This window comes from Carcharodon carcharias, chromosome 7 (assembly GCF_017639515.1).
Source record: "Carcharodon carcharias isolate sCarCar2 chromosome 7, sCarCar2.pri, whole genome shotgun sequence".
Classification (NCBI taxonomy): domain Eukaryota; kingdom Metazoa; phylum Chordata; class Chondrichthyes; order Lamniformes; family Lamnidae; genus Carcharodon; species Carcharodon carcharias.
The window spans coordinates 31,127,457-31,271,635 of NC_054473.1; the positions used below are offsets into that span (position 1 = coordinate 31,127,457).

The 144,179-nt window shown below is 42.1% G+C and overlaps 1 protein-coding gene across 2 annotated transcripts; it reads right to left on the bottom strand.

The window, feature by feature from the left end:
• Positions 1-2,904: 2,904 nt before the first annotated feature.
• Positions 2,905-79,682, bottom strand: efcc1 (EF-hand and coiled-coil domain containing 1). 2 transcript variants are annotated; one of them, XM_041192607.1, is made up of 7 exons: positions 78,550-79,682; positions 20,897-21,042; positions 17,765-17,900; positions 15,245-15,410; positions 14,179-14,337; positions 13,834-13,903; positions 2,905-4,834 (listed from the first exon to the last, which is right to left on the bottom strand). In XM_041192607.1, the coding sequence occupies exons 1-7, from the start codon at positions 79,680-79,682 to the stop codon at positions 4,701-4,703; spliced, it is 1,944 nt and encodes a 647-aa protein (XP_041048541.1). In that variant the 3' UTR covers positions 2,905-4,700. The 2 variants fall into 2 exon arrangements, with proteins under 2 accessions (XP_041048541.1, XP_041048542.1); XM_041192608.1 differs by lacking the exon at positions 14,179-14,337.
• Positions 79,683-144,179: the final 64,497 nt, after the last annotated feature.

Genomic DNA, 144,179 nt, shown 5'->3' on the forward strand with positions numbered 1-144,179 from the left:
GCCATGTGTGAAATCAATAGTCCCTGGAACCCTCAGGAATAAGTCAATTCTGAAAACAAGGAATGGTCCCCTCAGTCCATTTTTTAAATAAACAGAAGCTTGGCAAAGAGGGTACATGCGACTTGCTTATACAATACTGGAAAGTATAGTAAATTAGCTGATGTAGCAGATGTTCCCTGTGGCTCTCTGGAATAAGCCTATGCTAAAGTTCAGAGCTGTGGCCATTTTCTCTGCCACAGTTGGAATTGTCCATGCCGTGAACCATCATTGCATGTTGAGCTGCAGCAACCAATGGAGCTCCACCAAAACTTTATGACTGACATCCAGCTTACTGAAACAAAGCTTGTGAGAGGTCTCAAAACACAACTCGGTCAGTGTTAAATACTGGATAGATGTTGCTGGTGCTGATTTAAAAATATGACCTTCCTTATAGCCTCCATCTGTTCCTCTTCCACCAGCATGTACATAACACGCATATGAAAATCTCAGGGAAAGGGAAGACGCACTGGCCCATCGGGGCTGACCTCACAGTTGTTATGCAGAATACACATAGTCCCCACCTACACAGCTAATTAGGGAAGAACAAATGGAAAATGCAAGCCCAATCCCTAAGGGGATCAAAACTAGTTTGGGACATTTCATTAGTCCTGATTTACATTAAAGGATACCTACCGCTTATACGAGGTGATCTCTGTCACAGCAAGAATCGGATCCCACAATCTCTTGGAGGAACGTAGTGTTTCAGTGTTCACCACACGGGACAGCAATCTATTCCAGAAGTCTTCTATTCCCTGGGCAAAGAAAAACCCTAACATCCAATTTAGCATCTGCACTTTTAAAACCTATAAGCGTGACCCTTGGTCCTCTCTAACTTACACAATTGAAGGTCTACATAAGGGCAGTCTATCCCCTTTATTATTTCAGAAACCTCAATTAAATCATCCAAAAGTATGTCATTCTATAGAGAAGAGAGACCCAGCTCATTAAGCCTATCTGGGTACTTGGGAATTAATCTTGTGACCCTCCTCTGTACCCTTTCCGAAGCCTCAACATTATCTGTGAAGAGACCAGAGTTGTACACCGTACTCTGAGCCTGTACCAAGGTTCTGTACAAAGGTGAAATAGTATAGTTCTGTGAATACATCCTAGAACATTGTTCACTTTACCTATAGTTCTATGCATTGGTCATGGACCATAAGTGATTGATACTAAAACACTCAAGATATTTTTTCCAATGCTAGTTTTAAATTTTGTCCCTGTAGGGTGTAGCATGCTTAATATTTGACCTGTGTGTATATTACACTTTTCTAAGTTAAACATTATTTACCAATTACATCCGACGCTAGCACATCTTGAGTGGCTTCTAATAGTTGAGCATCCTTTACAGTTCTAACTCTTTTCATATGTGAGGGATTGTCAATGGGAAGTCCATTTACAGGCTCAGATACCAGTTCTCTAAACTCTTTTTTAAATACATGCTCTCCAAGGATATCATGCAATCTAGGCAAAGGCTTCCTGAGTACCATAGTAATATGACCAAAGGTTTCCACGAGCAATCTCTCCCTTTACCAGTTTCCTATTAAACAAGCAATTCTGAGAATGCCCTGGAAAATTTCACTTTTTAAAAAGTGGCACTCATGCACAAGGATGCATAGAAAATCATGGCACTGGTTCTGATGAAAAGTCAAAGATCTGAAATGTTAAACTCTTTTTTTCTCCACAGATGCTGCCTGACCTGCTAAATATATCCAGCATTTCCTGTTATTATTCAATAGCAAAATCCAGGGCACGCTTACGTTAATGGGTATCCAAAAGGAGTCAAATGCTTGGGGTTAGCATGAAGGAACATAATTTTTTTTTGGTCCATTTGAAACAGATCTGAAATAAGCGATGATTACGGATTATGTATCCCAATCAATAGGCTCGACGTCAGCCTGAAATTAGGCTTCAAACCCCATGACATTATTATAGGGAGTTGCTGGCATCTATTGCACTTTAGTGGAAGCTCACACATTACCAATGGATCAACTTTGGGCCATTTGCCCCTTGCTTCAGGTAAATCACAGCATCAAGATGGTGAGTTGAAGTTGAAGAGCAGCCATAATCGTATTGAATGGCGGAGCAGGCTCGATGGGCCATATGATCTATTTCTGCTCCTATTACTTGAGTTCTTGTGGAAAAAACAGAAAGGGGGAATAAAAGCAGGCTAGCAGCAGCCCTTGAGAGTGTTTTGGAACTGTGGCTTTTGTTCCTCCTGGTTGTACATTAAACCTTAAAAATAATCACTGTGCCTAAGCCAAGTCCATTTCCTAGAGGAGTCTTAAAACAGCATCAGGCCCCTTATTACCATCTGTAAATGTCTGCTTTACGCAGCCTGAAAAATGGCTCAAACCCATTTGCACCAACAACGTCCATATTCTACTTAATTATATAAGCTTTAGCACCTTTCTTCCTGCAGAGTGCAAGGAGCAGAAAATGCAGAGGGAATGTCAATGAAACGTTTAAAAGAAGGAAAGCACAGGAGAGGGATTTAATAAACAAAAACATAAAAAGCAAACAACTCAAAAATGAGATAAAAAGTACTGACTACTCTCATATGGAAAAGTTGCTATTTATTTTGATTTCTAAAATGTTGCTGGATGTAATGCCATTGACAGTGTGTGAATTTTGACAGTCAAATTATTGAATGCAATCACAATGACGGACTGCAGTATCTTTCATGAAATTATCTGAATTGAATCCATACAAAATAAACCCATTTATTCTGCTCTTGTGACAGTGACATTGGTAAAATCTAACATGTCTACCATATGTGCTATTATCAATTCTATGTTTCCTATGGAGGGTAAATATGGTTATCATCCTGTCACAATAGTCAATAATCATTACAACAATAATCCAATGTGACAGAGAAAAAATGCTTTGCTTTTATTTTTAAAAGTCACATGTATAAAATAAGGACATTATATGCTTGCCTCACTCTCAAAGTGCAAGGCAGATTAAGCAGCTGGCAACAGATTAGCCTCTGCCCTCTCCGGTATAAAAATATGTAACAGACTTTATTTTTGAAATTTATCTTGAGGTTTGATTGGTAATGCACACAAAGCAACTGCCACTTTGCACGTACAAACTACCCACTTCAACATTACCAAGCCTTGTCTATGCTTTCAATTGTGGACCTTCTATTTCAGACAGAGCACTTCCTCTTTGTTAGTACAGTCTTTTATTATACAGCCTTCGACAAAACTTCTGAAGGAAAACTTTGAGACACATTCACCCAAGTTCAGGACAAGCCAACTAATTGTTAGTTAATTCTCGTTGTAAATGGGACAGTTTATGGATGTCTGAGCGCGTCTTAAGCAATCTGACAGATCATTCACTGCTTATTTTGGGGATTTAAACCACATGTAGAGCCAAGCACCCCACAAGCTTTAGCTTTAGATAGAACCAAGCAGTCACTCTGGAGCCAGTCATAGTCACTGTTTGTTGCCAAAATAATACTGTGTGGGCAACCTGCCCATTAACTGCAGTGTTTAGAGCCGGAAGTTGTGGTTGTGCCTTGATGCTGGGTTATTCACACCGTCAGCCACAAAGCTCCCTTCATTTTTTTTTGATGAATTCCCAGCCAGAAGCAGTGTACAGGCTTGCTAATGACTTCACCTCCAAAAATCACATCTTACTGATGTGATGTCAATTAATTTAAAAAGCAAATAGCCTAAAAAGAGACAAAAAATACTGACTACTTTCATATTTGAAATGTTTGCTATTAATTTTAATGTCTCTGGACCAATGGAATTATCTGTTAGAATCAAAATTGCTTTCATGGCTCTGAGTTTGCTTAATTCCACTTACAAAATGGAAATGTTAGTCTCAGCTAATTGCAAACATCTGAATAAAGTGTAAATGCTACTATATTAGAGCTATGCCATCCTTTAAATTTGTCAGATATGTTTCCTTGTGTAATATGGCATAGGAATAAATACATATATACATTATTGAAATAATATCAAATGGACTATCAGCATTTACACTGATATTTTAAAAAAATGTCCTCCACCCAGTTTTCACTGACATCATGCACCTGGATTATGGCTGCAGCATTTCATTCCATTAATATGAAGTAGCTTTCTATCCATAGGTCCTTAGATGCTTCTACTGCACTTATGTATGTCATTTGGCCTGATCCTGTAAATATTTAGTACACTTTGGGGTACTGAGCAGGATTTTAAATGTCAATATTTGACATTTTGCACAACTTTGTTGTGTCTGTTTGTGAATAAAATATGCATTTCATTTCATGTTTCTTCTCAAACAGTATACAGTTTGAGCTAATAAGGTATGTTTTCTTATAAAACCTTTTCAATATTTTATGGGCCTCCTAATATTAATAAGTCTCTGGTTCACCTAATATTGAAAGACACAACTATTTCTTTTGAGCCAACTGCATTTGTTGACCATGCTTTATGGATAAATCTCGAGTTGTTGCTTCATCAAATAAGAGATTAATAATTAGGAACTAAAATTATACAGTTAAGTCTCTGTCTACTAAAGTGAATTATTTTAGCTGACAGGTTTAACATTATGTTAAGTAAGGTGCCATATGACATTTTTACAAACTTGCTCAGAATACAGGAGCTGTAGCTATACAGAAAATCTTTGAAGTGCTTGATAACAAATAGGAAAACCCAGTTTGCAGATCCTCAGCATGAGATAAGCAGTGGATTCACCAGGGACTGGTGACTCTGGGCCTTTTCCAAAGGCTTGCCGGACAGAAGCTCACAGGCAGCAAGTTCATGATACAAGGCATTCAATACCTCCAGGATGTGAACCTTTCCTGTAAGAAAGAACCAATTATTAAAATGTTTTTTAAAAACAGTTTTCCATTCTTGTCACCATTTCTCGGATTTGCCCACCACGAGTTTCACTTCCTTTGCGTGAGCAGGGTGAAAAGATCACTCCTTTACATAAAGGCAATTAAAGTTCTTCCTAACTGACCCAAATGTTTGGCAAGGTGGAGAAAGATGTGGTCAGAGGTGATGACATAACCAAAACCAAAAAAGAATTTCACAGTGTGGAAGATGCCTGACATTCAATTTTATGGAAAATTAAGATTCTAAATCAAAGCTCCGAAGTTGTTTTAAAAACAGCCCTTACATATATTATAATGCATCTGCATCCAATTACATGAATTATTTTGAATGTACTGGGTAATTATGTGGGTAAATTCAACAAGAATTTTATGTACAGCAAGATCCTTTAAATAACATTGATGTAAATGACCAATTAATCACTGATGTCAATCTTCACGTCTCGTCCCCTTTCCCTCTGTGCTCAGAATTCACTGTTCCCCCCCACTCCCCATCCTCCGTAAACCTCTGTCTATCCATCTCCATGGCCAAGCTCCTTAACAGCTTAGGCTTCTTCAATTCTACACCTCTCCTCAACTCTCAGTCTCCAGCCTCTTGTGCAGCCTCCCATCTCTTTGTCCCACCATTTCTTTCAGTTGCTCTGGAATTTCTTCCATAAACTCCTCCTTTCTCCACCTCCCTATACTCTTTCAAGACCCTCTTGAAACTCATTTCTTTGACTGAAAGTTTTATCATTTTTCTCAATATGTGCTTCCTTTGATTCCTTGAATTAGTTGGCATGTTTTTCTAATTCAAAGATGCTATAAATGTGAGTTATTCTTGTCATAATCTGTTTATTGATCAGAACACTGAAAATTTCTTGCTTATTATTAAATAGTGCTGCGGGATCTTTAATGCCCACCAAGGCTCCTTAGGCAGCACCTTCCAAACCCACAACTGCTACTATCTATAAGGACAAGGGCAGCAGATACATGGGAATACCACCACCTGCAAGTTCCCCTCCAAGCTACTCACCATCCTGACCGTGAGATACATTGCCATTCCATCACTGTTGCTGGGTCAAAATCCTGGAACTCCCTTCCTAACAACACTGTGGTGTACCTGCACAACATGGACTGCAGTGGTTCAAGAAGGCAGCTCACCACCACCTTCTCAAGGGCAACTAGGGATGGGCAATAAATGTTGACCTAGCCAGCGAACCCCACATCCTGTAAATTAATGAAAAAAAAGAACCACCAGGCCAGATAGGACTTCGGTTTACGATCTCATTTGAAAGATGGCTCTCTCCAACAACGTAGCATTCCTTCTGTACTGCGCAGACACACTAGTCTAGCCAATAAACTCAGTTTTTGCAGTGGATTTATAAATACAAGCTTCTGAGGTCAGGCTGACTCCATTGCAAGAATATGCTGATGCCTTGGATGTATTAGGGAAGGTCAATATTAGACTACATCTGTCTATCAGAATGGGGAATGTTTTCTAGAGGGAGGAGAGAGTTCGGAGGGGGGAAGGTATATAGGGGGAGGAGGGAGTAATGGGGGAGGGGATGTACAGGTAAATATGCAAGGGAGGGTCTGTGGTGTCAATGAATGCCTGCTGGGGAGTGAACTGAGGGTGGGCGTGGTAGGAGGGGATGGTATGAGAGGAGGCAGAGGAAGCCGGTAGTGTGGGAGGGTGAGGATGCATCAATAGCAGATTGGACAGCAAGGATGGTTGGTGGGGACTTGGAGGCAGATACAGGCCTTGGAGGTGGGAAGGAGGAGGTCGCATAGGTCAATGTGGATGGGGGTGGGATTCTCAGGAAGGTACGGAATGTGCGCGTTCACCTGGACATCCTGAAAAGACAAGGGTTTGGTTGGTAGGTGTTGGTGGGGAGATGGAAGGTGATGCCGGCAGTGGGGGGGTGTCGACGGTGATGGGGGTATGGACATGGGCAACTGGGGGAGGGGAAAGGATGGGGGAATTAACAGTATAATTCACTGGAAAGTGAGCGGAGCCTTGTGTTGCATGGGCATGGGAGTGCACTCAGTGGGTGGGCAGAGATGAAGGTCAGCTCAGGTGGACAACTGAAAGAGAACCCCAGCAGACAGCATTGAAAATGAAGGCTCTGTCTGCATGGGAGACTGCATGAGGCTCTGAAAGGCCCTGCCACACACACACTTCTCCCTTGCGGTCTGTCTGCGTGCAGCTGAACTGCTGGTAGGGGGTGGGTGTGGGGATGCAGTGGGAAGTCTCGCGAAGCCTGTCAATGAAGCTGAAAGACAATATTACACGTTATAATTTGAAAAGATATTTACTTTCACATCATAAAGTGACAAAATGTGTCCACCTGTGCAACCACTTGTGATCAGAATTTCTTAACTTTTCTAGGCCTACCACTTCTAGGAGCTGCCCTGACATCTGCAGGAGGGATGGAGACAGCCTGTGCAATGGTTGGCCTTGTTGCCTCTGATGACTTTGGCGCCCATCCTCTGGACAGCAGAGGCCTTGAGAACCCCGGCTTGTTTTGGCTGTCCTCCTGTGGACCAACAGCTCCCTCTGTGGTGACAGAGGACGAGGTTGTCACAGGCAAAGAGGACTCGGAGGGAGCGGACAGCCTCTGAGACTCCTAAGTGGATGACCCAGGGGTGTCCAGCTGCCTCTCCTCCCTTCAGATGCCTGAAGGAGCAATCGGAGGGATGTCGAGGTGCTCTGTTTACCTCTCGCGTTGCCTCTGTAGGAACTCACTCATGGCCACCGCAATGGAGTGCAGGTCTGCATGCATCTCCGTGTTTTGCTGGACCAGGGTTTCCATGGCATCCACCTTCCTTCCCATGGAGACCTCCACGTGCGCACATGTGGGTACCACCTCGTCAGCGAGCAGGCGAATGCACTCTTCTGATTCGTGTGCCTCTGTTGAGGGCTTCCAACAGCTCTGCGTGATATGTCCCTGCCTTCTGCTGACTCTCCATAATGAGTTGGAAGGCCAAATCCAGATACTCGTCATCTGACTCAGGCCTCACAGATGTCTCTTCCCCAGCAGTCCTCCGGGTACCAGGAAGCTTGGCTAAACCTGCGTCCTCCTGCTCCATCACGTGTCCGTGTGGTGCCCACCAGATTGTGAACCTGAGCCTGCTCTAGATCTAGGTCTCACTGAGGTGTGTGTCTCTGTGCTAGAGAAGGTGTGGGTAAGCGCTGTGATGGGTCTTCCAGGCTGCTTATTTCCATCTCTTCAACGGAGGAGGTGCCTTCTTAGCTGGAGGCGAAGACATGGATGGAGCTGAGGGACGGACTGGCTGAGGTTGTCGGTTGCTTGCAGAGCTCCCTGTGAACCAAAGTAAAGGTAATTAGTGCCTGGCAGCAGAGTCAAAAGCAGGAGAGGGAGCACTCACATTTGTGTTGAGAGAGGGATTATATAGTGCAGGATCCTCATGTGGGTGTTCGTTGCCGACCTCACTGTTGACGCTGGCACAGTCCACGTCCTCACCAGTCAGCACGATGGCACCTTCCTCAAAGTGAGTGAGGGGCCTAATGTGGGCTACTTCACCCCCAGTTTGGGACCTCTCCCTGCTAACGTGAGTCAGCTTCTCTTGCATGAAAATAGTTGGTGAGAGCGTGAGCAGGACACATGGCACTGTGTGGAATGATCGTGTGGTGAGTGGAGCCACGGACAGGATGAGGATGCGCACTCGAGAGGGTATGCGCCTGATGGAGATGTGAAGGTATGTGTGAGAGTTAATGGTGTTGTCTCTTGAGGTGTGAGGTCTGTGGATATGTGATGGGTTTGAGAGTATGAGTGGAGAGTGATGAGGGTGATTGACTTACCCTGGCGGAACAGATGAGAGCATCCATCCTCTTCCTGCACTGTATGGCTGACCTCCTCTGTGCACCATTGGCAGTGACCGCCGCTACCACCGCCTCCCAGGCTGAATTGGTGACACTGGTGGACCGCCTGCGGCCAGAGTTGGGGTAGAAGACATTGCGGCAGCCCTTTACTGAGTCCAGCAGGCACCCCAGAGAGTTGTTACTAAATTTGGGGGCTGCCATCTTCTTTGCTTTTGGGGCCATCAGTCACCTGGTGCAGTCCTTGTCTGTAGACATGAAGTAGGCATGCACTCTGGTGCACTTTTAATATGGCGCTGGGAGCAAGGAAGTACTGAGGTCACAGCGCGGGGAGCAAATCTGAGCCCGCCCACTAGTGATCCAGAGTGTTCCCTGTGAATGCATTATTAATGAGGCGTGACATGCCAAGAAAGAGACGATACAGCACAAAAACTTGTAACTACGGCCGGTGGTTAAAATGCATTTTTTCCCCACTCGCTACCACATAGTGCAAATCTGGCACGATTCTGCCTTCAGTTTCAGGAGCAATATTGGCAGAAGCTAAGAAACAAACTTCGTCTCAAGGATTGGGGATGATGCATGGATTGCAGAGCCCAAATAGGGTGCAGATGGGGCAAGTACAGTGCCAAAAATAGAAAAACGGCAGTGAGAGGAATTAGAAGGAATTTTAAAGAAGATAATAATGTTTGATTTTAATACTTCATTGCTTTTCAAATGAACTTGATGAACCAGAAATGGAGACAAAGAATCAAAATGCTGTTAACCTACTAGCCAAAACCATGGATGACAATATCAGCAAAATCTGTTTTATGTTAACCTGAATACTTTTTAAAAAATGCGATTACATAACATCCTGTCTGGCTGGATAGTTCTATGGCTGTTTATATCCTTGAAGTAATCCTGGAATGCGAGACATAACATCCATTAATCTTCCATTGATGTGCTGCAGAAAAGTACTCCCCTTTAATATTATACTGGCATATTAACTACACCATAGAACCATGGAATGATACAGCACAGAAGGAGGCCATTCAGCCTATCATGCCTGGGCTGGCTCTTTGGCAGAGCTATCCACTTCCCTGCTCTTTCTCTATAACAATGCAATGTTTTCCCCCTTCAAGTACTTATTCAAAACTCTTTTGAAAGCTTCTATTGAATCTACTTCTGTCACCCCTTCAGCCACTGCATTCCAGAGCACAAAAGCTCTCTGGGCTGGATTTTTCCAGCCCTTCGGAGACGGGCTAGGAGGTGGGATGCCTTGTAAAATGGTGTGAACAGCAAAGCCTGTCATCTTCCTGCTGCCACAGGATATTACCAGTGACGGGAACCTCAGTGGCATGATGCCCACCAGGCAGCCAATTAAGTGGCGTATTATCAACAGTTTCCTACCCCCTCTGGCATTTTAGCAGCGTTGGGAAGGATTGCCGCCTTTTGGGGTAGCCCCTAGTTAAAGCCTGGTGGTCTCCCACTGGGTTCCCACGGGGGCGGGGGGGGGGGGGGGGGGGGGGGGGGGCACTGCTCCACCCTTCCAAACTAACCTTTCCTCCCTTTCTTGGGACACCCTCCATGCCACTTGCACTGCCATCATCCAGTCTCAAGCGAAGGCTGGCATTTTCAGGCACTCCCCAAACAGGACTATGCAGCAGCGGCTCACCTTTGATCATGAAAGAAATCCACCTCAGCAGGTGCATGCCACTTATGTGCAGTTGTAAAGGTGAATGTTCTAATTTTTCGCTGGCAGGATTTTTAATTTGAAGGGGGAACTGAATTCCAGCAATCTGGCCTTTTAATGAGCATTCATGACATCCGCCTTTAACCTGCCTTTAAAGTCCTGAGAAAATAACTGCTAAAGTTTGTCCTGCCGTCAGAAAACTGATTTTTTTGGCCTCCTGCCAAATTAAGATCCCCTGCCTGGCAAGCTTCCTGCTTCTGGCAGGATCAGAAGATTCTGCCCACTGTGTCAAAAAGTGTTTCCTCGTGTCACCTCTGGTTCTTTCGCCAATCAACTTAAATTTATGCCCTCTGATTACTGACCTTTCTATCACTGGAAATAATGTCTCACTATTTACTCTTTCTAAACTCTTCATGATTTTAATATCTCTATCAAATTTCCTTGTAACTTTCTCTGCTCTACGACAAACAACCCCAACTTCTCCAGTCACTCCACTTAATGGAAAGGCCTCATCTTTGGTAAGATTCTAGTAAATCTTTGCTGCACCCTCTACAAGGCCTTCATATTTCTTGAAAATGGTCTTTTATGCACATTGGACCATATCATTCCACTTTGTTGGATAATATGCTTTCAACGTATGTGTCAAATAATAAAGATCAGAATTTAAAGCAGAAGTTAAAGGTTAGGCATTACCAAATTGGTCAACAAGTATTTAAATGAAAACTAAAATGAAAATATATTTATCTGCATTGTTTTTACTATGGCAGTGTTGGACATTTTTCTGCATTACTAGTAAATTTCCTATGCTTTTTTCCCCAATTCATTCATGGAATGTGAACATCACTGGCAAGATCTGCATTTATTATCCATTCCCAATCGCCCTTGAGAAGGTGTTGGGTCCCACTTTGTTGTACCGCTGTTGTAAGCCATTTTTTAAGCCATTTCAGGAGATAGTTAAGAGGTAACACCATTGCTGTGGGTCTCGAGTCACATATAGGCCAGATCTGGTAAGGGCAACAGATTTCTTTCCCTAAAAGATGTAGTAAACCAAAGGGATTTTTGCAACGATCTAGTAGTCATGTGGATAGCAATACTGATATTAGCTTTTTATTCTTGATTTATTTAATTAACTGAATTTAATTTCCTAAGCTGAACGGTGGGATTTGAACTGCTGATTATTAGTTCCCACCTTTGGATTACCAGCTTAGTAAGTGCCTTCACACTCACCCTGGATCTAGGTGCCAGCCTGCGAAGCCTCTGCAATCACGGATGCCCACTCCCCTGCCAGGCAGTGATCCTCCAATCACCACTAGGCCCTGATTATTCCCCCCCATCCCACTGCCACTGTGCCCTGCTCAACACCCACCACCACCAGGCTCCGATTTCCATGCCCCCAAGGCCACGGATATCCCCTACAACAAGGCCTCTGACCATCCTCCATATGAGACTTGACTCCTCCCCCAGCCCTGGGATTTCCAACTCCCTCAATTGCCTCCTGCCAGCCACCCACACCCCCCCCACTCCCTCCCTCCAGCCAACATCTGGTTGCCCCCTCTCTCTGGCACTACTTCCTTCCACTCGAATCCCCCGCTTTTGGATTGTTCCCACCTCTGGTCAACCCTACTCTGGTCGATAACCCTCCCCTTTCCAGTCAACCGGCCAGTCAAACTTGCATTACCAGCGTGGACTTACCAGCTGCTGTAGCTGTCACTGACCAGCTCCCCACCTAACTGAAGGCCCAACTGTCAATCATGCTGGCCCTCTGGGCAGGGAACAGACATCACTTACATGCTAAAACTCCAAAGCGTCTTCGGGAATCCCAAATGATGGGTTCCCCTTGACTTTCTGACTGACCCATTCCCCACCTGACAGGTCAGTAAAATTTCTACCCGTATAGGGACTTTATTTGCTCTTTAAGTCATAGGTCTAAATTTTCTCTCCTAGGTCAGGGGGATGTTTCCTGGCTCCGCTAGCCCAACCTGGGAGAAAGTGCCCTGGAAGTTGGGATTCTCATTCCGGGGTGGTGGGGTTCTTTGGTGACCCCAGAAGGAGTGTGGAGGGTGCTGGGTGCAGAGGCGGGCTGGGCAGAAAGCCTGCCCTGGTGCACTGGCACTTTGTCAAAGATTTCTTTAAGAAGACATTAAAATAAAAACAGCCCTCACCCTCCCACACTACCCATACCCCATCCAAGATAGATCATGCACTCTACCCGCCCCCATTGCCCCCTTACCCTCCATGTGAACCTATGCCCACCCCCCATTGCCCCCATACTCTCCATGCCAAACTAAGCTCTACCAAATGCTGTGGGCCCCTCCTTGCCAATCTATGCCCTCCACCCTCCCCATGGCCCTTTACAGCCCCTATGCCAACTTGGTGCCATCTCATGCCAACACATGCTCCCCCCACACACCACCTTATGCCTACCATGCCAACTCACCCAGTATCTACCATTGGCGACCTCAGGAGCCATGCTGAGACTAAATAATGTTCTAAATGTCTATTGTAGACACGCTCATTCATAAAATCCCATTTACTGCATTTTCATTCTTTCAACTACATAATCCCTTAAATGAACAAACATCTCAATCAAGTGCTTAATCTCTCATAAAAACAAGCTTTGGAATTCATAGCCCCTCTTTAAAGGGTCTATAAACACTTGGAGCTGTCAGTTAAGCTGTGAAATGGAAGGCACCTCACTGTGATAATGGAAGGTTGCGCAATTAGTCGTCCAGCACAAATCCAGTAATGATCACCCTCAGGCTTATGTCAACAGGTAGAGTGAAATAGCAAGCAATTAGTTTTTTTAACAATCCACATAGTTTTTTCAAAAACTTAAAGGGTAGGAGTTTTAAATGCCCAGACAGCTTGACAGTTACTTTTGACAGTTTTGGCAGTTCCTTTGAACAGTTCTTTTGACAGTTCTATTTAGTTTATGCACTTGTACACACATTCATGCCCAATTCTAACAATCCCAAAGGGCACCTTATCTCTCCCAAAAGCCACCCAGTCTCCCCCAATGGGCAACTTACCTCTCCCAAAGGACACCTAACCTCCCCCAAAGGTATCCTGGGACCACATCCAAAGGGGTACTTTACCTCCACAAAAGGCCCTGCAAAATTTAGACTTGCTCCTGCCAGGTCTAATGTGCACACGTGGTGTTTCCCACTCCTGGCTAATGAAAATCAGACATGACTTGAGGCAGCTGTTGTTTTATATGGGCAGCTACCTCTGCGAAACCCACAAAGCAAATCCTGACTCAGTCCCATTCTCACCCCTGTGAAAATGATAGGTGCTGTGTTCAGGGGTGGGATTTGCGTATTTTGGCCTCTTCCGCTATTTTCGCAACAATGGAGAGGCTCTCTGGCATTGCAAAAATTCAGGCCATATTGTTCAATAAATCAACTGTACTTCATGTATTTGCTGCATGAATGTACCAATCAGTTGGAACTGGAAATAAATTTGCTTACTCACCATGCTGTGGGTTATTGCAGGACTCCAAAGTGCTGAGCAAGATTTTTCCTAGTGATCTCCTAGACACATTCTAGATAAAATAAGCAAACCTCTCATTGATTACATTGTAAAATGAAAATGCATTTACTTTTACATTTTAGCTCTCAAATGCTGTGCAAGTCACTCTTAATGACCTTCTAGTACATTTATTTCTACATAGGCTGAAACTCCTATCTCTTGTCTGAAGTTTAGCAAATATTAAAAACCATCAATCACTGCTAATGTGCAGTTGGAAATGAGCTTTCCCTTATCATGAGAGTCCATTGCATTAAATTACTGAGAGCTGTCAGAGCACCATTCACTTACAAGGTCACGTAGTTGCTGCAGGAGCTGTAATACATCCATCAGTTTTTCTTCAATTAGTGACAGTCGTACTCTCTCTGTCTCTAACATCTGCAGCTCCATCTGAAGCAGTTCAGTCTCATCCACTTTTTGCTGGAGTTCACACAGTAAGGACCCTTTCAACTGTAAAGTGCAAATGGGAAAATACTGGCATTGCTAAATTTTTGAAAATTGCACAGTAGATCTCCCAAGGCCTTCCTCCTAGTGAGTCAGAGATTCACTGCTTTATAACATAAGGGTATTTAATGTTTTTAGGGGACAACAATTACTGGATTGAATCAAAGAAATTCCAAATTCCATTCTTAATGCTGGCATTATGGAATTTTTACCTTGTGCTTTAGGGATTGAGTTTAGAATTCATTTACTATTCAATGAAACAGTAAATGAGTGTGATATATAATTTATATATATTCAATTTTTATTCTTTAGCATGTTTAGAGGAAAGAATGCACGATAAAATCTTCTACAAAATGCACTAATCAGAGTCTTTTGTAGAACAGGGGAATGGAGTTCAGCTGCACTTGGAGATTGGTTGGTGCTTTTCTAGCAGTGGGAAATGGTGTTAGAGTTTGGCAGCATTGGACTAGAAATCCAAGGGCTTGGCAGAACAAGGGTGGGAGACCTGGGGCTGAATTTTTGATGCTCACTGAAAGATGGGAATGGAGACAGGGGGCCTGAAAATATTGGTGACAATGGCAAGTGTGGGTGTCCCTCATAACACGAAAATGATGCATTTGACATGATTTTCATCATTGCGATATGTGTTGGTACAGACACTGAAAAGTTTGCCAAAGGCTTTTTAATGAAGACAGCACCCCTTTTAAATTTTTGACATTATGTACTTTTGAAAACAGAGACCTGTCTAAGCTTCTCGTCATTCTTGCGAGTGTCCTGATGAGTGCAAGACAAAAAGCTTAGACTGTCTCTTTTTTTCAGCAATACTCAAGTTCTGTATTACCAAGCAACTAATTGATGTACTTTTAGTGGACATGGACATGAAAGAAATGCATCATGTTGTTCAGACTTTTACCTGATGCATGTTTGTTTCCATTTGCTGAGTTTTATATTCCTTTAACTCCAGTTGCTCCTTTAATTTTGCCACTTTCTCAACCAGTTCCAGAACTGCACTGTTGCTCTCATCACTCCTTATGTTCCCAAATTCTGACAGCAGCTTTCTAATAGTCTTATCATCACAGCTGTGAAAATATAACGCATGACAAGGGGCAAAAATGAGGCATAAAGTGCTGTGCATGTGCACACATGAAAAAAACAATTTAAAAGTGAAATTATATAATGGGTCATAATTTATGATCAAGATAATGCTGAGGCCAATAGCGTTAGCTGTTATTTACATGTAAACGTTTTGGCAACTTCAGGTGGAGACAGGTGCACAGTTAAATGTGGGAATCCAAAAGTTGCTCTTCGAGGTGCGCTGCTCCACTATTAGTTTCAAAAGAATGGCAGTTTCCTGCCTGGCTAACCATTGAAATGCATTGAATGACATGAGGTTGCTGAAGTTTGTGGCAGATGCAAATGAAAGCGTCTTAAAAATTTTATTTCTGTCCATTTCAGTCTAAATACCTTTTTAATGACACAAGTATTGACCATTGCTAACAACCTCTCTGGCACTGAAAATGAACTTTTAGATATGGAGTTTCATTCCTTCAGATTTTAAATGTTGTTTGAGATTTAAAATATGTAAAACTTTAAATAATTTAAAGAAACCTTTTCCTTTTTGATTCCTTTTTGCTCTTTATCTTAACCCAATCTTTCTTTCCCTCTCTTCATTTCTCTTTCTGTGGCTGATTTCACACATTTTAATAAGCACTTCCTTCTCCGTCCTTGTGTTGTTTATTCCTCAATTTCTCAATCTGCTTGGTTAAGGATATATGCAGTTGTTTGCCCTGTTTACTCAGGTCCAAGATGCCCACTTTCCACCCCCCCCCCTCCTCCCCATAACGCCTAATTAACAACAGATACTTTTTCTTGTCCTAAAGCCAAATGATTTCAAGTTCAAATCCCACAATGGTACCTATCGAAATTGTCAGTTTGTGGTAGGTCCACCACCCCCAGAAACAGTTTGGATGCAATCCCAGGAACTGCTGAGGTGGGCTGGTTAAAAGGTCTGCCTTGATGTCCCGGGATTTCATCCCAGTTGTTACAAAAAGAGTAAAATGAAAAAAAAAATACTAGCCCACACCCCCATCCATGCAAACACACGCCCCCACACCCACCCCCAATGGCCCCCATACGTCCCATGCCAACTCACGCACCTCCACCCTCAATGGCCCCTCATACCCTCAATGACAACCTATGGCACTTACATGCCCATTCACCCAGTATACACCCTGTACAGAACCAGTGAATCCTATAGTAATAATGACAAGTATGAAAAACCTTTAAAAAAAAAGTCATTCATAACTTTCTTAAAGAAATCTTCTTTTACTACAGCTCTATGAATGTGTCAATCATCCAGTCTTTTAAAATGTCAATAGCAGAGACTACAAGAACTTGAAACCTCTTTACCTTGTGTAACTAAACATTGTGCAATTAGCAAAATATATCCTAGAGAAAAAGCTGTCAATCAAGTAATGTTTTTCCTTGGGTGAAGCTGATTCAACAAACGAATGGACATCTGGGCTCTCAACCAAGCCTCAGTATGTGTTCTTTGCTGAGGGTGTGAGGGGCCATGGAGGGTGGGTGGAGGGACATAGGTTGGCATGGGCAAGGCCTTTTGAACCTAGCTTTCAAAACATTCCCGCTCATCTAGACAATGGTTCATGCCACATCTCAGGGGCCGTGAACCACGAGTTCTTGAAAAGCTGGCCTAGCTCCACAAAAATGATTGAGGACTAAGAAATGCCTATTCCTGCAATGGAGCCAGCCAGATTGGGAATGTAAGGTGTGGGCTCATGACCTGGACCAGCCTGCACCCCTATACTGTGCTGATGAAAATTGGGAGCACCAGGAATCCTAAAATTGGATCCTGCCTGCCATTTTTAAAGGTCAGCGGAATGTCTCTAACTCTGAAAATCCAGCCCATAATGTTCATCATGACAAATTGTGAAAAATATCCTATTCAATCTCCCTATGTTATTGGGATCACATAATATTGATCTTGCATTACTCAGACAACTTTGTTTATTACAACAAAAACAAAAAATGCTGGAAAACCCAGCAGGTCTGACAGCATCTGTGAAGAGAAAGACAGAGTTAACGTTTCGAGTCTGTATGAGTCTTCTTCAGAGCAGAACTTTGTTTACTACTTTGTTTATATTACATCAAACAATAAAACTATCCTTATCTTAAAAAACTGTTTCAGAAACCCAAGCTATATTGCGCTGGTATTTGTACTTTATTTGTAATCCATTTGAGAGAATTAGGGAAATTTGGAATTGCCTAATCTATGAGATTGGAGGTAAGAGGTAGCCAATTACTCAGATGCTGAAAGATTAGACTCTCTAGTTCAATTTTGAAAACTGGTTGGCAATGTGATACCTAATGCTAACCTAAGTTACTCAAAGCTGAATTGCTTGAAAGGACTGCTCACCCATTCCCACAGCAACAAAGACTGGTCAGAAGTTTCTTCACTTCCTTCACCTGACTCTTCTGATCTTCAGTCCACTTTTCATCCTCTTCATCTGAGGCAGCCTGTCCTTCTACTGAACGGAACAGCTGTTCTTCAACTAGTTGAAGCAGAGAAGCAAAAATTTATGTTGTTTAATCTTTACGAATTGCAGTGACATTTAGGTGCCAGGTAGTAATTGTGCTATTCATTTTTCTGGTAATGCTCTTGCACTTTTGTTCCACAATTAATTACAAGCAAGAATATAAACTATTGATAAGGAGTTTTTTAACAAGGGGCAAACAGAATTTTCCCAAAACATAAGATTTAATGACATTTAAAGGTATGGTTTAGTAATTTGAGCGCTACAAGTCCTTAGTTCTCTATGGATGCATTACCAGCACAAACTAATCAGACTTTGCTCATGTGTTAAACACATCAGAATAATGTGAAAAATGTTCACTATCTCACTTGCCAAATTTCTAAACTTATTTACGATACATGAGTGAATAAGTATTCCTTGTAATCTGACCACGATAGTTACCAGGAAAAAAGCTAAAGTCATGACTCAATAATTATTCACCACAGTTTTATGTACTGTTGCTGTAACATATTTTATATGATGAAACACTCTGCACACTGTACAGTCTCTTAACTCAATGTATTAGGATCTAGTCCTGCACATGTCAATTGTTAGCAAAACAGCACATTAATTATAATTTACATGGGTCTTTGGAATTTAATTTTTAAAAAAGCAACATATTGTGAAATTATTTTCAATGGATAACCATCTTAAAGTTATGATTGTAGTCCTGTACTCCCTGCACCATAAAACTCTAGAATTGCTACATAAATCAGGATTGTTAATCACTAATCAGGTACATATGCATTTCTGCCGTGTTATTTTCATGGGGTATTGGCTGGATTAACATAAATAAAAATAAAAATTGAATTGTTCTAAACCTTAAAGTCTATCATGATAGTGCTCACAGCTAAAATCTTCTGGCCTCTATTGCATCATTGCCTCTGAATAGAATGATATAGTAACACAGCCTAGCTTTTTTTAAAAGCCAGGCAGCAGGTAGCATCCTTGCTTGTACTCCAATCAATAAAAACAACCTATCCTCGTATCCATTGAACCTTAAGCTCAGCACAGTAATAAATTAAGCTTAGCTGATCCTTTTCTTGAATATTTGCTGAATTGTTAATTTCAAACAATCCTGAGGTCCTTACTCCTCTCTATTTTTCCCAAGAATTAATGTTGACCTCAAACCTTTGCATTTGCTATGAATTATTGTCCCCTTGGTATCTTAACTATACAAAATAATAATTAGATTATAATGCTGAGGCAGGCACTGGCTATTTCTTTATCTGTACATTGAATTGATTAGATGCATTCTCTCCCTGAAAGTGTGGGGAAAAGTCCAGCCCATTGTAACCTGAAACATTTTCTCTCTCCTTAAAAAAAGAATATTTCCCATTGTACCATTCATGTACAGGTCCCTTTGCTGTTCACTGGGTTTTAATTTTCAAGACTGTTTCATTTTGAGACTGGGATGATTTTTTTCTCTATTGCCCATTCTTCTGTCATCACAGAGGAGGTGTCTATTTAAAATTCAAGCAAAGCTTTAATTTGTCCAAAAGTTTCATTTTTTCTCTTCCTCTCGTCATGTGTTGAGGTTTGCAGTCTCTCCAGTGTTCATCAAACCAGTGGGGATAAACCCCCAAATTAAGCTTATTGCTTTTTGGCGTGAGTCAGGCGCTCCTGTCTATTTTGTGAATGCAAGATACTGACAGTACAGAGTGTGCATACACAGGAAAATACTTCACAAGGTGGTACTCAAGTTGTTGTCTGCCAGATATGGTATGGCATTATGTTAAAGAAGTTTTAACGATGAAAACAACAGCACAACAACAGCAAAAATAACAACAACCTGCCAACAGCCTGTCGAATCAGTTGGATTGTAACTCTGTGGTGCGATACTCTAGTCATGGTAACTATGGTTACAGATTCTGCAGGTTAGAGTTGGGTGCATAAATACAGAGAGTAAATGGACAGGCAACACAAATAAGACTATATTGTAGACTGTTCTACTGAGTACATGTTTAGCTCCTAACATATTGGACTGATGACCTTTTCTTGCATTGAAATGAGAGTGGCAGAGGATGGGCATATCAATCATAGTTTGGCAAACTGCAGGCAGTATCATTACACCATTGCCATTCAGGGTGTCTGCTCAAAGTATAATTGCAGACTAGCTTCCTAATTTGAGAATACGCACTGTTGTGATATCACCGTTGAACACCATGTTGTATTTTCACCGCTGATCACCACGTGGTATTATGGTGCCAGCTGTGGTGGCTCAATGATGAAATCTTGTGACTTGTATGTTTAAACATGAGCCATTTACTGTTAATCTTGAACTATTTACAGATCCCAGGTTACTGTCATGCATGGTGCTGTTCTATGTTGGTAGGCTGCTTCCAGAGTGTTCTTTCTACACTGTTCTCTCAGTCTATTACCATGTGACTCCACACATCATGCCATGGGTGCTGCTATTCTCCAGTCCCACATTAACCTTTTCTCTACTGAGCACCTTTACATTACAGTGGCAAGCAGGCACATACAACATTATACAACACCCACAATAGAACAAAGGGAGATAAACCAAGCCCCTGGAATTAGGTGCTTGGAACAATATTGAAACAAAAAAACAACTTGGATAATGTAACTTCTAAAGCATCAAATAACACTCGAAATTTGCCTAGCAGTTTATTGGTTAACCTGCCTGTACCCACTTTACAATCCTTTTCAGGCGCTGCAATAAGTTAGATAATAATATTTCATCTCTCAGGCCTGGGTTTAATTCTGGCTCAGCCTAATAGGATGAACGTCTTCTCCATCCAAATGTGTGAATGAGGAACATTATTTTAATTGATCACAAAGAACAGCAAGTAAAAGAACTAAAATAAAACTGAAATATTAAAATTAAATAAGATAAATTAGATAAATAAATATGAAAAAACAGATTGGAGGAACAAATCAAAAGTGAAGCCATTTAATATAATGCATGTTAAAGCTTCCGATTTAAATATCACATTCTCTAATGTCCTTACTATTGTAAGCTGATGTTTCTGTATCTCCTGTTGGGGATCTACGTTCCTGGTGTGCAGGTAAACCACCCTTCCACTCATACAATGCAAGCGGGGGCCTCCGTTCTTGAGTGCTTGGCTGTGGGAATTGAAACTTCCTAACCTCTGACCTGCAAAAAAAAGAGAAGCAAATGTAACAGAAAAAAAAGCAAACTCTTTAGGGATTACTTTGATCATATTTTTGAGCTTTTCTGATCTTATCTATTTTATAGCTTTTAAAATACTCACATTCACCTAAACATCTAAAACCAGGAACCTATATTTTAAACATGGTAAAGAAGAATTGACAAACAATACTGAATCAAAAACATTGCTTAATTCACATTATTGTCATTTTTATTTGCCGTGAAGCATGATGCAGCCTTATAAATGATTAAACTGCCTTTTTGAGATTTTCATAGACTTTAGCTCCTGTTGAAAAGGCTACTTTCTAGCATTGCTTGGTGATTCCTCCCAAAATTTGAAGTGAAAAAAATAAATTGTTGAGCATCAGCATTATTTGATGAGATGTTGCTTGTTGAAACTCACACTGCATTACATGAAAAGTCAACCATTTTCACACCATGGTACACAAGGCAACTCTTAACAAGAAATACATCATATAAATAGACAAACTAATTGCTACTGTATCAACTTAGGCAGCTGTTGAAGTTATATAGGAGGTCCATAGTATACAATGTCTTGGGATCTTAATTATTTACATCAATGCAGTTAACCTTATCATATAATATATAACATCAAATAAATATAAGAGCTGTTATAAGGATACTGGGTTATTAATCCTTTCACCTTTGTGACCTAGCCGGGAATTTATGTTTGCAAATCGGGATTGCTGCCATCCCGTTGCATGCATAAAATCCACTGTGATGATGTCCGATTGCGAACCTGATGTCAACACGCCATTTTCTCATAATGCATTAGGTGGGCAGGTGCCAAAATCAACAACCCAACCGGCGTTTTAATAAAATCATTAATGGGCAATTGAGCTTGTTAACAGACCAGCTGACCCGAATATTATGCTGCTCATGTCATAGTGCGATTGACATGGGCGGGGGGGGGGGGGGGCGAGAGTGGGGAGTCTGCTTTTCACCATTTGAGGTAAAAAAGGAGGAAAAAAGGTGGGGTGGCTACATTTTTGTGGGAGGTTCCCACGTGTGCATAGGGGGCAGTGGGCAGTCTTTTTTTAAGGCGGTCAACTGACTTTTGGAAAGGTGGGGAAGGGGGAAACGAGCAATACGCCCCCCTGGATTCCAAAACAGGTAGTGTAAGTGTATCAAAAACAAAAATAGCTGGAAAAACTCGGCAGACCTGAAAGCATCTGTGGAGGGGAAGACAGAGTTAACGTTTCGAGTCCATATGACTCTTCAGAACAGATGGGCTCTGATGAAGAGTCATACGGACTCAAAACATTAACTTTGTCTTCCTCTCCACAGATGCTGTCAAGTCTGCTGAGTTTTTCCAGCTATTGTTGTTTTTGTTTCAGATTTCCAACATCCGCAGTATTTTGCTTTTATCTTAGTGTAAGTGTATCCTTTTGTTGACAGTTGTTAAAACCAGTGTTGATAGGAATTTATTCCTTGCTAAAGGATCATCATCTATCTTTAAAAATAAAATATTTCCAAACCTTTTTTTATTTCTTTATAGGTTTATGAAGTGATGAAGTAAATTGTCAAGAGATCCAAGAGACAAAATTGCATCTTTTCTCCTCCATCCAGACTTTAGATTTGCTAAAGACTTTTCATGAAGTCAGTGGCACTTTGAAAAAAACTTATCTTGAAGTGAACTTAGTGCATGAGATTATATCCAGTGAATTTAGATAATAATCTTTATTCAGATCAACCATCAAAATTATGTAATCGTTTAAACACCATTTATTCCAAATTCTCAACTCATATAATCCTCAACATGTATTTGTTTTGTACAATAACATAAAATTGAAAACAGCATAACTGTTTTTAGTGGTTGGTATGCAGGGGGCCAGTGGCACCAGATCATGCCCTTCTGCTGTCTTGATATATCAGGGTCAGCAACCTGCATGGACATTGACATTTAAGATTATTTATTGAAGTTGTATACTGGGTCAATCCACTAACTGTCTCTAAACATCCAAACTGGTGACATGCCTAAACTATTCTACGTTAACTGAATCCAATATTAACCACTTAACTTTTTGGTTGGTGCTGCTTTACCTTATAATGTATCATTATACATCAACAAAAAATTATGTTTCATGCAATATTTCTGTTTTGGATTTTACACTAAAGGATTTTTAATGTACAACACATAGTATTTTGTAATTCAAGTAAATCAAGCCTTCAATCCAATGTTCTAATGTATAGAAAACTTGAAAAGCAGTCGCCAAATCCTTCCTGCAGTGAGAATTGCTATAGGGAATTGTCTAAAAAGATAATCCTTTAGAATTAAGACAAAGATAGTGGAAAGTGTGGTGTGGAAAAATACAAAAATGACAAAAAGTATCATGGAGTGCTTTCACTCATCATCCATTATTGCAGCTGTCAGTCTATTAAAGGTTGTTAGAGGGGGGGATTCACCAGTAGAGCCAAACAAGTGAGCTCAAAAAACAGTAGGATCAATAAACTAGTGTTAGAAATTATCCAGTGGAAGCTTATGAAGACTTCACACTGATTTGGAACTAATTGGAGAATAAAATGGTGTAGGTTGGAAGCTCACACTTTAATGACTTGTTGCAACACAGTAACGTAAAATAATTTAGAATGTTCCAGCTCTTTCAGATTGAACTTTAAATGGAAGCCCAGCTGAGATGTTTGATTTTGCCTTTTGAGCTTCAATGCTAAATGTTTCTAAAAGCACCAAGTAAAGTAAAAAAATGGCACATCAAAATGCAAAGAAAAAAAGGTGCAACAGAGAAACATGATAGATATTGAGAATAGGCATCACTATTTAAAAGTAAAATGAGAGGAAGTATAATAAAGTCACGCAAACCCATTACTAATGCACAGAAATTGAACATGTCACATTAAGCCCTCCCTCAGTGTGACCTTTGCATTTTTGTCAGGACTTTGAATGGTTAGACAAAATGGGAGAAAAACTGAATATCAAGGTCTTGGAACAGTGAAATTACACATGGATCCAAAATTCATCTATGCTTTAAAGTGTTGGTTAATTTTGTATTTTCATTAAGTCATGAAGCAGTTTAAAAATGTCAACCACTTAAATTGCCCAAACATCCCTCCTGTACACAGAAATTCCATTGTTTAGTTCCTGGCAGAACACAGTTAGTGTTAATCGCAGTGTTAATTATACAATTCTACTGTATGCTTGAATGAGCCACAGGAAAAACTGAAACTTGTCAAAAGTGGCAGTTAATATCTTCTGTAAAGATCTTTCACAAGCAATCCAGTTCAACTGTTAACAAACTCAATGGCAGCACTAAGGATAAAATTCATGTGGCACTATCCAGAGCTCATTCTGATGACATTCAGAACCATTGCAGAAGCTGATAATGTATCAGAATTTAAGCAGAGTGGAGCGGGGTCACCATAGTGAGCAACAAACATCTCTCTCATTCTTTTGTGCAGTAGAAGTAAGCTGCTTTAGGCTTTGAAAAATATGTCAGAGAGAGTGAAAGAGTGTAAAGTGATAGGTTCTGAAATATTATCCATGACTAATTGCATTTTAATTAATGCTCTTCAGATTGTTTGAGGGCTTAAAACAGCAAAGTAACAGCCAAATGCTATTAGGTTAAACCAATATTCTTTACTCTAGTTATAGTGATTCCTCTATAATAAGTAACTCCCTTGCTTGTTATTGAAAACCAGAAGTTACTTCCAGTAAAAAAGGAGTAATTTTTTACTGAAAGATATAAAACTCTCATGAACAAATGTGTTTCTTATCTTAGGTAGCATGAAGATATAATTTTGGCAATAAAAAGTAAATCTAAAGCAACTGAATGCCATAGTGAATGAGCATGTTTTCATCTATGATACTATGGATTAAATCCAGGATGAAATGGGTCTAAAATAAAGTTGCTCCTTGAATTTGGAGTTATTTCCCTCAGTCTAAAGTGCAAATAAAATCTACAGTTTCAAATGCTTCAAAATTCAGCTGACATCTATTTGAAGAGTTATAGAAATTCATGTTTGTCAATACTCTTTTATTAAAATGACTTCATCCATTAAATTTCATGGCTTCCCTTAGAGAATTACAGTCATTAAATCTCCACCTTCACAGAGCTTGGGTTACCAAGGCTTGGAAATCTCACTCCAATCTCTCCTGGGTGTAGATCACAAGTAGGTCACAAGAACAGCTCGTGTGTAACAGAGTAGAGGGAAATTATTTTGCAACTGATCATGAAATTTCTGAATTTGAATGCTTAACTTGCATTTTTTTTACCTGACATTCTGCTCTGGATCTTCAGGGTATTTGACCCTTTGCCCCCAAAACCATAAACAATTCTTATCTCAACTCCATATCAAGCCTGGATGGCCCAGCAGTAGCACCGTGCAAGTAAATGGATTTTGAATGGATTAAAATTGGGCCTGATAAATTTGGAAAAAAATCTTCAAATTTCTTTATCAAATCCGAACCATGTGGATTTAGGTCTCCTTTCTTGAGTTGCAGTACTTTCTGAACAATCTGCCTCATTTTATTAGATTTACAAGAATACTTTATATAGTTTTTTTATTTTCTCAATAGGATTATGGGGGACCCAGAAACAAGCAATTTTTATTCACTCAAGGACAAAGAAAAAGCTTGGCTGGTTGCCAATAACTCTCTCCCTTCCACCCTCTTTTTCCTTGATATATACCCTTTATTCCTTTTAAGCTGCAAACATATTACACAAGCTGCAAACTATACACTCTTCTATCTTGCTATATTTCCACTATAATGCAATTGATATTCTTCTCACAGCCATCGATTCCAACTCATTCTTTCCTGATTGCTTCTACTAGTGCAACTTGCAGAGGAACTTCAACTGACACTTCTGAAGATTGAAATTTGTAATTTTTCAATATCTGTTAGAAATGGGTTTGTTATTTACTCATGAGCGAGGACTTGGAAAATCTACTTAATGACACTTTCTTCCAGTCATTTCTGACATTCAACACTGTCAAATTCTTAAGTTCCATTCATTTCCTCATACTGTACCTGTGTTAGAGATAATGGAATCATGCTTATAAGTTGTTGGTAACAAGGACATTGACTGTTGAAGATTAATCTACCAACTGAGAGCGACCTCCAGTTTGAAAATTTATAGCTTTTCCCACTGGGGGACGAAGATAATCTCAACTAGATGGAAATGGGCAGACATTCCAGTAGACACAGCCATTTCTTGCTCAGAAGATTTGGTATGAGAGAGCGTTCCAATGTAACGATTATAAATGCTGAAGCATCAGAGCTATTGCTAGAGAAATGTAAATTCACAGATTCTGGCAACATAATATGATAGAAATGATCTCACCTGATTTAACTTCAAAGAAGGTTTTTTTTTAAAAAAGTTGCACTCAAAATAACCTCTATGATTATTCAAAAAATGTTACAATCCTTGTAGAGATTGGTAACTTTAAAAAAAAGAAATTCAAACTCTGTTAATAGCTGAAAGGATAACATGACAATATTTCACGTTTTAGACTTCTACTGTAACACTAGACTAAAAGCACTATTGACTAAACACTATTTTTGTGTACTTTAAAGGTAAAGTATACTTGAAACAACAGAACAGAACTTTCCCCTTTATTATTTTTAATACAACCAAAACAAAAAAACTTCACAGATATACTTCATGGTATTCATTCGATTCTCCCTGGATTAGTTCAAAATGATTCTTAGTTTCAGAGGGTTTACTTCTGATTTTTGCCTTTCTCAGCCCGATAATTTCTAATCCCAGAACTGTCCTTCACATTGAGAGTATTACTGCAGGTCCTCTCATTAGTGCAATCTAGGCAAACCTTCAGCTTCATTTTAACTCCTCACAAATTTGAACTTTTCAATCTGAGTGCGAGCTACCACCCGCATTTCAGTGCGGTGAACCATAGATACTTTTGGCCTCCAGCTGCTCTCTCTCCTGGACACTAGTGGACTAACCTGTCTATGATATTCACTGATACCTTAGGAAAGCCTGTAAATATCACATGGCTTCCTTTGTACCCTTCCCATTTCAAAGCCCATCACCATGGCAATTTCAACCATATGGCCCCAGTATCGAGTTAGAGATGCTGAATAACTATCCATGAGACCCCTACTCTCTTCTATCCTGGAAGTATATGAACAGTTTCAAGCACAAACGTTTACAACCTGACATTCACAACACTTTTATGGGACTTTGGAGATTCACAATCTATTGTTGGACTGGCTACAGTTAGCACACAGGCTGCTGCCAATGTCTCCACATGTAAACACCTTGCATTATCTTCCCTGTAAAACAATCTGGGCCCCCTTTAATCTCTAACAATCAAACCACCCAGACTGTTGTCAGGCAGACTACAGTGTGGATCACATGACCCCTTCATTACACCCTAAATTTAAAGGCACAGTCCCAAAACATTAAAATCTTATAAACCTCATAATTGTAATAATTTATATTAAATTATTATTTAATTAATTCTATTAAATTTGGTAGAAGAACAATGAGAGTCAATACAAAATAATGGTGACATGAGAGTGACTGCCCTTGCCAAAAAAGCAGCGTTTGACTGAGTGTGGTAACATGGGGCCCTGGCAAAACTGAACCCAAAAGAACCAAGGGTTCACTGATTTGAGTCATACCAAGCACAAGGGAAAGTGGTTGTGATTTTGCAGACCAAGTACCTAAGTTCCAGGACATCGTTGCAGAAGTTCCTCCGAGTAGTATCCTAGGTCCAACCATCTTCAGCTGCTTCATCAATTATCTTCTATTCATCATAGGTCAGAAGTGGGGATATTTGTTGACGGTTACATAATGTTCAGTACTATTCGTGACTCCTCAGATACTGAAGCAGTCCCTCTCCATATGCAGCAAGACCTGAACAATATTCAGGCTTGGGCTGATAAGTGCAAGCAATATTAGCACCACACAAGTGCCAGGCAATGATCATCTCCAACAGGAGAGAATCTAATCATCTCCTCTTGACATTCAATGGGATTAGCATCACTGAATCCTCCACCATCAACATCCTGGGGCTACCACTGACCAGAAACTTAACTGGACCAGCCATATAAATACTTTGGCTACAACAGCAATTCAGAGGCTGGGAATTTTGTGGTGAGGAGCTCACCTCCTGACTCCCAAAGCCACCTACAAGGCACAAGTCAGGAGTGTGATGGAATATTTTCCACTTGCAGTTCCAACAACACTCAAGAAGCTTGACACCATCCAGAACAAAGTAGCCCACTTGATCAGTGGTAGCAGAACTTACCATCTACAAGATGCACTGAATCAACACGTCAAGTCTCCTTTGACAGCATCTCCAAATCTGTGACCTCTATCATTTAGAAGGACAAAGGCAGCAGACACATGGGAAAACTTCCACCTGCAAGTTGCTCTGCAAGTCACACATCATCCTGACTTAGAATGATATCACCATTCCTTCACTGGCACTAGGGCAAAAACCTGGAACTCCCTTCCTAGCAGCACAGTGAGTGCACCAACAACAAATGGACTGTAGCGATTCAAGAAAGCTGCTCACCACCACCTTCTCAAGGCAACTAGGGATGAGCAATAAATGCTGGGCTTGCAAGCCACTCATATCCCATGCAAGAATGAAAAAAATGATGTGATTCTAAAAGAGATGCAGGAACAGAGGGATCAGGATGTGTATGTGCATAAATCATTGAAGACGGCAAGGCAGGTTGAGAAGGTAGTTAATAAGACATATGGGATCATTGGCTTTATAAATAGAGGCATAGAGTACAAAAGCAAGGGTGTTATGGTGAACATTTATAAAATACTGATTCGGTCTCAACTTGGAGCATTGTGTCTAATTCTGAGCACCACACTTTAGGAAAGATGTGAAGGCACTGGGGAGGGTGCAGAAAAGATTTACAAAAATGTTTCTATGGATGAGGAACTTCTATTACATTGATAGATTGGAGAAACTGGTACCGTTCTCCTCAGAGAAGAGAAGTATGAGAGGAGATTTGATAGTGACATTGAAAATCATGATGGATCTGGGTAAAGTAGATAGTGAGAAATTGTTTTCTTTCATGGAAGGGTTGAGAACCAGAGGACACTGAATTAAGTCGAATGGCAAAAGAACCAAAGGTGATATGAGGAAAAACATTTTTACAGAGAAAGTGGTTAGGATCTGGAATGCACTGCCTGAGAGTATGGTGAAAACAGATTCAATTATGGCTTTCAAAAGAGAACTGGATAATTATCTGAAGAGAAATTTTTTTTGGGACTATGGGGGAAAGGGCTGGGGAGTGGGGCAAGCAAAGTTGCTCTTGCAGAGAGCTGGCATGGATATGAAAGGCCAAATGGCCTCCTTCGCTGCCTATAACGAATCTATGATTCTAAAATTCTGAACCATGTTTCTGTGGTTTGCTTGTAACCAAAATATAGCAAAATCCAACACACCAATAAAAAATATAGAATAAGATTTTCTAAAGTACAAAAAGAATGAATTATGTTGTAGCTCTACCAGAACAGGACATAAATCACTACATCCCAATGAATAAGATTTGAATTTGTAGGTTACATAACTTGCCTAGTAATCAGAGGGTAATTAGAATATGCAGGGGTAAAACTCGATATGTTGAGTTTGCAGGCGTGGGGATCACAAAGTGTGATTACCTCATGTCTCATCAAGGTGCTACCTGCTCATCTGCTTTATTGGGGCATGTGGCCCAATGCTAAAATGCGCTGCTGACTGGCTCCTTGCTCAGCATAGGGCCCAGGTTTGTGTAAGGCTAGTATCAGCTAAGTCCAGCCTGGAGCTCTTAAAGGGGAGGTGCATTCTGGCTGCTGCAGAGGAGTTTTTCAGAGGGAAGAATGACAAGCAATGGAACAGCAGGCCAAAGACAGAGTTCCCAGGTTCTCTGATGTGGTGCTGAAAGCCTTAATGATCGAGGTGGGCAGGAGGGGACAGGTCATGTTTCTGCAGGAGGTCAAGCAGCCTTCCAGACATACACTTAGAAGAAAATGGAAGCAGCCAGCCATGGAGGCCAATGCAAGGAGGCCAGCCTTAAGGACTTGGTTGCAATGCAGCAAAAAAGTAATGACCACACTCAAGTGGTCAAGGTCAGTCTTGAAATACCACATCCTATCAACTGTACCACTAACCTCACACACTGCTCAATGCGCCATACTCTCATCAATAATCTCTTGCAATTAAGATTCACATCTAACACTCATATGCTCCATCTCAATTTCACATAGTTATTATTAGTTTTGTCAACCACATCACTAACACTAATTTTATTGCAATCATATTGGGGTTCATTGCTACTTAAACCAGGCATTAGCTCCCACCATGGTTGTAGCTATAGGTTCTTATGCTGATCCTTGGCAGCTTCACCACACTTGATCCCACCGCAATTTTAGCATCATCTGTCAAATTTAGCCAACTGCAATACATAGCTGAATCTTGTCAGTCATAAGGATGAGAAATAGTAGGCACCCATCATTGATCCCTGAAATACTTGACAGTGGGCTGGATTTTCATCCTAGAGGTGGTTAACGGCAGTCAGGAAATTTCCTGGCTCAGCACACCCGCCTTGGAAGAAAGTGCCTGGAAAGGTGGTATTTCTGTTCCGTGGGGGTGGGTGCTAACTGGAATCAGGCCCGCCACCCAGGAAACAGTTTGGAGGCAGCCACAGGGGCTGCTGAGTGCTGAGGCAAGCTGGTTAAAAGTCCTGTCTAGGTTGTCTGGAACTTCATCCCAGTTGTTTTATTTAATATTCAGCTATCTAACCCTCATTCCTTCAACCCCCACACATTCCCTATGCCCCATCCATGCCAACTCATGCCCAGCTACCCACACCCATGGCCCTTCATACCCTCCATGCCAACCTATGCCCCTTCACCAACCCCCACACCCCATTATGCATTCTTGGCTGACAGCCCAGACATCCATTATTCTGTTGAAATGGCTGCACGTATATGAAAATATTGCTTAATTGACAGATCTTTCTCTTAGATCTATTTTGTCAATTGCATAATATTTAGTTACACAAGATAAAGAGGTGTCAAGTGCTTGAAGTTTCTACTATTGATACTTTAAAGGTCTGAATGATTGACATTTTTATAGCGTGGCAGTAAAAGAAGTTTTTAAAAGAAAGTTATGAATGAATTGCTGTTTTAAAGCTTTTGTACACATGCTAATGATAATATAGGGTTCATTGGTTCTGAACAGTGTATATACTGGGTGAATAGGCCTGGGAGTGCCATAGATTGGCATGGAGGATATAAAGTGCTATTGGGTATGGGTGGAGGGACATAGATTGGCAAGGAAGGTGTGAGGGGCCATTGGCCATTTTAAATATTCAAGCCCTCCACAACTGATGCACAATGGAGGGGCATAGGTTGGCAAGGAAGGTTTAAAGGTCCAATGGCCATTTTAAACATTCACGCCCTCCACTACTGACATAGCACTGTGTACCATCTACAAGGTGCACCGTAGCAACTCGCCAAGGGTCCTTCGACAACAGCTTCCAAACCCATGACTTCTATCACCTAGAAGGACGAGGGCAGCATATGTGTGGTAACACAGGCATCTGCAAGTTTACCTCCAATTCACTCACCATCCTGACTTGGAACTAGACTGTTGTTCCTTCACTGGATCAAAATCCTGGACCTCCCTTCGTAACAGTACTGTGAGTGTACCTACGCCACATGGACTGCAGCAGTTCAAGAAGGTGGCTCAGCAACACCATCTCAAGGGCAATTTGGGATGAGCAATAAATGCTGGCCTAGCCCCATGAAAGAATAAATAAAAAAAGAAAATTGGAGGTGGGTGAAGGGCCACAGGTTGGCCTGGAGAGTTTGAGGGATCACTGGGGTAGGTAGAGGAACCATGGAGGTGGATGGAGGGGTATCAGTTGGCAAGGGGGCATGGGCATGACTGTTTGAACTTATCTTTCAAAAGGATCCTTCATCCAGATTGTGGTTCACAACACCTCTGAGAGTCTGTAAAGAATGAGTCCTTGAAAAGTTTGCCTGACTGCATGAAAATTGCAGGGGACTGAGAGGTGCTTAACTCTGCAATGGAATCTGCCAGGTCAGGAAGGCAGGTTGAGGGCTCGTGACGCGCACCAGCCTGCAACCTTACTCTGCGTTGATGAAAACTGGGGTCACCGGGAATGGAACCGGCAATTCTGGAATCGGGACCCACCCACCATTTTCAAAGGTTTGCGGAATCTCCTCAACTCCTTGAAAATCCAGCCCTATAATTTTCTTGATTTTATTTTAAAACTTACAAGCTGTTGTCTAATTCCCAGTTAGAAAATTCAGCTTAATTGCTTTTCTGACTTAGGCCACTATCTCTTTTTCAAGCTATATTGGGTGATAAATGTCACTAAACCCAGTTTTGTGCCATGTTCAATCCTCTAACAATTTCATTACTTGAATGAAAATCATGCTGGAGAGGCTTATATTCTTACTCTTCCCTTCATAATTTTTACCAAGAGAAAAATAGGAAGTCCTTGCAATCCAATTTGACCTAAATCATCGGCACTGATCACTGGAGTGACCTGAAATGAGGGTTAGCTGAATACCTGAGAAAAATTCATAACAATTAGATTGTCCAAGTCATAAGTTTTGTACCAAAAGAAATTGGTGATTAATTCAACTTTAAGTCTTGCTTTGAGCCTAATTGGACGATGGCATTGCGCAGTTCATTTTCTAGCTGGGAGTAGTCAGTTTTTTTTTTTCTATGTCTACTAAGAGTTGAACTGGGTTGACTGACAAAGCTAAACAGAGCAAAAACCTTCAGCCACAAAGAGGAAAAGATAAGCCCATGTTTTGCAGTTAGCAGTGAAGTTCTAGTGGCCTCTATGGATTTCTCCTTTTCTGACGTTGGTTTGAATCTGGTACCTCGTCAAGGGGATCTCCAAACATCCAGCAACAATGATGTCATCAAGCATGATAAGCAGCCAATCACATTGCAGTATTCTCATAGGCAGAAAACCAGGAAGTGAAATACACTGATTATCCTTCACTTTTAATTAAGTTTTAAAAAGAGAATGAATAAATGATTGGGAGTTACACATGCGATTAAGGTAGAAACTGAATCTAACATTTAAAAAATATAGATTTTTAAAATATTCAGTTTTTTTTTATCATGATAGAGAAATTTGATATTCCACAAATATTAAATTAGTGTTTCAGGGCCCTTGAGGCTACACTGCAGCAAATGTAAAATCCCAGCTACATATCATTTAACAAAGACTAACTTTTTCAAGGGCTTTTAACCGTGAGACTGTTAGAATAAGAGGGCAAGTTCTCGTCAGTTCAGTGATTTCTAATTGAGGTACTTTAAAAGCGCATCCTATGGAAAAAAGTAAAACCATTGACTGCAACTTCTATATTTCTATGTTTAACTACATATGTGCAGAGTTCAGAAGTATTTATCGCTTTCAGTGGAGTAAAGATGGCGAACAATAACAGTTCAGCCATCATTACTACTGCAAAAAATGGGCCATACATTTTATTTCAAGGCACTTGTAAAGTTTACATGCTCACAGCAGAAACAATAATACCTTTTGGGGTCTACGGTGGCATTTCTGCAGCAAGAGTAAGATTAAAAATCAGATGACAATGGTTCACTTTGGCCTGAATCTTCTGGTTGGCGTGTGGGGGTGGGGCCCGCTTGCCGACACGTAAAATGACGTGCCGTGATGTGGTGCGTGCCTCCCGATGTCACCGCGTGTCATTCCAATCCTCAGTTCGGCGGGCGCGCAGCAGAATCAGCTGCGCGTCTGCCGAACTGTCAAAGGCCTATTAAGGCCATTAATTAACTAATTAAACTGCTTCTCAGGGCTGTCCAACCTTAAGGTAGGTAGGCAGGTGAAGAGCCCAGGTGGCCTTTGCATTTTTCATGGAACCTCATCCACAGGCTGGATGAGGTTTCATGAAGGTTTTATAACTTTAGTAAAAATTTTTCGTCCAATTTAAAGACACGTCCCAGCTTATGTGACACTGTCCGATTAATTTTTCCAAATCTTTTCTCAGGTTTTCACAATGAAAGAAATCTCCCTGAGGCAGCTCTGTGCCTCAGGGAGATTTCTGCACTTTTTCACGCGCATGCCCACTCCTGCCCAGCCCACACGACGGGGAGAAAATTCTCCCCTTTATTTCAGTATGACCCTGAACGCAATATCTGAATTTGCCTTTACTTTAGGGGAAAAACAGTGAATCAAGCTAACACCAGTTCTGCTTGAGGGGATTTTCACACCTAAGAAAACATGTAGCTTGGCATATGAGAGATCTTGTGAATGCATCGTTGCACTAGTGAAGTTAACTTAAGCTTTAGAATAGAAATGGTAAACACAGGCAATGCTTGTTATAAAATGAGTAGTGGGACATGTATAAGTATTCCTTCTTAAAGAATGCGGGATGTGGATGACTCAGTTCAAGCTCAAACGACTCGAGGAAGCTCAAATCGGGTAAAAAAAAAGTAATAGTAATGTTCACTGAATTGTAATAATCCCTTTTTCATCTTCTACCTCTCAAACTGAGCCACTCTGTGAACCTCCGCTGGTTCGCTAATCCCTGTTTGGATGCGACTGAATATAACTCATCAATTTAATTCTATAATACTTAGGACTCAAACTTCGTGCAAACATTATTATTCTTTTTTACAACAGTGCATTTTGGAATCAGGAAAGAAAATTCAGTAACAAAGTTGTTAAAATATTAAAATATAACAAGTTTGGAATCCATGACAGCTAGGTTGTTGCAATATTTTAGTACAATACAAACATACAAATTAGGAGTAGGAGTAAGCCATTCGGCCCCTTCGAGCCTGCTCCACCATTTAATAAGATCATGGCTGATCTGACTGTGGCCTTAATACCACATTCCCGCCTACCTCCGATAACCTTTGACTTCCTTGTTAGTCAAGAATTTATCTACCTCTGCCTTAAAATTATTTAATGACCCTACCCCCACTGCTCTCTGCAGAACAGAGTTCCAAAGACTCACAACCTTTTGAGAGAAAAAATCTCTCCTCATCTCCATCTTAAATGGGGGACCCCTTATTTTTAAACTGTGTCCCCTAGTTCTAGTCTCTCCCACAAAGGAAAACATCCTTTCAGCAATCCACCCTATCAAGTCCCCTCAGGATCTTATGTATTTCAATAAGATCAATTCTCATTCTTCTAAACTCCAATGGATACAGGCCCAGCCTGTCTAACTTTTTTTCATAAAATAATGCCCCCCCCAATCCAAAGTATCAATCGAATGAACCTTCTCTGAACTGCCTCTAATGCATTTATATCCTTTCCTAAATAAGGAGACCAAAGCTGGACAGAGTACTCCAGATGTGGTCTCACCAATACCCCAAACAACTGTAGCAAAACATCCCTACTTTCATATTCCATTCCCTTTGCAATAAACGGAAACATTTAATTTGCCTTCCTAATCACTTTTTGTATCTGCATACCAACCTTTCATAATTCATGTAGCAGGAGGCCCAAATCCCTCTGTACCTCAGAGTTCTGCAATCTCTCTCTATTTAAATAAAATGCTGCTTTTCTTTTCTTCCTTCTAAAGTGGATAAATTCACATTTTCCTACATTGTACTCCATCTGCCAAATTTTTGCCCGCTCACTTAACCTATCTGTAATCACTTTGCAGTCTCCTTCTGTCCTCATGGCAACTTACTTTCCTACTATCTTTGTGTATTCAAATCATTTCCTAATGTTTCAAATAGTAACATTACCCTTCCTGATGCTTTTATAATCCTACATGGAAACCGCTGATAGATAAACCACCCTGATTTGCACAATTTCACCTCACTTCTGAATTACTACACGCAGGCTGATATCCTATCAGAGTTTAATGGTAAATAAATCAGATTGATCTACTGTTGAGAAGTAAAACATGAACAGGGGATTAATATTATTTCAAACGCTATTGCCACTACACCTAGACTCTTGTTATTAGTTCAAATAATGAAGGGCTGCTGTTGAAGTTCTTGATGCTGTAATCCCTTTCCTTATGATTGCTTAGCTGGTTGACAGTGTTTTAAAAAATTTTTTTAAAGTGGATAGCACAACTTTTGAAGGATCTTTTGTTCAGTAACCAATTTTGTACACCTTGGCTGACAAGTAGATTTCAGATTTAGTGAATTTTTTGTAGTTTTACTGGCTGACTGGCTAGACTGCAGGAAAATGAATTGGAGTTTCATTTTTAGATTAACAGATGGATGAAGTTACTTTTAGCTTATGGAGTTAACAATGCTGCAACTTTAATCAGCAACAACAAAATAACTTGTATTTATACAGCCTCTAACATTGGCCAATATCCCAAGAGTGTAATCAGGCAAAAGTTTACACCAGCTAAAGAAGACGATATTAGAATGGGTGACCAAAAACCTGGTTAAAGAGGTATGTTTTAATGAGGGTGTTAAAGGATGAGAGACAGCTGGAGAGGGTGAAGATTTAGGGAGGGAATTCCAAAGATTAGGGTCTATGCAGGATTCACTATGCCAAATGGCATGATTTTATGTAGATTTATTTTAATTGCCAAATTAAAGAACAAAGAACAAAGAAAAGTACAGCACAGGAACAGGCCCTTTGGCCCTCCAAACCTGCACCAATCACATTGCCCATCAACTAAAACATTTTGCACTTCTGGGGTCCATATCCCTCTATTCCCATCCTATTCTTGTATTTGTCAAGCTGCCTCTTCAACACCAATATTGTACCTGCTTCCACCACCTCCTCCGGCAGCGAATTCCAGACACTCACCACCCTCTGCGTAAAAAACTTGCCCCGCACATCTCCTTTATGGTTTTCTCCTCTCACCTTAAATCTATGTTACCTATGTCCCCTAGTAACTGACTCTTCCACCCTGGGAAAAAGCTTCTGACCTACCTTATGTCGCATGTGGACAAAGGAATGCTACAAACAGAAATCACTTGTTGGCAGATGTGTTAGTAATTTAGTATTAATACTGTCCATTTTAGTATCGGTCAGTCCAATCATTACATTTTTGAGCATTTGCTTCATGTTATTTCTTCTTCTCGAGGGAGCATCTTTCATTATTCAACAGTCATTGAACCACAGTTTACGCTGTGATTTTACCATGGGGCAGGGTGAACAGGCAGGCCCCAAGTCTACCTCAGCCAGAATGGGGATTGAACTCCATGCTGCTGGTGTTATTATGAACCAAACTCTAGTTGCCAACTGAGCTAACCAGCAAGCCCCACTGCCAAGGCACCACAGCCTCCTCCCCGCCTCACAACTTCATATTTAATGCTTGTATAATCCTTAAGTGAGATACAGTAGACCATTTTTAAACATTTGTAAAGTAAACTAATGAAGGGCCAGTCAATGAATATTAACCAGGCTTTTATCTTTTTTGTCTGATCTCTCCCCTCAAGGAAGGTCCCTTTTTCCTTCAGGTTATTTATGTAATTAAGAATGTCTGTCACATGTGTAATCAGCTGCAGCATAATTGATTTGTTTCCCCCCAAGTAGAGCTGTTCTTATCTGCTATCCAATAGCAGTGAAAAATGCTACTGGCACCAACTGTGGGCCTCCTGTGACAAGCACTCCCAATTTCCATTGCAATCTCCAATAATTAAGCTGTTAATTTTGTTCAGTGGCAAGGCACTGTTAACTTTCGTCCATATAACATGAGCAATGACAAGAAACGATTGAATGTTTATGAGGAAATTATGATAAGGTATATTGTATAATTAGGTATTAACTGTTTAAATCTATGTATTTAAATTTAAAATTTATGAAACCACAAATTAGTTAATTAGCTATCAAGTCAATATTAAGTTCAAAATTCTGCAAAAGCAGTTGTTTATTATGCTAATTAGATGTCAAATATTCTGATTCAGAAACTAGTCCAAACACCCTGAAGCAGGATTTCAGGAAAATTGTGCTTGATAAACCTGATAGGTTTCTTTGAGGAGGTGACAGATATCGTAGGTGGGTTAAATTCAGTGGATGTGGTGTACATTAATTTTTGGAAAGCCTTTGATCTGGTGGAGTGGATTACCCACTCTTTATAGAACCTGCCCAATTTGCACTCTACCGATTTCAATGGAATGAAAATCACGCAGGTTATACATTGAGAGGGTCATGTGGTCCACCAGATCATCACCCAGGTGATGGAAACACGAAGCTGCCCCGGGGTGGAACTTTACGGCCCCATTGCAGTGGTTGTGGCGGGGCCATAAAATGTGGCGAGCCGTTCAAAAGTCCATTGATTTAGGCGGGACCGTAAAATCCCGCTGGCTTAAAAATTCCACCCTATGACTTTGCCACATTTCATTAAAATTGGAATTGGGATTTGATGCTTCAAGATTGTGTACGCTAAACTGTAACAAGTCTAATATTTAAAATTGTTAAGGTGCGTGGAATGTTCAATTTAGCCTAAAGTAGTTTCAGCCTGCTAATTTTAGATTCCAATCTGTGTACTCTGCAGTATTTCTGTAACATCTGCCAAAGGTAGGGGTAAAGTCTAATCCCCAATCTCTGAGACAAGCTAGCAAATATATCTGAAATATGTGTCGTTAAGCACAAAGGAGAGCTGCTTTGGAAAGAGGGAAGACATTGAAGTAGCATCTTTCTGCTTTCTGAAGTTAATGCCTAATTACAATTGACCAAGTTGCTTGACTATTCCTTGAAATGGTTCCACTGCTGAATGTGGTAACCATAGTGAAGTGCTTTGGTAATGCAAACAGTGAAGGAAGCGCAAAGCTTCAGTATAGTTTCTCTGAAAATATGTTATTGTCAGACTAACTTCCATCTTCAGGAACAGCCTCTGGTAGGGAAACCGGTGGGATTATCATCGTAATCCAGACTATATTTTCTGACTGGGTTCACATTACAAACAAGTGTAATTTGGGTAAATGCAATTGGAAAAGTAAGTGAGGATTCATCTTACTGGATCTCAGTATACTTCTCTCATTATGCTTCCAAGGTCGAAGGACCTGCGAGTTCCTCTCTGATACAAATACCTGTCAAATTATCAGGCTGTTTAACTCACATCCAATACTGGATGAGATGAAATTGCCTCCAATTAATTACTAGGAAGACTGAAGCCATTGTTTTCTGTCGCCACTCCAAAATCTGCACATTAACTATGACTCCATCCCTCTCCCTGGCAACAGTCTGAGATTAAGCCAGTCTGTTTGCAATCCTGAGATGAGCTTCCAAACTCATATTTGTACCATCTCATAGCCATCTATTTGCACTTCCATAACAACGCTTGACTTCACCACTGTCTCTGTTCATCTGCTGCTAAAACACTCATCCATGCCTTCATTATCTCTAGCCTTGACTATTCCAACACACTCCTGGCCTGTCTCCCGCATTCTACCCTCCGTAAACTTGAGGTCATCCAAAACTCTGCTTCCCATGTCTTAACTCACAGCAAGCCCTGTTCACCTATCATTCCTGTGACCACTGACGAACATTAGCTCCTGGTCAAGCAACTTTTCAATTTTAAAATTCTTATCCTTGCTTTCAAATCCCTCCTTGACCGTCCCTATCTCTGTAATTTCCTCTAACCCTACAATCCTGCAAGTTATCTGCACACCTCTAATTCTGACCTCTTGTGTAATCCCAATTATAATTGCTGAAAAAAGAGACATATCTGAGCTTTTCATCTTGCAGTCATCAGGACACTCGCAAGAATACCAATATAAGGGCCAAAACAACAATTTATACTTTGGGCAGAATTTCCCCGTCGGCGATTTGGGGGCGGGGCCCGCTCGCCGACGGGAAAATGATGTGGGATGACGTCGGGAAGAATCCCCGATGTCATCCTGGTCCATTTAAATATTGAGGAATTTTGCTGTCCGCCTGCCGACCTGTCAGTGGCCAATTAAGGCCATTGACAGGATAATTAAGCTTGTTAAATGCCCTGCCCGTCCAACCTTAAGGCTGGCGGGCAGGCCAGGAATCCCAGCGGGCTTCTGGTAATACATGAAACCTCATCCACTGATGGGATGTGGTTTCATGTCCGTTTTTAAAAACTTCAATAAAGTTTATGTGCTTCTTATTAACATGGCCCATCTTGTGTGACATGGTCACATGAGGAGGACGCGGTAATAATTTTAATATTTTTCTATATTAAAGATTTTTATGCTGTCACCAATCTCCCTGAGACAGCACTTAGTCTCAGGGAGATGTGTGCTCTTTCATGTGCATGCGCAAAAGAGTGCACTTTGACAGATGGGGAATCCCTCCCCCCACTCCGCACAGGAAGCGCATAGCGCTTTCTGCTGGGCAGGCCGCTGGGCGGGCCTTAATTGGCTCCCCCACTCAAAATGGCGGCGGGCCCGTTTCGGCAGCAGAGTGCGGCTGCCTGCCCGCCACCGAGTCAGTGGGGCCTGCCCGCCCATCAAGGTAAAAATTCTGGCCTTTATATGAAGAGAATGCTGATTGGCTGGCAAATGGCATTGCTATGGAGAATGCGCTACTGATGGTGACTGACAATTAACTGCCAAGCATTGTTTGAAATTCAAACCTGGCAGCCTGATGAATGAGTCAGCAAATGGCTGTCACTTATTTTCATCCCTCAGAGCAATGTCTTGGCCAATCAGAGCCAAGCTGTCTGGTTTAAATTTCAAACAATGCTTGGCAGTCAGTCACCATCAGTAGTGCATTCTCCATGGAAATGCCATTTGCCAACCAATCAGCATGCTCTTCACATACAGTTTAAATTGTTGCTTTCCCACTTATTTGGTATTCTTCTGAGTATCCTGATGAGTGCAAGACGAAAAGCTTCGACACATCTCTTCTGTCAGCAATACTCAAGCTCTGTACTACGAATTATAATTGCTCCACCACTGGTGTCCCTGCCTTCAGTTGCCTAGGTCCCATGCTCTAGAATTCCAACCCCCCGCCAGTCTGCCTCTTTACCACGCTTTTCTACATTAAGACACTCCTTAAAATCTATCTCGTTGATCAAGATTTTGGTCATTTGACCTAATATCTCCTAATGCAGCTCAGTGTCGGTGTACATTGTTTTAAAAAGCTTCTGTGAAGTATCTTGGGATGTTTCATTACATTAAAGGTGCCAATTAAATACACATTTTTGTTGCTGTCTGATGACAAGCATGATTATTCATGGGAATCACCCTTTTACTTGTGTTTTTGAAGGAAAACACAGAAGACCTGCAGATGGTTTCCATGCAGATAATACTATTCCAGAGGTTGCATCTCCACTGCCACATCTACAGTCAGAGGAACACAACCTTGCTTTGTCAAAGGATTAGTGAATGATAAGGCTCTGTTTTTCAAGAGAGGTTGAAGACCCTGTGGGAAACTTGCTTTAAAGCCCTGGGTCAGGGAGCGCCAAGTTGTGCTATAAGCCATGTGGACAGCTGCAGTTAAAATGCAGAATAGGTCAGCACAGTCAATGGCAGCAACTGTGGGCTACACTCTCAGTTTCACTTCCATAACTCTCACATCCTAGGCTGCTATGCTAGCTTATCGGGAGAGCATTACTGCGGTGGCAGTTAGAATCACCACCTCACAACCATGCCATGAAGCGCCATCTCCACTTCACCAACTATTGAATGAGGTGGGGGCATGATATCAAATGCTCCATCATTTGCTCGCAATCATCGTTTTATGCCTTCACATTGGATTACGTTGGATCCAGGGATGTTTGTCATGATTATAGAGGGGATGGAGGGAACTTGCGTGACAACAGCCCAGATTATTTTCGTGGGGCTGGAGGAGTACTCCTGTTCCTCCAGGTCCAACAAAAATATTTTAAAACTTTTGCCTCTAGGGCTCCACTGACTGTACCGCCAGTGAAATTGGTCAAAAAGTGAGCAACTTATGCTCCGACCAGTTTTCTCCTAAAGTGTGTCCTAGGTGTGGCAAAGAACCCTGGTGTGAAGATTAAAAAGGGCCTAGCACATTAAACAGGCAAGCACTTTGGCTGCCTAGCAGTTGGCATCACTAAAAATGGCAGTGGGTCATTGTTCATATTAATGGGGCAGTAAATTTACTGATCCCATTTTAACAGTTACCTCCTGTTAAAGCCAATTCTAGCAAGTTAAAAATTCCCCCCTTTACTTTGAAACAGTTTATTCCTAGCCATTCTAGACAACCATATGAGGGAGAACTGAATAGATGGTTACAATGATAGATTTAGATGAGAGAAGATGAGGAGGATTGAATGGAGCCTAAACACTGACATGGACTGGTTGGGCAGAATGGTCTTTTTGCTATTCTGTGTACCCCACCTAATTCTTTGTTTGCAATGATCAAAATATCTAAGCTTATGTTTCTTATCCTGCAAGTGGAGCGGAACGTGATTTTGTTCCAATCTTTGGATGTTCTTGGTCTTGTAGCCGGTGTTGTTGGCCTGTGAAAATAATCTCAGGCTTCTGTAATATATACCATATAAACTCATGTAAAAGTCAAATTTCTTAGATTAAAATTTTAGGCAAAAAGTAGGGGATCAACTTTCACATAAGTAACATTTGAGGGGCTGAAGTCCACCCTCTCCCATCGTCTCGCTATCACAGAGTTGCCAGGATGGAGACTGTTTCTGCCAATCCCACCTCCCACAAGTAGCTCGAAAGGAGCCCAAAATTATTTTTATTATTGAATTTTTATTTATAAATAAACAACCTCCATGGAAACAGTTTTGAATTTGTGTCCACTAAATTCATCAAATTCATCAAAAACAAAAGCCATATATACAAATTTATACAATTTCATTCAGTTTTTTTTATTGGCTAATTGTTTTCGCTAACACTGTTTTTTCTCCACCTTTGCTCACTGTGCCCGGCTGGCATGTCAAAATTCGTGGGAGTCTCCTCCACATTCCCACTACAGGCTGATCTGTATCCATTCTTTTGTTGATGTTTGATCATATACCGCTGAAATGTGATAAGCCTTTCGTCAAGTTCTGCTGGGAGACACTGTGAAATCTTGGTCTTCTGTCACTTACAAAATTGTTTCTCTTTGTAAACCCGGCACACCATCCAGGGCTAGCTTTAAAATCTGTAGCGCCTAATTTTCTCTCGTTTCACGGCAGACCTTGAGAAACTGAGAGTCCATTCTGGTGATTTTCATTGACGTATTTTACAACTTTGTTTTCCAACTGTGGCCACATGCCCTAGCTGTCCTTTCCTCTGTTTGTGCATTTACCCTTAGGCATATGTGGAGAGCTTCCTCCAAACTCTAATGTTCTTCGCCAATATCTTGAGTTCTCTAGCTGCTGCACAATTATTTGTCTGCTCTGCAAACTCAGCAATTTTAAGTTTGAACTGGGCTGCCTCTCTGCCATTCCTTCTTGATACTGGGTTGTCAATTTAGAGAGCTCAATTGGCGGAAAACGCAGCGTGCAGCAGTGAGGTGGTAGCCTTTACATATGTGCTGATGTGCACAGACATGAGGCGTTTTCTATAGATGAGTAGGTTTGCACCAGGGCAAGTTTGACTTCAGCGGTGAGTGGGTGGTGAATACAGAGTTGGGCTTTTTGGCTAAAAGTTAGGGGTTGACTTATACACGAGTCTTATGAAAAATGAATGATTTTTTTTTGGCTAAAAGCCAAGAGTTGATTTTTACAAAGGGTCAACCATGGAACTTTGTGAAAGAATAGCAATCTGGTGATCTACCTGTTTAGGATATAATCCTGTCATGAAAATCCAATGACAAACATAAATAGAGGTTTGACACATTATAGGTCAATGTCATTGCTCTGAGCTCTGATACCATGGGCAGAATTTTCAGCAATGGAATAATAAATGATGCTTACGGTCTGTGCGCCCGTCTGTTTCCAACCCAGGTGACTTTCATGAGGGTGGGAGGAGAGAAGGGGGAGACGGTGGGCCACAAGCTTGCCTGCAGCAATGATCAGGCCAATTAAGACAATTAAGGAGTTCATTAGGGGTTCGCCTTTGATTCTTTACAAATTTTCACATGGGTGGGTGGCCTTTGGGAGCTGTAGGCCACCTCAAGGGTGGCAATTAAGAACAAGGCTGGCTGCGTTTTGAGTGAAGATCAATTTATTATAAGTCACAGTGAAAAGTCTTAGTCTAGTGGAGCAGAGGGGACTACTCCTCACAGGGAAAGTCTAAAAAACTTCTACAAAATTCTCACTTTCCTATCCTATCCCGGGTTCCGTGGGCAGGATTTTTCGGACAGCAGGGATCACAGCAGTCTTGTAGCCGCTTAACACCCTGTTGAGTCTTAATTGGCTGGAGCCCGGACTTCTGCCCCTCATTTGGGAAGAATTCCTGCCTCAGAAAGGTGCCAGACTGTAGGCTGCTGATTGCTCTGTAGTCCCAGCAGCTCCACAGGAGCGGTGGCCACTGCTGGTAATACAACAGTCCCACCAGTCTAAGTGCCAGAGTCCACGAGACCAGTTAAATTTGTGGTATAATGGCAGGGACAGGAGGGGAGCCCCAAGGGTGAGGTAAGAGGGGGAGTCATGATGGCAAGGCTAGGCAGGAACAGAGCACCTGAGAGAGGGGCAGACCTTGGTGGGAGAGTGGGGGGGAATGGTGCCTGATCTGGAAATGGGGGCCAGTGATGGAGGCGTCCCTACTCCCTTATTCCACTCGAGGAGGTCTACTTGCCAGGCTTACCCCAGTCTCTGAATTCCTACCACCAGCCTCAAAATGGGCGGGAAGCAGCCCTTAATTGGCCACGTAAGGGCCTCAATTGAGATGAGGTCCTGTAAGCCTCCCCGCGTCCCCATAAAATTGCGTAGAGTTTGGGGGCGGGCAGGTAGGCAGCAGGAAAGCCACCTGGGGAATTTTATGGACTCCCTGCCAGCAAACCCGCCAGTGGGGTCTTGTAAAATTCTGCCCCATGTCTCCATCTGCCCTCTGAAATGTGAAACGTCTGCACTTTCTACTTTTTCAACTTTAGAAGTTCCTGTCCAAACAGCAGAATGTAGCCCACATTTCCAGTGACCCATATCTCTCCTTCACCCTCCACCAGCCACTAAAAAGCTGACAGACCTGTCCCTGACCCAACTGACAACTCGCCACGGCCAAAATACCAGGTTTTACTTCCCGTAGAGGAGTGGGCGGCGGGGGGGCCAGAAAAGAACCCGCCTCCTGATTCCAGCAGGAGAATCCAGCCCAGTATTTGCCCTGTGTAGCCACAGTTCATATTAAAATGTACTTGACGGGAATAAAGTCCATATATAATTGCATTCCGTTCTAGGGTTCCAAAAATGCCCCACAGTTCAGAAAATATATTTAAAGAGTACATTGTGGAGATTTTTGTTTAAAGATTTAGAAGCCCTGAAGCTTGCTCAAAGCTTGGAGTGATATATTTATTCATATACGAAATATGTGCTCACATTTTCTTCCAATGAGAATGAAATATTTTCCAGGGTTCTTAAACTTTTAAAGCATCAGAAACGGAGAAGATTTTTATTGAAAATTTTGGAATCATAGTCTTTTTTAGCTGCAGCCCTCTCAAACTTGACAAAAGAAATTACAATAAACAACATGTTATAATGTGGAACACAACCATGACAAAGCTCAGCAGCATTCTGAGCAAAGTGTCAGCTTTAATAATTGACCTTTGCACTGTATTATTTAATTTATTACAACCTTCTATTCACCCAGGCCTAGTTTGGGTTTCACCTGTCTGGGGGTTGAAATGGAAAATTGGTTTCTTTAGCTACCACTTACTTTGATTTAAATTCCACAAGTAGTGGCTAAGTTGGATAACAGAAGCATGGCTCATGTGATTCACAAATAACCTTGGAAAAATATTTAAAATCCTCTTCCTGAGCCCTCTACAAACATTCTTTAGAATAAATTTACGTCAAAGACTGCGGATAATAAGCAGCTTGATATTCTACACTTCATTTTGGGTGGCATCAAATCTCCAGAGAGCACAAAAACATTAAAAGAATTCCTGCTATCTACCACTTTTCACTCCAGCATGAGAAACTCATTATACTTTTGTATGCCAAGAGAACAAAATTTAGAAGGAGCATTCAATTGATTACGTAGCGTCTTTCAAAGTCTGGCATGATTGCCAGGCTCTTTCTTCACATTTACTTCTTTACCACAGGCTCAGGATCCCTTCTAGAGAGCAGTAGGGGCTTTGTATAAACTCTCCCCCATTATCAGGAATTGAAAGGCTCTGCCCGCCTCTGCGGCCCTTCAAACACGAGGCTCTGGCTAATAAAACCAGAAACAAACGGCCAAGTGTTTTCAGCACCCTCCAGATGGCATTCCCCTTTTACCTCTCCAAACGGCCTCTATTGTTTTGGAAAGAGAGCAAGCTTTTCATCAGTCACTTTGACTGTTTGATTTAAACACTGCTTCTCTGGATCAAGAAAGGCTGCAGAAATGAAAGGGAGAAAAAAGGTGACAGCTCGATGGCCTCTGTTTTCACGGTAATGAACCAAACAGTTTTTTCTTGATAGCATCCCTCCCCAGCTTCCCCCACTTAGGCAGGACTAGTCCTTTAATCCCTTTATTTATATACCGACTCACAACCTTTTGGGATAAAAATCAGCTGGAAATTGAGGGGAAGATTTGACAGGTTCCAGAGGCATTTTTGTGAGAACATATAAATGAATTGTTAGCGCAGTTCCTTTTTGCTTTGAACATTAAAATACACCATTGTTCCAGTAATTATAATGCAATCAGAAAGTATAAGTTTTTCAAAGGTATGTTTTTGCTGGTCTACATTGTAAAATAAATGCTAAATTCAATTTAGGGAGCTACCCGCCTAACCATTCTAGTAAATACTGTTTTATTTTACTCACATGTGCACATCTCCTTTGAGCTCAAAGTACAGGTGCTCCATAATTGTGCAAGGCAATCTGTTCCCTTTACAACAGGAGTTTCACCTTGTTATGGATTGACATGAATCAAATTTTCATTCTCAATAATGTGCATTTCTACAGGATCTTTAACCACAAGGTGCCCCATCAAGTAACCAAGGTGAAGAAATGAATCATGTGCAGTTACATTTGAGTAACTCTGAACCTTTGACATGCTGAATATCACCTCCTGTATAATGCTTTCCAGCAACTAGGCTACAACCTGTCAAGTTAATGGGCCTACAATTCTTGAGGTTTGGTTCATTTCCCTTCTCAAATTATGAGACCATGTGAATCTTTCTGCAATCCATTGGAATCACCACAGACTAACTGTTCTGTGAATGGTCCCTTTAATTTTTTTTTGCGCAGCCACACAGAGGCGTTGTTTATCATAGCATAAGGCCTGCCTGCAGAAGATGGAGGCCATGCCTCACTAACCTGATTGAGTTTTTTGAAGCTGTAGGTTAGCTAAGGGATGATGATGGTCCTACCGATTTTGTACATCCAAGGGGTCATTTTAACCTAACTAGTGTGAAACAGGCAGGATCAGCTCATTTGTTTTACCCCCAGCTTCCCATCCATGCACCCATGCAGCTAAGCAAGGACATTACCCAGACCTCGATGAAAAACTAAACGTATGAGCTAATGGCACCTCTACCACCTTAAGCCGGAATGTTAACATGGTGGAAACCTTACTGGATGAGGAATCCAAAGACCTGGCTTAATGCTTTGGAGCTGAGTGCAAATCCCACCACTTGTGCTGGATGAATTTAAATTCAATTAATTAAATAAATTTGAAATAAAAAGCTAGTGTCAGTAATGGTGACCATCAAACTGCTAAATTGTTGTAAAAACCCATCTGGTTCACTGATGTCCTTTCGGGAAGGAAATCTGCCATCCTTACCCAGTCTGGCTTACATGTGACTCCAGGCCAACACCAATTAACTCTGCCATCTGAAATAGCCCAGCAAGCCATTCAGTTATATCAAAACACTATGGGCAAATCAAATAAGAATAAAATTGGATGGATCACCCATTTGATACAACAAAGGTACACCCAGCCCAGTCAACCCTGCAAAGTCTTGCTCACTAATGGGACTTGTGCCAAAATTGAGAGAGCCGTCCTCCGGACTAGTCAAACAACAGCCTGACAGAGTCATACTCACAGAATCATACCTTCCAGAAAATGTCCCAGACAGCTCTGTCACCATGCCTGGGTATGCTCTGTTCACGGGCAGGACAGACCAGGGGGCGGCGCAGTGATACACAATCCTGAGGGAGTAGCCCTGGGAATCCTCAACATTGATTCTGGACCCTATAGAGTCTCATGGCATCAGGTCAAACATGGACAAGGAAAACTCCAGCTGATTGCCACCTACCATCCTCCTCAACTGATGAGCCCAATACTCCAGCACCTTGAACAACAGTTGGAAGTAGCACTGAGAGTAGCAAGGGCACAGAATGTACTCTGGGAGGGGGACTTCAATGTCAGTAACGCACTACTGACCACACTGCCCAAGTCGAGAAGGGCGTACCTTCAGATACTGAAGTAGTCCATGCCTGAAAGTACCAGACCATGACCATCTCCAACAAGAAAGAGTTTAATCATCTAGCAGATGATCTACCAGTGCTGAACCACTCACCATTAATATCCTGGGGGTTACCATTGACCAAAAACTTAACTGGGTCAGCCTAATGAACCATGATGGGCAGGGTTTTCCAGCCCTGCCCGCAGCCGGGGTCGTCCAGTCCCACCGAAAGTCAATGGACTTTTAGCTGGGCTGCCAAATCTCCTGCAGTGGGTCTTGGAAAATTCCGACTGATATCTAAATGAGAGATTAAAGACTGGGAATTCGACACTTGCTGACTCCCCAAAATCAATCCGCCATCTACAAGATATAAGTCAGGAGTCTGATGGAATACCCCCCACTTGCCTGGATGAGTGCAGCTCTAACAACACTCAAGAAGCTCAACAGCATTTAGAAAAGGGGGAGGTGGTGGTGTAGTGGTAATGTCACCGGCCTAGTAATCTAGAGACCCAGGCTAATGCTCTGGGGCACAGGTTCAAATCTCATCGCAGCTGGTGAAATTGAAATTCAATTAATATATCTGGAATTAAAAGCCAGTCTAATAGTGACCATGAAATCATGTTCAATTAACAGTAAATGGCTGTGTCAAAATTGGGAGAGCTGTCTCACAGTCTAGTCAAACAACAGGCTGACATAATCACACTCATGGAATCATACCTTACAATGTCCCAGACACCACCATCACCATCCCTGGGTATTCCTGTCCCACTGGCAGGACAGACCCAGCAGAAGTAGTGGTATACAGTCGGGAGGGAGTTGCCCTGGGAGTCCTCAACATTGACCCCAGATCCCACAAAGTCTCATGGCATTTGGACAAACACGAGCAAGGAAACCTCCTGCTGATTACCACATACTGCACCCCCTCAGCTGATGAATCAGTGCTCCTCCATGTTCAACACCACTTGGAAAAAGCATTAAGGGTGGCAATAGCACAGAATATACTCTGGGCAAGGGACTTCAATGTGCATCACCAAGAGTGGCTCGGCAGCACTATTACTGACTGAGCTGGCCATGTCCTAAAGGATATAGCTGCTAGTCTGCAACTAGTGTTGAGGGAACCAACAAGGGAGGAAAATCTACTTGACCTCATCCTCACCAATCTATCTGTCGCAGATGCATCTGTCCATGACAGTAGGAGTGACTACCACACAGTCCTTGTGGAGATGAAGTCCCACCTTCACATTGAGGATATGCTCCATTGTCTTCTGTGACATGACCACTGTACTAGATGAGAAAGATTTCAAACACATCTAGCAACTCAGAACTGGGCATTCATGAAGTACTGTGGGCTATCAGCAGCAACAGAATTGTATTCAACCACAATCTGTAATCTTATGCCTGGCATATTCCCCCACTCTACCATTATCATCAAGCCAGGGGATCAGCCCTGGTTCAATGAACAGTGTAACACAGTATGCCAAGAGCAGCAACAGGCATACCTAAAAATGAGGTGTCAACCTGGTGAAGCTACAATACAGGACTGCTTGCGTGCCAAACAGCGGAAAGCAGAATGCAATAGACAGAGCTAAGAGATCCCACAACCAATGGATCAGATCTAAGCTCTGCAGTCCTGCCACATCCAGCCATGAATGGTGGTGGACAATTAAACAGCTAACAGGAGGAGGAGGCTCCACAAACATTCCCATCCTCAATGATGGGACAGTTAAGCACATCAGTGCAAAAGACAAGTCTGAAGTATTTGCAACCATCTTCAGCCAGAAGTGCAAATGGATGATCCATCTCAGTCTCCTTCTGAGGTCCACAGCATCACAGATGTCAGTCTTCAGTCAATTTGATTCACTCCATGTGATATCAAAAAAAAACAACTAAGGCAGTGGATACTGCAAAGGCTATGGACCCTGACAACATTCTGGCAATAGTACTGAAGACTTGTGCTCCAGAACTTGCCGCACCCCTAGCCAAGCTGTTCCAGTATAGTTAAAACACTGGCATATGCCAGCAATGTGGAAAATTGCCTAGCTATGTCCTGTACACAAAAAACAAGACAAATCCAACCCGGCCAATTACTGGCCCATCAGTCTACTCTCGATCATCAGCAAAGTGCTAGAAAGTGTCATCAACAGTGCTATCGAGCAGCACTTGCTCAGCAATAACCTACTCACTGATGCTAAGTTTGGGTTCTGCCAGGGCCACTCAGCTCCTGACCTAATTGCAGCCTTGGTCCAAACATGGACAAAAGAGCTAAACTCAAGAGGTGAGGTGAGAGTGACTGCGCTTGACATCAAGGCAGCATTTATTTGACTGAGTGTGGCATCAAAGTGCCCTAGCATAACTAGAGTCAATGGAAATTTAGGGTAACTCTCCACTGGTTCGAATCACACCTAGCATAAAGGAAGATGCTTGTTGGAGGTCAATAATTTCAGTTCCGGGGCATCGTTGCAGGAGTTCCTCAGATTAGTGTCCTCGGCCCAACCATCTTCAGCTGTTTCAACAATGACCTTCCTTCCATCATAAGGTCTGAAAGGGGATGTTTGCAGATGATTACACAATGTTCAGCACCATTCGCAACTCCTCAGATAATGAAGTCCATGTCCATATGCAGCAAGGCCTGGACAATATTCAGGCTTGGGTTAATAAATGGCAAGTAACATTCAAGCCACACAAGTGCCAGGCAATGACCATCTCCAACAAGAGAGAATCTAACCATCTCCCATTGACATTCAATAGGAATCAGGGGGAAAACTCTCCACAGGTTGGAGTCATACCTAGCACTAAGGAAGATGGTTGTGGTTGTTAGAGATCAGTCATCAAAGTTCCAGGACATCACTGCAAGAGTTATTCAAGGTAGTGTCCTAGGTCCAACCATCTTCAGCTGCTTCATCAATGACCTTCCTTCCATCATAAGGTCAGAAGTGGGGATGTTCACTAGTGTTTGCACAATGTTCAGCACTATCCGTGAGTCCTCAGGTACTGAAGCTATCCATGTTCAAATGTAGCAAGACCTAGACAATATCCAGGCTTGAGCTGATAAGTAGCAAGTAACATTCACACCACACAACTGCCAGGCAATAATCATCTCCAACAAAAGGTAATCTAACCATTACCCTTGACAGTCAATGGCATTAATATCGCTGAATGCCCCACTATCAACATCCTGGGGGGGTTATCATTGGCCAAAAACTGGACTAGCCATATAAATACTGTGGCTTCAAGAGCAGGTCAGAGGCTAGGAATCATGCAGTGAGTAACTCATCTCCTGAGTCCCCAAAGCCTGTCCACCATATACAAGGAACAAGTCAGGAGTGTGATGGAATACTCTCTATTTGCCTGGATGAGTGCAGCTCCAACAAAACTGAAGAAGCTTGTTACCAGGACAAAGCAGCCCGCTTAATTGGCACCCACCCACAAACATTCACTCCCTTCACCATTGACACACTGTGGCAGCAATGTGTACCATCTACAAGATGCACTGCAGGAACCCACCAAGCCTCTTTAGTCAGCACCTTCCAAACCCATGACAGCTACCAACTAAAAGGACAAAGGCAGCAGATACATGGGAATACCACTCACTATCCTGACTTGGAAATATATCGCCGTTCCTTCACTGTCACTGGGTCAAAATCCTGGAACTCCCTCCCTAACAGCACTGTGGATGTACCTACACCACATGGACTCCAGCAGTTCAAGAAGGGATCTCATCAACCACCTTCTCAAGGGCAACTAGGGATGGGCAACAAATTCTGGCCCAGCCAGCAACACTCACATCCCATGAACAAATATTTTTTTAAAAAATTCAATGGCATTACCGTCACTGAATCCCCAACTACCAACATCCTGGGGGTTACCACTGACCAGGAACTGAACTGGACCAGCCATAAAAATACAAGTGCAGATCAGAGGCTGGGTATTCTGCATACAGTAACTCACCTCCTGACCCCAAAGCCTGCCTACTATATAAAATGCACAAGTCAAGAGTCTGATGGAATAATCTCCACTTGCCCAGATGAGTGCAACTCCAAAAGCATTCAAAAGGTTCAACACCATCCTGGACAAAGCAGCTCACTTGAATGGCAACCCCACCACCAAAATAAACGTCCACTCCTCCACCACCGATGTGCAGTGGCAGCAGTGTTATCATCTATAAGATCCACTGCAGCAACTTACTGAAGCTTCTTTAACAGAACCTTCCAAGCCCACTACCTCTACCACCTATAAGGACAAGGGTAGCGGATGCATGGGAACAACATCCCCTGCAAGTTCCCCTCCAAGCCCCATACTATCCTTATTTGGAAACATATCAGTCTTCCTTCATTGTTGCTTGGTCAAAATCCTAGAATTTGCTTCCTGACAACACTATGAGTGTACCTACACCTCCTCAAGGACTTCAGCGTACAAGAACTGGCCCACCAACACCTTCTCAAATACAATTAGGGATGGGTAATAAATGCTGGCCTTATCAGGGACACCAATGTCTTATGAAAAAATAAAAAATGGAATCACATGTAGTAGCATAATCAGTTTCAAGTGTCTTAAGACAATTTCCCCAGTTCCAGCTCCATGCCCTTCCACAACCACTTGCATTTATATAGTACCTTCAAAGATAGTAAAATGTTCTAAAATGCTTCACAAGAGTTATCCAGCAGAATTTGACAGAATCAAATAAACAGATATTAGGTTAGATGACCAAAAGCTTGATATAGGTTTTAAGGAACATCTTTAAAAACAAAGGAAAGGCAAGAGGTTTAGGAAGAGAGTTCCAGAGTTTAGGGCCTAGGCAGCTGAATTCATGGCTGTCACTCCTGGGACGATTAAAAGAGGGGATGCGCAAGCGGCCAGGATTGGAGAAGATCTCATTTTACTGAACTGTAGCTTTATTTTCAAAAATGCGAAACAATGCAAATTACCTCTTTTGCTCATTATCCACATCTTTCTTTTCATTTCTCAACAACCTGGTAAATTCTTCAAAGGATCAATGCAACCGTTAACTTTTTTTGAATTCCCTCATAACTGAAACAGTATCTTGTTCTCACTGCCACATTTGTCAGCTATCCTTCTTTTCCCAATGTACTAGATTATTTTGAATAAAAGCTTCAATTATCCTAAGCTAGGTTTTTATACTTACAGGTATTCCGGGTGTAATTTCTTACTGTGTAATTTCACAGAGACTATTTTGATAGAATGACTATTAGTGCCTACACATGTGAGCTTATGTATGTTTCCAGTAGAAATACACAATTGTAAATTGGAACCAGAATGAAGTTAACACAGTTTTGTCGGGCTCATTGCCAGAATGAGGAGAGGGTAATGTAGGACTGTGAGGCCTCTGTCAAATGTTTGTTTATGAGTATCCTCAGTTTGCTCTTTAATCTAAAAACTTAAATTAAGGGAGCACAGTTTAAGCTCTGAAACATATAGAATCACAAGGTCTATTTCTCCAGAAGTGATGCTATTTAGGTATAATTAGAATTTGCTTTATATTGTTTTGTTGAAATCGAATATTGGTTACTTTGTTCTGAAGTTAAGAATATTGGAAGCTGAGTAATCTTCCTGAAGGCTCACAGTAACGTTTCCTTTTAGGTTACCTTTCCCACCAGCAGTAGAGACTTCTTGATTAGTTAAAATGATTATCTTAAACTATGACATTTAATTAATACATCTGGGTGGATTTTACCCTCCCCAAAAAGGGGAAAAACCAGAGGGTGAACTGAATTTCCCTCCTAGCAATCTTTTGGGGACTGAAGGCTGTTTTTTTCTTACCCTCTGTATGTAAATGCAAGTGGGGCGAGGGGCAGTGCCCAAGTTCTCAATCCACTTTCCATCCATCCACCAACGTTCCTCTCCCTTCTGGAAGCATCACATGAATTATGGCAGTCAGCTTTGGGTAGTCGCATAAATATCCCCCAAAGGCACCAATGGTGATTGAGATTCTTGAAGCGATTTCCTCTTTCTCCACTGCTCCGCCAAGCCTTTTTGTGTCGCTGCTACAGGCTTTATGTCGGACTAAACCAAAGCCTTCAGTGGATGATTCAAATCAGTTTTCAGGGCTCTTGGCCAATGTTCCCTCTAAGCTGTACAGCAACCCGAAAGTTCCCGCGCAGACCACACGCACATGTTGGCCTCTTTATGCTACCACGTGTGCGCAGCCACACAAAAAGATTTAAAGGGCCTACATACATAAAGTAATCAACTGCTCGCTACAAGAAGAAATCAGAGGGTACATTGCTCTTGGCTCATTTAAGGTGTCTTGTAGCTTCTCTGGTATTGCTGCAAAGCTCTTAGTACAGGATCATCCTCATCTTCCTGAGGGACATTGCTGGGCTCCTCGCTTGCTGGCAAGAATCCTGGGAGCCGGCTATAAATCCCCCAACCTTGTAAATTGAGCTGGGATCAGGGCAGTTGATGGAAGTCTTGTAGGGGTGGGCTCATGAAAGTATGTCCAACTCATAATATTTCCCTAGACCAATAAACTGCTCAGAGCTCAATAAAAAAGTCTAGAATGTAGATTTAAGTGTTCTTTTTAGATTATTATTATTTTCAAATTTACATTTACTAATTTCCCCCCATTTCTTTCTTCGTATTAATCCATCCATAAGCCTATTCAAAAGCTAGCAAAAATCCCAGCCACTGAGAGGAGTCAAATTAGAGTGGAGACTCGCTGCAGAGGCCACTGAAAGTATAAATAATAAACTCACTGAATACTAACATTCTAATTACTTAATTACATCACTGTCATCCAAGCACAGTTTCAAAGGTCAAAAAGGTTTATTTTAAAGATTCACCTTCAATAATGTGCCACGTATAAACGTTTGCTAAGCTTTCAGTCCTGGATTTCCTGCAAAAATTTATTTTTCCATTTGAACACAGACACATATTGGAAAAGGCAAGTATTATGTGCTCCCAAGTAGAAGGCGGATCTTACACACTGAAATCAAATACGCTAAACTGTTAAATAAGAGCACTTAGACGTCTAGATCAGTAGTGTGGGGGCGTTTATATATTGACTTCACATGTTTGTAGCTTCGATTTTGAATCCTACACTGGCTATTACTTAAATCCACTATCCTCTGTGTTTTGATAGTTCTCAGTCAGTCCTCTGCATGTGATGCCCCAGAACAAAGGTGAAAAATCTCACTGCTAGCAAAATTTAATCCTCATTCTGTGGCCATGCACATCTCTCAAGTCTCACACATCTGTCATTAGACTTGTGAAGTTCAAGCTCCTGTTGCACATTTTGAAATGTCACTTTATTTATAAAGCCACTCAAAAATCATAGAATTGTATAATGATACTGCACAGGGGAAGGCCAGTCAGCCCTTTGATCGAGGTATCCAACGAGTGCCACCTCTCTGCTCTTTCCCTACCGTCCTGCAAATGTTTTCCCTTCGAGCATTTATCCAATTCCTTTTGAAAGTTACAACTGAATCTGCTTCCACCACCCTTTCAGGCAGTGATATTCCAGATTCTAACAACAGTGTGTGTAAAAAAATGTTTCCTCACATTGCCTTTGGCTCTGTTGTCAACCACCGTGAATCTGTTTCCTCTATTTAACAACTTTTCTGCCACTGGAAACAGTTTCTCTTTATTTACTCTATCAAAACTGTTCATGCTTTTGAATGCCTCTACCAAATCTCCTCTTAATCTTCCAACATAGGATGGGAGTTGGAAACAACCATTTGCCCTCTTCTCCTATTCTCGATGACTGAATCTTTTTCCTGATCCAGAGCTGTTGAGATTGTCCTATGGTTTGTTTCTGTTACCTGTGAACAGCAGAAGCCACAAGAGGGGCTTGTAATATTTTTGGCATACCGAGATCTCTTGACAGCCACTGGAAGTTAATTTAACTTTATTACGGCAGTTTGTTCAAATCATGCCAAATTCAATGCATGGAGTTTCCGATTAACTAATTATGGATAAGTCCATATTTTCAGATTTTAATGGACAAAACCCATTGGAGTGCTCTATAAAGATGATTGAAAAACGTTGATAATATTGGAAATTCTTACCTAGAAATATGCCACTGAAATGGACGTACACATTAATCACATAACCTTTTTCTGTTTTTCAGCACCAGAATCAACATCCAGGACTGGGAAGATTGTCAAAGCCCACTCAGCCTGATGGCAGCCATCCAAAGACTGATGCAGCATCTTAGATACATCACTTGTTTCCCAGTTTTAAAAAATCTAATTTTAGCAGCTTTTGTTTTATTTTCATATTTTACCATCTCTTCCTTCCCTCGTTCTTTAAACCATTATAATTTTATTTCAAATAAATGCTATTCAATTTGTTTTTTTAAAACCATTTAAGTTGCATTAAGGCTCGTTTTTACCTTCATCCATTTGCCCATCTACCTTACTCAAAACATTTGATTTCAAGTCTCCTTCTGGCCACCAAATAGTTCATTCCATCTGTGTTGCCTTTTAATGATCTGATTGTTTTTTGGGAATCACTTGGTCCATTCCTCCATTATTCCATAAGCAGTTTGATTGGGCGTGGAAACCATATGGCTGTTTGTATTGTCAGTCATATGGTTACCAGCACAAGGATACCCTTCAGCTTTGAACAGCTTCTATGCTCCCTGAAGGTCTCAAGCAGCCCAACCATACATTGGCTTCTTACCTGAAGCTGAACACCTTCAGCCTCTCCATGTGGTACCAGCCATTACATACAACTGGTTCAGCCACATAGGTCCTACATTCACCAGGTTTCCCATTTCTCTCCTCATTTTCCCTTCCTAACAGCACTGTGGGTGTACCTATACCACAGGGACTACAGCGGTTTAAGAAGGCAGCTCACTACCAACTTCTCAAGGGTAGTTAGGGATGGGCAATAAATGCTGGCCTAGACAGCAATGCCTAAATCCCGTAGATGAATTAAAAAATCACTATCTCCGTGAAGGGACATGTAGGTGTTGCTCTTAGAATGGGAACTACCTCCAATATCAAAACTGAGACTCAGCCTCCCACTTAAATTCAGCCTGCTTAAATGACTCACTCGGCACCCAAGTTTCGTTGTACCAAATACTCGGCTCTCCAAGCAATTTCAGGCACACCCCTTCCAGATTGAGGCTCTATCATCCCAGTCCATCTCTCCCTTTTCCACTGCAGACATATTTTTGGATTCTTCTTTCCCAGCTGCCCAGCTTCCTCTGTCTCAATTCTGGTCACCTGCACCTTCCCAGGCCATTTCTCACAGGTAAGCCTTTCATATCTTTCTGCAGTGACTGTGGTTACGGAACACATGAACCTTTACAAACATATTTAAGGTGATTTCATTCACAGACAAATTGTGTTACTTTGAGGCTTGATTTCTCTCACCCATATCTCAGGAACAAATAATAATAAAATGTATTCTTCCTTTCTCCCAGAAGGGCTTTGACGGCTAAGTTAACATGAGCTCTTCAGTTCTGTCGCTAGTAGTTACAGAGGAGAACAGGAATAGACCTGAGAGAAATGATCTGCTCACAGCAAGGGAGTTGTATACGCCATGGAGGGAGGGAACTAGAAAATATTTTTTAAAATGGAGGACAGCTCTTTAAAAATTGTTGACAAGTCCTGTGATAGCCTGTCAGCTGATGCAGTTAAGTTTCCCAAATCAAAATGCTGTGAGTTCAGGTCCCAGTCTTAAATGCTTGTTTTCATCAAGTACGTTTTTCCAATTCACAGTGGAGTTATTAGTGAAGCCCTGTGTGGTATTGGAGCTCTGGAGGGAATTGCATCTTGAGATCACATTAATTTTAGCCATGAAGATATCTGTGTTCCAGGTTGGCTCACTAGATAGAGTTACAGGATGCAGCAGTAGGGGACCTAAAATGGAGGCAGAATGATTGAACAAGAACTGTAAGAAAAGAGGCTTCAAGCATATTTGGGAGGCAGAGGAGAGATGATACTATTTTCACATGAGTGAGTTTTTTTTATTCGTTCTTGGGATGGCAAAGCCCATTTGTTGCCCATCCACAATTGCCCTTAGGAAGGTGGTGATGAGCTGCCTTCTTGAACCACCGTACTCAAGGTGGTACAGGCAGACTCGGTGCTGTGAAGGAGGCCAGTCCAGGATTTTCACCCAGCGACAGTGAAGGAATAGCAATATCGTTCCAAGTCAGAATGGGGAGTAACCTGGAGGGAAACTTGCAGGTAGTGGTGTTCCCATGTGTCTGCTGCCCTTGTTCTTCTAAGTGGTGGAGATCTCTGGTTTGGAAGGTGTTGTTGATGGAGCCTTGGTGAGTTGCTACAGTGTATTCTGTAGTTGGTACACACTGCTGCAATTGTGCACTGGTGGCGGAGGGAGTGAATGTTTAAGGTTGTGGATTGGGTGCCAATCAGCAGGTTGCTTTGTCTTGGACGGTGCTGAGCTTCTTGAGTGTTGTGGGAGCTGCACTCATCCAGGAAAGTGGAGAGTATTCCATTACACTCCTGAATTCTTCCTTGTAGATGGCAGCCAGGCTTTGGAGAGTCAGGAGGTGAGTTACTCACCTCTGAATTCCCAGTCTCAGCCACAGATGCATGATGGTATTGGTACGAATGACTATTGAACAGTCCTTGTGGAGACAATGACCCGCCTTCACACTAAGGACACCTTCCATTGTGTTGTGTGGCGACATGGGATAGATTCAGAGCAGATCCAAACGGAGTATCCATGAGGTGCTGTGGGCCAGTTAGATTGGCTACAGTTAGACTGTTGTAAGGACACACAGACTTTGAAGTATCCAGTGCCTTCAACCAATTCTTGACATCACTTGGAGTGAATCGAATTGGCAAATGAATGGCATATATGATGCTGGGGACCTCAGGATTGGCCAAGATGGGTCATCCACTTGGCACTTCTTTATCTGATCCATTGGTTGTGGGATCACTTAGCTCTATCAATAGCATGTTGATTCCACAGTTTAGTAAGCATGTAACCCTGTGTTATAGCCTCATCAGGTTGGCACCTCATGAGCCACGGAGTTGTCCCCGGGGTTCTGGTCAATATTTATCCTTCAATCAATATCACAAAAAATAATTCTCTGGTCATCATTAACTTGCTATTTGTGGGAGTTTAATGTGCGCATATTGACTTTCATGTTTCCTACAATATAACAGTATGAAAGCACTTTGAGACATCCAGGGTTCATGAAATGCAAGTCTTTTCGGTATGTCTGATGCTGCTCCTGGCATGCTCTTCTGCACTCCTCATTGAACCAGGGTTAGTCCCCTGGCTTAATGGTAATGCTAGACTGAGCAATATGCCAGTCCATGAGGTTACAGGTTGTGGTTAATACAATTATGCTGCTTCTGATGGCCCACAGCACCTCATGGATACTCCGTTTGGATCTGTTCTGAATCTATCCCATGTAGCCACACAACACAATGGAAGGTCCTTAGTATGAAGACGGGTCATTGTCTCCACAATGACTACTCAATTGTCATTCTTACCAATACCATTGTGCATCTGTGGCAAGTAGGTTTGCGGAGACGAGATCAAGAGGGTTTTTCCTGCTTGTTGGTTCTCTCACCACCTGCCGCAGGCCCAGTTTGGTACGTATGTCCTTCAGCACTCGGCCAGCTCAGTCAGTAGTGATGCTACCAAGGCACTCCCGGTGATAGACACTGAAGTCCCCCACTCAGAGTACATTCTGTGCCTTTACTACCCTCAGTGCTCCTTCCAAGTGGTGTTCAACATGGAAGAGCACTGATTATTCAACAGCTAAGAAAGGATGGTAGGTGATAATAAGCTAGAGGTTTCCTTGCACGTGTTTGGTCTGATGCCAGAAGACTTTATGGAGTCCCGAGTCAATATTGAGGACTCCAAGGGCCATTCCCTCCCAACTGTATACCACTGTGTCGCTACTTCTGATGAAATTCTGACAATCCAACTAAAAAGAACACTGAAGTTTGATATTATTTGGCAGCAGATTGTTACCTCTAAAGTGTTAAATATTTGAATTAGTGCAGAAAACATTGCCTTTTCATGAAGTTTTGCAAGAGTCTGGCTGAAAATTGACCACCAAGAATTCTGTATTATAGTGAGCTTGTTTGCTTTGGCAGACCCACACAATTAGCCCAGATACAAATAACTTGAGTGAGAGCCAGATACTGATATGTGAAAGATGATGTGCAAGAGGATTGTAAAGTCTCATTTTCTTTGCTTGTTTATCCGTGTTTTGTTGTTCCTCACTAATGTATTTTGCTTCTTCAGGATTATCAGACAAACAAATGCTTCAAGCAGGAAATAATCAACTGTAAGCCACTTCTTGCCCAAACCTCTGGTCAATCTTTGGTCACACAGAATTATTATTTTATTATATAAAATATTTAACTCACTGTTTACCTACATAGAAAATAATAGGGAATTTTCTACCTTCACTACTTGGTTGGTAATCTGGCAGAGTGGATTGCTCATCTGTTATAGAGCCCATCTGATTTTCATTCCATTAAAATCAATGACATGTGAATACCTGACTAACCATTATGGAGGAAGCTGCCTCGGAAGCATTCCAAACACAGTTTGTTATGTGGTACTGCATTAAAGAAGGCACAGCAAGTAGGGCAATCAAGAGCTAGTGTTCATTTTGCCACACATGCAGTGACAAAACCAACTATTTTTGGTAGGCCCTAGAAAATCTATCTGGGAATGACTGGGATAAGGTGCCAACTCAGGGTCTGAGTCAGCAAATGCTGAGCTTTCCACCTGCAGTGACCATACAATGTGGAGCTTGCTCATGTGCAGGGACAGTAACTGTCAACTGTGGTTTGAAACTTGGCTGTCTCTTTTTGTAGAAATGCTGCAGTGTTACTCTATGGAATGGGACTGGAATGTGGCACGAGGGCAACTCACAGGCAGCACCTCAATTCAGCAACCTCCTTTTTTAACATTATGATGACTGGATTTCATTCCCACTTGCTGACTGGTGAAGTTCCTGGCTGTTCAGCTGTAATTTGTTGCTGTTTCATAAATACAAGGTTTGATTGAAGCAAGCACATGCAATTTATATCCAGGCTTTTGTAATGCCCAAAGTGTGACACCTAAAGTGTGATGAACAAAACACATGCCAGACGTATCAGGTGGAATTTAATGAGGGTGGCAGGGGTCCCGACATCCACCACCAAAACTGGTGGCACCCCTGCCGATCCAATCGCTGCGAACCCCAAGGGAATTAAGTCCCTAATTGGCAGCGGGAATCCTGCCACTTGGGCTCCCAGCTCCATGGCGGTCAATCAATTGCAAGACTTCACCCAGTGGGGCGGAAATTCCACCACAAGAGCTGCCGGCTAATCAGAGGCCAAGGTTCTCCATTACTAGGAGTGCAACCGGGTGCAGTGACAGCCGCCGGTAATTCAGTTGGGCCTTCAGCGGGGTTCCCTGGAGAAAGGCAAGTAGTGCTGGACGAGGGTTGCATGGAGGGGGAGTCACTGACAATGTCGGGGGAGCGTCGAAGGAAAGGGCAAGGGTGGCTCTCAGTGGCCCTCTCCCCTCCCAATACTGGGTCCTTCAGTCAGGCTCAGAGTACCTTTGAATGATGATCCTCCAGCCCTCACCCCCAACTAGGCTGCAAGCAAATCCAAGAGGTGGGGTGAGGCCCTTTAAAAGGGTATTAATTGTCCAATTAAGGACCTCAATTGGCATCCGGGCAGAAAGGCCACCTGCAAGATTTCCCAACCTGTACTTAACAGGAGGGAGGCAGGAAGACAGCATGATCTCCATCCCAAACCCTCCTGCCCAATCACACCACATTTCCCCACCTCATGGTTGGCGTTAAATTCCATCCATCAATTTTATAAACTAGTTGAGCTTACAGACAAAAATGAAAAAAGTCCTTTCTTTCTTTTCCTGTTGTTGGGGGGGGGGGGGCGGGGGGGGGGGGTGTCTTCTTGTCAGCACACTGACCCAACAGTGATCCCATCCCAAATACCAGTGGCAGGGCCATTATCGTAAAAGAGGAACTGTCTATACCATTTCTGGAAGTGCCAACGTGCCCACCCCACTGGGGTTCAGGATAATCAAAATGAAAGTTGCCGAGTTAGATACGGAGCAGGGCTTTACAATGAAGCTTTTAAAAATAAATGCTGCCGAAAATGTTTAATTTCCATCTTCTGCTGTCTCTTTTCTGATGGCAACCAATCACTTGGCAAAACTGGCATTAGGTACCCACCACCACTTTGGTATTCTGAGTACAGCTCTTTCCCTTGGCTGTAGTGAAAACATTATTTGTGGAATTTCAGGCCAGTCATGTTAGAAGTGGGTTGGGTGGTAGACATATCATTCCGTTGGAGCTTCCCATGTACCAAAATGGAGGCAGGGAATCAGCAATAGCCAAAGCAAAATCTCTGAGAAAACACTTGCCCCAAATTCCATCCACCACCTCCAACCCTCTCAACTTCACCCCCACCCCTCAACCCCACCAGATTGAAGTCTTCCATCTGTTCTTTTAAATCCAGGACTTTCAGGATCCTGTCTTGTTGTTTGCTTTTTTTTACTCTTTCTGCCTGGTTGCCACACATGTTTTTCATTGTTTTTTTTCCTTCATTCTGACTATTTCCTCTCATGAATCTATAACTTTGTTGTGATTTAATTAGAGTTAGTTGCCAGTGTTGCCACAAATGTTTTTTCTCAACTTGGACACAGATGTGACTTTAATTTTTTTCAAGCTTGGACAGTCTTCCTACCAGTTATGCTGCAGAATTAGTGTTACAGGTATCTTTACAAGGGAACACTTATTGAAAATCTCTCTTAGGAACATGAGTGAATATAGTCCTGACCTGACCAAAGGTCACAGCTTATCTCATATCCTACAGCTGGCTCACTGACCCTCAAAGCACTCACTCATAAATAACCTGCCCACGCCATCAACTGGGGAATGGTGGATGACACATAAGGCAACCCAGAGCATGTGCTGGAAGAGTAATGAGAAAAAATGGACCAAGAATGAAAATGAACTAGAAATGATGAAATCCATCTGACATTAGTTTTGAAAAAGTGCTGCAGCCAAAGCATGATGTAATAAGTAGAATGAGTTCTCAACTGTAAACACTGAAAGACCAATAGGTTAAAGTTCCAGCTTTAGTTTACACTTTCCTCAAACAATTACTTTATGCTTAAACAAATACTTCTTTCTGAGAGTCTTAAGGATACGTTGAGCCCTACATTTATCACCAAACAGCTGTGCTATAATCTCTGTTAGGCTAAAGCTGCTGCAGCACTATCTCAACATTATTTCAGGCTACTTTGCTGCTCTTGGAACATTCTCATGATAATTCTTCCTCCACAGTGCAATAAATCTCAGAAGTTATTGGGTTTGGTCATTTTCTAACAGACAATGCACATTAGCATTTGTTAGCATTCACAGATGGTATTCTGGCAAACTCTTGTAAGGTATCATGGATTTACAATGTCACACAGGATTGGTCTGTGAGAGAATTCCAAATTAGGAAAATGAGTGGAATTTGTTTGGAACTCTGAGGCTTTCACATTCATTCCTGGCAATGCAGTTCGGCAAGGTTTTTCACACAGCAATTATGAAATCTTCCAAATACTAAATTGGCATTTTTCTCCCCAGCTGCTTAGTATCAAAGCTTTCATTAAAATCCAGCTGTCAGTCTGTTGTTCATTTTATATTTCACTGACAGCTACTTCTAGGATTTTTGTACCATTCAATTTTCCTTTTGTTTTAATGATTGATTTATGAGTACAGCTAGGATAAAACTGTTAAAAAGAATTTTCTCTTAAATTTGGCCTTTGTGGCTGTAGGAGCGCTGAGAAACTTGTACAAGAGAAAATGTACAGAAATATTAATTGAAAATTACTAAAATTTACTAAAATAAGAGTATATCCCTCACTCTACAATTACTGTAAGCCTGGTTCAATGAAAGTGTATAACTGCATGTCAGGTGCAGTATCAGACATATCTAAAAGTGAGGTGCCAAACAAGTGAAGCTATAACACAAACCACAGCATGCTCAACAGTGGAAGCAGCATGTTATAGACTGAGCTAAGAGATCCCATTACTATAATATTTTTGCTCCCATTATGCTAACACAGAATATTTACTGAATCTGCTGAGATAAGGAAAATGTTAATTTTATCAGAACATCATTAACTGTGGCTTCCTTACCATGAGGTCTACACAAAAACTGCATCACTTGTTGTGATGATATATACTGTGCCTCATTAGCATATCACAGTTAGAATTGACCTTTTATACTATATCTCCCCCAAAGTCTCTGATTCTCCCCATTAAACTACATTTGCCCCCAAGTCTCTGTCATCAATTTCTTTTTTATAGAGACAACTGCTATGTCAGTTTCACTAGTCTAACAGAATGGGTCCTCTGCTCCTTCGGAGGAGATTGGGATTTGAGTCCTGTGTGTGGTCTCTCAGGCTCCACTGTGCAGAAGGAGAGTTTGTAGATGACTCAAGTTCACCAATCTGGTTATCATCTGGATCTCTCGATGAACGCAGCAGCTCTCATCTCTTTTGATAGGCATTGGCTACTTTGACTGTGTAGGAGGTTGCTTCTGTGTGGCAACTAGCGCATGTCTGTTCTGTCTTACCAGACAAATATCTGTTTGGGTGAGGCAGCACCATGGTTTCGGTATCTGTTCAACTACTTGTCCATAGCGAGCTTGATCTCGAATCCAAACTGGCTCACCTGGTTGGAAGTCTGACAGATTGCACGCTTTGCGACGTTTGTCATAGCTCCACATCTGGTTAGAACAATACTCATCTTTCTTTCTCCCTAACCTTGTCCAAGTCATCAGCTTGTACACACAATATGAGTATGTGTGGGAGAATAGGGAGTTGAGTTCTCAGTCTTCTTCCCATGAGGAGTTCACATGGTGCTAAACCATTTTGGAGTGGAGTTGAATGATAGCTCAGAAGTGCAAGTTGGATGTCATGGGTTTTTCTTCAGCAACACTTTACTGTACGCACCCCTCTTCCAGTTTCACCACTGTCTTGAGGTTATCTTAGTGAACTGGTAGAATGGACAAAGCCACACAATGCTGTGAACTCATTAAAGTATTCATTGGCAAATTGCTGTCCATTGTCCAAGATTACAATGTCTAGGATTCCATGTGTTACATGTATCTCCTTCAGAAGGAGCTTCAGCAGTGTGACCCTGCAGTTGTTTGACTTCTATCCATCTGGAGTAGTACCCTACTATGATCAAGAACATCTTACCTCTGTGTTCAAAGAGGTCCCTCACAAGATGTTTCCATGGTGTTGGTGGAAAGGAAAATGACATCTATGGTTCTCTTGTCTCCTGATGATGAATTACACAAGTAATACAGTTTTTTATCATCTATTCCAGTGACTTTGAGACCCCTGGCCACCAAACAGAATACCTTGCTCTGGCTTGACATTTTGTGATGTCCAAATGTCCTTGGTGCAGTCATTGCTGTACATTGAGTCTCAGAACTCCTGGAGTAAATCATCAACTATACTGAGAGGTCCTCTCTGTTCACAGTATGGTCTGAAAATGGAATTGTGTGACATGTATGCTGGCCATCCTTTGACGCAGTACTCTCTGATCTGTGCATATTCTTCACCAGATTTCTGAGTATCTCTGTTCTCGTTCAGTCACTGATTGTTGCTGGGAGAGTTCTGGTTGTTGTTGATGCAAGGGTTTCTACTGCTTCAACAAGGACCTTCAACATCATCTTGTTCTGGTCTTGCCACTGGGATATGGGACAAAACATCTGCAGTAGTCTGCTGTTTTCCCAGAACATATTCTGTCTTTGCATCAAACCTCATTGTCCTCTGTCTGAAATTGTTGTACATGTGGAGGCATTTTGCTAACTCCTTAGAATTTATAAGTGTCACTATGGTTTTATGTTTGTCTCTATCTCGAAGAAAAAAATCTGTAAACTTTTCACAAGCCCATGTAGTAGCTAATGCTTCCTTCTCTAACACTGTATATCTCTGTTCAGTCTCTGTAAGTGAATAGGATGCATAGCAAATTGTTCTATGCTTTCCATCTGTCTGTACCTGAAAGAGTACAGCTCCTAATCCTGTAGAAGATGCATCTGCAGCAATGATAGTGGGTAGTTCTGGGTCATAGTGAGCTAAAATATTAAGTGATATCAGCATCTCCTTGATTGTCTCAAATGATCTCTGTTGTACATCCCCAGACCCCGACCTTCATATATTGTACTATCATAACAGCTGACATTGCGCTGCAATTAAACAAAAGTTTAGCAGTTAACTGTTGCCTTGTACATTCTCCATGGCAATGCCTCTACCAATCAGAGTCCACTTGCCAACTTATCAGCATTCTCTTCTCGCACAGTATAAATTGTTGTTCCCTTTACAATTGGTATATCAGTGTACCTTTCCTGATGAGGGCAATATGAAAAGCCTCGTTAGCATGTCTCTTTTTTCAGCAATACCCAAGTCCTGTGCTATCAAATGACTAATAGTAAAATTAAAATCAGTGGGATTGGGGGATATCTCTTCATTGGCTGGAGTCATATTTAGCACAGAGGCAGATGGTTATGGTTGTTGGAGGATAATCATTTCAGCTTCAGGACATCACAGCCTCAAAATCCTTGGGACTACTATTGACCAGAGACTTCAACCAGACCAGCTAGATAAATACTGTGACTACAAGAGCAGATCAGAAACTGGGAAATCTGCAGTACATGACTCATTCCTTGACTCCCCAAAGCCTGTCCACAACTTCAAGGCACAAGACTGGAATGTGATGGAATGCACTCCATTCACCTGGATAACTGGAGCTTCAACAACAATTAGAAGCTCAACACCATCCAAGATAAATAAGCCACAGTACTTGATTGACATCCAGTCCTTAAACACCTTAAGCTACCCCCACCACTGGTGCACCATGGCTGCAGTGTGTGCCACCTAGATCTTGCACTGTAGCAACTCACCAAGAATGCTTTGGGAGCAACTCTTAAACCCATGACCCTTACCATCTAGAAGGACAAGAGCAACATGTGCATGGGAACACCACCACCCGCAAGTTCCCCTCCAAGTTACGCATCATCCTCTCTATTGGAACCACAACATCATTCCTTCAGGAGTGCCAAATCCTGGAACTCCATTCCTATCACCACTTCTTGGAGTACCTACACCACATGGACTACAGCTGTTCAAGAAGGCAAATGATCACCATTTTTTCAAGGACAATTGCAGATTGGCAATAAATGCTGGTCTAGCCAGTGATACACACGTGCTGTGACTGAATAAAAAAAGCTCCATTGGATGGCATAAGAAATGCATATTCCAAGTGCAATTATATAGGCACAATTAGATCCTTCACAAAGTATTCTTCAAAGGGACAAAGCATTCCTTTTTGACATAGCTGAGATTGAATTCATCTGTAATTATAACTCTGTTTCTGCTTAAATACATTACTAACTGGGATGATGATACAACACTGTGTCAGTTATCGTAGCACTGTCCTTAATATGTTTCAAACGGAGAACTTCACCACGATCTTTCATGTTGGCTCAAGATTCAACTTGCCTGAATCAGGCCCCTCCTATGAAACTGGTCCTGGCCACAGGTTGAAATGGTGAGATTTTGCCAACTGTTTTTTTTTGGTTTGGGAAGACTCTTCAAATTGTGCTCCATTTTTATACACATAGGCACTGGTAAACACATTTTAAAAGTTTTCTCATATTAACAAAATTTACTACGGCCAGGAATTTTCTCTCGCTGGGCGGGCTCAGCGGGGGCAGGCAGGAGCGGTCAGGAACACCAGAGAACACAGAACAAAGAAAAATACAGCAAAGGAACAGGCCCTTCGGCTCTCCAAGCCTGCGCCGATCATATTGCCTGTCAAACTAAAACATTTTGCACTTGCGGGGTCCGTATCCCTCTATTCCCATCCTATTCATGTATTTGTCAAACTGCCTCTTAAACACCACTATTGTACCTGCTTCCACCACCTCCTCTGGCAGTGAATTCCAGACACTCACTACCCTCTGCGTAAAAAACTTGCCCCGCACATCTCCTCTAAAGTTTTCTCCTCTCGCCTTAAATCTATGCCCCCTAGTAATTGACTCTTCCACCCTGGGAAAAAGCTTCTGACTATCTACTCTGTCCATGCCACTCATAGTTTTGTAAACTTCTATCAAGTCGCCCCTCAATCTCCGTCGCTCTAGTGAGAACAATCCAAGTTTCTCCAACCTTTCCTCATAGCTAATAACCTCCAGACCAGGCAGCATCCTGGTAAACCTCCTCTGCACCCTCTCCAACACCTCCATATCCTTCTGGTAATGTGGCAACCAGAATTGCATGCAATCTTCCAAGTATAGCCTAACCAAGGTTCTATACAGCTGCAGCATGACTTCCCAGCTTCTATACTCAATACCCCTGCCGATGAAGGCAAGCATGCCATATAACTTCCTGACTACCTTATCCACCTGCGTTGCCACTTTCAGTGACCTGTGGACCTGTACACCCTGTTCCCTCTGCCTGTCGATGCACTTAAGGGTTCTGCCATTTACTGTATAATTCCTACCTGTATTAGACCTTCCAAAATAATTAACTCGCATTTATCCGGATTAAACTCCATCTGCCATTTCTCCGCCCAAGTCTCCAACTGATCTATATCCCATTGTATCCTTTGACAATCCTCTTCACTATCTGCAACTCCTCCAACCTTAGTGTCGTCTGCAAACTTACTAATTAGCCCAGTTAATTTTCCTCCAAATCATTTACGTATACTACAAAAGCAAAGGTCCCAGCACTGATCCCTGCGGAACACCACTAGTCACAGCTCTCCATTCCTTCCACTGCTACCCTCAGTCTTCTATGACCAAGCTAATTCTGTATCCATCTTGCTAGCTCACCTCTGAACCCATGCGACTTTACCTTCTGTACCAGTCTGCCATGAGGGGCCTTGTCAAAGAGCCTTACTGAAATCCATGTAGATGACATCCACTGCCCTTCCATCGTCGATCATCTTAGTCACTTCCTCGAAAAACTCGATCAAGTTAGTGAGACACGACCTCCCCTTCACAAAACCATGCTGCCTCTCACTAATATGCCCATTTGCTTCCAAATGGTAGTAAATCCTGTCACAAAGAATCTTTTCCAATAATTTCCCTACCACTGACGTAAGGCTCACCGACCTATAATTTCCTGGATTATCCCTGCTACCCTCCTTAAACAATGGAACAACATTGGCCATTCTCCAGTCCTCTGGGACCTCACCCGTAGCCAGTGAGGATACAAAGATTTCTGTCAAGGCCACAGCAATCTCCTCCCTGGCCTCCCTCAGTACTCTGACCGCCGCTGAAGCTGACCACTGCCCACGATCGGGGCTAGACCGCGGTTTCACGCTGGGCAAGGCCTGCCAGCATGAAACATGTGCTTCAGTGCTCAGCGCTACCTGTGTGGGAGAGGAAGGCGGACAAGCGTGAACTTCGGGCATGCACGCGGGTGTGCACTGGAAAACCTCCTTGAGGCAGTTCAGTTTTGAAAATAAAAAATAAAGAATTTTAAGGTGTTAAAAAACATGTCACTGCTCATGTGACTCTGTCACATGAGCAGGGACATGTTAGAAATTAGGCTGACGCTTATTTATTTTTTGATGGCTGATCGAAACTTCATCCCGCCAACCGGATGGGCAGCGAAAAATTTAATTCAATTACATTTTCAATGGTCTTAACAGGCCTTTTAATTGCTGGCCGGCGCGTTGCTGACTCCCACACATGCCCATCGATTGAAATATCATGCGAGTGTGCATTGCTATCGAGACACTCACCCAACGTCAACGCGCATTTTACGCTCAAGCAGGTCAGGCATGCGCCCGCCCACTCAGTGAAAAATCCTGCCCTAATTTACTAATTGTACTAAATTTATTAAAATTCATTTACTAAGAAGCTGATTAGCTCAATAGTTCAGTATAGTTTTTGAAAGCCCATTTTTAATAATTTAAAGTCATTTTCAGCCATTTTCGATCAGGTTACTCACAGGTAAGACTGGACACCCCTATTAAAAGTGCTCAATCTTAGAGATAAACCCATTTTCAGCTGAATTAACAAAACTGAACCAGATTACCACACTTAAGTACATCAAGAACACCTTTTAAATTAGAAGTAAATTGAAAAGAACAATTACGTCCCATTACACTGCCCAATTGCTCTTATTCACGGAAGATTTTTATGTTTGTGATTATGCAAATAAACTAACCAGCCCAAAATCAAGTGCATTTTGAGTGCAACTTTCTGATTGTGCCCATAGTGGAAATGCTATCCCACCATATTCAAATACTTGCCCATTACATAAATCTTTCCTCAATAAGAAGGAAAATATTTAACTTGATGGAAATTCACTAGAATAATGAACAAGAAATGCATTAATGTTTGTTACATTACACCGATTGACTTTGTGATTTAAACTCGTGTATCACTGGGTCTTCCTCAAACAATGAAATTTGTATAAGTTTCAAATATCCGAAAATGAATTTAACAGCACTTGTTTAGTTCATTAAAAACAAACATTTGATATTCTGTGCGACTGATGATCTCATTAAAACTGCAGGCTCCCTTTGCACAATATACATTCAAAGTGAGTCAGCACTATCAAAAAAATGCTTAAGTTAGATACTTTCACAGCCATTCTTCTTGACATTTAGACTGCAGTTAAATAGGAGTGTTGGTGACTAAAATATATTTTGTATATATGCAATGCCTTTAAATTGTTATTCCATTTAAAATTTTCATCATTATTATCTCTTTACAAAGTTATTAGCTCCCCAAGTGGCACAGCTGGTAACAGGATCATATCACAGATCGACATAAACCAGAATGTTACAGGCTCAATTCCTGTTCTGTGTTGAATTAAATTATCCTAATCTGGACAACATAGCATGTGTGTTGGCACCAAATGAAGGCAGAATCATTCAGTGCTGTTTTGCCCTTCACATGTTGAATATACTGTCAGGATCCATTGTCTAAGGTCAAACTTTAAGAAAAGCCATTGGAGTGAGGTGCCAGAGCCCACTATAAACACTGCATATAAATTAAATGTTTTTAAACATACAATTTAAGATTACTACTTATTTTCTTTATTCCCAAACTTCTACAATTATGGATAAACCTCCCAATATACAACATTCTTCAATTAATTACATTAATTTCAATTTCTAAGTAGTATCTCTGAATCATTTACTTTGTTTCACATTCATTTCTTTTCTAACCAATATAATGCTAATTTCCAATAATAATTATACCACATAATATAATCTCCATTACATTAACCTGTTCCCAAGATCCTGTGAACAACGCCATAAGGAATCAATATCTCTATAAGAAGATGTGCACACATTACCTTTTTCTCCAAAGAAGGCACTGGCCAATGTTTGGGGGTCAGTACTTCTGATAACATGTAAAATAGCAGTGCATGGACTACCCATTTAAAAGCCTCTACTAAAATGGCGGCAATTTGGGTATTGCAGCAACAGGGTAGCAAGCACTGTGTTGCTAATGTATTTTAATCACATTACCACTCCATTCCTATCCAATGGAGGGAATCAAAATCAGTCCGCACATCTCAAGCCCAGCCATCGACTCAATAATATTGCAGCTAACCAAATATTAGCAAAGATTCTGCTCTTCACCAACTAATCATCAATCTAGGTCATCTGTTTTGTATAGAACTGCCTAATTTTAATTCCTTTGATTGTACTGAAAAATCTTTTTTTCCTCCCCTAGCTTTCAGGAAGTCTTTCCTAACAAAATTATACAGTCACCAGTTTGACACTCTTTTTAAGTATTTAACATTATATTTTATGATTTTAGGTTACATGGACTATTAGACTTTTTACTCAATGTGATAAGAGAAGAATAGTGCTATTGTGGCTGACTGGATTTTATTACCATATACAACATTAACTATGCAGTTATTGATCACAGATTATAGACAAGATGGTTTATAGCTAGTGCCCATAGCATTAAGTGAAGTAAAGATAAAGTTGTTGAATTCCTTCAACCTGTCAGTCAAGTTAAAATATTCACTTGAAGGGCAGTGCATGGACTACCCATTTAAAAGCCTCTACTAAAATGGCGGCAATTTGGGTATTGCAGCAATAGGGTAGCAAGCACTGTGTTGCTAATGTATTTTAATCACATTACCACTCCATTCCTATCCAATGGAGGGAATCAAAATCAGTTCACACATCTCAAGCCCAGCCATCGACTCAATAATATTGCACCTAACCAAATATTAGCATAGATTCTGCTCTTCACCAACTAATCATCAATCTAGGTCAAAAGTTGGGACTTCCTAGCAAGCAGTTTGTTTCCTGAAGGTTTCAGGTTCCCTCCTCATGTCAACGCAGATAAGCTATTCGTTCAACTGTTTTGTTATTTTCTGTGAACTGGTCATAACAGTAAGAAATTTCAAGCTGGTTTTAATGAAACTAAGTATAATAAGTGCTATAAAGCTATCATTATCCTTTAATACTGCTGAATAACATGACATTATTCCTTCATCCCAAGTTGAAAAATAGTTTGTTTAAATTAGGCATTGATGTGTAAAGATGTTGAGGTTATTCTGACAGCTTTGCTGACAGTAAATGACTGAAGCCTCACAACAATATATGAAACAGGCCATTTAGAGCAACAACGAACCAAGCACGAAGAAACGTGCAATTCACTAACAACCAAAATTATTAGTAAACAAAATAAAATTTGGTCAAAAGGGTTTCCCACTGAGTGTCATTGGATATCATTCATCTGGGGGAGAAAAAATACCAAGGGAAGAATTTTCCCCTTGTCGGGGGGTTGTGTGGGGTCGCACGGGAACAAGTGCAAATCCGATTGGCACCCCCGATCGGGTGCGCACCACCATTTTACGTGGGGGGCGTGCCAATAAAGGCCCACCCAAAGTGACCCACACCTGGAAATGCTGTGCCTCGGAGGTGCCTCAGGGAGATTAGTTTAAGTTATGGAAAGTTTAATAAACATGGAAAAATTTTTAAGGACATGTCCCCTCATGTGTGAAACTGTCACATGAGCTGGGACATGTCCTTTAATTTTTTTCCAAATTTTAAAATTTAATTAACAAACCCTTCATGAAACCTTATCCCGCCTGTGGGTGAGGTTTCATGAAAAATGTGAAGGCCACCTGGGCTCTTCGCCTGTCTGCCAACCTTAAGGTTGGATGGGCAGCATTCTTAACAACTTTAATTAGTTTAATAATGGCCTTAATAAGCCTTTGACAGTTCGGCGGGCGTGTAGCTGTATCGGCTGTGTGCCTGACGAATTGACAATCTAAGTGGCATGTGGTGACGTCAGGACACACGCCCAACATCACCGCGCATCATTTTACGTGTCAGCGAGTGGGCCCCATCCCTGCTCGTCGATGGGAAAATTCAGCTCCAAAAGACTGCAATATGTAGAAAAATAAATTCAAAAAGGAATCATGAGAAACAGGAGCAGGAGCAGACAATTTGGTCCCTTAAGTCTACTCTGCCATTCAGTAAGATCATGGCTGATCATGACCTCAACAAAAATTTCTTGCCTGCCCCCCACTCCCTCAACTCTCCAGCCCCATAAATCTTTATTTATTTGTAGAACACAAACCTGTATAACTCAGCCTGGAATACATTCAATGATTCAACCTCCACTGCTCTCTGAGGTAGGGAATTCCAAAGATAAACACCCTCTGAGAGAAAAGAATTCCTCCTCATCTCCATGTTAAGCTGTGTCCCCTAGTTTTAGATTCTCCCCACAAGGGGGTACATCCTCCGAGCATCTAATCTGTCAAGTCTTCTCAGAATCTTATATGTTTCAATAAGACCACCTCTTACTCTTTTAAATTCCAATGAGTATAGGCCCAACCTGCTCAACCTTTCCTCTTAAGATGACCATTTCATCCCAGGAATCTTCTCTGAACTGCCTCCAATGCAAGTATATCCCTCCTTAAATAAGAAGTCCAAAACTGTATGCAGTACTCTAAGTATGGTCTCACCAACAGCCTGTAAAGTTATAACATGAGTTCCCTAATTCTATACTCCACTCCCCTGGCAACATTCCATTTGCCTTCTCAACTACTTTTTGTACCAGTATGCTAATTTTTTGTGATTCATGTACCACAGCATTCTGTAGTCTTTTTCCATTCAAATAATATTTTGCTTTTCGAGTCTTCCTGCCTTCCTTCCTTCCTGCCTCATATTTTCCCACATAATACTTCATCTGCCAAATTTTGCCCATTCATTTAACCTTTCTATATCCCTTTGCAGGCTCTTTTGTGTTCTCACAACTTGCTTTCCATATCTTTGTATTGCCAGCAAATTTGGCTACAATACACTCTGTTCCTTCATCCAATTCACAGCCTCTGTCCTGCTCTTGTAGACATTGTATTTATATGGATGGTCCAGTTAAGTTTCTGGTCAAAGGTGACCCCCATGTTTTTGATGCTGGGGGATTCAGCAACAGTAATGCCATTGAATGTCATGGGGACAATGGTTAGACTCTCTCTTGTTGGAGATGGTCATTGGCTGGCACCTGTGTGAAATGAATGTTATTTGCCACTTATCAGCTCAAGCCTGAATGTTGTCTAGGTTTTTCTGTATTTGGACAAGAGTTGCTTCAGGATCTGAAGACTCACAAATGAAACTGAACACTGTACACAGATCAGCGAATATCTCACTACTGACCTTATGATGGAGGGAAAGTCATTGATGAAGCAGCTGAAAATGGTTGGGCGTGGGGCACTATCCTGAGTAACTCAGGTGCAATCTATGACTGCTGGATTTGCAACAAATCGAAGGGTCCTCTTGTTCTGGCTGGCCTCCTCAGTGGAAAAGTAGACATGGTAGCCCTGGCAAACATGGCATCCATCACTTGGGACATGTACTTGTGCACTGCAGAATCTGAAATCCTGCAGGTATCACCAGCAGATCTTTGGAAGGAACCAAAGGTGAGGAAATTGAGGGTTGTGGTAACTTTGACCACCACTGACAATGCCTTATTGACCCTGGCAGGTTTCAGATAGACCAGGAAATGTGTGTGCTGGCAGTTAAAGACAGAATGCAGGGTTAAATTTTCAAACAATTGCCTTTCTGCATATTTAAATCACCACTCCGCCTGTCCCACAGGGGCTTCCTGGACATCTTGAAACGTGCACTGGTTAAATGCGGGAGTTGTGATTCTTGTTGGGTTCCAAATGCACCTACACACGTACCACCCCTTGCAAATTAAAATTCCCTCCACTATTCCCACCATCTACCACCCCCACCCCAAACAGTTTAAAAAGCAATTCAAAGGTAACTTTGTAGCAACCAGACCTTGATGCTAATTAAAATTAGCATGGGAAATCTAACATATAGAAGCAATATATAAAATGCCTTTATTAATGTTAGGTTGAGAATTATTCAATTAGCATAGCTTTTGGTGATGTGATGTAAATGGAAATATACAATGACTTATTCTAAATGCTTGTTGCTATGAGACAGCAGAGAAGTTCTTATCTAGTGGACACACCATACAATTACAGATAAAGGAAGTGTCTGGTGATTGATGGTATTTCTCATTCTGTATAGAATCTGGTCCTTTGCACTGAATGGAAAGATCCTGCAATGTGCCACAGCTATTGTCGTCTTGTGAATTACCATGAACACAGTGACTGCATCCAGGCAGGAGAAAGACAATCATTTAATAAGATATTATCTTAAGCCTTCCAAATACCACAACCACTGAAATTAAAAGAGAAAAAAAATCTTGATCTAAATACACTGTACTAAGAAGAAATTATTAAGTTTTGGCTGAATAATTATTTTTACCTGAAGCATATCACGAGTTTTTTTAAAATATTATACGTAAGACACAGTGGACTGCCAATTTACAGCATGAACAAGGAATGAGTTATAAAGTTACTTGTTTTAACTCGAATATATTAGGTGTTTTTCCATTCCTCACTGGTATATTCTATCTATACCACATAGGTTTTTTTTAAGTTAATGATGTCACTTCACCCTTCTTTCCAAAATACACCATAATACTTCATGTGGTATTTTGTTGTTGCTGTCCTTTCTCCCAACCCTCAGTGGCCAAACTGAGTCACTGAAGACTTCATGGTTTTCCTGGTTACCATTACGGAAAGATAACTTGGAGAGGGTAAATGGGGGCAGCGGAGTTTTAATAGATCAGTCATTACAATTGTAAGTCTGTGTAGGGATGTTCTTCTCGTATTTCACTGGTACTGATGGCCTAGATTATTTATAAGATTTATAGTGTACAGGGAAAGTGTTTAAATTATTTTTTGTAGTTTTTTCATATACAGAAGAGGAAATTGCTTGGTGGTGTCACTTTGTTGTGACATCAACAGTGGGCATATGTTTGTTGTATCTACTGGTGTTTCTTCACGTGTGAAACAAATGAAAGAGAAATTAAATTGATACTTATGTTTCAAATCTCAATTTAGAACAATTTATTAAAACAATTGTAAAGTATAACTTGACATATCCATTTGGAGTTATTAGCACTGGATTCGCTCAGAAATCGAACTGGGAAGTAAAAGGCTTAAAATGAACAGACATCTCCTTAGTTTAAAGGATTCTCAAATCATCTTTACAAGGGTTTTGTAGACCGTTAGTGGAAGAAATTAGCGTGAACTGGGTGTACAGGGGCAATTTTAACTTTTATTGTCAGGCAAAAAGCAGGGAGCAGGGAAGCTACATCCCATTTTACAGCTCGACTGGCTTTCTTTCCACTGAACCTTAATCACTTATTAGCATGTTCAATTGTTTAAGTCAGATATCTGGATACCTAAAAAGTCGCTTTAACTGATATGGTGGCACTCATTGTATAGGCGCAGCTTGGCTGCAGAAGGTTATAAGCTGTTTCTGTTCATGTAGGCAGTTGGGGGTTGATGGGAGGGTCCCCGATGATGATAAGTGTATTCTAGTATATCTTGAAATCTCGGAAACCCTACCATCCATTGAAAGTTCTGTCCCAGTTCAACAGGTAACTCCAGTCCACAGAGAAAGTGAACAAGGTGCCGGGCCTTGTAAATATCACACCTGTCAGCTGCTTGGTACCTCTATGGACTACAGAATGGTGGCTTTCATAGATTTCCCCTGCAGTGGCTTGCAAGGATCTACTGATATAAAAGGGGAATATATCTAGGGGAATATCGATCATGGCAATGGAAGTTATTTGTAGGTGTGACGCAGAGGCAGTAAAAACAAATGTCCTCTAACACGCCAGGCCTTTAAATGACTGGCAGAAGCCAACGTAATGCATCAGGTATTGCCGCATCTGCATTTGATTTCAATTCATCAATTTGCCTTCCATTTTTATAACTGTGCTGCTCATGTCCCATGTTTTGTGGGCAATTGGATTGGACTGATGTAGCAGAGGTATCTGAATGGAGGTTTCAATCTCTGTCAAAAATGTCCATGGGCTCCTTACACTTGTAATTGGAGGTAACGGTGAATGGGTTAAGACAGCTTGAAGGGGATTGTTGGTAGAGGAAAAAAATGATAGGACTTACAGGATGTTTTACATTAAAGTTTGCAAGCAATACAACCTGTAATACTGCAGATTTTAAAAAGTAGGAAGTGCATTTGCCTGAGGGAGATCGCATCTTTTTTATTCTTTCATGGGAGATGAGTATCACTGTCAAGGCCAGCATTCGCTGCCCGTCCCTAATTGCCCTTGAACTGAGTGACTTGCTAGGCCATTTCAGAGGGCAGTTAAGGGTCATCCACATTGCTGTGTTTCTGGTGTCACATGTGGGCCAGATAAAGATGGCAGATTTCCTGCCCTAAAGGGCATTAGTGAAGCAGGTGGGTTTTTATAACTATCGATGATAGTTTCATGGTCATTATCACTGAGAGTAGCTTTCAATTCCAGCTGCCATGGCGTCCCCAAAGCATTAGCCTGGGCCCTGGATTACTAGCCCAGTGACATTGCCACTGTCTCCACTGATAACAGGTTCAAATGCTTTGTTTCCAATGTCTCAAAGTGTCAACAAGTTTCAACTTAAAATAAAAATTAAACATTTCAGAATCGATATTAATTTATTATTGTAATAGAACATTTAACAACTTTTATAATCCGTTGTCGACATTTTACCCTTATTACAGATTGGTTTAAATTGGTCAGTGGTGAGTTCTAGGCTTGAGTGCTTGGATGTGCGAACAATCCTTACAGAATAAACGGAAATGCCCATTATATGATATTCTTTACTAGGTGTCTTACCTGTAATATTGCAGCTCTGATTCCAATTGTGCTACACTTCTCTGTAAGAATGGAACTTGTTTAGCTCTAGTTTCCAGTTCCTTCACCTTCTCTAGACTTCCCAACAACGCTTGGCGCGCCTCTTCTACTCGTTTCCTCATCTGTAACTGCTCCTGCTTCAGGTTCCTGTTGCACTCTTCCAACTTCAGCAGAGCATCCTGCGATCGGCTCAGCTCACTCTCCATCTCCTGGTTGAACCTGATGGCCTCTTCGATCTGCCCATCCCTGGAGCTGCGGATCAGCTCGATCTCCTTCAGTACGCTCTGCAGCCCCTGGTTCTGGTTGGCGCTGCTCCGGAGATTCCGGTAAGTGGCCGACCTCGTCCAGGCGAGGAAGCAGTCCTGGGACTCATGCCTGGCGTGGCTCTTCCACAATCCCACCTGCAGGGCCAGCGACCGGGCATCGCTGCTCTGCAGAGCGGCCCTCATGTCCTCCACCAGCTCCCTGAGGCTTTCGTTCTCCAGTTCCAGCTTCGCGATCTTGTCTTCCGCCTCTTCCAGGGCCACGATGTCCTCGTAACATTCCTTGCTGCAGGAGTCGTGCTGCCTCCAAGACAGTCCCCTTCGCTGCTGCCTGTCGAGCGAGGATGCCCTTTGGCGCTTGTCCTCCGATCCAGATAACGACGGAGCGGACTGGCCGCCGCAAATCGTTTTCTTCCTCCGCCTCAGGGGGCTCCTCAGCCGGATCTGGGTCTCGATGTGCTCGCTCTCCTTCCCCACCAGCAACCGGCCGGTCTCGTACTGGCAGCCGGCCCTGGTGCTGAAATGCCCGCAGAGCTTGGCGTGAAACTGGCGGAAACTCAGCTCCTTGGGCAGCTGCTCCAGGATTCCCGCGCACTCTTCCGCCTCGGAGGTTCCATCCAGTCCCAGGATCTCGCACAGGGTTTGGAAATCCTCCCCGGGAATCCTGCCCTCACCCTCGCAATCCAAGTGGTGGAAGATTTCCTGCAGATACTGATCCAGACCCGTGGCGAGGACAATGATCTCGTTTTCAACGCCCCGGTCCAGCCCGTAGTGATAAGCCAAGGCGCTGACGATCCACTGGGTCCGGCGAGCTGGACACCTGTAGGGATCGCAACTTTCTGATCTATCCATCTCTTCTCACCCAGCCACCCACCCACCTCCCCTTCTCCTCCAGAAAAAACCCCCCTCAAAATCAAGAATCACAACCCCTGATCACTTCTGCAGTTTGGGACCCAGCCGCGGTTTAAAGCCGCCGAGCTGGCCTCTTCCATGATGTTTTGTTGGTGAGTCCGGGGGCTCAGACTGGAACTCAGACGAGTCTGTCACTTTGCTTCGGATGAAGTCCGCCCTTGACTGATGCCCTGAATTTTCAGCACTCCCTGCTGGAGTTGGAAGCGACTATCAAAATAAAAGTACACGCGGAGATGACGCCAGCAGTGGAGGGGAGGATGGTCCGGACGATTCAATATGTCACTTCGTCGTCGCTGAAAGAAGAAACCTTTGCAGCATCGCCTCTCCTGCACCTGCGGTCGTTTTATCCCCAGTTGCTTTTTAAATGTCTGTGCAGGTTGCAGGTGGCCTGCGCCCAAACCGTTTCCTATATTCTCTGACTGACTTCAGGAGACCCGCCTGAACATTATTGAAAGAACTGTTACAGTTTAGAATCATAGAATTGTTACGGCACAGAAGAGGCCCTTTGGCCCGTCGTGTCTGTGCCGACCCCCCCCCGTAGGAGCAATTCACCTAGTGCCACTCGCCTACTTTTCCCCCATGGCCTTGCAAAATTTCCCTTTTCAGATAATGATCCAATTCCCTTTTGCAAGCCTCAGTTGACCCTGCCTCCACCACACTCTCAATCAGTGCATTCCAGATCCTAACCACTCGCTGCCTGAAAAAGTTTTTCCTCATGTCACCACTACTTCTTTTGCGAATTATCTTAAATCTGTGCCCCTGGTTCTCGAACCTTCCACCAATGGGAGCAATTTCTCCCCAACTATACGGTAATTCTGCGCTTAACGTTGTAGTTATGTTCCTGAAAAGTGCAACTTCAATTGAAACAATGTTTAAGTGATTTCCTCATTATAACCAATGTAAAAGCTTCAGTTAGATTCTGCGGAAACTTTCCTGTCAGAAAAAAACGAAAACAGTATACCCTGTAAGTTGAAATACTTTACATTGCTAAATTGCTGTATTCATAAACAAAATAACTTTTAAGATAAAAATAAATTAAAAAATATAAAATAATTATGTTAACTTTTTCTACTTAGCTCCTGCTTGCTTTCTCTTCTGCTTGCCAAATCACCTGCGCTCCAACCCTTTAGCTTGCCACCGTTCATGATTCCCGACCCTCCCGTCCCACTCCCTGGCCCTCCTGGTTGCCACCGAACCTCCCATTCGCCACATCTCTCTCCTTCGCTGTGAATGAGGGCTTGGGAGATGAGCAATGTGAGGCAGGAAGTGAGAGCAGCTTCAAATTGCAGGGTTGCAGAGGCAGACCACAAGCTGGTGAAGTGGCGACGAGGGGCTAGTCCAAGCTGGCGCTGCTTGGGTCACGCGACCCCACATCGCACCCTGCACATAACAAAATTAAAACAAAATTCTCAATGCTAAATGCAAGTACTTGTCCCATTAACTGACCAATGTTAAATCAAAATGACTTAAAACGGGGCAACTTAAAGCAAGAGAGGCCAAGGAGTGGGAGGTTCAGCAAGAGGGAAGGTTGGCAGGGAGAAAGAGAGTCTGCAAAGAGAATTAGGGTAGGCAGGGACTGGGAGGGTTGGCGAGAGGGAGGGTCAGGGAACAGAATATCAGTGAGTGGGAGGTTTGGTGAGAACAATCAGCAGCAAACAGTGAGCAAGGGAAGCAGCAAGTCAGAGTGACAACAAGCTGGAGGGTTGGTGAGCGAGAGAGGCATCAAGCTGGGAATCGGCGAGCTGAGGTGGCAGCAAACGGGAATTAAGTGGAAAGAGTTAGCGTACTTCTATTATATTTTTGAATTTATTTTATTTTAAATGCTATTTAATTTACAAATTTAGGAATTTAGCAATACAAAGTATTTCAATTTACAGAGTATAATGTTTGAATGTTTTTTTTTCTGACCAGAAAGGTCCTACAGAACCTAACTACATCTTTTACATTGACTATAATGGGAAAATCTGATTCACTTAATGTTGTTTCATTTAAAGTCACACTTTTCAGAAACATATCTACAATGTTAAGTGAGGAATGGCTCTTGCTTTAACTTGCTCTGTTTTAAGTCACTTTGATTTAATGTCGGTTACTATAAAGCATTTTTGCAGGGGGGTGGGGGTGGGCAGGAGTAGATAGATGTTGATTTACAGTTAACAGAAACAGACCTGCACAGCAGTGACTTAATCTGACCCTTAGCCTGACGAAAATCATATTTTTACATAGAAAGAGAGCCAATCGTAAGTGGTAAACAGTTTGAATAAAACCATTCTGACAGACTGACAGATATAATGTGTCTAATCAATTTTTCATGAGTCAAATTGATTTTTGACTAGTCTGGACTGTTCTCACGATCTAATTTAAGATATCCAAAATATCACACTTTATTAATTGTATACATTGTACCACGTTTTTGGGATTGTATCTGTAACCTTATGTTTATGCTAATTATAAAAGGATGTGAAATTCTGCTATCAATACCCCATACAGAAAAATGCCACTTTTAACTCAACATGTCAGAGATGTTCCAGGGTAAGGAGCAGGCAGCCTTTTTGATAATCTCCCTGAAACTCAGTCCTGAAACTAAGCAGCTTTGGAAAGTGTAAGGCTGGGTTTGTGTTCCATCCCAGCCCATTCTTATGCATCTATTTAATTATTTCATCAGTGAGCTTAGAACCATGACTGTGTTTATTGTGTGCTTGTCAGGCCGACAGTGGCGGGGTGGGGGTGGGGGAGGTGGTGTGCGGGGATGGTGGTGGTGTGGTCCAATGTCAATATGGTGGAGGATTTGGGTGATATAAAATCTACTTGTAAATGACATCAAAAGGAGCATCTGCTAAAATAATGTGCTACACAATTAAGAATTAAAGTAATAATGTCATTGCACTCTAATTGTTAGATTATGATCTTGTTCTAAAAACTTCAGAATTTGTTGCAGCGTAGTCTTGCCATTTTTCAATTTTAGGTTCATAATTTTTAAAAATTTACTGTGAGCATTTCTAGCAAGGCCAACATTATTTGTCCATCGCTAGTTGTCCTTGAGAGAATGGTAGGTCTTCTCCTTGAATGTGTTCCCATAGCACTGCCAGGTAGGGAGTTCCAGGATTTTTGCCCGGGGGGAATGACAAAAATGGTGATATATGTGCAAGTCAAGGTGACGTGTGATTTGAAGGGGAATTCCGAGATGCTAGTGTTCCCATGCGTTTTGCCATTGTCCTTTCAGGTGGTGGAGGTGCAATCTAAGAAACCTTGGTGAGTCGCTACACTGTGCACACTCAGCACACTTAGTACACTCTGCTGCCAGGATGGAGGGGGTGGATGAATGCTGATCAACTGGGCTGCTTTGTCCTGAATAGTGTTCTTGGGTGTTGCTGGAGCTGCATCCATCCAGCCAAGTGGCAGTCTTCCAGCACACTCCTAACTTGTGCCTTGTAGGTGGTAGAGAGGCTTCAGGAACTGAGGGGGTGAGCCAATGGCTGCAGAATACCCAGCCTCTGGCCTGCTCTAGTAGAAAGAAAGGGTGGGAACTAATGTAATTTCTCAAAATGAATTAAGATGAAAAAACTGACAGTTTAATCTAATGTAGTGCATATGAATAGCAATAAAACAAGTAAATCCAACATCTGTTCATCCCTCAGTCACTGCAAATCTGTCAATTCTTTGATTTAAATGAAAAACAATTGAAAGAAGCTACTGCACCTGCCGTTCCACAAGCACATTGTGAAAAGCAAGTCTATCTTCCAAAGGTCGGGACAACTTGCAGCTTGATAGGTTCATTTCTGAATGAATTTTTTGAAAACAGACAATATATAGAATAGCAAATAAATAAGGCCTCAAAGCCATGACAATAGACCAAACACGAGGAGCTAAGCTCAACATGACATATAGCTTGCAAATTTTGTACTTAATGATTTTTCTTGCACTAATTGGAAGTCGTGCATTTGTCGATATGCTTCATGATTAAATGTAGTTTGCAGTCTGCTCCCCTTTCACCTTTGGCAGACATTGCAGTTTTCATTTATATGCTAGTTTTAATGTTCTCCCTGGAAACCTGCACACCTGCATAGAATGTTTGGCAGGCCCAGCAATGTTTGAGCTTTAAAAACAAATCTTGCAATATTTAGATATTAGTAAGAATACAATATTTCATGGGGATTCTAGTAGAGATCTCTTTTTGAAATTCATTCCGCTCATCAAAGAAAATATTTTAAAGCAATTTGTAAAAACATAGTCAGCAGAGCAGCTGGAGCAGTGATCCCCCCACACACAACAGGATGGAGCAGAGTTGTTCAGGCCCCTCTCTCACTCTGCTATAAACACTTCAGCATAAATTTCTCAGTAGCATCTGCAACTTCCACCCTAGTTGCATGGCAATAAAGCAGCAAAGCATTTAGGGAACATTTGGCCCTTTGTAGAGTTGTTTCACTAGCCATCTGTTTGTTTTTAAACATTGTTAAGTTAAATAAAAGGTGCAATATATCCATCAGCAGGAATCATGGTAAGAGTCAAAGCCAATTTTGTGCATATACTGCACAAAGTGGAGCCTTGGGGGGGGAAAATTGGTTGAGGCTACTAGAGGTCAATCGTAACTTGCTCACATTGGTGTTAACAGGGCAACAAGGGCCTCATGGATTCAGTAGACTTACCATTCTGTTAATGTTGATTGTCTTCCTGCTGCCTCTTTAACAGGGGCTCATCACCAGGTGGTAAGCCCCTTTTAAAACGCAGATGAGATCCTACAATGCACATAGGACCTCTTTGCTATTCAAGCATGTGCCCTGCTCTCTCAGATGAGCTTCACTAGCAATTGAGTCTATATGGCTCCCAAAACATAAGTTTTCAATTGTTTTGTGGAGCACCAGTGGCCTGCTAGCAGGGAAGGGGACAAGGAAAGTGTTGGAGGGCAAGGCTGCATTTGAGTTTTGCAGCAGATGACTCAGACAAGCGATTTGATGGGGCAGCCTACAGAAGGACACAGACTGATGCACAACACAATGCTTGATGCAGTGGGAACCTGCCAGAAAGCACAAAACTTAGATTCCATCATTTGCAGCATGGATGTGACCAACTCCAACTGCACACTTTTGGACCCAACTATGGTGTAGTGTCTGATGCGCGATGCCTCAGCTTCCATTGCAGCTCAAGCAGCCTCCTCTCTTCCTTTTTCTTGTTTTCCTCCTAAGCTGCTTGTTATATTACTGATGCTAAGGGCTGCCTTGCTAGATGGCAAGATCTTGCAGCATACAACAGGCCCTGATGAACCTTGACACCCATAGGTTCTCCACCAGAGCAGTTGAGGTAGTGGAAATGTTGTTTCAGTAGGATGATGGTCTGTTCCATCACCTCTCTTATGGCAGCATGGCTTTCATTGAATGCATGCTGTTCATGTGTGTGTGGTTAGCCCTTGTCGTGGAGTAGCTACCCTTTTGTTTGCTGCAGTGACTCAAATGCACCTGGCACAGCAGACTACATAATCATGAAGCCATTATGACTAGTTCCAGGATTCTGAATGTTGACCTGCATGTTTCACTGCCAGTAATCACAGACCAAACAGGTGTTGGGTGAATGGGATCCCCTGTGAGATAGGCAGAGCTGACTTGTGGTCAATGGCACCCTGCGTCATCATCACCTGCAAGACTAGCAAAGCCATGTGCTCATTCTGCCTGCTTGTTTCTAGCAAGGCAGGTTGAAATGCAGTTAGCTCTCAATGCATAGAGTGTCAGGGACCTCCCTCACTCAATAGTGGACATCAAACTGCAAGGTATTGCAAGTCTCTCCAGCCCCACACCAGAAGGAGCCAGATGCAAAAAGGTTCATTACCTCAGTCGCCTGGCAATTTGGTCGTTGTCTTGCCTGGAGGTTGCAGTTGTGGCTGCAGCAGGAGGCAGATTTCAGTGATGATGTCCTCACTGAAATGCAGAAGTTGCATATGTTGTTCCTTGCTGAGGTTCAGGTCGGAGGAATGCTCTCTGTACACCTTGGACAGTATGGCTTCCTGCTGAGAAACCCTTTTCCTGCCTCCCCCTCTTCTTCCAATGACATGTCCTCCTCTGCATGGCCTCCGTTTATTCTCCAAGTCATCCTATTATTCCAAGGTGACTGTCCACTAGTGCATTCATGTCTGGGAGCAACTGGTTTGTACAGTAGCTTGGAAGTCAGCAAAAATTCCATGAGCACCTGCCACTATTCCCTTTACACTTTTATGACCTTAAACAAACTATAGAAAGAATTGAGATAACAGCCAGAACAAATCAACCAGCAACTAACCTATAAGCAATACTCCCTATGATCTGTGCTGCATCATGGTTGCAGAGCAACCGAGAAGTCCCACACAGGCATAAGTTGGTCCCTTTAAGTTATGGCACATACGTGCTGGGCAATCTTTTTTTAAAGGGCTATGCGCTTAAGTAAATCGCCCATGCAACCAAAAAAAAATTATAGGGAGTGTTGCCTATAAGAAGTTGATACTTTAATCAGGGAGTCTGTCCGGCTGCTGAACACGTGATCAGCTTTGTGAGGTTAACTGGAACATTGAGCTCCAAAATGACACCTTTGGCACCAAATCAGCGTTGTATGCAGGTGGCTGTTCACTTGGTAATTTGTCCCAAAATGGTACAAGTGGGTGTAATTTGGGGGCTCCAAGGCATCCGTAACACAGAACGTTGGCACTACTAATCTCAATTTCATGTCAAAAGGTTTCAGGTTGGTGGCTGGGGTGTATTGTGAGCGTGACAGATTGAACAGCCTGTAAAGGAGCAACAAGGGTAGGGATACGGGTGTGGTCGGAGGAAAAAGGAATAAAAGTTGGCTGTGACCAGGAGGAGGACGATGCAGATTATTTCCCGCATTCAGCTGCACAGATGGAGTAAAAGTTGTAAAGTAAATGTGAATGACCACATTGCCCAACACAGAGCTTGTTGGGCTAGTGAAACACATTACAACTTAGTACGTTCTGTTACACTCTCCAGTCTATGGTCCGCCTGCACCGCCAGGAAGGTCTCTTACTGAGATATTCCCGCCTTTCGATTTGAGTAACCTGGTGATTGCGGAGGGATACCCGGCGCGGCACACGATGGTGTGGCGGAGGGTGCTGCGGTCTGTTGCTGTGCGACGGGAAGTTGCGGCGAAACTTTCGCCTCGACAAAGCAGCAGCAACGGCGGCGGCGGCGGCGTCCGGAGCCCGGGAGCACCTCCACCGGCAGCCGCCCAGGAACAGCTAAAACCTGGGCTGCAAATGCTTCGTATCGCCGCCGCTCTCTGCGTTAGATCGACCTGTGTTGCTGCCCTTGCAGTCTTGGTTTATTTGACCCCTGTTTAAACTCCGCCACCTTCATTTATTACAAAAAAAAAGCAAGGGTCAGGGTTATACTTCTATTTTCAGAATGGAAAGCCTCAGTCTGGGTGGCGCGCACAGTGTAAGCGCTGTAAAGAAAGATTGTCTGAACTGAACTTAGAGCTGGTTATTCTGCCTCTGATGTTAGTAACAATTACTATTTCAATCATTCTTCTACAGGACGACTCTGCCGAATTTGCGGACGATAATGCAGCTGTTGGCGACCAACATCTAGGGACCACCGTCAGCGACACAGGAGAAAAGACACCAGTCCAGGATCAGACCGAACCAAGCAGCAAAGTGCTCAGCCTGGGTGCCCACCCAAGGGGCTCAGTGCTCAGCCTGGGTGCCCAACCAAGGGGCTCAGTGCTCAGCCTGGGTGACCAGTCAAGGGGCTCAGTGCTCAGCCTGGGTGACCAGTCAAGGGGCTCAGTGCTCAGCCTGGGTGACCAGTCAAGGGGCTCAGTGCTCAGCCTGGGTGCCCACCCAAGGGGCTCAGTGCTCAGCCTGGGTGCCCACCCAAGGGGCTCAGTGCTCAGCCTGGGTGCCCACCCAAGGGGCTCAGTGCTCAGCCTGGGTGCCCACCCAAGGGGCTCAGTGCTCAGCCTGGGTGACCAGTCAAGGGGCTCAGTGCTCAGCCTGGGTGCCCAGCCAAGGGGCTCAGTGCTCAGCCTGGGTGCCCAGCCAAGGGGCTCAGTGCTCAGCCTGGGTGACCAGTCAAGGGGCTCAGTGCTCAGCCAAGGCGCCCAATCAAGGAGCCCAAAGCTGAGTCCCCAGCTAAGGAGCCCAGAGCCGAGTCCGATCTTGCCTGAGATTCCAGCTGCCCGTGCCAAGATTAACACTGCATCCTCCTCTCGCCATGTCAAATTCACCGTGACTCTAACACTGGCCATTCCGAACGGTATGTGATTAAAACACCCTAAAACATTCCTCTTCATTCCCAAGGCAGGTCTGACTCCCAGTACCACGTTCTCCCCCATAGGTAGGGCAAGGAGGCATGCCCCAAATCCCCACCAGCCGTCCAGCCAGCGAAACCAACTTGTGCCCAGAGGAGTCTGAGTTGCTGTGTCAATATACATTTTTACATGCTTGTTGTAGTCCTGGAGCCAGTGATGGCACAGGCTCCAATTTTCTTTCCGTCACTTGACTGACCAGGAATCTCTCCCGCTCTTACCGTATGTTGGAGGGATTTACAAATTGATACTCAACCTGTGTGGTCCCATTCCTTGGCAATCAAGTATTGGAATGGGACTTCAACCTGGAGCTTCTGGCTCAGAGGCTGTGTACACCACTGCTGTACAAGACCTCGTTAAAATATTACAATATGTAAATATCATTCCCTACTTAGAATGGATACACATTGTTGGTTGTTTGTTTATCAGTGTAAAATGTCAAAAATTGTGCATTACCTATTAAATTTAAATTATTTTTTAATCCACATGGTTTCAACAGCTCAGAACTTCTGAAAAGGTTGAGTTTTCTGACTGCATAAGTCAAGGACTTCCAGTTGCAATCACTGTGACTTTTCATTTCCCTCTAGTTATCACAGTTTCAGCTTTGTCTTAAAGCAAATTGTTTTAATAGCTTATTATAAAATTGCCTGGAAAGCCTTTTGATCCTATTAATATACAAAAGATACGGTCCCATAATTCATAGATAATTTGTTCTCTAAAAATGTTACTGCAAAAACATCATGGCTTGAACGTCATGTTATTGTGATTCACACGTCCTTCACACATCTTTCTTTCTTCAAAATGCCAGTACCCCTTTATCCAGTTGAATCTTTTTATCTTTAAGAGAAGCCATGTGGCCAATATTATGGAAAGGATTAAAACTAGAAAATACCATTGTTGATATTAATATACAAATATTTAACACATTCATTTAAAAATCTTCTTTCTGCTATTTTAATGGGAGCATTAACCCCACATGGTTTGATGCCTTATTATAATGGCAAACAAGAATTTGCTAATTTTGCCAACAATACTTTTTCCTTAAGTGCAAAGTAAAGAGTAAATTAAAGGGTTCAGAATTATATATATACCACAATTTACTGTCCAATAAACAGAGGGTCTCCGGTTATGCCAGGATTTGAAAAATGAAAGGACCCAAGCCTGCACTGACTCACGATGGCTATTAAACTAATGTGTAGAACTGGGAGGAAGGACAACAATATCTGCCTTGGAATTGGGATATATCCCCATGCATTTTCAAATTCCATTGCTGGTGATGTTTTGAATTATAGCTTCAGTTCAGACAATAGACTTGTCCTGTATTCATGATCAGTGCATCTAGAGTTTCAATAACAGTTATATAATTTTTATATATAATAGCTGGTAGCAATTGTACTGTTCATGCACCTATTGCTAAGCTATATTGAAGTTTATGTTATTTGATTTTAGGTATTTTTGGCGCAATGTATCTTGTAGCGATATTTGTTTTTGGTAAACTAAGCACTCTATTAATTATGGAACATATATTTCCTAGTGCATGAGGATGACAGAAGGAAAGATTTCAAAAAGTCTAAATCAATGAGGATAATGGAAGCATCAAAACCCCAGAAGTATTATCATATGGAATGGTTTCTTCTCCCAAATGCTGAACCAACAAAACTCGATTTAGTGACCTTTGGATCAGCTGCTAAGACCTATATGGGAAATGACTGCCAGGTAGAATTTTTTTTAGAAGTCACACAATTATTATCAATTCAGGAATAAAGTCAGATACATATGAGTAAAAGATGGGATTCTGTGTTCGTTTTATCTTCTTGAAGAAGATTTAAATCCATAGAAATAAACAAAAGTCTAAACAATTTTTAGCTGCCGGCTGCATGCCTCCTCCCCTTACTCCCAATATCGTTGTCTGAATCCAACCAGTCAGTCCATTTACTCCTGCTGGCTGCTCCCAATTCTAATTCTTTTCAATCTGTAACAGCATCTACCCAGTCTCTTCCTTCCCACTGTGTTGTCTTTGCTGGTGGGTCAGCCTATTCTCCTCTTCGTCACTTGCCCATTTGCGATTTGCCCTCTTGTTATCGACTGCTCCAATGTCTGACATCAGGCATCAGCCCCTTATCAGATTATGTTTATAACTTTATAACCCCTAGGTAACAAAAGCAGCTCAATTCCTACCAGTGGAGAAATATACAAATTGGTCATTTGAATCCTAAGCTACTAGTTGCATTATTAAATATTTTCAGCTAGGCCCCCTCCCATTGAACATTAGTAATATAAGCTCCCACTCAGCAGTGTGTCCAGAATCCCTGTGTCACATGGAGCAGTTTGTCCAGGATCTTTCACAGTCACTGAGAAGCCCACCTCCCACACCCCAACCAAGCAGCTGTCATCTTCCCCCATCACCAACCCTTCGGTGCCTGATCCAGGAACCAAGCTTTCAGAAGAAGGTCCTACTGAAAGCCACGTCCCTGCCCTTGCTGCCAACCTCTTCCTTCCCCCTGCCGTGAACCCTTACTCACCTTTGGCCTGTGGTTTCTCAGTAATCCTGGGCCTCTGGTGGGTGCATTGTCAGCAGCTGCCACCACTGTTGCTGGCACTGCATTCAATGCACAGCTGTTGGCTCTCATTGGCCGGCAGCTCTCGGGGGGCCGGATCTCCTTCCCCAGGACCCTGAATCCCAGGGAAGTGCCGATGAACACTTAATTTGGCAGGCCTTCCCAAAGGAGGGGACGTAGGCCTCTCGCTTGCTGTTCAGCCAGTGGGCGAGACATCCATCGCCAGCTTTAAATACCACCCTCGGAGTCTGTATATATAACAGTGGGACTACCAGGATGTCACATTTAATACATTTTTAGTATGATATAAACAATGATAGTGAGAAACAATGCAATCGCATAGGTCAGTTCTAATACAATTACACTATTGTATTGCTTTTAAGCACCAGTTTTGTTCCTATTTCTTATATTCATAATTTTTTATTTCTGAAGAAAGGTACAAACTTATAACATCATAACTATTGTTCCCTTTATTTTTTCTTGTGCATAGTCTGTTCATTTCATTGCACGGTACCTTTAAATGTTAATGTGGTATCTTAAAGGTAATGACTTGTGAGTGGCCTGTGCAGTCAATTCTAGGTTGCTGTGCACGCATGAAGCTTCAAAGGAAGATTGATCATAACCTATCTTCTCTTTACAGATGCTGACAGATCTGCTGCATATTTCCAGCATTTTCTGGTTTTATTTCTGCCTTTCTTTTTAACACTTCAAAAGTTAGATTTTTGTTTTTTTAAAAAAAAGTTGTTGGCAACTGTAACTGTTGTAATCTGCACAAAACGTGGCAGACAATTTTATTTTTTGAAATTGGAGCCTGAATGATTTAATTGACATCAACAAATCATGAAGTTAACATAGGAAATTCACTGGCAAATGTGGAATTTACAGTGGGAGAAGCTGACACAAAAGTGTGACAACAGGGAGTAGGGTTTATAGACATAGAATGTGCTCAGACCTAAAAGTTATACATCAAAGTCATTTGAAGACTGGTCTCATGTTGTTGCTGAGATGCAATGTATAAACCATTTGAGCTTCATTCAAGAAAGCATTTGAAACAATATTGGGATTATTTTCTGGCAAGGCTCCCTATGCAGCACCTTCCAAACCCATGACCGCTACCATAAAGAAGGACAAAGACAGCATATACATGGGAACATCACCACCTGGAAGTTCCCCTCCAAGCCACTCACCACCCTGACTTGGAAATATATCGCCGTTCCTTCACTGTTAGTGGGTCAAAATCCTGGAATGCCCTCCCTAACAGCACTGTGGGTGTAACTACACCACATGGACTGCAACGGTTCAAGAAGGCAGCTCACCACTGCCTTCTCAAGGGCAACTAGGGATGGGCAATAAATTCTCGGCTTGCCTGCACTGCCCACATCCTGTAAATGAATTTTTAAAAAGTTGTGAACCAATGCTCTCCCTCTAAATTGAGCAGTTGCACAGCAATCCAGGTGTTCCTGTATAGACCTTTAAGTTACCATTTGTGCACGGCCATGCAAAAGAATTCAAAAGTCCTATGCACTTAAAAATTAGAGGGGGCATTGTTCCATTGTTCTTCAATATCATAAGAAAGTTATGAAAATGTAAATTCTTAATATGAGATAGATTTAAGCTATGTTTAAAACTATTTCTTTTATTACAATAAATTGTAGATTCTAAGGCCTTGGGTTGATGGTGAACAGATGTGGTTGGTCTTCCATCATAATGTGGAGCTGTCAATTACGAAAGAATTACTGTTAACGCTAGGCTCTCATCTAATGACATTTCAAATATGGGACAGTAAGGATAAAATGTCCTCCAAGGCTAGGTTTGATCGACCCAAGGGCTTACGTCTTCTCATGGAGAAGGAAAATACAGGTGAGTAGAAGGCTGTGAAAAGTTCTGCTGTCTCAATAAATCCAATAAATAATTAGGCAGATTTTATGGAAGAGCACATTTGACAAAAAAACCTCAAGTTGTTACATAAGAGAAACAAAGTCATTTGTCAGCATATGATATAAATAATGCTATAATTATATATGTAGGGCCCAGAAGCCCATTTTAAAATCTAAACACCTGAAGACAAATGATTCAGATTAGATGTTGGGTTTAGAGAGAAGGATTGGACTGGATCTTAAAACTATCAAAGATGAAATATGTTATTTGGTAGGTATTGTTTCACTGCTATTAATAAAATGCTTGAAAAATAGCACTGTGGTGGGACATTCAATTGGTCTGACAACATACTTTGCTTTAGAGTGAAACTTCTTTCTTAGCTGTGCCACCAAAGGAGACACAAAATAGAAGATAAGGAATTCACCAGTAAATACATCAGTTGGATTTCCCTTTCCAAATTTATGCTTACATTAAAAAAATCATGCATTACCTTGTCAGGTCAACGATCGTGTCTTGAGGAGCATTTTGTAAAACAAACAAGGCATGTGTTATTATCATTACTTTGACACGATGTGTAAGGATCCATCCAACTGATTGGCTTTCCTTTTGGCAGATGGAGAAAAACTTTTCGTTCAGGAGCAGTTGAAACTATTAGAAAACAGTCCCCTCTTGACAACCTATAAAGACCGTCATGATATGTACCCTGAAGATCTCATAAATGTCCTTGGACAAGGTAAGAATCAGAGGACACAAAGTCTAGTTGTCATGCTTGACAGTATTTTTATTTAAGTGAAGCATTAGGAACAGTTTTCTGAAAAAAGAACTGAAAGAAGTAAGAAAGCCCAACATCTAGCATGATACTCATTTATTCCATGAACATTGCAGGGCTTTTTAAAAAAAATGTGGTTGTGATTTATAACCAATAGATTGTTAGGTATGGTTTAATTTAATATTTCTTCATCAATAGCTTTTCTTTTAAGAGAATTTCATGGCTTGTGCCCTCAAAGCGAACAGAGCTCCGCTTTAGCAGCAGAATAATACATGTGTGTTACATGTTATAATACTCCAGTTGCTAAAATGTAATGTATGAGCTGATGCAACGCAAGCAATGGGAGACCTGTTAGACATCTCCCCCTCTCTTTCTCTGCATGAAGTGTCCTTGTTGTCCAAGGGTTGCTCATCATGGCTTAGGCCATGATATCACCAAGGGGCAAGGCAAGGAGGTGGGACCCAGGAACTACCCCAGCCACTTATAGGGATTGAACTCATGCTGCTGGTGTTATTCTGCAATATGCTCCTGTTTTTGGGTGTGTGGGAGGCACAGGGTTCATTCTGGTACCTAAGGCGCTCCCAATATTGTGCCTGCTACCTCATTTCAATGGAGCTCGCACAGCATGAACCAGAAGTGGAGAGGTGACCAAGCTATTGCTAGTAAAGAGAAAGTTAGGAGGACTATTTGGGGCAGCAGAGGTGAGTCCATTGAGTGGGACGGGGATTTAAGTGAGAAGACAACGTTGGGAGGGCGGGAGGAAGAGGATGAGGATTAGAGGCCACCGAGGAAAAGAAATTGGAGATATGGCGAGAAAACGAGGCTCAGGAATGGTAGCAAATGGGGTGTGAGGGTGGGAGCACGCTAATGGCGCCCTTGTCAAGAGCACATTCTGTGGGCTATAACAGTAGTAGCTGGCAGCACAGCATGTTCCCCTGGGAGTGGGCAAAGCTTAGGCAGTGGAAACCAAATTCAGGTGAAAGTTCTGAAAGGACTTCAAGCTGGTTCCCAATCACAGTAGGAAGCTTGCCTTTTTGACCATAAGGATGGGATTCCTAGGACTTTCCCACACCAAGAAAAAGAAGTGAATGAAATCCACCAATGAGAGAAAAAGATGAACCATTGAAATCACTTAAAATATTTTGTGTTGTGGTTTGAGGTGACATCTTATTTTTTCCATCTGAAAATTTGCTGGTAAAAACATTATAACACTGAAACCTATAATAAAAGCTTCTGAATTAAAGACTTATACTTATAGTTTTGCCCGTGTGGTGTTATAAATCCCTGGAAAATGTTTCCTTATCAACCCTTCCCTTATTTCAGGAGCCCATGGCTCAGTTTTAATACTTAGCTTGTGATGCTATTCCAAATTTTCAATTTTGAACTTTTGCTTTGGTGATAGTGGGTTCTCAAGGTTCACTGTATTACTACTGATATTATTTCATCTGCATTTGCTTTTATTGTCATATTGCAGACATTGTGCTCCTGTTGTGGCTATTTTCACCCGTGCCATTTGTCTGCCAACATTATTTCCACTCTGCTCCTGGTGTGGAGACTATATGCATGGTTTTATTCTGAATGTGTCTGCACTTAGTGTAAGGTGCCCCAGCTGAACATTTACCTTCTCTAAAGCCTAGGAACCCCCCACCGAACCCAGTGCTGTCAAACCCTGAAATCCCCAAAGTAGTGCTAAATTCAATGGCCTGCTCTCCCAGTAGCACAAAAATGTAGGACTCCGTATGTTGCTTCCTATTTCCAGCCCTCTCTTGCTGCTAAACGTCAAGACTCCAAGTCTTCTTCATTTCCTTTGAATGTTCCTGGACCCTAGGCCATGCCCAAGAGCTTCCAAATGTCAGTAATTCCTAGTACAGCAAATCTATGCCCCTCACAGAGAAGTGACAAACCCGCAAATACAGCTTCTTCCAGCCCCACCCATTAAGTGGTACCAGATACTGAAGGCCCAGCCTGACTGACTGCAACTCAACCTCAGACTTTTTCTTCCAAATTCCACCTTTAAGAGTATACCCAGATGGCATCCCTCTCTGCTAACTCCTTTGCAGATCCTGTGTTCTGTGAATACTGCCTCCCATCTGCTGACACCTCCATTCATTGACTCACTGCTCAGCCTGTGTCCTCAGACCTACATTTCCTCTGACTCTTCTTTGACAGCCTGTAACTGGCTGGTACATCCTGGTAATTATCTTGTTTTGAACCCTGACCTTTAAACAAAGTAAAAGATAAAAATTGAATTCATAGATAAAGGAATACATATTAACAATCAAGGTTATGGTTTTCATAGAAAATCGCAATTTCATCCCTTAAATATGAGTAAAAGTCCCAGAGCACTGTATAATAAAAACGGAATTGGCTAATATAGTCACTGGTAGTACAGGATACATCACATGGCATAACACTCACATTATAACCTGAGGAAATCTCTAATGTATATTTTGTAATATCAATTACTGCTTATACTACATACTTGTATGCTTACATCCTTTTTATATTTACAGCATTTTAAGTGTTTTGAGTATGAGTCACCACAGACAAAGACTAGTAGGATTTTTAGGCACACTGTCCTCAGAGACCAATTACAGCATTCAGACCGGTGGACACAGTTGCATGGCTACCAGAGACCAATGAACCATTCCTGTACAAACAGAAACTTGCAAAATCCCTGACTGTCTGTCATGTTATTCTTAATCAACATTGGTCAGAGTCCTGCAAAATGTGGAACAAATAAATTAATCACATAATTAGCAGCAACCAATGAGACTGTTAGAAAGTGACATGAATACTATCTGTTGCATATTTTATATCTCAGAGCTATGCAGAGATGACACTAGTTTCTGTGTCTAACAGGTTTTATTCACAGTGCTTTAAAATGTCCACTCCATGCTTCAGCTCTAGCTTCCAGCACTTCCTACAATTTGTTTACTTTTTCTGAGTCCTTACCCAGACTTAACTAATCAAGCATGATGGGCATAGTTCAGTCAACAGACATACACATAACCAAACACAGAACAAGTGTACCATTGAACACTACACTATAGTTACATGGGATTGCAAAAAATTGACAATCAATTGGACAAATTATAATCATTATTCGTTAGTGAGATTGCCAGAGAATACAAACACACACACTTTTTAAAATATGAAATTGACACTGCTTTAACTCCCATGAATGCATCAGGACCACATAGTTCTCATAATCCTCATCATGAGTAACTGGTACTAGAGTATGGTTATTTATCATAGGGGTTTTGTTCTAGTTTTTTTTAAAAGTTGCATTCACTCTTTTCCTCAAATTCTTTCTATAACACTGCACAGATGCCAATACCTTATCAGATCAAGTCCATCCTGGATTGTCAGACGCCACTGATGCTCAGCAATCACAGAGGTAAAATAGCCATTCACTTTCTACAAAGACCATTGTTGAAGCAGCACTGGGCAGTACAGTAAAGACACCAAAGATAGATTTCCTTTATCACGATGAAAAATTCATTAAATGTTGAAATCTACTTTATGTTTGTCCTATAGGCAGTGTTGCACTAAGTGTTACACTACTGTAATATATAGAGCTAGCTTTAAGTGTGTTTACACAGGGTGGGAATTAGATGGCCGAATGGGGGGGTCGGAGAACCAGCAAGGGAACCCCAGTCAGTTCCATGGGTGGAGGCCCAATGGTATTCAGTGCCCTTTAGGCAATTAAGTGACCACTATCCCTGACTGCCCATGGGGCCTTCCCTGGGATTCAGAACCCTGGCAGCAGAAGTAGTGTATGCCAAGAGCAGCCAGCCAATCATAGGCTGACAGCTCCTTTTTGTCATCAGCAGCATCGGGAGTGGTGGCAGCTGTCAGCAATGCAGCTACCAGGAGCCCAGCATCGCTAAGGGACCCTAGGCCAAAGGTGAGTGAAGGCAGGATGGGGATCATAGCATGCGGTCAAGGGAGAGATGGGGCAGAGGGGTCAGAGGCAAGGGCAGGTGGTGGCTTTCAGTAGTCCCTGTCATCCTGCAATGCCAGGTCCCTTGATTGGATTCAGACTGCCTCTTAATGAGGGACCCCACTTGTTGCTTGAAAATATAATAAAGAACTTCATGTCAAAGTTATTTATATGATGCTAAGAGGTGTATGCAGAAAAATATTTCTAAGCCTCAGTAAATCAGAAAATAAGCTTTGATAAAGCTATTGAACAGAATATACCTCAGAAACCAAATGCAACAGATCTCAAGGATACATAGGAAGCATCCAACTTTCACTTAAATATTTGAGATAAATATTTTGCTGATTTTACAGATGTGCACTGTTGGCATGGAGCCTCACCTGCTGGTTGCACATATTGGAAAATTATGGGCAGGTTGCCAAGTGCTTGCTGCTGTTCTGCTAAATGTCTGCTGAAGTTATGACAGGAGTTTTCTGTAACAGCCAAGCAATTTCAAGATCAATGTGTTTATGAAATTGCTAAAGCTAACAGAGTAAAACATTAGTGTATATAACTCACTTTGTCCACGTGTTAACATGGCTACAAGGAATCCAAAGCTAGGACCTGAATATCCAAGGAAGGACAGGAAGCTGGGAAAAGGTGGTGGGGTAGTTCTGTTAATGAAAAAGGGCATTAGAACTGTAGTGATAGATGACCTTAATTTGGGTGGAACTAAATAACAGCAAGGGGCAGAAAACTTTGGTGGGAGTTGTTTATAGGCCACCAAACAGAGTGGCAATATAAAGACAGCATAAGTCAAGAAATTAGAGGTGCCAGGGGTAATACAGTAATCATGGGGGATTTCAATCTACATGTAGTCTGGGTAAACCTAATTAGTACTAATGTTGTGAACGACTAATTCTTCGAATGTATGCAAGATGTTTTCTAGAACAGAACAGTGAAGAACCAACAAGGGAACGGGCTATTTTAGAACTAGTATTGTGCAATGAAAAGGGGCTAATTAATAATCTTGTTGCAAAGGAGCTTTTAGGAAAGAGTGGCCACAATATGACAGAATTTTATATAAAATTTAACACTGATGTTGGTCAGAGACTGGGGTCTTAAATCTAAACAAAGGAAACTATGAAAGTATGAGGGGCAAATTGGCTATGGTAGATTGGGAAACTATGTTAAAAGGTATGACAGTAGACAGGCAATGGCTAACACTTAAAGAACTAATACATAGTTTCCAACAAAAATACATTCCTTTAATGCACAAAAACCCAGCAAGGAAAGTATTCCAACCGTGGCTAACAAAAGAAATCAAAGATTGCATAGATCAAAGGAAGAGGCATATAAAGTTGCCCAAAAAATGGTAAGCCTGAAAATTGGGAGCATTTTAGAATTCTTCAAAGGAGGACCAAGAAAAAGATTAAGAAAAGTAAAATAGAATATGACAGTAAACTAGCGAGCATCATAGAAATGGACTGTAAAAGCTTCTACAGGTATATAAAAAGGAAAAGATTAGCAAAAACAAAAGTGGATCCATTACAAGTGGAGTCAGGAGAATTTATAATCGGGAATGAGGAAATGACAGAAAAACTAAACAAATAGGAAAATACTAAAAACCTTCCAGAAATAATCAAGGCACTAGTGTAAAAAAGAACTAAAAGATACTAATATTGTAAAAAAAAATTACTAGAGAAATTCATGGGACTTAAATCCCCTAGACCTGATCTACATCCCAGGGGGTTGAAAAAGGTGGCTATAGAGAAAGTGGATGCACTGATATTCATCTTACAAAATTCAATAGACTCTGCAATGTTTCTGGCAGATTGGAAGGTGGCATATATAACCCCACTATTTAAGCGAGGAGGGAGAGAGAAAACGGGGAACAACAGACCTATTAGCCTGACATCAGTAGTACGGAAAATGCTAGAATCTGTAATAAAGGATGTGCTAACAGGACAGTTAGAAAATAATGGTAGGAGTGGGCAGAGTCAACTTGGATTTATGAAAAGGAAATCATGTTTAACAAACCTGCTGCGGCTTTTTAAGGATGTAACTGGCAGAAAAGATAAGGGGGAACTGGTGGATGTGGTAAATTTAGATTTTCAGAAAACTTTTGATAAGGTCCCACACAAGACGTTAGTAAACAAAATTAGAGCACATGGGATTGGGAGTAATATGCTGACATGGATTGAGAACTAGTTAATGGACAAAAACAGATAGTAGGAATAAATGGGTCAATTTCAGGTTAGAAGGCTGTGAATAGTGGGGTACTACAGGATCAGTGCTTGGGCCCCAGCTATTCACAATCTATATCAATGATTTGGATGTGGAGATTAAATGTAATATTTCCCAGTTTGCAGATGACACAAAACAGATGAAAATGTGAAACAAAAACAGAAAATACTAGAAAAACCCAGCAGCTCCAACTGTGGAGAGAAAGACAGAGTTAACATTTCGAGTCTAATCCTTCAGTCAGAGGGTGGGGAATCTTTGGGATTTTCTGCCCCACAGGGCTGTGGAAGCTCAGTCGTTGAGTATGTTCAAGACTGAGAATGATAGATTTCCACATATTAAAAACATCAAGGGATATGAGGATGGTGCAGGAAAATGTTGCTGAGGTAGAAGATCAGCCAAGATCTCATTGAATGGTGGAGTGGGCTCAAAGGGCTGAATGGCCTATTCCTGCTCCTATTTCTGATGGTCTTACTTTAAAATCCAGAATTTAACTTCCAAGAAATAATACCTACAGGATTCTTTTCTAAGGCTTATAAACAGAACTTTGTAGGATGTGATTAGTTAAGAAAAGAACCTGAAAATTGTGATCTTTTAATAAAATTTGTATTGGTGTTACATGATACAAGGTGACATCACTCCACCACAGAATATCCAACTGGTGGCTAATGCTGCATGTGCAGTTTGTCATTTTGACATGTTTATTTTGTAATAGAATGCAGCATCATGGGTTACAGCTGTCTTTGAGAAGGGACATGGGGAGGTCAGGTGTTAGCTGCGTTTTACACAGATAATATAAAACAGGTGTTGCCAGTTCCTTCACAAAGAGCACTGGCTTATTCCTTGAAATTTGGATTGATTGATTATCTGTCAGTAATAAAATTAAGCATTTAAAAGTCAAAGCATTGATGTTTCAAGTCTCTGAAAGAAACAAATCCTTGGTAATTTTATATTGAACCGTTAATAAGTCTATTGTGTTGCAGTATTTCTAACGCTTACTGATAATTAATCTTCAATATTATCCAGACTTTCATGAGGAGGGAGCAGGCCAGTTTTGTAGGATAACATATCACGCCAGATGTACAATTGCCTTTCATTATGTACAGCCCCTTGAAATTTTTAAAAATTCATTCATGGGGTGTGGTCATCACTGGCTAGGCCAGCATTTATTGCCCATTACTAATTGCCCTTGAGAAGGGGGTGGTGAGCTGCCTTCTTGAACTACTGCAGTCCATGCAGTGTAGGTATACCCACAGTTTGGGAGGCACTTCCAGGATTTTGACCCAATGACAGTGAAGGAACGATGATAGTTTGCCATGGACCGTCTGATTTCATTCCTGTTAGACTTTTTAGCAGTTTGTTAAAACTGAGGGGCTTGTTAGGCCATTTCAGAGGGCAGTTAAGTGTCAACCACATTACTGTGGGTCTGGAGTCACATGTAGGCCAGACCAGGTAAGGACAGCAGATTTCCTTCCCTAAAGGAAATTAGTGAACCAGATGGATTTTTTCGGACAATCAACAATGGTTTCATGGTCATCATTAGACTTTTAATTCCAGATTTTATCAAATTCAAATTTCACCATCTGCTGTGATGGGTTTCAAACCCAAGTCCCCAGAGCATTACTCTGGGTCTCTGGATTACTAGTCCAGTGACAATACCACCAGGCCATCGCCTCCCCTAAATAATAAATACACCATGGGCAGAATTTTTCCCTCGGCAGGCATGTGCCCCACCCGCTTGAGCGTGAAATAACGTGTATTGACGTCAGCCGAGCATCCTGACGTCAACATGCACTCTCACGATATTTCGGTCGGCAGGCGCATGCAGGAGATGGAGCCGCGCCCGCCATTAATTAAGAGGCCAGTTAAGTCTCTTGACACCCCATTTGTCGGTGATTTTACGTAGCCCATGCGATTTCTTGGCCGTTGCACAGGAAAACGGACAGGTGGGCAGGGCACAATTTGCAAAAGCACATCCATAGGCAGGATAAGAAGGATCAGCATTACTGTCAATGTGAGTAATGAAGAGTTGTGGAGATTGTGTGTGGCTGGTTGCTTATTTGAACTGGACAGCTTCATCTCACCTCAGAACTTCATGTTGAGCATTTCTAGGCTTCATTTCAGGATTCATTATTGTCTTCCAGGCCCCCGGAGGATTCAGACCGTGTGGGCCCTTCCAGGTATCAGGCAGCCTTCCATAACCCTGGTAATGGGGATTATGGTCTCTGCTGGAGGCATCTCCTCTGAAGAGGAACAGAGGGGCAGAAGGGAGAGGAAGCCAGATGTCCCAATGCTCCAGGGGAGCAACCTGTGGGAGTAGAGGCACAGGCACAGTGGGGCAGGGCCAGCAGGAAGTCCAAAGTAGAAGGGGCCGCAGAAAACGGCACTATCCTGCTGCTAGGGTTTACAGGTGGCGATGTAGCTACCTCAATATGTCTGAGGTGCAATGCCGAAGGAGGCTCCACCTCTCCATTAACTCCATTTGTCAGATGCTCTGGCCTGAGATCAGCTTCAACTGTGTGGGTGGATACCCCATGCCAGTGGCTGTGAAGGTCACAGCAGCCCTCAACTTCTATGCCTCCGGCTCTTTCCAGGGCTCAGTGGAGGATCTCTGTGGAATCTCCCAATCAACTGTCCACAGTTGCATCAAACTGGTGACAGAAACTCTGTTCAGGCGTGCATTGACTTTCATTCATTTCCATATGGACAAGGGCAACCAGGCTGAGCAAGCCAGAGGCTTTGCAGTGTGTACGGGGTCAGGGGTGGCCCTTCAGGGTCCTCATTGCGAGTGGCTGCTGGTGAACCTAAAAAGGAGAAAAAGAGCATGTCATTAGTTAAAATCATCACACTGTCACTGTGCATGCCAGGCACCCTGGCGAGACAATGGAGATCTGCATCATGGTGCCCTCGTCTTTCGATTATCAATGGGGACTCCAGGTTTGAGGCTCGCATCAATGAACAGACTACACTAGAATGGATGCACAATCTGAAATTCTCACCTCTGTGCACTGTACTCTTACCTTCGTCTGACATCCCAACCTCACCATGGCCAGATGATTAACTGAGGTGCAGGCCACCTCTCGAGCTCCAAGGCCTCTTGCTCATAGTGGGTGAGGATGAGGAGGTGTGGTGGTCCTCTGACATTCCGTGACCTCTCAATGGTCATGCCTCATGGGATGTCTTCTCCTGAAAGGATTGAGGAGCATTGATTAGTCTACTCTCTATCTGCATCACCATTGCAGCCTGGCCAACTTCGCCTGAGGAAGACCTCGCGGGACTCATCCAATTCGTGGCCCTTGACTCACAAGGCATTCAGTCCAAGCAGCCAGGGCTCACCCCCTTGGCCAACTCTGGAGTCATTGACAGTGCCACTCAGACTCTAAAACCGCTTAGGGGGTCCACGGGAGCATGGCCAGCCCTTAACTGTTCTCCACACTGACCCATGCCAACACGATACTTACCCTTCCTGAGTGCAGCAGATTGTTGAAGCGCTTCTGGCACTGGAGCCAGGTGCGCTGCACCACGTCGTGGCTGCTCAACCGGGATGCCCCCACCTCCCATGCCTTCTTTGTGAAGTGCGGTGGCCTCCTCCTCCCGTCTCTGGGGACAAGGGTGTCCCTTCCGGCAGCCACCTCCTCCAGCAGAGCAGCAAGGCACTCGTCGGAGAAACGCGGGGCCGACTGCCTTGCTGACCTCACGTCCCGCATGGATTCTCCTTCTTGGGTTGCAGCCATCTTACTGCTGCAACTCCAATGCAAGCAACCTCCTTGGGGCTGCCTGCACCGCTTTTAAATCAGCTGCCGGGTCGCCATTGGACCAGGCGGACAACAGACCCCGGGTCCCACCCGCGCCTTCTCTGAGGTTCTCCAGCCACCTTTCATGCTGGGCGGGCCTTAATTGAAGCATAATTCTGCCCCTGATGTATCTTTCCACTATAAGGCATATCATTTGGTTGCAAATGCTAGATATGTGGAAGAGTTTAATTTTAATGTGGTTTGCCATGATTCCCTTTCAGCATTCATTCTGAGAAGGAATTTCGATTTTACTGTAAGTAATAGTTTTGTAGCACAAACCAACCTCAGTAAGTCACACTCTATTCTGAGTATGAGTAGAACATTCCAATGTGCATCCAACTGAACCTTATAGAATCCTGATAACAGCATAATTCTAATTCACAATTAAATTTTCCTTGTCGAACAAGTTACATGATTATCAATATTAAATATACGAATGGATCTCATGGGGAGTTGCTCACAATAAAAAGTCACACTCCTCCTCCTCTGACTGTTTGGTCATTTGCCTCTCTCTGTTTTGAAGGCCGTCTCCTTTTTATTTTTTGGTTTCATTTTTGCTCCCTGTGTTTCTCTACATGTGACTCTTCTTATACACTCAGTTTCTTCTTTTTGTTATTCATTTGAATGTCTCCGTACAGAAATAAATGAGGAAGTATGTTTCTTTCACTTTGTTGGGGAGGTGGGGTGGGGTGGGGAAGGAACATAATACTTCAGTTGCTATGTGCAGCAATCTTGCTATCAATCAGAGAAGTTGTCCCCCACCTCTGTGAGGGGCACAGGTCTGACACACTGGCCGGGATTTAGTTCTAGCAATGGGTGTCCCCTCTCCTGGTTGAAGAACCAGTGGGAGCCCCACGTTCCTTCCATGGGGGAAGCTCAATGCTATTTATGTTCCCCCAAGCATTTAACGGGCCAGACTCGGGCCTTCCGTGCAATCAAACCCTTAGTAGGGTGGAAATCCCGCCCCTGAAAGCTGCCAGCCAATCAGAGGCCTGTAGCTATCCATTGCCGGCAACAGTGATTGCTGCCAGAAATGCTTCAAGGCCTAGCGTGAGGATCGATGCTAAATCCCTGGACATTGTAGGACGGGGGTGTTGGAGGCAAGGCCAAGGTTGGCTTTCAGTGGCCTTTCATTCCTGATGCTGGGCCCCTTGATGCTACAGTGAGTGCCTGACAATGAAGGACAGCCCATGAGAATGCAAACAACCCAGCAGGGTTTACTGGGCAGCCTTCAGGAGGCACCGGAGACATGATTTTCCTGTTCCCCTCCACCATCCATTAAATGCCGCCCACTGTCTGCAGACTTATATAATACCTATCATGACCTCAGAACATCCTATTGCACTTGAGAACCAATGAAATATTTTTGAAGTATAGCCACAATTGATGAAAATGAATTCCTTAAATCTGGTGATACATGGCCTGGATCCAGGGCAGCTACCATATTTTTGTAGAAACTTGCCACTCCTACCTGATTGGTCTACATGTTCCACACTATATGGTTTACTTTTAATGCTCTTAGGGCAACTAAAGGTAGGCAATAAATGTACCTTGTTAGTGCCATTCACATGCTGAGAACAAATATATATTAAAAAGCCTATTTGTGAATTTCAAGATCCCATTAACAACAATGAGATAAATGACCAGCTAATATTGTCTTTGTGTTATTAATTGAGGGATAAATGTTGGCCAGCTAAAGAATCTCTGAAGATGAGTCATACAGACTCGAAACGTTGATTCTGTTTCTCTCTCCGCAGATGCTGCCAGACCTGCTGAGTTTTTCCAGCATTTTCTGTTTTTATTTTGGATTTCCAACATCCGCAGTATTTTGCTTTTAAGGCAAAGGGGGTCTTGGATTAACATCTCATCCGAGCGAGCTGCAGCTTTTTATGAGCCTACAAAGAGCATTCCTGATTCTTCTGTGTCCACAACATTAAGAAAACCCTCGATCCTACAGTACAGCAGTCATCAGTACTTCATTTTGGGATGTCCAGTGATCATGAACAGCAAGCCAGTCTTCCATCCTTTTTTTTCTTCCCTTCTTTCTATTTCCTTGTCCATCATTTGAGCAATCTTGAGTGATCCCTTTCACTTGCATATTTAAGGAGGCTAATGCCTGTTTCAGGCAGGCACCATGCACAATTAAAAGCCACGTGAACCAGTATGGCATCTGTTGAAAATCCCGCAGGTCATGACAAAAATTCGCAGCTGTATTACCAACTTTAAACTCACCCAAGAAAAAAACATTGTGCAAATACTTGGAGGGAGTAATTGTTCAGAATATTTGCAGGAAATGGGCCAGGATTATTATGTGGACACTCTAAGATAACCTGCGGTAAGTTTTTAGTTTAACTTACGTGATGTCTGGAGCTGTGATTTATGTGTTGGTGATCTTCACATTAATTAAGGGGCCCATTCCCTGTGAATTTATTTGTGCTGCTGTGTTGTAGCTTGGATGACAGCAATATCCCAAGCAGCAAACTGATGCCCTGCAGTCTAGCTCACAGAAAACTGGGGAGAGGGCAGCATTTCTGTGCTAAGCAATAATTGGAAAAGCAATGAAAACAAGCGTGGGTATGAATGAGGGTGGTTCAACTCTGAGGTTTCTTCTATTATTCAGTAGATGACAGACTTCTATTATCTCCTATTTGATATTTGTCATAATGCTGTCACAAATTGTATGTTATGAGGCTGAATGTTACTGCAGTTGGCTGAAACAGCAATAGCTGTACTGATCGAAAGAAGAGTCGCTGATTCTCTTAAAATCAATAAATATTCCAATTAATTCCAGTCCTGATTTCAGATATTCTGGGATCAAGGGATAAATGTTTGTCACTAATTTGTTTCTAATGTCCATAATGATATGTGATAGTTAATTGTAGCATCATGAAAATTGTAGCACAAAATACTTAACAAAAACAATATACCTGCAAATAAACCTACATTGTACAGAATTTCAGTAACTTTATCCAATTGTCATGTGATTGCTCATTCAGTGACAAAAAACTGTGTGCAGACCTAAGACACAGTAAGTTGACGAAGGCACAAAGCATAAGAAAAAAAATGGCTCCAAAATCACGGACATCAGCAAAGGGAGGTTCTCACAAAAAACTCTCAGAAGGTAAGTAAGTAAATATAATTTCTTGTTATTTAAATTAATAAATGAAAGACTCGGGATGATTTTCACATCTCCCGGAAGGGAATGGGATTGGTGAATGGGGTGAGAGTGACAGTTTCTCAAGGGACCAATCTAAGTTTCTGGGTCCCTCCACATTTTCATGGTTGAGGCGAGCTACCAGCGTAAACCACACTCCCCCTATGCAGCTCGCCAATTAAGAGGTGGGAAACTTACGCTGCTACAGGTTTCTAAGGCTCTGCAGCAGCTCAGAGGAGAGTTTTGTGTTGTGGCTAAACCAGGAAAGAAATACCATGGATCTGAAAGAACAGATTTCTGGTCAACATGCGCTGCAGGATGGTTCCGAGGTTTTCACATGCAGCCATGGAGATGCCGGTGAAGCAGGTTCACAATAGAAAGGTAGTTCTCTTCCCAGCAGGTGATTGGCAGGCAGCGTGGAAAACTACTGAGCATGTAAGAAGTAAATGCAATCAGCATTTTCTCCAGGACTTGGCTGCAGTGTTGGAAGAAATTTACTATTCTTACTAGAAGTTCGAAGGTAGGACTCCCTTTCACATCTTTCATCCTTTCTGCACAATCCTGGAGAACCCTCCCTTTGCCTCAGCACTATCAATCCTTCCCTTCCCCACTTGCCATGACTCTCCATTAGAAACATACATAGAAAATAGGAGCAGGATTAGGCCATTTGGCCCTTCAAGCCTGCTCTGCCATTCATTATGATCATGGCTGATCATTCAACTCAATAGCCTGCTCCCGCTTTCTCCCCATGTCCTTTGATCCTTTTCGCCCCAAGAGCTATATCTAACTCCTTCTTGAAAACATACAATGTTTTGGCCTCAACTACTTTCCACAGGCTCACCACTCTCTGGGTGAAGAAATTTCTCCTCATCTCAGTCCTAAACGGTCTACCCCGTATCCTCAGACTGTGACCCCTGGTTCTGGACTCCCCCACCATCAGGAACATTCTTCCTGCATCTACCCTGTCTACTCCTGTTAGAATTTTATAGGTTTCTATGAGCTCCCCCTCATTCTTCTGAACTCCAGCAAATATAATCCTAACTGACTCAATTTCTCCTCATATGTCAGTCCCGCCATCCCAGGAATCAGTCTGGTAAACCTTTGCTGCACCCCCTCTATAGCAAGAACATCCTTCCTCAGATAAGGAGACCAAAACTGCACACAATATTCCAGGTTTGGTCTCACCAAGGGCCTGCATAATTGCAGCAAGACATCCCTGCTCCTGTACTCACATCCTCTCGCTATGAAGGCCAATATACCACTTGCCTTCTTTACCGCTGCTGCACCTGCATGCTTACCTTCAGCGACTGGTGTACGAGGACACCCAGGTCTCGTTGCACATTCCCCTCTCTCAATTTATAGCCATTCAGATAATAATCTGCTTTCCTGTTTTTGCTACCAAAGTGGATAACCTCACATTTATCTACATTATACTGCATCTGCCATGCATTTACCCATTCACTCAGCTTGTCCAAATCACACTGAAGCATCTCTGCATCCTCCTCACAGCTCACCCTCCCACCCAGCTTTATGTCACCTGCAAATTTGGAGATATTACATTTAGTTCCCTCATCCAAATCATTAATATATATTGTGAATAGCTGGGGTCCCAGCATTGATCCCTGCGGTACCCCATTAGTCACTGCTGTCATCCGGAAAAAGACCCGTTTATTCCTACTCTTTGTTGCCTGTCTGCCAACCAGTTTTCGATCCGTCTCAATACACTACCCCCAATCCCATGCACGTTAATTTTAAACGCCAATCTCTTATGTGGGACTTTGTCGAAAGCCTTCTGAAAGTCCAAAAAAGCCACATCCATTGGCTCCCCGTCATCAACTCTACTAGTTACATTCTCGAAAAATTCCAGTAGGTTTGTCAAGCTTTCATAAACCAAGCTGACTATCCGATTCTGCCGCTGTTTTTCAAGTGCTCAGCTATTAAATCTTTTATAATGGACTCTAGAATTTTCCCCACTACCGTGTCAGACTGACTGGCCTATCATTCCATTTTCTCTCTATCTCCTTTTTTAAATAGTGGGGTTGCATTAGCTACCCTCCAATCTGTAGGAACTGTTCCATAGTCTATAGAATCTCGGAAGATGACCACCAATGCATCCACTATTTCTAGGGCCGCTTCCTTAAGTACTCTGGGATGTAGATTTTCAGGCCCTGGGGATTTATCTGCCTTAAATCCCATCAATTTCCCCAACACCATTTCCCTACTAATACTGATTTCTTTCAGTACCTCCCTCTCACTAAACCATGTGTTCCCCAACATTTCTGGTATGTTATTTGTGTCCTCCTTGGGGAAGACAGAACAAAAGCATGTATTTAGTTGGTCAGCCATTTCTTTGTTCCCCATTATAAATTCCCCTGTTTCTGACTGGAAGGGACCTATATTTGTCTTCACCAAGCTTTTTCTCTTCATATACTTATAGAAACTTTTACAGTCAGTTTTTATGTTCCCCGCAAGCTTACTTTCATACTCTATTTTCCCCTTCTTAATCAATACACTGGTCCTTTGCTAAATTCTAAACAGATCCCAATCCTCAGGCTTGTTGTTTTTTCAGGCCAATTTGTATGCCTCTTCCTTGGATCTAATAGGATCTCTAATTTCCCTTGTAAGCCATGGTTTGGCCACCTTTCCTGTTTTACTTTTGCACCAGACAGGAATGGACAATTGTTGCAGTCCACCCATGCGCTCTTTGAATGTTTGCCATTGCCTATCCATCATCATCCCTTTAAGTAAATGTTTCCCAATCCATCATAGCCAACTCGCACCTCATACCATCGTAGTTTCCTTTATTAAGATTCAGGAACCTAGCTTCAGAATCAACAACGTCACTCTCCATCTTGATGAAGAATTCAATCATTTTATGGTCGCTTATCCTCAAGAGGCCTCGCACAACTAGATTGCCAATTATTCCTTTCTCATTACACAATACCCGTCTAGGATGGCCTGTTCTCTAGTTGGTTCATCAATGTATTGGTCCAGAAAACCATCATGTATACACTTCAGGAATTCCTCCTCTACGGTACTATAGATTTGCCCAATCTATATGCAGATTAAAGTCACCCATAATTACAGATGTTCCTTTATTGCATGCATCTCTGATTTCCTGTTTAATGCCATTTCCAACATCACCACTACAGTTTGAGGGTCTATATATAACCCCCACTAGCATATTTTGCCCCTTAGTGTTTCTCAGCTCTACCCATACAGGTTCCACATCGTCGAAGCTAATATCTTTCCTCATTGATGCGTTAATTTCCTCTTTAACCAGCAATGCAACTCCACCGCCTTTTTCTTTTTGTCTGTTCTTCTTAAATACTGAATACCAGAATGTTCAGTTCCCATCCCTGGTCACCCTGTAGCCATGTTTCCGTGATCCCGAATATGTCATACCTGTTTACATCTATTAATTCATCCACTTTATTGCGAATGCTCCTTGAGTTAAGGCAGAAAGCCTTAAGGCTTGTCTTTTTAACATTACTTGTCCCGTTCCCACTATTTTTCACTGAGGCCCTGTTTCATTCTTGCCCTTGATTTCTCTGCCTATCACTTTTCTTAATCCCCTCTCTGTCTTTTGTTCTTGTCCTTGATCCCCCCTCCTCTGACTCCTTACATGGGTTCCAATCCCCCTGCCATTTTAGTTTAAACCCTCCCCAATCACTCTAGCAAATATTCCTCCTAGGATTGCCTCTCAGGGGAAAGCAGCGACAGCCAAATTCATTGCACCATGGTTGGCTCTGCTGCACAGCGGAGGAGTAAAAAGTGTGGGAATGCAACAGTTATAGGGGATTCGCAGCAGACATCAGTCCCAGTCCTGCCCAGGTGTAACCCGTCCAGTTTGTATTGGTCCCACCTCCCCCAGAACCAGTCCCAATGTCCCAGGAATCTGAAACCCTCCCCCTCACACCATCTCTTCAGCCACGTATTCATCTGATATATCCTGCTATTTCTGCTCTGACTGGCATGTGACACTGGTAGTAATCCTGAGATCACTACCTTTTGAGGTCCTACTTTTCAACTTACTTCCTAAACTCCCTATATTCTGCTTTTAAGACCACATCCCCTTTTTTTTACCTATGTCATTTGTACTAATGTGTACCACGACCATTGGCTGTTCACCCTTCAGAATGTCCTGTAGCCACTCTGAGATATCCTTGACCCTAGCACCAGGGAGGAAACATACCATCCTGAAGTCTTGCATGCGGCCACAGAAATGCCTATCTATTCCCCTCACAATTGAATCCCCTATAAATATTGCATTACCACACTTTTTACTCCTCCACTATACAGCAGAACCAACCGTGATGCAACGAATTTGACAGTTGCTGCTTTTCCTTGAGAAGCCATTCCCCTCAACAGTATCCAAAGCGGTATATCTGTTTTGCAGGGGAATATCTATACAAGATTCCTGCACTGCCTGCCTAGTCCTCTTGCTCTGCCTGGTGGTCACCCATTCCCTTCCTGCCTGTGGACTCTTAGCCTGTGGTGTAACCACCTCTCTATATGTGCTATCTACTATACTCTCTGCCTCGCGGATGCTCCACAGTGTCCCCAGCCGCCACTCCAGCTCTGAAACCCGGGCCTCCACGAGCTGCAGCTGGAGACACTTCCCGCACACAAGCTGACGCTGGGTACTGGAAATGCCCTGGCTTCCCACATAGACCAGGAGGAGCACACCACAGCTTTGAGCTCTCCTGCCATGACTTACCCCTTTAAATTAAATTAAATTAAACCTTTTGGAAGATACTTAATATCAAATAATATCAGTTACTCTAGGGCCCTTCTCCCCTGCTCCTCATTGTTACAGAGTATAGTCCTTACAAATGATGAACCACAAAATAAGACCTTAAAAACTGTAAGTGATAAAAGTAGTAAACACTTACCCGACCATACTCACAACACTCAAAGGATCATCTTGTTCCCTCCTCACCGAACTCCCTCATTCAGCTCTGCTCCCCCAGCTCCTTTTAAATTCCTGACTCCTCTCACGCTCCTTTTCAACTCCCGGCTCCTCTTCAACTCCCGGCTCCTCTCACATTTTATTAGTCAGCAGGGAAGACCTCACTTCATCTGTTTTCTATTAGGATTCAAACCTTCAAATATGGCTCCTACTTGGCCACATCCACTGCTTCTTCCTGTTATCATCTATACACAATAATCAAGCTCATGTATGTTGAAAACGCTTAGCCAGGGCACACATTAAGTTATTTTCACTCTCCTTGTACAAGAACATGACACTTAAGATGAAATGAGTGGTGTACCACAGGGATCAGTGCAGGGCCTCAACATTTTAAAATTTATATAAATGATTTGGAGATTTGGATGAAGGGACTGAAGGTATGGTTGTTAAATTTGCTGTTGATACAAAAGTAGGTAGGAAAGTAAGTTGTGGAGATGACATAAGGCGACAAAGGGGTATAGCTAGGTTAAGTGAGTGGGCAAAGATCTGGCAAATGGAATATAATGCGGGAAAATGTGCAATTATCCATTTTGGCAAGAAGAATAAAAAAGCATATTATCTAAATGGTGAGAGATTGCAGAGCTCTGAGATGCAGAGGGATCTGGGTGTCCTTGTGCACGAATCACAAAAGATTAGTATGCAGATACAGCAAATAATTAGGAAAGCTAGTAGAATGTTATCGTTTATTTTGAGGGGAATTAAATACAAAAGTAGAGAGATTATGCTTTAGTTTTACCGGCAACTGGTGAGACCACATCTGGAGTATTGTGTACAGTATTGGTCTCTTTATTTAAGGAGGGATGTAAATGAATTGGAAGCATTTCAGAGAAGGTTTACTAGATTATATTTGGAGTGGAAGGGTTGTCTTATGAGGAAAGTTTAGGTTTGTGTCCACTGGAGTTTAGAAGAGTAAGAGGCAACTTGATTGAAACCTTTAAGATCCTGAAGAGTCTTGACAGGTTGGATATGGAAATGATGTTTCCTCTTATGGGAGAATCTAGAACTAGGGGTCACTGTTTAAAAATAAGGGATCGCCCATTTAAAACAGAGATGAGGAGAATTTATTTCTCTCAGAGGGTCATGGGTCATGGAACTCTCTTCCCCAAAAGGCGGTAGAAACAGAGCCTTTGGATATTTTTAAGGCAGAGTTAGATACATTCTTGATAATCAAGGGGGTAAAAAGTTATTAGGGAGTTGAGAATGTGGAGTTAAGGTTACAATCAAATCAGCCATGAACTTATTGAATGGGAGAGCAGGCTCAAGGGGCCGAGTGGCCTACTCCTTCTCCTAATTTGTATGTTTGCACAATAGGGAGGGAGACAAGTGTGACAGGGGGAAATCTTGTCAAACAGCAAGCTTTCACTAATATGGAAGAGGCCACTATCAACATCATCGGAAGATACACAGGATTCAGCATCAAACATAGGGAGACTGAAGGCATCTTTCCTTTGCATTCTCTTTCTTCTTAACTCTTTCAGGCACACACTGAGCACAACAACATGGTGGTACAATGACCTGCTGATCTGCTATAGCTTTTCCTCGTAATTACGAACTGCTCCCTATCCATCTCCTTGTTTTCTAGGTCAAAAAGATTCCCAAGTCACTCGTTCCAGACAGAATGTTAATGAAAAGTCTAGAGGTCACTGACCCTGATCATCTCATGGGCTCCTCCATGAAGCATAGCAACCACCCTCTCCTGTGTTGCTACCATTGCAGGAGAATCTCTTAGAGCACTGGAATAGGTTATAGAATGCTTCAACCAGGCACCAGGGTCTTGTATTGAGATGAAGAATAGTTTCTATAAGTCAGTGGAAGCAGGGATTGTGATGCACAATTAACCCACACTTGTTCAAAGTGGTGCAGGTACCATGCAAATTTCATGCTGCCTCCATATTATAAAGATTATGGCATGCAACCCAGCACCAATTGTGCAATTGTGTGGTTGCATGCTTTAGTTGTGGCACAAGTTCATGTGACGTTAGCACCACTTAAAGCTGTCCTGCACTAAAAGCCAGACTGCACTCCTTAAAGGTGAGGTGCATTCTGGCTGCAGCAGGTGCTGAAACTGGTTAAAGAAGAGTTGAAGAACCTATGGAAATGGCACAACAGAGTGTGTTCGCCAAGCTCTCTGATGCAGCATGGAAGCTGTGGTGCAGGAGATGCACAAGAGAAGAGCAGTGAATGCATCCTCACATGCCATATGCTGCTTATTGCACCACTGGCCTCGCACAGTGTCCCATACACTACCACCCCTTCACTCACCTCCCAACAATCTCTATCAATCATGAAACCTCAAATTTATAGACTAACCTCAGTTTCATACACTTAGCGCTGCTGCAGGCTCCACATTCACATCTCATAGCATGCACACAGTGCTGGCTAGTTAACCATAGCAGATGCATTACCCAAACACATTGCACCACACTCACAGTGGCCCATAATAAGCAGAAGCAGCAGCTGACCGGTAGGGTTTTCAGACAGGATAGCAAGGTGGATAAAAAAGAGCGGGGATTGCCATATTGGTTAAATAAACAATCATAGTTGTGAGGAGGGTTTTTGTTATACTTCTAATAGCCAATTGGTGAAGGAAGAAACCAGAGCCAATCTTTAATTGGGATATATTTATTCACAGAGTGAAACATTACAGGTATATATCTCCTGACTCCACTCCCCACATATGTCAGTAAGTGTTTCTTCGTATGTGCTGAACTAACCATCAAATCAAACCCTCCACCTGAACTAACCATCAAATCAAACCCTCCACCTATATGTACTTAACCTCATTGATACAATTAACAGAGGTGACATGCTAGAAGTAGCATCAATTGAGACTTTATGGATTGAACTTAGAACGAAAAAGGGGCAATCATACTGTTGGGAGTAAATACAAAAGGAGATAGAAGAGCAAATATATAGCCAAATTGCAGAGAAATGCAGAAAAGATAGGGCAGTATCAGAAGGGGATTTCTACTACTGTAATATTGACTGGGATAAAATTCATGTAAAGGGCATAGAAAATGCAGAGCTCTTAAAATGTATTCAGGAGAACTATTTTAGCCAGTAAGTAGCAAGCCTAGCAAGAGAAGAGGCAGTTTTGCATGTAGATACTGAGAAGCATTGAAGAACAGAGGGAACCAAGGAGCGAATGTTTAAGATCCCTGAAGGTAGCAGGGCAGATAGACACAATGGTTTAAAAAAAGGCTTACAGTATATTTTCTTTTATTGACTGAGACATAGGGCAGAAATTTTCCTATGGCAGGGTTTCATGCCCTGTTATTGGAGAAGTTGACAGGGAACACATTCCTGCCGATCAGGACCACCCCACCGCCATTTAACTAGCATTAAGCAACTGGAGGCTGGAGGAAAACCTGCCTCAGAAAGCTGCCAGCTGATCTAATTGAGCAGCAGCTCGGTGGTTCCAGCAGCACCACTGGGAGCAGTAGACACCTCTGGAACTACAGGCAGTTCCGAGAGTCAAAGTGCTGAAGCCTAAAGGATGAGTTTAGGGTCTGGGGTCTCCTAGTGCGGTGGCAAGGGTTGTGGTGGCCTGGGAGCTTCCTTCCACTGATCCATCTTGCCACTTTCCCTTGGACTCATGAGCTAGGTATATACATCCTGCCATCCCAAAAATTACCCATTTATTCCTAGTCTCTGTTGCCTTCTGAAAATCCAAATATGCTTTATCCGCTGGTATCTCCTTAGCTACCCTGCTTGTTACATCCTCAGTGAACTCAAATAGATTTGTCAAACACAATTTCCCATTTATAAAGCTGTGTTAACTTTTCCTGATCATATAATGAATTTTCCATGTGCACTGTTACCACATCCTTAATAATAGATTCTAACATTTCCCTACTGCTGATGTCAGATAAGTGGCCCAAATTCCCTGATTTCTTTCTCCTTTTTTTGAACAACAAGGTTAGGTTTGCTATCTTCCAATCGATGCACACCATTCTAGGATACATGGAATTCTGGAAGAACAAAACCAGTACATTCACTATTTCTGCAGCCAACCCTAGGGTTTAGATATCAGGTCCAGGGAATTTGTCAGCTTTTGGTGCTGTTAATTGCTCTAGTACTTTTACAGTACTAATATTAATTACTTTAAATTTGTTAGACCCTTGGTTTCCCATATTTAGGAAATGTTCTTTGTGTCTTCTACTGTGAAGACAGGAAGAAAATATTTGTTTAATGTCTCTGCCAATTCTCTATCTCCTGAGACACCCATGTTTACTTTCAATAATCTCTTCCTTTTTACATGTTTGTAAAAGCATTTAGAACCTGTTTTTATATTTCTTGCTTATTTATTCTCATGTTTAATTTTCTCCCTCTTTATCAATTTCTTGGTCATCCTCTGATAATTTTTAAAACCTTCCCAATTTTAAGACTTACTATTCTTTTGGCAACATTATATGTTTCTTTTAATCTAACATTATTCATTACTTCTCTAGTTAGCCACGGCTGTACCAATTTTCCAATGGAGTTTTTACCCCTCAAGGAAATAAATAAATATTGATCAAGAATTATAAAATATTCTTCTTAGACTGCACATCAGGATTGAGGATGACGTGCTTCACTCTGATTTGATGGGTTCTAAGATGGCTGATAAGTCCAATGCGTGATCTGCGGACCCTGCCACGTGCGGGGTAGGTAGTGTTTTGGAGGCTGGGCAGATGAGGACTTTGGAGGTTTGTGCACTCTCTCCAATCCCTGACTTTACTTCTGCATGCTCGAGACAAAGTCTCTTCATGTCTTCCTGAGTAAACCGTCTCCATTTTGGTTGGTCACAAGCCCAGGGATCCACATGGGTCAGGAATGTTTTCTATCTTCAGGGGATGCTTTGAGGACATTTCTGTAGCATTTATGCTATCCTCCTGGGAGTCTCCTGATGTGACTGAATTCTGAGTAGAACAGTTGCTTCAGGAGTCTAGTGTCAGCCATAAAGACACGTGTGCCCAGCAGAGCTGGTTTTGAGTGATTAGCGCCTCAATGCTGGGCATGTTGGCTTGAGAGGTGATGCTGCTAATAGACACCTTTCTTGCCACTGGATTTGGAGGATCTTGTGAAGGCACGTCTGATGGTATTTTTTCAGTACTTTGAGGTACCTGCTGTAGGTTGTCCAAATCTCTGAATCATATAGGAATGTGGGGATCACAGCTGCCCAGTAAATCATGACCTCAGTCTCGGATTTGAGATCTTGGTCCTCGGATATTCTATTCCTCATTCAGCCAAAGGCACTTGGAGGCGATGATGAATTTTGTCATCCATGTCTGTCTTCATCAAGAGGAGACTCTCAAGATACGGAAAATGGTCCACTTTTTTCAGGATTTCACCATTGATTTTAATCAACGGAGGCAGGTGTTCTGGAGAAGGAGTCAACAATGACCTGGAGCTCAGTTTCTGCGTGAGCACACACACAAGTGTCATCTGCTACTGAAGCTCAATGACTGAAATTTTTGTTTGAAATATTACTTTAAATGTTTGTCATTTATCCTCATATCTATCATCTTTAACTTTTAACCTAGTTTCTCAATCTATTGATGCCAACTCACACCTTTCTCCAACATGAGAGACTCTAACCATCTCCCCTTAACATTCAGTGGCATTACCACCAATGAACTCCCCACTATCAATATCCTGGGGGTTACCAGTGACCAGAAACTGAACAGGGTCAGCCGTACAAATACTGTGGCTACAAGAGCAGGTCAGAGGCTGGGAATTCTGTGGCAAGTAACTCACCTTCTGACTTCCCAAAGCCTGTCCACCTTACAAAGCACAAGTCAGGAGTGTGGTGGAATACTCTCCACTTGCCTGGATGAGTGCAGCTCCAACAAGTCTCAAGAAGTTCAAAACCATCCAGGACAAACATCCCACTTGATTGGCACCCTACCCACCATCTTAAACATTCACTCCTTCCACCACGGATGCCCAATGGCAGCAGTGTGTACCATCTACAAGATGCACTGCAGCAACTCACTAAGGCTCCTTCGACAGCACCTTTCACACCTGCAACCTCTACCACCTAGATGGATAAGGACAATAGAAACATGGGAACACCACCACCTGCAAGTTTCCCTCCAAGCCACACACCATCCTGATTTGGAACTATTGTATATTGATGATTCTTCACTGTCGCTGGGTCAAAACTCTGGAACACTCTCCCAATTAGCACTCTGGGTGTACCTACACCACATGGACTGCAGTGGTTCAAGAAAGTGGCACCACCTTCTCGGGGCAATTATGGATTGATAACAAGTGGTGGCCTAGCGATACCCATGTCCTGTGAAAGAATAACTAAAAAAGGACCTCATACCTCCATGATTGGTTTTGTTTAAGCTTAAAATCCTGGTTTTGGATTTAACCATGTAACACTCAGATATTCAACATGAAATTTTATCATATTAAGATCATGCTTTCCCAGAGGATTCTTTACTATATGTTTACTAACTAACCATCTCATTACTCAATATTATATCTAAAATAGCCTATTTCCTAGTTGGTTCCTTAATGTGTTCTAAAAAAATTGTCTCAACGCATTCCATGAAATTCTCCTCCAAGCTGCATGACTGTGGACAGGTGACAGTTTCACTTCAGAAAGCAGTTCATGATTATAGGAGAGTACCATGACATAGATGGTGAACCTTCAAGGCTAATGGCAAGTAGATGTAACAAGTCATCTGTATTCCCTGCAGTTATTGGCCATTGAGCCATCCATTTTAAAGGCAAGAAACAAGTGAGTGGCAGGTCAGGAAACCTTCTAATGTCAGTGCAAAATGAAATATATTTTAAAAATCTCTAATAATGGTATATTGATTTCCAAAGAATGGCAGTATAGTAAACTGATGAATTCAAGGAGATGTTAATTGGTCAGCAAAATGCAAGCTTCTACTAAATGAATGTAAGGCAAGATAAAGAAAGAATGTGTCAAGGGAAGATATATCTCTTTCATTACTTTATTGAAGTTGGGATCTGAAAGGCTGGGCATTTTGCATTAGTTGGATAAAGAAATCCCCTTGGAGTTTTAAATTGGCCGGCAGTAATAAATGAACTGTGCTGTTTAACAGTGCACACATCCTCACTTTTATGTTAAACATGCCACAGTACAATTGAAACATCCTGTTCAAAATAGAAAACCAGTTGTTGTTGAAGCTTGGCTAATCCCCTCAAGGCAAGATTCCTTTTAGAAAACAGCATGATCTCAACAAATGCAAAAACATACCCAATGAGAGATGAGAGAATCATAACCTTTCTGATTCTCAACATAAAATCATTCCAGGTTATTACTATATTTGTGTGTGGCTTGGCATTAGTTGAGACACTGGTTTCAGTAAGTTTTTTCTTTTTAAAAAAAAAGTAAACAGCTTTGACTGACAAATTAAACTGCAATGTGACAAACAACAGTTTATATAATATTGCATTTCAAATTTTGCGGGACTTAACTGAAATCTAATAGATGTTAAAATAATTACCTTAGTGAGTTTAGCACCTATAGACAGTAAAGGAAACAGTAAATTAATTTTAAATCAATAGAACAAAGGATTATAGCAGTATTAATAATGACTATAGAACAACCAGTTTATGGAACACTAAGAACACTAAGCTTATGGTACGGTTGTACCATACTTCCCGCAATCTTTGATTTAAAAAATACATTCAATTTCTTACCTTTGGATGCACATTATCATTCTAGTTCACGTTTTTGCACACCACCACATGATCTGGTTGTGTTTCATTCTGCAGCTGCTACAATTTTTGTATGGCTTTAATTTTTTTTTACCTTATGTGCCTTTCAAACATGATCATCCTTTCTGCTGTCCCCAAGGTAAGTGAAGAACAGTAAATTGAGCAACCTGAAACTAGGTTTTCATCGTGGAGGGGAGAATCGGGAGTTGGGAATTTTCCTGACATGGCAGTGCTGATGGGTGGGATTTTCATCTGCTGGAGGGCAGGATGGCCTGGAATTGGGCCTGCCAGCTCCCACAATGGGCCTGAGATGGGCTGATGATGAGGCATCCAAGTAAAAAGGGGGAGGCGGTGGCATAGTGGTATCTAGTAAGTCAGAGACCCAGGGTAATGCTCTGGGGACCCAGTTCAAATTTGAATTAAAAAAAAACCTGGAATTAAAAGTCTGATGATGACCACAAAACCATTGCAGATTGTCATAAAGACCCATTTGGGTCACTAATCTGAGGTCCTTACCTGGTTTGGCCTACGTGTGACTCCAGACCCATAGCAATGTGGGCTGACTCTTAAAAATACCCTCTGAACTAGGGCAATTAGGCATGGGCAATAAATGCTGGCCTAGCCAGTGATGCCCATATCCCATGAACTAATAAAAAAAATGCTCACAAAAACATTGGCTTAGTTCTGCAGATCAGACTAAAACCCACTCTGCCCCCTTCACCCCCATTGTCCCCCTGCCCCCCAATACACACACACACCTGCCAGCATTTTACAGATTGAGATTTTGCTTATCTCCTTTGGATAGATGAACAGTTGGAGGAAGAGGAGCAGCATGTTGGACTGTTTGCAGAAGGCCTTGCCCAGCCCATAAGACATGAACAACTTTCTTGGGTATTTCTGAGGAGCAGTGCAGGGGGAGCTTGTGCTTCACCAGACAGAACAGTTCTGATGAGAGGTCACTTGACCTGAAACCTTAACTCTGTTTCTCTCCACAGATGCTGCCAGACTTGTTGGCTAGATTCTCTCTTGTTGGAGATGGTCATTGCCTGGCATTTGTGTGGTGCGAATGTTACTTGCCACTTATCAGCCCAAACCTGAATGTTGTCCAGATCTGGCTACATATTGGACCGCTTCAGTACCTGAGGAGTCACGAATGGTCCTGAACATTGTGCAATCATCAGTGAACATCCCCAGTTCTAATCTCATGATGGAAAGAAGGTCATTGTTGAAGCAACTGAAGGAGGTTGGGCCTAGGACAGTACCCTCAGAACTCCTGAAGTGATGACTTGATCTGAGATGATTGACCTCCAACAACCGCAACCATGTTCCTTTGTGCTAGATAGCTCTAACCAGTGGAGAGATTTCCCCCAATTCCCATTGGCTTCAATTTTACCAGAGTCCATGAGGCAAAACTCAGTCAAATGCTGCCTTGATGTCGTGGAAGTCACTCTTACCCCCCTCACCTTTTGAGTTCAGCTTCTTGTCCATGTTTGGACCAAACCTGTAATGGAGATTAGGAGCCAAGTGGCTCTGGTGGAACCCAAACTGATCATCAATGATGTTATTGCTGTGTAAGTGCCACTTGATAGCACTGTTAACGAAACCTTCCATCACTTTGCTGATGATCAAGAGGAGGCTGATGGGGTGGTCATTGGTTGGATTGGATTTGTCCTGCTTTTGGTGGACAGGACATAACTGGGCAATTGTCCACATTGTCAGTTTGATGCTAGTGTTGTAGCTGTTTTGGAACAGCTTAGACAGGCGCGTGGCTAGTTCTGGAGCACGTTTTCAGTACTATGCTGGGATGTTGTTGGGGCCCATAGCCTTTACACTATCCAGTGCCTTCAGCCGTTGCTTGATATCACGCGGAGTGAATCAAATTGGCTGAAGTTTGGTATCTGTGATGCTGGGGACCTCAGGAGGAGGCCAAGAAGGATCGTCCATACAGCACTTCTGGCTGAAGATGGTTGCAAATGTTTCAGCCTTGTCTTTTGAACTGATGTGTTGGGCTCCCCCATCATTCAGGAAGGGAATATTTATGGACCCTCCCTCTGTTAGTTGTTTAATTGTCCACCACCATTCATGACTGGATGTAGCAGGACTGCAGAGCTTAGATCTGATTCATTGTTTGTGGGATTATTTAGCTAAAACAATTACATGCTGCTTCCACGCTTTGGCTCGCAAGTAGTGCTGTGTTGTAACTTCACCAGATTGTCACCTCATTTTTAGGTATGACTGGTGCTGCGCCTGGCATGCCCTCCTACACTCTTCATTGGACAAGGGTTGATCTCCTTTCTTGATGGTAATGGTAAAGTGGGGGATATGCCGAGCCATGAGGTTACACATTGTGGTTGAATACAATTCTGCTGCTGCTGGTGGCACACTGTGCCTCGTAGATGCTCAGTTTTAAGCTATGTCTCCTTTGAATCTATCCCATTTAGCACGGTGGTAGTGCTACACAAAACGATGGAGGGTATCCTCAATGTGAAGATGGGACTTTGTCTTCAAAAGGACTGTGCAGTGGTCACTTCTATCTACACTGTCATAGATAGATGCATCTGTGACAGATAGCTTGGTTAGGATGAGGTCTGTTAGGCTTTTCCCTCTTGTTGATTCCCTCACCCTCTGCCAAAGACCCAGTCTAGCAGTTATATCCTTCAAGACTCATCCAGCTAGGACAGTAGCGTTGCTCTAAGCCACTCTTGGTGATGGACATTGAAGTCCCCCACCCAGAGTACATTCTGTGCCCTTGTGACCCTCAGTTCTTCCTTCAAGTGGTGTTCAACATGGAGGAACACTGATTCATCAGCTCAGGGAGGGCAGTAGATGGTAATTAATAGGAGGTTTTCTTCCCCATGTTTGATCTGATGCCATGAGACTTCATGGATTCTGAAGTCAATGTTGAGGACTCCCAGGGCAACTCCATTCTGACTGTATACCACTATGCCGCCACCTCTGCTGGGTCTGTCCTACCAGTGGGACAGGAATGGTGATGCTGGTATTCAGGACATTGTAAGGTATAATTCGGTGAGTATAATTGTCAGGCTGTTGCTTGACTAATATTTAGTCAATTCTTTTGTTACTCAAGTAATCAATCTATAGGCCAGAGTTTTACAGCCCTGCCGTGTCTCCCTGCCGGCGGATGCGGCGAGTCATTTAAATCTCCATTCTGTTCGGCGGGGCCGTAATACTCCATCAGGCGGGAGGGGCCTTAAGATTCTGGCCATGGTGCTTTTCTTAAAAGGTTAACTAATTCGCTTGCAAGTTGCTTTCCTGCTGCTTTCAGCAGAGATGGTGGGAGGCTGCTTTTACTCTTGTGGTGGCCTTTGCATTCTTCTAGCCGGGCCTTCAGTAGCTGCAGACTGCAGCACTTAAGGTGCTGCTGGCTCAGGTGGCTTTTTTGCACCATGATTGGCATTGGTTGAGTGTGTGGTAAGGAAGCAGATGTGCTGCCGTCCTGAGAAAGGGGTACACACATTGGGCAGAATTGTGCCTTTGTTGGGCAGGCACAGAGCTGCCTCAGGGAGATGAATTTTTTAAAAAAATAAAGAAATGAAAAATATTATAAAACGTGTCCCCTCTTTGTGACTGTCACATGAGCAGGGACATGCCATTAGTTAAATTTTTAAATCTTTATTTTTATTTGCTTTAGGAAACCTTATCCCACCCATGGATGAAAAGTGCAAAGGCTGCTTGGCCTTAAATTTCTTTTAATTACCTTGTTAATGGCCTTAACAGGCATTTTAATTGTCGGCGGGCACGCTGCTGACTCCATTGCACGCCTGCCAACCGAAATATCACGCGACTGCGCGTTGACATTGGGATGCTCACCCAACATCAACGCACATCATTTTACGTTCAAGCAGGTCAGGCGCTCACCTGCTTGCCAAGGTAAAAGTTTTGCCCATTGTGTTCTCTGCACCACTGTCACTCCAAATAGGGTGGGTATCAGCACTTTTAAAGACTCACACTCTGATTCCAGAAAGGGAAATACTTGGTAGTTTCCTCAGTGCTCAACCTGGGAATTTGTATTGGAGATTCGGGGAAGAACCTTCCATTCTTAGTACTCTGTGCCACTGCAATTTAGGGCTTCTGCACCATATTTTGGCAATAATGATTGAAGGATAATACATTCTCAAGGTAAAATAGTCCCAATATAATTTGGGACAAAGTTGCTTAAAAAAAATATCCTTTCCTAGTGTTAAGGAGAAAGGTTCCTTTTCTCACTTTCCTTGAAATTTGCTCGGGAGCTGCCAGGTTGAGTCCAAAAGCTAAACAGCCTATCTGCTGCCATGTACCAGGTGCCCGTAAGGATAAGTACTCGTATTGTGGTAAAAAGTATGGTGTCCTCAACCGTTTTAGTACCATGTGAGTTTGGTGACAATTACATTGGTGGGACCAAGAAGGGTCCAGGCATTCAGTACTCTGATGAGAGCTGCTCATTAGGTCCCACTTCAGTTGAACAGCTCTTTTCTGTTTTTAAGAAGCAGTGTGACAGTTCCAGCAGGCTGCTGGTACAAAGATAAAACAGAAGCTTTTGCCTAATAAGCATCACTTTTTTTCTCACCTAGTGTATTAGTATTGGGGATAGTTGGTATCATAAGTATTCCTCCCTACAGTATTATTCCCTTAAATACACAAATAAGGTTTGATTTTTGGTTGTTCTTAAGTAGTCTAGATTCTAGATAACACAAAGAATATTGTGACTCTAACTGAATCTAAGCATGTCTAGATTTAATTACAGATGAACCAACGACAAAGGGAAAAAGCAAAACTCTACCTGGGAAAACAGAGCAGCAAAACCTGAAAAAGAAAGTGACAGAGAAACATGCCTCAGGTGTGATAAAGCTGGACATGGCGATTCTTCTTGCAGGTGAGTGGATGCAGATAATAATACAGTAATCCTAAATGGTAGGGAGTAGGAAAAAGATGCAACATATATATTATTACAATTCTAGCATCCTCTGTAGGTTTAAACCTTTATGCAGCTGACAGTCATCGTCTTCCTCTTCTGGTTAATGTAATTGCCCCACTTTTGAAGAAAAACATTTTCTTTGAACTAACTAAAATAACTAATAATAAGTTTTTGTATTTATTTTTGTCTTTAGGATTTGTGCATTAACTGGAATGATTCTTGCCTTTCTTTGTGGTAGATATGCTAGTTATGATTTTAGGTTGAAGAAGAGACAATTCACTGATTTCAAAATTTTCTTTTGTTAGTTTGGGCATAATACAATTTAGGGTTGTGTGACCCATAATACTATAACGGTAGGGTATTGCCTCAAATTTAATTAATCCTTAGACTATTGGCATCCTTAATATCCCTCGACCAGCCATTTTTCAAGAAACATGTTTTGATACTGAAACGAATCCTAATATTACAATAATGTGCTGCAAATAGATAGGATTAGCTTTATTACTTCATAAAAAATTAAGCAGGAACGAATAACTCGACCTCTGCTCCATTTTTTCAGTATTTGCTCTGCTTTCCTTGTTCTGTTTCCTAGTTTCGTTATTTAGATTTTTATTTTATAATTACTTTTTACTTAGCCTACCTATCTTAATGCTTATTTTAACTTATAGTAGAAAGGGTTAACAGAACGGATATGCTAATGTATGACATAGATGATGATGCATCACTAACATCAGTCAGTCATGTGTTAGACTTGAGAGAGAGAGAGGTTGGAACATATCATGCTCAGGAACAACATGCCTACTCTGTAACCTGTTTAGATGTAGTAATAATAAACAAGTGTTAAGCAAGTACCAGAGTATGACTACAGTATGTCCAGCAACCAAGAACCACGCCTAGAGTCCATTGATCAGAAGGACCATCTCAGAACAAACTTATTTCTTATTGCCTTTGTTTTAAGGCAGCTTTGCCTCAATTCCTGAGCTGGAATCCAAATTTAACTGAAATAGGTTCAGCATTATTAAAGCAACCAGGTGAATCATCTCTTGCATTTTTGAGTGCAGTTTTGGCAAGATAACGGATCCTGCTGAAATTAGTTATTTTGTCATTGCATCAATCAGTATCTGTAATGCTTATGTTAACAGTCTCCAAAACTTGTATTTAAAATAATGGATTATTTAACTTATGTCGTTTTAATGTTTTACTTTTTATATTCTTTGAACATATAATGTAGTTATCACAATTATATGTATCCCTTTTATGCTACAATTGATTTTGCCAAAATCAAATGTATTATATTTAAATGGGAAGCATGCAAATATCTGTCATGGTGTCTGTGCTTCACATTTTCAGCAGGTCTGTATCCATCTAAAATTGAACAACTTTTACAGTTAGGCTACAATTATTCAGCTAAATACTAAGGCTTTGTATTTTTGTACTGGCACAGAAATTTTTAGCAAAATTGGTAAAAACTTTAAATTCTGCAGATAGGGAGAGAAACACATTCTTGTTGTTCACTGGCATTAATTTCAGACGTATTAATGGCAAATTTCATCCTTCATAATCGGCTGGAGTTCTTTTCATTGAACTGGAATAAAAATACAAACTTTTATCAAAGAGAATGCACAAGCATTATCCCACATCCTGTGACAAATTAGCAACACATGCTGCACTTCCTAAATTCTTCAGCATTTCTTTAAAGATTTAATGATGCTTATTTTGAAGCTGTGTTTACTGCATGCCTTTGAAGTCTTCTGCAGGAGGTAGGGATGGAAAGTTTTAATAACTGCTTGCAGACTGGTACCAGACCTGGCCCATCTGCTTGACAGCTTTCTTTTGATGTGTGAACTTTTAGTTATTGCCAAAGCAGTTAACCTTGAGAAGAGTTCACTTGTGAAAGCAATGTTATATACCTAAAAGGAACCAGACTAATCTAAATATGGTAACTATTTAACTGGCATAAAATAACTAGAAAGTATGTCTAAGCAGGCATATACATATGTATAGGGCTGAATTTTAATTCCCAGGTGGGAACACAGCAAAATATGCAGCCTGTCCATCTGGGAGTGGCAGTAAGCAGGTTTAACTGATTTTAATGGCTGGATCTCATTAGTATACAGCTTCTGACTTCTGGGACATATGGCAACCTAGTCAGTGGCTGCCTGGCTTTTAAAATCAGACAACATGAGGTTACTGCTGTGGACACTGGGTACTGTTGCCTGTAAAAGTGCTCTGGAATGAGAATCCTGGGAGAAGGACAGGAAGCTTGGGGTAGGGGAGTCCCAATGTTTTCTTGTGGGTCCTAGAGGAGCCACACCGATACTAAAAGAACATAAAAACTTATTCACTGGGTCCTTTCTGACTGTGGCTGCTGTTCTCTGTGGGATTTGCTGTCACTGCGTCTCTGTTCAAGTCTCTGGTTGGAATAGTAGAGCAGGCCCTGATGACAATATTGGAGCTCCATCTGCAATTTTAAAAAGTACGCCATCAGCTTGGGGTAGGTGTCCTTGTCACCTGCAATTTAGAATTGGGAGTTGACCAGACTGGAGTTGACTGCACTGTTCTTCAATTAAATAAAGATAGGAGAGCCCCTGCCATATGATCCTCTTGAGGTATTGGTAGCTTGATACCATGTGCTTGTGGACCTTAACCTTAATAGCCTAACCTTCTTCCATTGTCTCCCCTTCCAAGAAACAAAGCAGTATCGATTATAGTAAATTCACTGCATCTTAGCTGAAAAGGTTGGGTGAGGGCATTGATTGGCAACATCTAAGCAAATGGCACAAAGGCAAATGGCATAAAGTAGATGGAAAATAAAATAATAACAATGTTTTAACTACAAGAGTAAATAAAGAAGCTTACTTTAAGCTTACTTCCATCTTCAGAATAGCACTTGGCATCACCGGTTTTATAAGAGTGCGATTAAAACTCAGAGGTGGAAATAATAGCTCCATTATTTCTACATCATTTACATACATCCAAAAATGGACATTCACTTCTAATTCTTCTGGTGCTACCTTCACTCGGTCCTTCTCACTTCTGCTCAATGTTTCAACTAGTGGCACTTTCTCAGTCTGACTAGTTTAATCTCCGAGAGTGGACGTGGCTGTTCTGGAGCTTGTGACAGGTAAAATAAAAGATGGTTTGATCTACTGACACTTTATCTTCCCTCGTTCTGGTTCTCTAGGAATACCTGTAGAAATACAGGAAGAGTATGATAGAATAACAGCAGCATGAAACCACTTCTAACAGAGTTGATATACTAATCAATAATGTATCATGGTGCTGTGATGCAGTAAGTGCCTGCATGTTACACAGTGGGCCAGAATTTCCATGGAGTGGCAATCACACTTGGATTTCCACTCTGTTCATTTTTACTAACCTTAGTCCGGAGCTGCACATTTCTTGCCTGGACTTCAAATCCAGGCCTGCTGAGAAACATGCAGCGTACCTGGTTCCCGAGTCTTTCCAGTGCAGGGCAGCAGTGTTGGGGGGAATCCCTTTTTTTAAGGTACTAGCTGTCATAAGCCAGGTAAGTTTAAAGGTTCCAGCCACTGTGAGAAGCCAGGGAGAAGGTAAGCGTGTAAGGTAAGTGGATGAAGCGTGGTTGTAGGTTGAGGGATAGTCAAAGGGTTAGGGGTTGTCAGGGGATGTAGTTGAGGAGGTGGGGGTGCAGTCAGGGCTTGGAAAGGTAGTCAGGGCGGTAGTCAGTGGGGGGTTAGGAGAGTGGTCGGGAAGGGTGCGGGGTAGTCGTGGAAGGGTAATCAGGGTGTTCAGTTGATGGGGGGGGGGATGGGGTGTTGGTGGGATAGGGGTCAGTATCATAGGAGTTAGAAGTAGTTTTAATCTTTCCTACTTTTCCTGGATAACTATTCTGCTAAGAGAGTTGGAACCGTCCGAAGTCTCCAATTTAAATCGGAGTTTTGGTTGGTTCCCAGTGCAGGGTAATTGTTCATCAGAAGTTTAAACTCCTCAGGCACTTGCTGTGTAGACCTTCCATGGAGACTGCTGCTGGTCCCCCAGCATATCTTCTGGTGTACCTCTGGGGTATGACCCCCAGGGAATATAAGTTCTGGGCCAGTGTGTCAGTAAGGAGAGGAAGAGCAAGAAAAGCATTGCAGTTTTGCTTAAGGCACCTTCTCTCTTTCCAGTGCTACTGTTTCCGGGATTTATTGTTGTGTAAGCATAAGGTCCTTAAATTAGGTAGGGTTCAATGTTCCCTCTAATTCCTCTTTGTTATATGTGGCCTGTTTTTTGCACTGCATAGGTTGTAGTTGTGTGTATGCACATCTTAAAAAGACCATGGCTTGTGCCCCATGTTTATCCCCTGCCCAGCACGTTCTCAATTGCTGCATGGCTTAGAGGGAATGTTGGTGGGACCTTCTCGAGCATTACACCATTTTTTGTTGTTAGGTATAGTCTTATTCTGTAAGGAGATAAAAATTGGTGAGATAGTGAAAGCTCGAAGATCACAAACGTTATCATTCAAGTGCCCTGCACCCTTAGTAGCGTATGAGCCAATGACCAAGCGACATGCAGTTAGTTTTTCTTGTTCCTTTGCTGCTACCTCCACTTGCTCTTCCTTACAAATGCTTAGTGCTTAACCTGGCCTTAACTCTGTGGTCATAACTTCTAAAATTTTCTGTATAAAATTCATTACGTTTCAGCATTAGCTAGAAAGTGTGTGCCGCATCAACAAAGATATACATGTCAATATATAAAAGAGGTGAAAAATTGCTCGTACTTCATATGCATCCTTGGTCAAGATGGAGCATGTTAACATTAAACAGTTTGTGGTACGCATACTATGCGAGTATACTTAATGTCGGAAAATGCTGGTTTTTCTCATGTTTTAAAAACTTAATCATGGGAGCTTAATCATGGGAGTTGTCATTTAGTCCTTCTGCCATGTCCTTCCAGATAGTGTAGAAAGCAACTAGTAACATGACTTTCAGCCTTTCTTTGCTTCATCTCCTTCAGAAGCAACTCCATGGCAGACTCAAAACATTCCTTCTTCCTTTTGAATTTTAACTTTCCTCAGCCATATTACTAAACTTGAACAAATGCTTTCTGCAAAAAAGTTAGGTTGTGGAAAATTCAGGCAGTTTGCTTTTTGACTCTTTTAGAGTCCAACAAATAAACTAAATTAACAAAATGAGGGATAAAATAAAACACAGCCCCTAAATTAGGGAACTACAAAACTAAAGACAAAATTTAAAGGCAAATTACAAACATTAAAGCAAAATGTGATTAAGGGGGTCTCTAAAGCACCCCAGTCCCTGCGGTGCCCACTGGGCATGGAAGGCCTCGACAGTGCCAGCAGACACTGCGTGCTCCCTCTCCAGGGGCACCTGGCTGCGAATGTAGCCGCGGAAGAGGGGAAAGCAGTCGGGTCGGATGACCCCCTCGATCGCCCGCTGCCTGGACCTATTAATGGCTAACTTGGCCAGGCCCAGGAGCAGGTTCACGAGGAGGTACTCCTCCCTCCCAGTCCCCCTCCGCACCGAGTGCCAGTTTGCCTTTAGGCTTAGCAGCAGGCCTTTCAAAACTGCTGTTGTCCCTGAAATCCTGTCATCAGCAAACTTCCTCATCGAGATCAAATTTGTCCCAGGAACTTTAAGAATTATTAAAATGAGTTGACATGGAAATTCTCACAAGTTGATCTACATGTGTCTTCTGAAAACTAAATCATTGTATCTTCCATCAAAGCATGGCTCACTCAGACCTATGAATGTGCTGTGGGTGAAAGCCATTGTTCCATAATAAATACACAGAATATTTGTGCAGATTATTGACACACCAATCATAGCCATGGAACTATCTTAGCAAATGACTGCAATTTTGATTATTATTCTGTCACTGTTTTAATAAAATAGTCCCTTGAAAATGCTGAGATGCTAGTATGTGTTTCATGTATCAAGATGGCTGTACTTCTTCAATGTATTCTGAGTGAGAGGTTTTATTGAACTGGAGAGAAATGGCAGCCTACAATCAGCTTGCCTCATGGCAGAATCACCTTACTGTAGCAAGCCAGATAGTACACTTGGTAAAGATTGCATTTCCAAAACCCAAAAATCCCCCTGTTCATAGTGAACAAAGGATACAAACGTCCCCTTTTCCCTAGTGAATAAAAGACACGTTTGCATGCATGCGCCTGTGTGACTGTGAATTACCCAAGTTACCCACTGTACACCCATCGTTCTCATGCATTAGCAACTGTTTGTTTCTGCACATGCATTGTACACATAGGGCAGAATTTACCCCCGTCGGGGGTAAGTTCAGGAGCAGGCACGTGTGGGCGCGCCTCTGATCGGCGCCTCCAACTGGGGGCGCACTGCCATTTTACATGAGCGGGCCAATTAAGGCCCACCCAGCTTGACGTCCACCAGGAAGCGCTATGCACTCCCTGTGCAGGCGGGGGGATTCCCTCAGCTGTGAGTGCGTTCTTTCGCCAATACACATGAAAGAGTACACTCATCTCCCTGAGGCTAAGTGCTGCCTCAGGGAGATTGGCACCAAATTTAAAATTGGTAAATGTAGAAAAATAAAATTTCCCTGACATGTCCCCTCATGTGACAGTGTCACATGAGTTCGGACATGTCCATCACTTTTAACTAAACTTTTATTAAATTTTTAAAAACCTACATGAAACCTCATCCCGCCTGTGGATGAGGTTTCATGCTTTTTATGAAGCCCGCCAGGGCTCCTAGCCTGCCTGTCAACCATAAGGTTGGATGGGCAGGTCCTTTAACTAGTTCAATTAGTTTTTAAATGGCCTCAATCGGCTGTTGACAGGTCGGTGGGTGCAGAACTGATTCGGCTGCTTCCCCACCGACCTGAAAATTGAAATGACACAGGGTGACGTTGGGAGATCCGTCCAACGTCATCTTGTGTCATTTTACACGTTGGCGAGCGGGCCCCACCCTCACTCGCTGACCTCAATATCCTGCCCATAGTCTTTAAACCGTGCAAGTCTCTTAATGGAACATGTGCACGTTGACATTGGCTGCTCATCTGGATGATGTTCCTTGTTCAGAAAGTGTTGTTTCAGTGGCCTTGCTGCCTTGGTGACAGTTGTTGTTCCATTGCGGTTGTTGGGGACTTTTGGACCTTTGGGATTGATGCTAGTTCTGTACTCAGTACAGCTGGTGAGATTCCTTCTCCCTGACCGGCCGATTTCTGTGAAGGAACAGCTTCATCAGTTGTTCAGATATGCCTGCAATTGTGCCGATATATTTGGTCATTCACTTCCACTGTGTATGATCGAGGTGATAACTTCTTTATGCACATGCCATCATATAGCCTCAATTTTACTTTTGAGGGTTTCATTTTCAGATGGCCATGTTGAGCCACTTTGCACAGGTCTGTGAAGGTCATTATGTTGTATGACGCAGCAGTGCCTATCTGACATTTCTTGTTTGCTTGAATTTCTCCCTCTATGGCCATCATTGTAACAGTTACAAACCATTTGTCAAGCCTATAGATTTGACTGAACCAATCTGTTGCATCATGTATAGTTGTTCATCAGACTCCTCTGTTGATATCTCTCCCATGGCCATCTGTGTAGGTTCGTTTTGCTTCTTTTTAGCCAAACACTTGTGTGTGAAATGATTTGGCTTCTTGCAGTTAAAACACTGCTTTCCTGATGTTGGGTAATCCTTCTTTTCCTCTGCATGCTGTCCTCTGCAGTAGTTGCATCCTGCCCTTTGTCTGTGATTGTTCCGCTTTTTTGGCTTGGAGTGTCTCTCAGCATAATGTATCTCCCGGTCTATCCTGCTCCAACTGACATTTCACAACTTCTACATTTCGACACATATCTATCGTCTTTAGTGTCAGTTTCTCATCTTTCAATAGACTTGTTCTCACCTAGGAGCCTTACATGCAAAAGACTAATCTACCTTTAATCAGGTCATCTTTTAGCTGTCTGAATTCAGAAGATTCTGCAAGCTATGTTATGCTGTTACATAATGTTGAATGGTTTCTTGTGCATCTTGTGCTCTAGTGTTGAATACATAGCGTTCGTACATGACATTCACTCGGGGCTTAAATCATCTGTTCAAGGCTTTCAAAATCTCCATCATCTGTTTGTTTTGTTTGTTGGTCAGATTTATGGTGGTGCTAGGAGTGTGGCTACTTTTATTGGTTCCAGCTTTTTAATTAAGTCTGTTGCAATCTCATAATTTTGCCATTGTAAGTGGAAAAACTGCCAAATATTGCTACTTATCATTGTTCATTTCTACTGGAGCTGGGATTGGAAAATTTCCAAATTTGGCCTTGTTCACGCATCCTGTATTTACTTGCAGCCTTCAATATATATTTTTTTGCCTTTTGTCCTTTTGTGTTTGCTTTCCCTCTGTCTTTGTTCTGCAGCTCAGTGCTTTTCCTGAACTCCTTTCTCAGCATCTTTTTTCAGATTTGAAAATTTCTGTGTGTCTTTCTGAGCTGTGTCTTCTTTGCACCATTTTCAGGATTTAAAAATCTATTTTCTTCACTTCCTGACACCATGGCCTGAATTTTTCCTGCATTGGGCGGGCTCGGCGGGAGTAGGCGGGGGTGGTTGTGGAGCTGACTTCCACCCGCGATTGGCTCTGCGCCGTCATTTTGCGTGGGTGGGCCAGTTAAGGCCCACACAGCGTAAGGTGCAAGCGGTAGCGCTCAGCACTTCTATGCAGCTGGAGGGAGGAGGGAGAGACAGGGTCAGCGCTCCTTCTTGGAAGAGCGCTTCAATCTCCCTGAGGCATTGAAGCGGTTTGTAAAAACATTTTTACAGAAATTTAAAATTTAATGAGACATGCCCCCTCATGTTTTAATTTTTCATGTAAAATTTTTATTTAGTAAAAACTGTAGGAAGCCTCATCCCGCCCATAGAAGAAGTTTCCTAAAAAATGAGAAGGCCACTTGGCCTTTTCACCTGCCCGCCAACCTTAGGACTCCAGCGTGCGCCTGCCGAACGAAACATCGTGAGACAGCGCGATGACATATCATTTTACGCTCTGGCGTGTCAGGCTCGCCCCAGCACACCGACTGAAAAATCCTGGCTCATGTTTCATGGACGAGGACAGCTGTACTTCTTCAGTGTGACCTCAGTTAGAGCTTATATTGAACTGAAGAGAAATGGCAGCTTACAGTCAGCTTGCCTCATGGCAGAGTCATATGACAATGGCAAGCCAGGTAGTACCCTTAGTAAAGATTGCATTTCCTAAACACAAACAGCATGCATATTTAACTAAAGGAAATGGTGCATAGTATAACAGATAACTACATGCATGTTAAACTTTCAACAATGACCTTTGCATTTGGTCCTTGCAGCTGGTTGTATTAATTGTGTGGAAGGTTCATTCTCTGGAGATTTGGTAACTCATTGTTTGTGGTAATTTCCAGTACTTCAAAAGCCCCAACTGATTTTACTGTAATTACTTATCTAGTTGGTTAACTATTATTGCCTCCAAATCCAGAAGAAAAGTGACTGTTGTACTGAGTGGTGGTTTAATTTTTAATCTATCATCTGTTATTCTAGTTGCTACTCAAGCTTTTTTTTTGTTTTCTTTTGTTTTTATTTAATCTTCTTTCATCTGTGGAATTACAAAGGATTTTTATTGAAAGGAGAGGATACTGTGGACACCTTCACATTCTCTACAGTGCTGCATTCTAGCCACTTGCTGGAGTACTGAAGTGTGACAACATATTAATGTCCCCTTCTTCCTTTGCAAAGGCATCTCATCTTCACTTAGTGCTGCACTTGATCAAACAGTAATTGGCAGTTCCACATCTATGGAGGTCTGAGTACATATGCGAGCTATGAAAATTTGTTCTCAATTCACAGCATATTTTAGAATATGGTTGCATGTTGTTCTGAAGAGAGTCACTTGCAGAGTTACAAAACCGAACATGTTTTCTCTGAAAGCCTTTTAAATGCACAGACAAATGGACAATTTAATTTGGTCAGTGAGCACAGAACTAAGGACCCGAGTATAAAATTTACAAACTTCAAAGCAAGGTAAAAGATTAGAAGTAATTGTTTTACTCACAATAGTAATGAATATCTAGAGTACACAGGCAGCAGAAGCAAAATCAGTTCTTCATAGGAATCACAGAATCTTTACAGTGCAGAAGGAGGCCATTCAGTGCCTTGAATCTGGAAGAGTGGAAGATTATCACTAGTGCCTCTGCAATTTCCACTCTCCCTTCCCTCAGTACCCTTGGGTGCATCTCATCTGGTCCTGGTACCTTATTTAAGTTAAGATTGCCTTTCTAACACCTTCTTCTCAATTGTAAATTCTTCTGGTGTACCAGTTATGTCCTTTCTCACCTCAGTTTGGGAAGCATCTTCTTCCTTTGTAAAAACAGATGTAAATTACTCATTCAATACCTCTGTTATTTCTCCAGCCTCCACATGCAAGGCCCCTCTTATGTCCCTGATCGGCCCTAATCTTTTTTTTACCATCCTTTTATTATTTACATGTTTATAGTAGACCTCGGGATTCCCTTTTATGTTAGCTGCCAACCTATTTTCATGCTCTCCCTTTGCTTTTCTTATTAGTTTCTTCACTTCCTCTCTGGTCCTTCTATATTCAGCCTGATTCTCCAATGTATTTTCTACCTGACGTCTGTCATACGCACACATCTTCCTTTTCATTTTCCCCTCTATCTCTCTCATAATCAAGGACACTCTGGGTTTATTTGCCCTACCTTTCCCCTTCAAGGGAATATTCCTTGACGTTGCCTGCAATATCTTTCCTTTGAAGGTGGCCCATTCTTTAGCCACCGTTCTTTCTGCCAACATTTGATTCCAGCTCATTCAACTCAGATGCATTCTCATCCTATCAAAGTTGGCTTTTCCTCAATTAATGACCTCTGCTCTGGATTGTGCCCTGTCCTTTTCCATGACCAACCTAAACCTTATGATGCAATTATCACTGTCCCCTAGAGGCTCTACCGCTGATATTTGATCCACTTGAGCCAACTCATTCTCCAGAACCAGTTCCAAAAGTGCATGTCCTCTCATTGGACCGGAAATATACTGCTGCAGAAAATTATCTTGAACACATTCCAGGAACTCTGGCCCCTCTTGTTCGTTTGTACTATCCCTATCCCAGTCTATATTTGGATAATTGAAGTCCCCCATTATAATTGTTCTATAATTCTTGCACCTCTCTATAATTTCTTTGTTCATTTGTTTCTCCACATTCCTTCCACTAGTTGGTGGGTTATATACTACACTGATCAATGTTATTGCACCTTTTTCATTCCTTATCGCTAGCCAGACAGATTCCATCCTCGACCCCTCTGGAACATCCTCTCTATTCCAGTACAGTAATGCCACCTTTAATCAATCTTGCCATTCCCCTCACAACCCTTTTTCCTTTCCTGTCTCGCCTAAACACCTTGTACCCAGGAATGATTAATGCCCAGTCTTGCCCTTCTTTGAGCCATGTCTCCCTCGACCCCTCTGGAACATCCTCTCTATTCCAGTACAGTAATGCCACCTTTAATCAATTTTGCCATTCCCCTCGCAACCCTTTTTCCTTTCCTGTCTCTCCTAAACACCTTGTACCCAGGAATGATTAATGCCCAGTCCTGCCCTTCTTTGAGCCATGTCTCTGTTATAGCAATAAAATCATAATTCCATTTGTCACCCTGTGCCTGCAATTCATCAACGTTATTAACCACACTCCGTGCATGCATATACATGCATATTAGCCCTGATTTAGGCGTTTTTACTTTCCCGCTTATTCTGACCTCATCTAATAACTTACTATTGCCTACTCTAATTCTATCAAACTTTCCCAAGTTTTCTATCCACCTTGATACTACTCTCTGATATATGCTCCTTATCAATTGATACTTCTCTACTTCCCACTGTCAGTTTTTCTCCTCTCCACTCTGAGTTTCCCGTCAGGTTCCCATCCCCCCCTGCCAATCTAATTTAAACCCTCCCCAACAGCACTAGCAAACCTCTATTTATTTCTCTGTTTATTAACCAATTTATAAGTTGGTTAGGAATGGCCTTAAGAACAAGAATGTATAGTGAGAAAAAGTCACAAAATCAATACTGGTTCCTGAAGTCAAAATTTTAACTTTAAAAATGATGGTTTTGTACTAAGAAAACAAGGAGAACTTGAGGAGACGTGCCTTTACACAGAGTTATTGAAATATTGTTTTGAGAATTACAAGCATGCCAAAGATTATGCCCCTTTTAAATTTGGATACATATTTGAGGCAGATTAAGATTCAGGATTATGAGAAGAGGTAAAAACAATGACCATGGCCTAGGATTGCTCTAGCAAAGAATCAGCCTAGATACAAAAGGCAAAATGGCCTGTTTCTATGCTATAAGCTTCTATGATTTACTCAAATTGAAATATTTCTCACTATTCAGCAGTTCTATTGAAATCAGCAAGTTCTAAGTGCTCTGATTCACTGCTTATCCTTTTATTTTACTTAATTTAAGTCCTTTGGTAATGATTCTCTTCATTCCACTTCCAGGAGATAAATCAGTCACAAATAAAATGGATAACTTAATCCCTGGAATATTGGATGCTATTTTCACTGTATCAGTGGATAAATCACTCATGTCTGAGGAAATGGAGAGAGAATTGAATCCAATGGTCATTCGTATTATTTCAGCCAGCTCAATGCCATCAACTCCTGTACCAATCCATGTGCTAGAGGTAAGCTTGACTGTTACAATCCCCGTAGAGACAGATAGCTTTTAAAAAATAAATTTGAACTTCGAGCTAATAGTTGAAAGAAAGACACATCAAGATGTCACATTTTAAGATATTTACTGTAACAAATGACTAAGAACACTATTAATCAAATACTATCTTTGTGGGCAATTTATACTTAAAATCACAGAATAGAATACCCCTTTCGTATTCTTAACCCAGTTGAAAAAACACATTTCACAGGTATATTTTACACTGTCCTTTATGTAGACATTTAATTTTCCCAGAATCAATCCAAAGTGATTCTAAACCCTAAAGGCTTATTCCCATTATTTTCTTTTCTCAGTCAGGTAACTTGCAATCTTAGACTGTCTTTCACACTGAGATTTTCCCTTCCTGAAGATTCTCCCTCTAACTCAAGCTAGGTAGCTCTTCCACCCTCATTGTAACTCCTCACAAATTTGGTCTTTTTAATCTGAGCGCAAGCCTCCACATGTTCCTACACAGGGAACCATAGAGACATTTTTGGCTTCTAGCTGCTCCCTCTCTCCTGGATCCAGGCAGGCCCAAAACACTGTGATATTTTAGGAAAGCCTATATCCTGATATTTACAATGACTGCCATGGGAAAGGATGCAGAGGCAATGTGAATAACATGGGCCTTGTATCTAGGTAGAAATGCTAATTAGCTATCCTTGAGAGCCCAACTCTCTTTTATCTTGGAGCTAAATGGACAGTTTAAAGTACAACTGATTACAACCAATCATTCTCAATATTTTTCTGGAACTTTGGAGACTTACAGTTGCAACTGTTAATGCAAACTACTGCCATTGTAAGCGTAAGTACCTTGCAACTTTTTCCCAGTAAAACTGTCTAAGCTTCCTTTTGATCTATAACAATCAAACCACCCAGGCTTGCTGTCTGGCAAACTTCAGAGCAGGCCACATAACCTCCTTCATTTTATCTTAAATTTAAAGACAGTCCTAAAACATCATAACCCTATAAATCTGATAATTGTAGTATGACATAACAAACTTACTAAAAAACGTCTAACATTGATTTAAAAAGTCTGAGTTGAAATCAAAAATACACCAGAAAGTACCTGGGCCGGGATATTATGGTCCCGCTGAACTGAATGGAGATTCAGATGGCTTGCTGTATCTGCTGGGAGGGTGGGGGGGACACACCATGGTGAGGCCGTGAAATCCTGGCACTGAAATATGTAACACTGTGGTTAAGAACTAGATAGTTCAGGTTTTATTAAACATAGAAAGGGCTGAATTTTCTTGCCCGCACCCATTCATTTCAAATGGTCTGACTGTTAATGGGAAGAAAATAATTCAGGAGGCCTAAGATTGATTCTCAACCTCAGAAAGTGGCTGATAGATTTTCCTCTGACATCTGCCCTGAATCTCCTCACGGGGGATGGATTTGTTTTGCCATTGCATGCTTGTTACGCTGCATGCAAGTGATGGTAGTTGAGGGTTAGCAGAGAGTAAATTCATTAGATTGAAAAGCAAGGAAGTTTTGTTGAATGTTTATAAAACTCTGGTTCAGGCTCGACTCAAGTACTGTGTTCAATTATGAGCTTATTCGTACCTTGCTAGGTCAAGCACAACTAAGGACCCTAGTTTTAGAAATTAGGAATTCACAACATAAAAACTTTAATTAGAAGGATTTTACACCTTGAAACCATAAAATCATACTACACTTTAGAAAAGGATGTGAAGGCTTAACAGAGGGTGTAGAAAAGGTATATGATGAAGGACTTCAGGTACATGGATAGATTGGAGAAACTGGGCTTGTTCTCCTTAGAAAAGATAAGGTTGAGAGGACACTTGTTAAAGAAGTTCAAAATCCTAGGAAATCTAGACAGAGTAAATAGGGAGAACCTGTTTCCCCTTGGCCGAAGGGTTGAGAACCAGAGAAGACTAAGTTAAGGTGATTGGCGGAAGAACAGCGAATGGTTAAAGTCTGGACTACACCAAGAGTGTGGTGGAGGCAGATTCAATCATTATTTTCAAAAAGGAATTGCATGAGCACTTGAAGAGAAATACTTTGCAGTCCTATGGGGAAAGGGTGGTGAGAGTGGGACTTGCAGAGACATGATGGGCCAAATGGCCCCCTTCTGTGCTGTAACTATTCTATGATTCTTTCAGATGTAAATTAGCATTTTGACGGTGCGTTTGAACAAGTGTGCTTCAGATGATGAAAGTTAGTTTTGGAAACTTCAGTGATAATTTGGACATATTCTGGTTAAATTGACTTGCTTCATTTGAGCTCAGGAGGGCTAGTTGCCAGAGTAGGTTGACAAAATTCCACTTCTTAGGGTCAGAATTAACTGGAGAGAAAAACGCATGTTCAGAAACAGTCATATGTTGAAAACAGATGTCACCGGGAGACTCTGGTCAGTCTATCCGCAAAGGTTGCATACTCTGAGGTCAGTTACTAATACATTTTTTTTAAAGTCGGTCTAGATAAACCACTAATAAGGGAAAACATTGATTGTCAATTTATATTATTATGAAAAGCAAGATAAGTGAAAGTATTATAATTATCCAGTTTTTAATGTTCACTTGCTGTCTGTGAAGTAAAGCAGCTTAATGATTTGTACGTGACCTCATTTTCATGGCCAACTGTTGAATGGATTGAAGAAGGACATGAGGGCATGTGCAAAAGACTAAGGCCACAAAATTGGACAAGACCCAGAAACAGAGGTCAAAAAGTGGGATTATCCCATGTCTGTTGTTTCCGATATAGGCAGCAAGTAGACTGGCTTATCTGCTAATTTAAATGAATGTGGCATACAGCCAGCGTTAAGGGCACTGTTGAGTAGCTGCACATCTGACCGGGCTGAAAGATTGAGAGATTAGCACGAGTTCTTGCTAGCTTGCATTACTTAAGCCCAGCCTGCACCTCTTAAAGCATTATCACTGGGGCATGTGTTGAAAGTCGTTATAAAGGTGATTCTGATAATAGGGAACCTCAGGCACATCATAACAGAGAGCGGGCTCGAACATTTTCTAACAATGCACAGGAGGCAGGAGATGGAGAGGAGGAAAGACATCATCTATCCACATGAGGCCCTCCAGCCAAATTTTGTGAAAGCAGTCAATGCTAGGAGTCTAGCCCTGAGGACCTGGATGTAGTGCCGCAAAAAATTCATTGGCCTCATGTAAGTGGTTAAGTTCAGCAAATATGTCTTCAAATGCCATATCCTACTAACCACATCAGTAGCCTCTCACACTGCTCCATGCACCATTTCTCTATCACTTATTTACCCAACAATCTTGAACAATCAGGACTCGTACCTAACACTCATAGTTTTTCCTCACCAGTACACACTTAGCGCTGCTGCAAGCCTGAAAGTCACATCCCACAGCTGGCACACATTACCAGTTAGTCATCCATGATAACAAAATCACCCAAATATGTTGCATCACACTCACTGACATACTTCCCTCTTTCTTGCAGACAGGCACATAATTGGAGGCAGCAGCACCTAACCAGTGGGGAACAACTATGGTTGTGATCATCATTAGAGCGGCCATATGTGAGGTCATGGCCTGTGATAGAGCTCAAACCATTGAACAATCAAGATGGAAGGCTTGTACCTTGTCTTCCTCCTCTCATCCCACATTCCACCCATGCCACAATCTTCCAATTTACAAGCTGTAAAAGATGCACTTCTTGCTTTGCCACCTTCACCTCAGTCCTACCATGTGCCTTTCTCCTTTCAGATACCCGAGAGCTGCCACCTGGCCAGGCAGCAGTGCAAGAGAAAGAGGTGGAAGAGCATGACAACAGTGATGAAGAAAATACACTCTTACTCACTCTCAGCCTTGCAGCTATCAGCTTAGATGTTGGTATGCTTCAGAGGATGGTATAGAGGTGGAATTTGCATGTGGTGAGACAACGGGCACAAATGACCTGCAGCTAAGTGAGGAACTTGGGACATATCGTTTCCAATATGGAATTGATGGCCAACTCCATTAGCAAACTTCGGAACATAAGCACGAGACAGTATCTGATGACTGATGCCTCCGCTTCCATCGCAGCCCAAGCAGAAGTCACCCATCATGTGGGGGCTGCAGTGGAAGCGCAAACTGAAGTCATACACGTTCAGTTTGCTGCCATGCAAGCTCAGACAGCTGCCGTCATGGCTGCAGATGCCAAAAGGGCTTTCAGGATATTACAGCAACACAGCAACCTGTCCTCCAACAGAATACCAGCATAGCTGAGGCATGGTTTGGTTTATAGATTTGGATTGGAATACGTATTTGGTGGTAATTTTTTATTTTTGCATTGTAAATGAGTGGATGCTGCGATGGTCAATAATAGAGGGAAGGTAATGTGTGGGATTGTTGGTGAAGAGGGAATAGGGGTTGTGTGTACCAGTATCACAGTTTGACAAGTTCTTCACGGACAGCCCGGACAGAAAGAGGCGGTGTTGGTTACCTCCTCTTTTCATGTTCCTCCTCCTCCTCAGTTGGTTGCCGCATAGTTCATGGCAAGAACTGTGTCCAAATGATGACGAGGTAGGCAGGATATAGCAAACCACCACAAATCTTGACAGAGCTCCCCCAGAGCTGTTAAGCCAGCTGAAGCATTGTTTAATTATCCTAATGACTTGCTCCATCAAATTTTGTGTTACAACCTCAATTCCATTTTATATGTATTGCCCAAGTGTGCATGGGTTGTGCACCAGAGTCATAAGCCATGTTGTCAAATGATAGCCCTTATCAAGTGACCATCCTGTAGTTTGTTGTGGTGGCTGAAATGCAGATGGCAGAGTGGACTGCAGCAAAATGAAGGCATCATGACTGTTGCTATGTTACCAGGCGTTGATCTGCATGATGTGTTACGTACACCAGCTGGGATTTTGGAGGGAGTGCAATCCCTTTCAATTGCAATATATCATAGAGTTGACATGCAGCACCCGTAATGAAACGTGTGTGTAATCAATGACACCCATCACCATGGGGTAAAGCTATAATCGTTGCAGAGTTATATGTGTACTCCACTTACTTCTCTCTTGTACTGAGTTCTCTTGGAGTATAGACCCTCAACCACATTCCTTATGCAACAATGGACAGTAAACTGGGAGATGTTGCAAATATCGCCTGCACCAGCCTGAGAGGAACCTAATACATAAAAGTTTATAGGCACGGTCACTTTCACAGACATTGGTAATACTGTTCTGAATCTTATCTGAGAATGCACTTGCAAGCAGTAGATTTCAGTGAGAATATTCTTAGTGAAGCTGAGGTGTTTACCAGGCTTTTCCTTATTGATGTTTAATTAGGAGAATTGCTCCCTGAATACCTAGGCAGATATAACCTCCTGCTGAGTGCCCTTTTCCTCCTCCTCTATCTTCCAAAAGCTTGTCCTACCATTTGTCAAGTCTCTTCATTTTCCGGGTCATGCTGTAGCCCACAGGGGATACAAACTACTGCATCTGTGCCTCAGGGAAAGTAGTTTGTGCAGAATCCTTGAAGGTCAGAGTCCTTCAGCACCTGCCTTACCACACCCTGTAGAGTTTAGGAACTTTAAATAAGAGTACAAACAACCAAACACTCTACAACTGCAGCAGCAGTGAGTAGAAATCACTCAGCAATTAACCAAAATGGTGCTGGGCACAGTTAGCTGCAGAAGCATGCACACATCCTACATGCTGTTTTGGAGGTGAAATGACTTGTCATTTCAAGAAATGAGAAACCAGATGCTAAAGAGACAAATTTCGCGGTCCAAATATCTGTGTGTCAGTGTTTGCATTGTTACATCTCCTGGCCTGTGTTATTGCATAGGTGGGTAACAGGTAGTGTGAGGCAACGCTGGCACATTAGAAATGTGGGACTGACTTACAGGAGCATCTTAATGCTATTGCATCTGTGAATGTATCTATGACAGACCTGAATTCGTAACACAAGTATTGGGCTTGTTTATATAATAGTCTCAAGGGACTTGCTCTAAAGTGAAGAGCCACAAGAAACCAGAGTATCCTGTAGGTGAATATGTAGGTTTTTATTTTATTGGAAATGTATTTAAAAATTTTAAACTGCTTTTTAAAATTTAAGGTTTCTTCAATTTTGTGCTTTTAAATATTTCAATTTTTTGTAAGTTTTAAGAGTTCTGACTGAGCCTGGGGAACCATTTAGATACATCCCTGTGAGGAAAATGCAGCTTTTGGAAATATTGCTGAGTGAATACAGTGAAGTGGTCTTGTCTGGATCTGCAAACAAATAGACATGGCTGCCATCAAGTAGGAGCCACAGACTGGCTACAGTGCTCCTTCAACTTGTGGTATCTCCTAATCCTTCTCCTCATCCTCTTCAAAGTAGAGCAACAGGGAGAGGCATAAGGAAGGTTGGCTGATCCCCTTTTGCTGGCTGCAGTTTTTAACATTTTGGTGATACTCACTTGTTTGATTTTCAAAATGCATATTTATTTTGGTGTTTGTTCCAGGAGGCTGCGTACCTCTGATGAAGTAGTAGACTTTTGGCAGCTGACAGACAGCAACAGGAACAACTCTTAAGGGAGATCTTCAGTTCAGTGTGATCTGAGTGCAGTGCCAAATGAGCTTTGTCACCCTGGTTCTCCATTGGCGACACAGTCAATTCAGTCACTTACTAACATGTACTTCCATCCAGAGCTACTACAGCTTCATTTGAAGATTATTAGCACATAAGAAAAAGGAGGAGTAGGTCATATAGCTTCTCGAGCCTAGGCATTTTCTTATATAAGTCACTGAAAACAAATCTGATGAATTTCTTACAGTTTAAAACCACTTTGCCTTCCTATTGCCGTGTGTCACTAGTGTCCTTGCAATCTTAGCGTCCAGCTTCTCTTGTGGCAGGGCTTTTTGAGGTGTCTGGCTGATAATTTGCTGCAGGAGCCTTGGAGAATTGAGGTGTTACTTGCTTGCTTTTCATTGTGGTCCGTTACCCTTTGAGAAGACAGTAAAAACAATGAAGGTACTCTGTGTGCTGTCACATGGAATGCAGCCCACATTTTAGAAGACATTTTTTCATAGGAGTGAGAGCAGGTGCTGGCAATGAAATACCTACCTGGAGCCTTCCATTGCTTCTCATTATGCTTAATTTTGAGTAAAGAAACACATGTAGAGTGAAGGAATAGGTGTGAAAATCATTGGGGTACTTCCTGCATATAAATGTTAAGTTGCAGAATATGTCCCTTGTAACAAGGGCAAGGTGGTGCAACTGGTAAACATGCATATTACGGTGCACTGTTGTAAGGTCTTGTCTTCTATTGCTTTTGCTGAACAGGAGATATCAGTGAACATTTTCTGGAATTGGGTAGTTGTGTACTGGTTGCTAATTCCACCTCCTTCCTCTAACCTGGATCTTACACTCCTTTTCCAAACAACTGAGTCTCATTTTCTGAATTACATTCAGTAAAAACTTAACTAGCAATCCTGTCACTGAATTTATTTACTCTGGGCCAAACATTTTAGTGTAATTACACTCAGATGACACAGCCTGTCTGGAAGGATATCCAAGCTGTGTATAATTGATCCATTTTCACAATATACAAAGGAATCATTTATCTAACCTGAACAGTAATTGGACAAAATTGGT

Bases quoted from the DNA above. Each gene is read 5' to 3' on its own strand.
- efcc1 (XM_041192607.1), bottom strand. From the start codon at position 79,682: ATGGATAGATCAGAAAGTTGCGATCCCTACAGGTGTCCAGCTCGCCGG. The intron at 15,411-17,764 runs GTGAGCAGTCCT...ATATTTTCACAG, and splicing joins CTTTGTTGCTGTGGGAATGG to CTGTGATGATAAGACTATTA. The intron at 14,338-15,244 runs GTAAAAGTCTGA...TGCACTTTACAG, and splicing joins TGGAAACAAACATGCATCAG to TTGAAAGGGTCCTTACTGTG.